Source organism: Diabrotica undecimpunctata, chromosome 7 (genome assembly GCF_040954645.1).
Source record: "Diabrotica undecimpunctata isolate CICGRU chromosome 7, icDiaUnde3, whole genome shotgun sequence".
Classification (NCBI taxonomy): Eukaryota; Metazoa; Arthropoda; class Insecta; order Coleoptera; family Chrysomelidae; genus Diabrotica; species Diabrotica undecimpunctata.
Window position 1 is genome coordinate 124,290,004 of NC_092809.1, and position 144,179 is coordinate 124,434,182.

The 144,179-nt window shown below is 33.4% G+C and overlaps 1 protein-coding gene across 1 annotated transcript; it reads left to right on the forward strand.

Annotated features, from left to right (window-relative positions):
- Window positions 1–2,066: 2,066 nt before the first annotated feature.
- LOC140446964 (protein drumstick-like) lies at window positions 2,067–42,785 on the forward strand. Its single transcript, XM_072539556.1, is given in 5 exon segments — window positions 2,067–2,220; window positions 18,391–18,792; window positions 18,795–18,865; window positions 35,735–35,812; window positions 42,599–42,785. Coding segments are annotated over 3 exon segments (225 nt in total). The 5' UTR covers window positions 2,067–2,220; window positions 18,391–18,644; the 3' UTR covers window positions 35,741–35,812; window positions 42,599–42,785.
- The last annotated feature ends 101,394 nt before the right edge of the window (window positions 42,786–144,179 follow it).

Genomic DNA, 144,179 nt, shown 5'->3' on the forward strand with positions numbered 1-144,179 from the left:
ATAACAGATGAAAAAACATATAAATTCGAAGAAGTAGAAATATTCCAGTATTTAGGAGCGACATTCACGAGAAGACCAAATATGAAGGAAGAAATCCAAGCGAGAATTATGGCCGGTAACCGTTGTATTTTTGCACTAAACAATTTATTAAGAAGCAAAAACATATCTAGAAGGGCTAAGGTAAGAATATATAAGACAGTAATAAGACCTATTGTATTATATGCCAGTGAAACATGGACAATGAACAAATCAGAGCAAGTCTTGCTGCAAGTCTGGGAAAGAAAAGTCCTCAGGAAAATATTTGGAGGTAAATTATGGAATGGTATATGGATAAAAAGACCAAATATGGAATTAGAGGAGATGTATGGAGAGCCGAATATCGTAGGGATCATAAAGTCACAAAGACTGAGATGGTTGGGACACATCCAAAGGATGGAAAACACGAGACTGCCAAAAAGAAACCAGGTGGAAGAAGGATGTTGAAAAAGACATAGAAAAAATACCAAACTGGAAAAATAAAGCAACAAACAGAAAAGAATGGAAAAGAATAGTAACCCAAGCCATGGGCCTTCTAGGCCTGGAGAGCTAAATTATATATATATATATATATATATATATATATATATATATATATATATATATATATATATATATATATATACTGGACTGACCATATAATAAATGGACAGGTTCTCGATCGTGTAAGCATAGAAAGAGAGCTACTTCATATAATAAAAGTTTTCTCTCTCTTGTCATTTCTTTATTACTGAGGATCGTGATTTCTTCCGGTATTCCTTACAATTTTTCTCCATTGGTCTCTATCTTCAGCTGCTTTGAAAGCTTCGCAGAATGAGTTTCCAGCTCAATTATTAATTTGGCGGGCCATCTAGTTGGTGATCATTCTCTTGATCTTTTCCCCGGAACGTTTCCAGAAACCATTAATCTCTCCAAACTATCGTCATCTCTGAGAACCACGTGACCGAAAAACTTTATAATACTTTGCAGACATATTATGGACAGCCTTTTTTTAATCTCGAGTTGGTTTTGAATGGAAACGTTTGTCCTATGAGCTGTCCAAAGTATGCGCAGCATTTTTCTCCAGCACCACATCTCAAAGAAGCATCAGTTTTTTGTCCGCGAAGAGTCAAAGTCTCTGCCCCGTATAGAAATATTTAGAATACAAGGACATTCACCAGTCTCATCTTTCCAAAGTTTAGTTAGGCAAGTCATCGCATTTTTTGCCATAATAAAACGTTTCCGAACTTCTGCTTTTCAGTTACCACCGTTAGTTAGATCCGAGCTGACAAAACTGTCAAATAAAAGTTTGCAAAAATCATATTATCATACGTTAGGACATGTATTTAGAAATCAGAAATATTTTGCCCCCCCCCCCCAACTCGAAGTAACAGGTAACATTGAAGAAAAATGCTGAGTCGGAAGCAAAAAAACTCTTGAACTACAGCATAGGATAGAGAAAAATATCCCGAAGAAATCGCCAACGTTCATTCATTTAACAGGTCACCATAAGAAAAAGATTTATTTCGATAACATAATATTCATAATATCAAGAACACTATAAGAGATATCCAAAAGAGCTTTCCAAGTATTTATGACCAGAACTTTGTTTTAATTTGTCGGTTGCAAATAATACATTGTTACGGTAATATATTTCGTTTTTTTTTTCTTCAAACGCAACATTTACATAGTAAGTATTTTTACTTACTTAAAGGGAGTGAAGAATATAAGACTACATTTGTAAACCTTTTAATGAAACAGGCAATAATCAATCATTTTAATCGAAAATATATCTGAAAGTCTGTATAAGATCCTTGAAAACATACCCACCTTATAAATAATCTCCTCTGCATATCACGTCGAAGTAATGCAATTGAAAAGTGATTTACATGAGAAACAAATGACGGTAGGTAACAAGTGTTTCGCATGATTTTGAGTTAAGGAGAGAAGACAAGAAGATGAGTAGAGGGAAGGAAACAACAACGAGCTGCTCCTTTCACTCTATGCGGAATTCTGCAATCGGTGGCAAAATCCACTTATATTGATATAGGCGCCACTTTTGTAACATCTCTTGCGACTTCGCGAGATAACACTGCGCTCTTGCTTGGCGAGTGGGTGATGTACCAGTAGTGTCTTTTGCGAAATTCAGTTAAGATTTTTTTTAACAGTGAATATATTTTGTTTGGATATTTCTCCTGCAACGTGGTATGTAGTAAGTTGTAAATATTTTTGTTTTTTAACTATTAAATAATTTTTATGTACGATCTTGAAACGATATTAGTTTTTATGGAGTTTTCAAATATTTTCGTTAGAGCTTGACTATATTGCAATTTTTATACAAGTATATATATCGTAAACTTTTTTTAAATTAACGTCCCAATATATTTACAATCTGTAATATATTTACGATGAATAAATTTTCTGAGAATATTTAACAATATAAATTTTGAAAAATTGACAATTTTCTGTGTATTCTTGGCACTTGGATAGTGTTACGTCTGGTTGGGCTTCTGCTTCTAGATTCTATTGGGCTTCTGCGATAAAGCGATATAGCGCTATATAGCTGATACATAAGGAATATTTTTTAAGAAAGACATCTGTCTTAATTTTAGACGAATTTTTCTGAAAAATTATTTTCTCTAAAGATAAAATAACCGTTAGTATTTTATTGTTTCTTTCTAAGGGGATAGGCGCAAAATGTCGTCTGTCAAAATGTTCAATGCGTTTTAAATGTTTTTATTTTTTTTTTAATCCTGAAAAAACTAATAAGTATTTTAAAAAAATTTAAACGCAGAATGAAAGATTGCATTATTACTGAAGGCCGAAAGAATAACCAAAAAGTTTCTTTTGAATGAGATATTTGAAATTAAAAGTCACACTAAATTTTCCCTTTTCTTTTCCTCCCTGTAACTTATTAAAATAAACATTATAGAAGTTTTAACGGACTTTCGGCCCTCGGCAATAACGTAATCTTTCATTATGTCTTTAAATTTTTCAAATACACTTATTAGTTTTCTCAGGATTCGCAAAAAATAAATACATTTAAAACACATTGAACATTTTGAAAAGCTACATATTGCGCCTATGCCCTTAATAGTACCATCATACGGTTTACGTCGTTTGTGACAACTCAAATAATCTAGAGCTACCACAAGATGATGAAGTTGTTGAAATTATCGTAGATTTTATAGAGATGATTGCATTACGATTTCCAGACCTACATTTTCTAAAAAACAATAATATTAAATTGTTTGTTGAAGAAAATAATAGGTGCTCCAAAAAAAGTTATTTTTTTCAAAGCACATGTTGCTTTTTGGGTTTCTTTGTTATATATATATATATATATATATATATATATATATATATATATATATATATATATATATATATATATATATATATATATATATATATATATTGTTTTTTCATAATGCTGTATTAGTTTTGGAATTACATTTAGCCTGCATTAATATCTTTTGCAAGCCTTAATCAACTTAACTGTAACAATCTTTTTTTATTATATCTGTACTCTTAATTACGATGTTTAACAATTTTTAGCAATTCTCTATTTTTATTGACCCTGCTTAGTACTTTCCCATTAGTTTTTGTTGGTATCCAAGGTATCTTCAGCATCCGTATATGAATCTTCATTTCCAATGCTTTAATTCTCTTCATACTTGATACTTTTAGTGTCCACACTTCTGCTCGATACAAAAGTACAGCACTTAACCGTTCTTTGTCTTAGTTCTAAACTAAGATGATTATTGCAAAGAAATGTCTCCATTTTTATAAAAGTAGTTTTAGTCATTGCTATTTTGCATTTTATTTCTATGTCTGTATCTACGAGCCCCTTCCAATATCAGTTGGCTCAACATTAGATTGATAAGAAAATTAAATTTTAGAGAACAAAAATAAAAGCGCAGCGTAAATTTTAGAAGTTTTAATGCACCGAACAACATTTTTAAATTTCCTAATTATAGAAAATATTTTACAACGTAATGAAAACTATTCATTAAACACAATAATAATAAATTAAAAAAAAAACGCACAGAATATGTAATATAAACAAAAAAAAAATATAAAAGTTTACCACTTTACCTCTTTACCAAGAGTTACATCCCCTTTATTTTTAATGACATCCACAATTCTTTGAGGCATAGTTTTTACCAAGTTATGACAAAATTTGTATGCAAACGAATCCCATATTTCTTGCAATGTTTCCTTCAATTCGTTGATGGAACTGGCAGAATGTTTTCTGAAACTTTTTTTCATTTCGCGCCACAAAGTCTCTATCGGGGACAAGTCGGGAGTGTTAGAAACCCATTCCAGAAATGGTATGCCATGGTCTTCAATCCATATTAAACTCTTTTTTGAGGTATGACAACCTGCGCAGACAGTTCCCAAATATATTATTTTGCGAACTTTTCCAACTTATACTCCATTTAATTGAAACTCTGCAACGGATTAAGACTAAAGCCTAACAATTACTGTATCATCCGCGTATCTAATTACATTAAGTAGTTCCCCGTTGATTTTTATTCCATATGACTGTCTTTCAAGTGACTTTTTAAATAACTAGTCCGAGTAAGCATTGAACGATGTTAGGGATATAATGCAACCGTGCCTAAATGCTCGTTGTATGGAGATTTCATCGGTGTAGTCATCTTTAATTGTTATGATAGCAGTTTGTTATCTATTCCTATGGTTTTTTAAATCTGCATTAATTTTACATGCTGTAGTTTACAGAATGCTTTTTCGAAGTCCACTAATCTATTTTATTCTTATTCCCTTATGTAATTCCCTTATATTCTTATAGTCCTGGTTTTTCGTATTTTTTTTGTGCTCAGCGTGTTTATGTTATTTGTCTTGAAGCTGTAATAGTTGTTTTGTGCTATAGACTGTTATCCTAGTTTTTCTTTCTCTGCTAGGGAAGGTTTCAAATAAATTTGCCATGTAATAAGAATGGTAGTTAATAGTATCCATCATGTTTCCTCTAGATTCAAGAATAGCTAATTTATTTATGATTCTTTATTATCTTGTTAGATTTGGCAGAAATATTCCTGTATTTTTATCATCAAACTGATCAGTAAAAATATTAACAGGTGGATAAAAACAAGAAAAAAAAAACTGGAATGAACATGTAAACCGAATGGGACCAGATAGATTAGCGAACATCTGTAAAAACAACAAGCCGTATATCAGAAGACCCGTTGGAAGGCCGCCAAAAAGTAGGAAAGGTAATGTACAGTCAACAACGACTGAAACAGAATAAGAGGCAGACAAACAGGAGTAATCCTAGTCGCGCGAAGAAGAAGAAGAAGAAGATTGATCAGTGAAACTTTAATCAGTCATTTGTGAGGTCCATCAAAGAAAACAGGCAATTGGAACAAGGACATTTAAATAAAATTAACGACATGGAAACTCTCAAATGTATACAAACCATAATAATCAACAACCAGCTGGAAGGAAAAGTAGAGATACATTCAGAGCACGAATTAAGCATTAAGTAAGGGAAAACTTAAGAAAATTAGAAAACAAGACATTAAAATCAAAGGAAAAGTAAAAAAAAACTACCACGAATATACAGACAGATTTTTAGAGGTTAAGATGATGATAAACTCTTGTAAATACTAAGATTTGGTGGAGCTGATTACTTTAAACTAATTAACATTATTTTACCTCATATTGTCTTATTCTTAGACCATTATTTTCTTAAATACCCTTAAAGCAAGCAAAAAATGGACATATTAAAATTAGAACATCTCAATCTATTACTTTTACCTAGGTATACTACGAGCTATTCAAATTATTCTATGTTCTGCTAATCTAGTAATGTAAATACCTGTAAGTCGTCTTTGTTTTCCGCTATCAGGAGTGCGTCATCTACACAACATTATTTTTATTTCCTTTTTTCCATTTGATATCCTCTTTTAACTTTTACTTGTTTTATCACTTCATTCAATATTAGGTGGCATGTTATTGGACTACTATTTAACTGTGGAAGATGTTCCTAGCATGAACAGCATTCGGAAGATTACAAACAGTATTTAAATCAAACTTAACAAATACTTTAACGTCAAAAAATTTCATTCAGTATGTGCTACCGGTACTAACATATAGAGCTGAAACATGGCGTTTAAACGGAGAATGTTCAACACAAAGCTCAGCTGTGACGGAACTGTGCAGGACACAGAGAAAGAATTGAAGACAACCGTTGGACGAAGCGAACAATTAAATAGTGACCAAGAGCAAACAAGAAAAGTAAAGGCAGACCTCAAACCAGATGGACTGATAACATCAAGCGAATGCTGGTCACGAATGGATGCAAAAAACCACAAACAGAAATGGATGGACATACCTAAGGGAGGCTTACATCCCACAATGGATGGAATAGCTGTTGATGATGATGATGATTGGACTGTGGGCATTTGTCTATTATATAACCGACTCTAGTTTAATTTGTTATATTCTATTGCTTTCCAACTATTCCATCCATTTTTGGATATAGGCCTTTCGAAACGCTTTCCATAAATCTCTATCCTGAGTAACACACTTCCAATTTGTTCCGATTGTTCCGGTCGCCTGCAAAATTTGGTTTGAGTCCGGCAATTTTTGTGGTGATATCTTAAACTTTTTTTGATCTGACCCAGTCGTTCCTTTCGCTATTTGAGAATCGTTTACCTAACATTGCTCTTTCTGTTGTGGCTAGTTTTTCATATTTTCCTTAGTTAGAGTCTAGGTTTTACATCCATATGTCATGATAGGAAGGATATATTAACACTTTGCTCCTCAATTATTGAGATATTTTGCAGTTCTTAATGAGTTTTCCAAATCCTGTCCATACCAGTGTTACTCTTCTAGTGATTTCAGCACTTTGGATCTATTTTATTCTTGGACTTGTTCTATATCATTGCCATTTATATATGTCTCGGATCGTCTGTGTTTGTCATTGTTTTTGTTTCTGCCCTATTCATTTTTAGGTCGACGTATTGGGAGCTGTCTGCGAGTTCCTCCAGCATAATTTGTAGTTCCTCGAATGTGATCTCCATAATCACGAAGTCGTCAGTGAATCTGAGGTAGTGTAACTTGTTGCCAATAACGTTGATGCCATATGTTGACAAATTTGTAGTTTTAACAGATTTAATCCCCTATAATTGCTCTAAATTCTTCATCGTTTCAAATCCATCATTTCTTCTTCACGTAAACCTTTCTACCCCAAGTCCTCTGCCACATAGTCATGCCATCTTCACCTCAGCAGGGAGAAAGGTTTAGATAAAGAAGACAGAATGGATAAAAATAAGTGTCGAAGAAGAGTAAGAAACAGCGACCCCTGAAAAGGGAAAAGTTGGGGAAGAAAAAGAAGAAGAAGAAGTCGTCCATATTTTTATATTTTTGCATATTTTTTTCGCCTTTCTTAAACAGTGGGAGTATAACACTGGTTTTTCATTCTTCAATATTCGTCCTAATCTTGTAATTTTATTAAACACTAGTGATTTTGCCCGTCGCCATGCAACGGGAGATCCAATCATTGGCCATTTATAGTCACTACACTCAATGTTTTCTGATTTCTTCCTAATAGAAGTATGAGTCGCTTGGGCCGGACGGTCAAAGTTTACATTTTAAGGTTATATAAGAGACAATTACAAATTAATTAAGTACTTAGTTTAAATGATTATTTTTTAACAAAAGAAAAATGAACCACTAACTTCAGTTACAGTGTTGCCGGATTTTCTACATTTAAAGAACAAAATATGATTGACTCAGAAAATAAATTGAAATGACAGTTGGTAGTTCAGATTTCTTTCCTAGGTGGCCCTAGTAGTAGTAGTAAGTAAAGCTTTAAATTATTTTACTTATTAAATCTAACGAAAATCTTACGATACAGTTTGCGAAAAAATTATTCGTATTATTAGTATGTAATTAGTATTACTAGTAATATTAACTAAACGTATTGTTTCATGAATAAAATATGAATAACTCAGTAGGTTGAAATGTCAGTTGGTAGTTCAGATCTCTGTCCTAGGTGGCGCTAACAGTTATGATCCCGGACAAACTGCGTTTCCGTGTGACTTGTCCTAGCATTTTATTAAAATAGATGATTTTTAACTGTGCATTAGCTGTGGCCTGCCATATTTCATGAGCTCGTTTGCTATTCCATATTTCCTCGCAATTTTTCTGTTTTTCAATTGAGTTAGATCTGTCACTTTGCTTTCTCTTGTTTGAGTTAATTAATTTAATGTTATTTTCGGTTTCAGGAATTCTATTAGTTTTCATTGTGTAGTTTAGTTGTTATGTTATCCCCTTATCTTTGATAATATGGTTTACCTTCGACAGATCTCTCATTTCTGTTCGTTGCTATCTTACGAATCTTCACATTTCTTTCTGCAATCTGTAAAAGTCATACTTCATATCCATGGAGAACATTTCCTACTTGTGAGCTTGCTTTTTGCTTACTAGTGCATGTGTTTTATTACGAACACTTTTGTTTTTTCCATACTGTTATTTCATACATTAGAGCCTTATGAAATTAGAACATCAAACATATAATTAGAAATGAGTAGACAACTTTACAATGCAATATATATTTCAACATTTATATCAGTAGGTATATGCAAACAAAAAATATACGGACAGAAAAATTATACATCAAAAACAAAAGAGACCAATAAAAAAACTATAGCATGGAAAGGAAGCAAAGGAAGCAAAAACAATTAAATTGATATGCGCGAATCGTTAATTTAAATACAGAGATTAAAGCAAAAAAAATAAATTCAAGCAAAATAATGTTGAAAAATAAAATAAATGGGAAGAAAAAGGGGAAATCTTATAGAGGAAAATATACAGCAAAAAAGGAAAAACAAATTGAAAAAAATGTTACAGCTCTTTTATATACAGTACAAACATTATTTTAATCATAGTGTCCCCAATATGAGCAACCTGATGGCCTTAAAACATTTATGAGTAATTATTATAATTAATAGTAAAACTAGTAGCAATATATTATATAAGATTCCCACAAAACCAAAAATAAAAACGACATCCCAATCTCTTTAGATGACGAAGAGGAAACTCTCACTATGATTCATCTACAAATAATTTCCAAGAACGTTCAAGTAGAATTAATAATAAGGACATTTCAGCAACTTTTTATTTGAGTCATGCTTTACATATTTTTATTAAATAGGGCCATATTATTCTTGTTAATAAATGTACAGTTAAAACATGTATAGTAAATGTACTATTACATAAGGCTGTCCAAATTGTTCTTTAATTTTAATTCTAAATTTGTTTCAATTTTAATTCCTTATTAAATTATCCGATAATAGTTTTTATATAGAATATAAGAAAAAATCCAGTGAATAAAACAAGAACTTTAGTGTGGCCAGATATTTTTATTTCTACACCTGTAGTGCATCTTATCACAATTTGGTCTTCTTTTAGATCAGTAAGCAATTTTATAATAACCTGAGATTAAAAAATTATATTGAGGTTTACCTAATGATGTTACATTTTAACTACTATACTATAATTTTGGCCACTATATGCTGCTGCTTTTAACTTTAACATTGGACTCTAATGTAGGTCAAAGAGCTTCGTCATTTTGGGACCTGTTAGGGAGTAGCTGAAGAGTCTCAATGGTATTATAGTTATGGTGTCTTTCATGATTTCCTGCAAATGTTACGATTGATTTACTGACCATCGTCCAGATCTCTGCATATTTTCACTTCTACTGTATGAAGTAGCATTAAAGATAAGGATACACCCTAAGATTGAACTGGTTTCTTTAACTGAGAGTCAAGTCAAAGGTATCACTTGCTCATAACATATCCTGGTTGTTAATATATCGGAAGTAATTCGTTTTATTCTTTCATTTAATTATAAATTTTTTTGTTGGCATATTTAGATTTTTTAGTTATATTTGCCATTTATTGCTCCAATATCTTACTTGGTTTAAAGCTGTCTGTAAACAACCAGAATCCAATATTTGTCCTTGTTAGAAAATTTTTATTGTGATGTAATGACCACTAGACCAATAAACCAGAGTTTTGCAGCTTTTCACCAATTTCTTTGATATTTGTTTGGTGGGAATTACAACTATTTTTATCCTTCCATACAATGCTTGCCTTATTTGAACACTCTGGTCAGTAACTACAAAATATATACAAATTATGCGATAACTATAATTTTAACTCCCAAAAAACCCTTATCATCTGTAGTGTCCCTAATATCTATGCCCGTTACAATTGATACTTTTTCTTTGTTCTTTTTGTCACTGTACTGTATCTTTATGGCCTTAAATCGGAATCTCCCCTGAAATCTGTAATCAAGGCTAGCAGGTTCAAAATATAAAACATTAAACAGTGTTAGAAAAGTTGATTTTAGTTTGAGATAGTCCAGCCCTAAAATCATCTCACCTTTAGCATAAATAACCCACGTTTATAGCGCTTAATTACAACGGTTTGATTTAAATCAATTTAAAAATTACGATAGGCTTTTGCTTACACTGTCGACGGTTAATATGATAGTGCGGTAAATGTGGGTACCTGACTGAGTTTTTTAAAGACAGATAGCAAGATAATGAGATGTATACAGTTTTATTGATTAATATTCAGCAATGTTGTAGATTACAAATAACCTTAACTAGATTTTTTTTAATTAAGGTTTTGTTTATCTTTTACGGATTAATCGTATTCTTTATCTAGCTATTTTTGTCCGCGGACCGACGTAGATCCCCTCTTAACGGTTTTCTGTATGTTTATCTGTTCTCGTTTATCAGTTGGTTTGGTCAGTATCTGAATTCCACATAATTCTATAAATACTTGTCTACCCAAGATATTCCCTTTTCGTGTGAGATGACCGGTCCATCTAGATTTTAAATTTTGGTAAAATCTTTTGCATTCGTTTTTGTTTTGATACTTTCGTTAGTTTTTTCTATACCTCAGTTTATTTTAAACATATAAAAATCCGTTTTGAATCCGTAAAATGAATGTTTACATGCGAGAAAAGCAACCTGGTAAAAGATCAAAAAAGAGATAGAAGGATGAAGTAGATAGGGATACCAAAAACTTCCTAAAACACGTTCATAAAAAGGATCAACAGTACATTGAGATCTTTGGAGAAGCTTACCAAAGGAGGCCAAGACCCGACTTTGGCTGTACTGCTATTGGATGGATGGATGTTAATTTCTTCGTTGTCTATTTGTATTCACTATCTTACCAGCTTAGAGTTTTAAAAGGGTACTTCAAAACAATCATAATTTTTACTGAAATATGGTCTTCTTGTAAAAGTCCTCATTAAACATCGATGTTTTATTATTCATATGGATATTTACCATGGTTGCTGGATATTTGTATCTTGTTAATAATATTGGTGTATTAGTGATCAGCTATTTATTATTTTTAATCTCCCAGCACGTAGCACCAAAATCTGGTCAATTGTTGAACTACTTGGGCTAAAACCGCTTTGATATTCACCAAGGACTTCCTCTACGTACGTTTTAAATGGCTGTTGGAGATAATTTTGTATATTTTGTTCAGAAGAGTTATACTCCTATAATTTTACATTCCACAAATCTCTCTTTTTGTGCAGTGGACATATGACTTCAGTACACCATTCCCCTGGCATTTGTTTTTTTCTCAGACTTTTACTATCATGCTGTGAATTTAGTGCATAATGCTGTTAACTCCATTTTTAAAGAGCTCTGCACTCCTAGGGACTTGTTATTTTTGAGGCGTGTGATTGCGTCTCTCACTTCCTATATTGAAGGAGGTTCTACGTGGGTGTTATGTTTTGGTCTTTAGGATGACGCATCATTTTCTATTTTGGTACCAAGTAGTGCTCAACCCGTCTGCTTTGTACTGCGTCCCTAATACTAACTATATGTCAATTTTGCCCCTACACATCGTCAACCGTCGTATGAATTCTTTTCTTGTTTCTTTCATGTGAACTTTCTAGTTTCATTTTTTCCCTTTAGTAATTGAAGCTCTTACATAATCTGGTTTTCCAAGATCTGCTTTTTTCTTCGATGCACGCATTTTTCCACCTTTCTGGGTTCTTTGTACTTTTGCTCCTTATCCCGTGTTCTTCTTTGTTGCATAAGGTTATATGCATGCATTCATGATCGAACGCACCGTTGCGTGGAGTGGGTTCTTCTGGTCCTGAGACGTCATGTGGCGCTTCTTTATTAAGTGTGGCCTTTAAATTAGAGATTCTATCAAATTACAAATGTAAAAAAATAGTACACAGTATAATATATATCGGAGGAAAATAGCTATCGAAGAACAATATCTTAGTCCTCGAAAGTTCGAAAGTTCTAGGTTTATCAAAAATAACCATGTTTATTTGATGCTTAAATCAAGTAAAATATAAGTATAAAATTCTTATTCTGATGAAACGATACAAATTTTGCCAGTCCAATACAAGTAACTTTAAATAAACAAAGATGCAGACCCAGCTTCAAAAAAACTACAAGAATCTTCACATTTATAATAACTACACATTTTAAGATGAAAAGAAGAGACAAAGAACAAACAACTGTATTGTTCAAAGATCTGGAAACGCTCTTGTCTGATGAAAATCCAAAGTTAGCCTGTAAATTAAACGAAAACAAAACAAGCGTATGGAATAGGCGAAGGATGTTCAAATAAATACAATATAGCCACCGTTCAAAGAAACCAATAAAAAAAGATGAGACATTAGGCGGTACAGTAGACTACAACAGACCTGTCAAATTCAGATGAGATATTAAATTAATAATGAATAATATATAAATATCATTGGTAGTAAATTTATTTATTATATAAACGAAATAAGATGTTTAAAAATAATAATTATTGTATTTATATGAAATAATTTTAAAATGAGAAGTGTCATAAATATTTAAACAAACGATTCAATATTCTTATTAATTGGATGACATTTATGACGTTTAAATTTTGACATTCCTTACGATTCAAATATTTTATTAACAGTAGTAAATCGGTGTAAAGAACCGTTACTTCGTGACTCTACCCGTTATGGCGCCATCTTGTGGCGCTAATTCCGTGACGCTTGCTCAGTATTTTACTATAGAGAAAAAAATAATACAACGCCATTATAGGGGCCAGCTATATACCCAATTCTTTACATAAATACTGCAAAAATGTTTTTAAGTATTAAATAATCAAAACATATTACAGAAAATTTAAAAATGCAGGGTCAGATCCCGAAATTACCGCACTATTACCCTTTCGACAGTCCATGAACGTCTGAAGTCTCACATATAATTAAAAACTTTCTCTAGAGAGCACACCCACACCTACACGGCCGTGATGTATCTCACCGCCTGTTGCATCATTACTGGGCATTAATTTTGTTTTCTACAAACAATTGAATTGCGAATATCGTGAATAAATATGACGATGGGTCGATTAATTATATAAAAAAAGACAAACGGTAACGCACAAGATAAAACCGATGAGGTGGCCGGTTCCTAGACGTGGGATAATTGTGACTCCTCTAATGACTAGATGAAATTTATTATTTATGATTTGCCATTATCAGCCTGAAAAATCTTTTAAAATTAAAAAGGCAAAAATGTTTACAATGTGGGCTTAATTAAAGGAATGTAACGTACAGAGCATTTTAACATGTTGGGTGTCAATTATATAGAACTGGGTACTAATAATGTAACAATAAACAATATTTGTATCCTCTTTGAATTCACTTTTTGCGGGGTTGCCTAATTTACCAACTTCTAAGTTTATCTCTGCTTTATAATTTATATTATGTGCCATTTAGTGTCATATCTTTATTTTGATTCTACAGTTTCAGTAGTTCATCTAGTAGAACGTCCAAATAAATCGATTAGAAGAACACGTTTTACCAACAGTGTTAAATACTAATAGTACTTGAGCTGTTGTGGAGCTTGTGTACTACATCTGGCTCGTTATACACTGCTAGAATCGCTAGATCGCAATTGTAATATTTTTTTTTATTTCAAACTACTTTCTCCCTCTTTCTCTTTCCCTCTCTCTATTTCTTTCCCTCGAAGGACGACGGACAATCAAGTTAAAATCAAGATTGGGTCAATTTTTAAGGAAGTGACCTATAATTTAATCACATTCATATAGGACCTAATTTTGGTCTCGGTATAATAATCTAGCCCACATTTACCAAGTGGTGAATTTCGAAGTAGTAGACAGATTTGTATATTTCTGCTCCCTGATAATTAGTAATGGCGATAGCTCCTTTGAAATCAGGCCTAGACTAGCAATGGCCCGAATCGCAACCGCTAAATGAGTTCAAATATGGAAAGATTGAACAATAAAAGGGAATATAAGCTAAGGTTAGTCAATGCTCTTATTTTTAACATTACTACATACGTAGCTGAAACCATAGACCCTCAACAAAATAGATTATACCTAAATTACTTTAGCCACATAGCCAGAATACCAAAAAAACAATAAAAGTAAAAGTAGAAGAACTGACTGATCCTACTAAAGCTGGCAATAGCATAAGACAGGCGATTCCTGAGTCCTCTAGGTCCTCTGTTCAACTTGATTATGGATGAAATAATTTAAAAGTAAGAACTAAAAAAGGATACCAAATGGGAGAAAAACAGCTTAAAAGATTCTGCTATACAGACGACTCAATACTACTCTCCCAAACTGAAGATGATTTACAATGTATGCTGCACCAATTTAATATAACCATCAGAAAATTTAACATATTAATTTCCCCAAAAAACGCAAAATGCATGGTTGTAACATCAAATTTACTCAGATATTATTTGAAGCTGGAATGTCAGATAATAGAACAAATAATAAAGTTTAAATATCTAGGCACCATATTATTTAGCTACCGAAAGCTCGAAAGAGAAATGGAAGAACAAGTGAATAGAGCAAATAGAGCCGCAGGTTGCCTGAATGAAAGAATATGGAGAAATAAAAATATCGGAGAAGAAATGAAAGGCAGAATTTACAAAACAGTCATCAGACCAATAATAACATACGCGACAGAAACACGACTTGACACAGAGAGGACAAAAAGAATGTTAGAAACAGCAGAGATGAAAACACTTAAAAAAAATAGATGGTAAAACACTATGGGAAAGAGCTAGAAGTACAGATATTCGAGACAAGGAGGAGAACATCAAGGACTGGGTAAGAAATAGAAGAGTAGAAAAGAACGATCATATAAGCCCAATGACAACAAATAGAGTAGTAAAGGCGGCAAGAAACGGTTCCCCAACAGGAAGACGATCAGTAGGAAGATTACAAAAATGATGGATCGAGAACTTACTGGAGGTACATTGAAAAACAGACAGAATAGGCGTCTTTATAAAAAGGATAAGACATAACCAGAAGAACGGGGAACAGAAATTTATTGGTAGTAGAGAAAAGCTTAAAGGTTGAAGACCAACAATAAGATCTCCAACATGATGAACAGACCAAATAAAGACTCTGGTGGGAAAACCCTACATAAACCGTCGATCTAGCACATGATCGCAGCCAATGGAGACAGCATGCTCATAAAGTGAGGAGTGCAACTCGCACTCTATCATTTTCTTTTAGACTTTATCTAATCTCATAGAAGTTTCACTGCAATTTTTCTGTTACATTACGCACTACTTATTTCCTTAAATTTGATCTATCATGCGTTAAGTACTTAAAGCATCTTTCAATAGTTTCCAATGGCTCTCTAGTACCCGGCCATATACACTTAATACGAATAATATATATAAGAGATTTCCCTCTATTTGTATCAGCAACTCCACCTTTAAAAACGAGTTGTGGAATTTGCGTCTTAGGTTTGTTTCTCGTAAGTTACAATCTTTGCTGATATTTTTTTTAACATTTCCTAGGAACCTTCTATGGTCTACATACCTAAACGCCAAGAAATAGATTCCTTGAACTCCCTTGCGTCTCTCAACTTAAAAAAAAAAACAAGTTAATGAAAATTATTATTAATACCAATACTTACGAAACTCTAATGGAATAAAGCCACCAGATGGAAAAACTACAGAAGTAGATGTACATACAAGCACTAATAACAGAAACTAAAGATTGCAGTGATAAAATAGAAGTTGGAACTGGAAAAGCAAGTTTATATACAGTGTCCTATACTATGAGTTATATTGAGAGCAGTTTGAAATATTTAACTCTTTTGAGATATGTACATATAGAAAGGTGTATTACGCGAAGAAAGTTGAATTGTTAAGCAGATTGAAAAAAGAAAAAATGCATTATATGTTCTCTCGAACATATAATGCATGGAGAAAACTGCGGCTCAAAATATTAGCATCAGCAGAATAACTATGGGAAGAAGACGAATATATTAAATAAAGAAACTAAGAATGGTTTATTTACAGCTGAAATATCTTTTTATAATAAAAAACAACACAAAAAACAAACAAAAAAAAAAAGAAAAATTATTGCATATCCTAAGCATCAAAAAAAGTACAAGGACCTTGAATATCAGATATAAATCAGTGAAACAAAAACATACAAAGTATACTTCGAACGAAATAGATCTATGGGATTACCAAAATACCGGTTATCAAATAAAAAAAAGGTTCATGGGGCCGAAAACAAAATGGTTAGAATCTAAATAAAGTCTACGAAAAAGCAAGTGCGTGTTTATACATATACTAGTGATTTTGCCCATGCGACGGGGGATCCAATCAACTGCAATCTACCGTCACTCCACTCATTTTTTCTGCCTTTTTTCTATTTTATCGTATCCCCCTCTAATTTTTTCTAAATCGCTTCAATTTTATCGTGTATCCCTCTTAACTTTCCTGACTATATTTTATTTTATTTTATTTTATTAATTTGGTATATTTTATTTTATACAAATATTTTAAAATAAAAATTAGCCAAATCGATCCAGTAGTTCTTAAGTTGTTATAAAAAAAAAAGTCTCGATCTACGATATGAAATCAATCTACATAGAAAAACCAGCGTAGCTCGAGTTTGACAAGTCATTTGTTGGGAAAGTAGAAGTAGAAGATCGACAGAAGGCCTAGAAAAAGGTGGAAAGACGCAGTCAGGGAAGATCTGGAGAAGATGGAAGTAAGGCCATGGGAAATAATAGCACAGGATCGGAATCAATGGAAGGCAATAGTAAACGCGGCAAAAACTCACGAAGAGTTTGTAAAAGCCAATGATGATGATGATGATGATTTGTTGGGAAAGCTCCAGTTTTGTAATATATTTTTTACGTATCACCACATTCGCTGCCAATATTTTAGAATCAAAAAACTTTTAAACGAATTAAAAATTACATTTTTAGAATAATAAACTTATTGCATATATACCAACTAAATATAAACTAACAAAGTTTTAAATTATTTTTCTTAATAAATCTTACCTTAAGCTACAGCAACCAAATAATTTTCGTAATTTTTGCGAAAAAATTAATCGTATTATTATTTATATTAACGTGTAGTTAATATTATTAATATTGTTAATTAAACGTCTAGTTTTAAGAACAAAATATGATTGACTCGGGAGGTTAAGATTTCTTTCCTATAATTATCGTACCGGACAAACAGCGTTTTTTATTAACTTTTACTATTCTACTATCTCATTTTCTTCAAATGAAAATAAAATATTCGAATCAAATGGAATAAGTAAATTCGAATATGCAAGAAGAAGAAATCTGAACTAAGGTACTTATCAATGAACATAGTAAGTTGGTAAGGAACTAAGAATATGCCCAACAGAAGGTTTATAAATACAAGTGAGGACAAAAAATTGACCAAAAGAGTTATTTAAAAAACTATTTAATAACGTTGGTGATTAATTTATTTTAATTTACGACTAAAATTTAAATTTAAATATATTTATATAAATAAGTATTTAGTTTAAATAATTATCTTTCTGTAGTTTTTTCAATAAAGTTTTGAAAATGATGGTCAAGGTGCTAACTGGTAAATGAGTGAAATAAGTATTTCAGATAGAATGTTGTGTAGATATGTAGCAAATTTTTTGTATTTGTTATCGAGATTTCGCAGGAAATCAAAAAGTATATCAATGTATTAAGAAAAACCGAAGGTATATTAAAGCAGTGAAGACAGAAAAGGTAACATTTCTGAAAATAACGAAAATATATTCTAAGAGAATGTCATTCTTGCAAAATCTGAGTTATTGGACTGTAATGCGTTAGCCTATTTCATACAGTAATCGATAAATATAGATTACCGTAAAAATCAAAAATGTCCTTAGAATATAACCTACAAGCAGAAGATCAATTTTCCATATTGAAAAACACACATGACCTTTATAGAATGACACAGCAATAATGATCATATTTTAATGCATGCAAAGTTAAATTAAAAATCCCATTGTTTTCAAGTAATTGTCTTTCTAATAGCAATTAAATTCTTTGCAGGTTCTACCACACCGGATTCTCCTCTGCTGCCTGATTACTACGCAATACTATTACATCTTAAAATAATCGTGATTTGAGGTGATTCCGATTGATCAACCGCCTAATAATAAAACAAATACAAAAATTACAAATAGTGAGAGTAAGAAACCACTTACGTGTTCACATCCTAGTTAACCTCATCGTTTCTGGGATAAAGATTGAGATTATCAGATTATTATCGTTCAGTAAACAGGTTATAAAGATAAAACGCCAAGATGTTTGCCATTATGCAGATTGACAACGACGTCAGCGGAGGTCAGTTCAGGAGAAAAATGAGGTCCAAGTGCGAGTTTGTCTGCAAGTATTGTCAAAGGAGGTTTACGAAACCGTACAACCTCATGATTCACGAAAGGACGCACAAGAGTCAGAGGTGACGTTCAGTTGCGAAATTTGCGGGAAGAGTTTTAAACGGCAGGACAAACCTCAAACAACACAGGTAAGTCAGAACTTTCTTTTTTTGTCAAATTTTTTTTCAATATCTTTAATGGTTTTTAAAGGATAATTTAAAATATGCAAAATTTTACGAAAACTAACTGTCTGCGTTAAATATTCAAATTAATCGTCTCGGTGTATATATTATTTGCAACAAAACATATTATTTGGAAAGGTTCTGCAAGCATAAAATGTTTTAATATTCACAGTTTACACTATAAATGTGTCATTCATTGTTTTAATAAATTTAAAATTTGACTTTTTCTTCTCTTATAAAATATGTTGCATTAGACAAGTTGGCGGCCTTTTATATTTTGGCAACAAAGGTTAACTTTTGTTACATTATTTACGTTTTCTTACCGTTATGATTTTTTTTTGTATGTTATGATTTATTTCAACCTAATTTTCGAGTCGATTCTTTGTTATTCTATCAACATAATTATTAGTGTAACATATTTTATATTTATAACTAATTTTCCTCTGTTCTCCATCTTCTTCGTATGACTAATACTTTCGTCTATTTTGCTTATTATCTGTTTTGTAAAGCTGTGCTTGCAGCTTTTTTGTTTTCATAGTTTTCTCTCTTCGTGCAACATCTTTAATATTAGGTTTCCTATTTCTGTTTACCGATATTTCCAAATTAAATCACTTACATATTTTTTTGTATTATTTGCTTTTATGTTCTTTTTTTGTATTTTGAATCTGTATTTTTTCCATTTAGCCGCCCACACGAGATTTTCTTTTTTCCACTTTAATTATTTGTTTTGCTATTCGGTCTTCACCTATTCGGTACGAATTATTTCTGGCTTATATCATCAATAACAATTAATTTTCGAGTTTTTTCTAGCATTTTTCTTATGTCTTCTAAAATACTCTATCTTTTACCAGTAGTATTTTTTTCTGTTTTAACTTAGAAATAAAATAAAACTGAACTAAAAAAAACAATTTTTGTTATATTTTTCTATATTTTTGACATTTTAATTTTATTTCGAATTTATTGGTTTACTGCTTCTATCATATTTAAATTTTGCCTTTATACTAGTGGAAATCAGGAGTTTATAGTATACTTTCCATCGTTGTGGATTTTGTAAGTTTTTTTAGTGTATCTTTAGTGTTTAGCTATTTTTATCTCGCCTATACATATAAGATGTATCCCAAAATTTACAAAAGATTTGAATTTAATAGAAAACATTGTTTTTTCTTTATATTGTAATTTTTTTTCATCGAATCATAAAGTACATCATCCTTTGTCAAAATTTTTCACCGCTATTTTGCATAAACATGGCTTAAGTTCGTTAATGCAGCGTTGAATTTCCTCCTTCAATGAAAGGCTGACTGTAGGCTTGTTGGCATAGTCCTTTGCCTTCAAATAGCCCCATAAAAAGAGATCTAATGGTGTTAAATAAACAATCTAGGCCAATTCTGATCAATGAAACGAGAGATTACACGTCCAGGAAATGTCCCATGTAGTAATTCAATGATTTGGCGGGCTGGGGGACCAATATCATCTATTTCGGTAGCACGAACTCTTTTATCATGTTGCGATATCAAGCACCAGTAACAGTCACTGCTTGACCAGCCTCATTTTCAACGAATATGATGCCTCCAGCTCAAAATCCTCACCAAACGGCGATAACGTTGTAGATGCATTTTTTTCGAATGGTCACATGTGGGCTCTCAGAACCCCAAATGCGACAATTTTAACTAATAAGAAAGCCATCAAGATGAAAATGTGCTCCATCGCTTAGATGATTTGGTTCAGAAAATCAGCATCTTGTTAATGTTTAAGATCCATTCAACGAACTCTCTTCGCTATGCATGGTCATTAGGCTTCAGTTCTTATGTCAGTTGAACTTTGTAAGCATGCAAATGCAGATCTTGCAGTGCAGTGAGTATACGCTGTACAGAACTTCTTGAAATTTGTCCATGACGCCGAATTGATGCTTCCGGTAATTATTCTCTTTACAGTTACCGAATTTAAATCAATATTGTGACCATATTTTGTAAAAAATTTTCCGAACTCCGACCGAGAAACTTTTATTATTTTTAAAATATTGTTTAATATTGAAAACTCGTTGTTCTCTCATGTAACGTTCCATTTTTTACTAACCCTAAACTGTTAGCTGTCAAATTGTTTCTTTTTTGTTGTTGTTAACACTTTACTGCAAAAATTGCGGCAAATTCAAATCTTTCGTGTATTTTGGGACACTTTACATCCACGTTAACTGTTAGTTCACATTTGATATAATATTTTATTCATTTTAATTATATTATCTATCAATAAATCTAAAATTGGATAAGCTACCGAAATGGAAAGTAATAATAACAAATATCATATGGATTAAAACGAAATTCAAATACAGCAAGATAAAGAGTCAGAAGATAACAAATTGACTTGAATCCCGAAAGCATCATCTTTTTAGGTGCCATCTCTGCAAAGAAGGTCGGCAATTATCATAGCTATTCGGACTTCAGAGCCGGCTACTCTTAAAAGTTCATTTAATGTAGATCAATACCATTCTCTGATAGCCATATATTTTTCTCCGTCACTCCTTTTCCTTGGATCTTTCCCTGCATAACCAGTTGGAGCAAGGTGTATCTCTCTTTACGTGTAATGTGTCCGAGATATTAAAATGTTCTTGTTTTAATGGTATTTAAAATTTCCATTTCTTTTTTTATCTTTCTTAAAACATCTGTATTTGTGGAGTATTCTGTCCACGATATTTTCAAAATTCTTCAATAAACCTACAACTCGAATAATTCGAGTTTTTTCATTGATGCCACATTTAAAGTCCAAGCTTCCATTCCATAAAACAAAGTTGAGAAAACACAGCTCATAGTCAACCCAACTTTCAGCTCCAAAGTTAAATTTCTCATTTTGTTGAAGTTTGTTCTAGCTATTTAATCCTGCTTTTAATTTCTGGAAATAATCGTTTGTGGAGTTAGTAATTATTCCCAAATATCCATATCTTTCCACTACTTCGACATTGGTTCCGTTTTATCGTATGGTATCGGTATTGGTATCGTAACGAAGCAGATATAAAAATATGCATTATAGGATCAGATGTCCTTCCCAAAACAACGGGTTCCGTAATTGAATGTTGGTTAAAATAAATGAAGAATAGAAAATCACCCGTGAGCAGATCTAATAATCTGTGATTTTTTGCAAGTTCCAATAGAAGAAGTCGGAACACTATATCTACTTTGGATGTATCACCAAAATGAAGAAGGAAAATCAAAATGCTAAAGTTACATAAGATTTCGACTAACATGTGCTACCTTGGTAATGTGAGACGGTTGCATATTACCAGTAGTCATATATGGACTTTCAGTTCTGAGGGACGAGGTTAGCGATGGATGAAATGTGTTTGTGTTAGTAATATGAATAAGACACAGAATAAGCAAACTGGGACATTTAAAACAGAATAAAGGATGCTGGAGTAATGAAATAAATTAACAGTCACAGCCGGATACTTGCCAAACAAGTGAACAAAATCGAGATCGTATTTAAAAGAAAAATATTAGAAAATGATTACTAAGATGGTTGATGATATTCGAAAAATATTTAAGACAAACTGAACAAAAACGGCAGAAGAGAGGAAAGCATGGAAAAGCCTGGAATAGGGACGAATAGGTATACCTATATCCAGCAGTGGATTGACAAAGGATATAAGAAGCATTATGAAGTTAAGTATAAAGAGTACACAAAATGTTGTTTTGTACAATTTAATGATCTTTTCCTCTTTTCAAAGACTGTACTTAATAGGATCATACGGAAGTTACATAGTCTTTTAAATCACTGAAAGTTCTATTTAGTTACCTCTTCCTAATTTGGTTACATTTATTCATCTTTTGCCACAAAATTCACTTTTTTGACTGTTATGTCTGATTCTTTAAATTTATTGCAGGTTATCCTTTTAAAGCCAACCTTTTTTTCTAGCTTAAATAATAATTAAGGTATTTTTCTAGAACATCCAATAAGGTTTTTCCTAAAACCTCTTAGATGGTTCTTTCCAGAATCCAATTAAAAAATTTCATGATTTTTTGCTTGCTCTTCGTATGCTTTTATCAACTGTTTATGGTATTTCTCTTCACTAATATTATTATTTTGTTTCTTTACTTGACTTATTTCCAGCTGTTTTCATTTTCTTTTAACCTTCAATTGCTTTCCTTTTGCAAATACTTTTCGGAAATCCTGTGAAATGTTTAGTATTTTGTTTAAATTTTCTTTTTTCTTAAGATTTCCTAATTTTGGAATTTCCTACTATAATATGCAAGTAGCTAAAGAATATAGTCCGTTAGAAATTACAAAAGAGAAGAATTCATAATTATGCCTTGTAATTACAAATTTTATTAATGGGACAGTATATCCACGTATGAAAACGAGATAAAAAACATTAATTTCAATGTTAAAACTGGTTTAACTTGTTTATTTATTGTTGTTGGGGACACTGGAGATTTATAAGATCATTAAATTTTACGACCGTAAAATTCATCTGTCATTCACACGATTCGTTTATTAGTTGCAGCAGATTATTATATCATACAATGTTAAAATAAAAAACCAGAATCCAATATATTTGCGATGTCAGACAAATTCGAGACAATATAATTTATATGTAGTGTTGTTTAAGTTGAAAACATTTGTGTCTCCTCTAGACAGTTTGAAAGTAACACCAAGGCAAGTTGGTGTAAAGTAAAATTATCCATCTACGCAAGCATTCGGTAAGTTATTCCGTTTCTTTTTGTGGATAGCTGAATTTATCCTGCAGCGTTACTTGCACAATAATATTCTGAATATCTTAATTATATCAAAATTTTATTCATTCCCAATTCCTTCAAATGATTTTCTAGTTTTTTTTAATTGTATATTTTTCTCTGGTTTTCTATAGCTGGAATGACTTGGTATGAAAGTTATCTATCTAGTTTTAAAAATATTTCTTTCTTCAAGAATAGCCTTACGATTTTAAAAGATAGTACTCAGATTTATAGGCCTATAAAGGTTGTATGATACAAGTAGGTTTTGTACATTTGTTAAAGCCCTTGCTAGTGATCATTGAATGGAAATAGTCAATTATTATTGTTTTTTAATCTTAACTTTATCAATTCTTTTATTGTTTTTCGTTGTTTCTTACATGTTACTTATTCGACTCAATCATGTTTTTCTGGGTCAACTCTTTTATATCCTGTATTTTTATATTTGTTTTATTTATTATGCTATTATCATCTTTTATTTATCTACCTGCATCTACTAATTTTATTCTTTTCAATTTTTCTATTATAACTTTTTTGTCAAGGATTCAGATCCGGAAGATCCTGCGTAGAACCAAAAGAGCATAAGACGTATTCGTAAGAGCGTATTTGTACTAAGACAAATCACAGAGAATGCCATCGAGTATAATAAACCAGCATATCTTTGTTTTATAGACCTGACAAAGGCTTTCGATCGCATCCAAGTGGAAGACGTCTTACACCTACTGTATAAAAGAAACATACCAATCAATATTATAAAAACCATCGAAAACATCTACTTCCATAATCGAATACAGGCAAAGATAAATGGAAAACTAACACAGTGTATACCAGTACAAAGCGGAGTCATACAGGGTGACTGGTTAAGTTCACTTCTCTTTACTATAATAATGGACGAAATAATACAAGCAGTACGTAAAGGTCATGGTTACAGAATGGGGAACAAAGAAATCGAAATATATTATTCAGACGACGCCGCATTAATAACCGAGACAGAAAACGAGCACCAAACTTAACATACATCTCCTTAACATTAGAAATCCTAAGATTTCCTACTGGGCGAAACTAATTATTTTTATAATTATTGTACTATTACCGGAGAGATTTAATTTCGATTCGGAGCCTCTGCATATGTCGCTCTGATAATACCTAATGAGGTTGAAATACGTCTAAGCGGATGGCAGATGCCCTGCATTGAAATTAAATCTAAGACCGTCTTTCTGTTTCAAATATCCTTGTTTACCAGACCTTAGCCCTCTGACCTGGATTATATCTATAGTATAACCATGTATTAATATCTTCGTTTAAACGAAGATAAAAATGACAATAGACTAGTGCATTAGAGATTGTCTTGTAGAATTAAAAAATTGTATCTAAGAACTAATTCATCAACTATAAATCACATGTAGAAGTGTCACATCCATAACAATGCAATGGTTTAATTTATTTCAGTTTATTTTGCGTTTTAGATTATTTTGACAGATCAGCATCGATGTTGTCAGTTGGTAAAAAATAATTATATCTTTGATGAAGCATATTTTAAGTTTTCCTTTAGAAACTTCTTTAAAAATTATGTTGCATTAATTAATTACTTTAGTAAAATAGTTTACAAAACGTTTAACCACTATTAAAAAAACAAAAAGTTGCTTACATGATTAGATAAAAAATGTTTACCAACTATCTGAATATTTGGTAAATTATTTTACGAGTAAGAAATTATTATGTTTGGTTACAGAGGCAGTGAATAGAATTAAAATTGATATTCAGTGAACCAATAAATATTTTTTTATGAAGTATTTGCGTAAAAAATAGTTTTTTATTTCAAGTGTCGCTATTATTAACAAAATTTCCTCGTTTTTTGCGTTAGTATCATTACAAAAATTATGCAAAATATCTACGGCTTAAACTATACCCTGAGATTTAACTACCATATACAAGAAGTCGAAGGCTCAGCTGGCTAGCGAATTAACTTCGATGTGACTAGCTTGGTGGGTTCATTGTTCAGACCATACTTTAGCCTAATAGCTTTTAAGATATTTCATTCAAAGTGTATCTACTATGTACTTTAAATTGGAACTCTCGAGTATATCGAGTCGACTGATGGATAAGTTGTACGGTTGAGTGTCAGGCATAAAAAATTGCTGGTCATGAATTGCTGAATCCTGCTTTAAATGAAAGTGGTCCTTTTATCGGACCAAAATTATTTTGCGGTATCCCAAAAACTTACATCGTAGAAGAAATCCAAAAATGGGAAAATGAACTTAGTGCAGTCTACTGGGAAAACCTACTATTTCAGACTAAAAGATCTATATCACTAAAAATAATCTTTATTTTTAGTGATATAGGTCTTTTTAGTCTAAAGAATAGCTTTAAAAAAATTAACTTTAAATTAACTGAGCACAAATGTTTTCAGTTCTCACTGGACACTCTGAAGGATATACATAAAATATCTTTCAGATAGCAGTATGTGAAGGTCCACGAGGTTAAAGACCCCTGTAAAATATACAATCTAGGGTGTAGTGTCTGGAAATACAAGGAAAAATAAATGAGTGTCTCCAAAGACAACTCTAAAGTACTCCATAATTAAATTTTTGTCACCTGAAGACTAAAAAATTGAAAATTACGTTTCAATTTACTTTTCGTTGAAGCTTTATTTTGTAAAAAAAATTGTGTTTACTCAATCATTACGTGATCGTTTAAAATCACCGTCACACTATTTGTGCAAATATACTAAAATATTTCCAAGAGATTTAATAACAGTTATCTATAAAATTTCCAGTAGATAGTGAAGATAATTTTGAATTTTACTTAAAATCTTATCTTGCCAATTTTTCATCAGTTTTGGGTGCAGATGACTACTGGGTTTTTTTTTAATACATTCACATGATACTGATTCACTTTTATTTGGTATATTTGTGTATTTGTTCTATATATCGATTGAGCTATTGATTCCTGTTATACAATCGGTCATTATGACACGACTATTGATTCGATGGAATTATTTGTATTTTCTAAATGACTCTTTTTATCAATTGGGTTTAGTCCATTTTAAGTGAGCTCGTTTCATTTTCACTATTATTTCTAAAACTGTTATGTGCTTTGACCTATTATAAAAGAAAAAAGGAACGTCCCAAACACCTCACACCTACAGAGTTTTGAGTATGAAAAGCACACGAGTCGGTTTTCTTAAATCTTTAAAAACTTGTTGTTTGCATACATTGATGCATAAAGGGTTGTTCTTGTTGCATTACTACATTAACTGCTGTATATAACGAGAAGAAACCACAATTTTTTAGATATTAGGGTAGATTCACAAATCCTAAAGACTTGACAACATATATTTGCCTAAGTATTGTAAAAGTGGCTTATAGTATTGGAAGTGCTGCGAAAATAAAATGAAAGTGTTGTGAAAGTACGAAGTAAAACAACTAATACGTGTGAACGTAAGACCTATACAATAATATTGCATCCATTGAACTGAAACTATTGAGTCTAATCATAAGTCTACTAAGAGTGTTCGATAAGGGTGAGTCTATCTTTTTGACATATTTAATTTACATCAGTTAGTTACATCACAGTACTCACATTAATTTCATGTTAGTCAGTTGAATAGTGTGGAATCTGTCGACCACCATTATTTTTTATTAGCTTTATTGATTTTAACACCAACTTTATTGCTTTCGTACTCAACTCTTCGCAGGAGATTAATTATTTCTTGTTCATTTGCTGCTATAAGAGTAGTGTCATCAGGCAAATCTTAATTGGAGATTTTTCTACCAGCCACCGTTACTCCACCGGCCCATCCATCTAAAGCCATTCTATATTCACTATAAATGTTGAATAAGTCAGGTAACAACACGCATCCTTGTCTAACACCTCTATTTTATAACACATAATGGCAATTATTTTTACTACTGTGGCACTGAGACCCCAGAACTATACAGGTGTTGCCATTCTGGTCTAACCAAGATTACTAAAATCTGTCTTCGACTTTAAAGCTATGAGCAATAGGATTATCATCATTATCAACAACAATTTCATCCATCGTCGGATGTAAGCCTCCTTTAGGTATGTCGATTTATTTCTGACTTTTTGTTTTTTGCATTTCTCATGACCAACCATTGCTTGATGTCATCAGTTTATCTGGTTTGAGATCTGCCTCTACTTTTCTTATTTGATCTTGGTCGCCATTCAATAATTTGCCTCGTCCAACGTTGTCTTTCATTCTTCATATGTTTCCTGCCCAGTTCAATATAACATAGCGATCTTTTGGATTAATTCGTTTGTTCGTCCTCTTATTTCTTCACTGTACTTACGATCGCTGAGCTTAATGTTAAGCATTCTTCATCCACAGCTTTCGAAACCACTTACAAGTTTGTGGACTATGTTGTTGTTAAAAACCCATCAAAAAGTCAGATATTATCCGAGGGCGATTTGCGAATCAGATCATACTCTCCTTGTAGATAAAGTTAAGCTCAAACTTAAAGCGCCCAACAAACGGAGAGAGACAAAGAGGATAGAACTAAGAAGAATGACGACCTTCGAATTAAATTGCTTTATAACTATTAACTTCTCTGTAACAAATATACGATTTCAAGCAATGGTCTGTCTCAAGCAAATCTACAATATGGATAATACTAAAAAAGGCAGCTACCCGTAATAAATGACACTAAAAACTTTCGTACAAAGGAACACCTTTTGAACAAAGAAATAATAGAAAATATAGGGAATTCAATATCAAACTGTAAATTGTTTCATAGATTATCGCAAAGCGTTCGAAAGGGTCAAATTGCAACACTGATGGCAGATACTAAAAGAAGTAGGCGTGCCACAACATTGAATTTTGTTATAACTGAACTAAACGAACACACTATTGGAACTTATTATTACAAATAGTTAAATCATTTGGAAAAATTTTAACGTCACAAATATCTTCTCCCTAAGTTATGCCAATCTACTGTATAAAATAATAAGTTTTTGTCTACACAAAAATGTAAAACGAAGAGAAAAATACTGAAGGAAGATATAAAAAGCTCATTCAAAATATATGGGAATTTGTATTAACTGAAATAAATAGATGAATAAAAAAATGTTAAATCCATATATATCTCAAATAACAAATATTCAACTACCAGGAGAAACGATGTAAGCGATTTAAAATCTTTAACTCACGAGAACGGAAACAAAAAATATTTTTTAACATTTTTACTTACTAAACAATGCTGAGTTTGCTTTTGGCTATTTTTAACTTATTTACCCGTTTTCTCTATTAGTGGACGGCAAAAAGATCCAAGATTCGCGACTGCTATAAAAGTTTTATTCGGTAAATTGCAGAAAGCACAATGATGAAGTTCCCTCGACATCCTACAGTTTTATTGCCAAGATATATAAATCTACATGTCTTCGATGATGACAAAAGGCAGTTTCCTGAACCTCTAAAATCTTTTTATCAGTGCGGTAGTATTACAAAACAGTTAAAAATACTTTTATGTCATGAGGAAGTCATTAAAAACGCGATGATCTGTAGGTGTTCACATGTGGAATTTAATTGTTTTCTGTCGGGTGTAACTGTAGCGACACATGAATAAAACACATGTAAATTAGTTTATGGTAAAATTGCCTAGTTTTTTTTTAGGAAAGTGTTGTAAGATTTACGGTTATTGGAAGCTAAGGTGTGTTAGACGAATCATCATTAATAAAACATATATATCTGTAGGTACAATGTGACATGTTCTACTGAACTCAGATTCAGATTCACGCTCCTTCCTAACATTTATACTTTTAAAAGAAAAAAGTTACCATAAACACAAATAAAAAGAACAAGACGCCACTACAATAATATTCATCATTATCATCCTTGGGTCTACAGCCCTGTTGTGTCTAATCCTCTTCTATGATCAGTTTTTTATGCTTTTTTATACTTTTCCTAGGTTTTTCAGTATTTCAGTAATTTAGTATTCATTGACTTCCTTCAAGTAAATGTCGCAGCGGTCGATAGCCATAATTACGGTAGTTATTAAAACCCATTGTGAAAAAAGTTTAAAAGTTTTTACTTGCAAAACAAAAATAATACTGCCATAAAATATAAAAGTTTTATATTCCCAAAATAGATAATCTGTTTTAACTACCTATTTCTGAATATAAATCTTTAAATAGTCCAGGCACTCTCGGATCACAGTGTGATATGGGTGTCCGGAACTAAAGAAAAAGAAAATATGTTTTTTCAACCGACAACATCAAGTAATGCATTATTTGTTCAACAAAAACAGGTACTTATTAATAAAAATCAAAAAAGAAGATCAAATGAGCAGATGTTACACAACGCCTAGGTCAAGAAAAACCCAGAAAGAAAAAATCTAAATATTACAAACAAATGAAAGTTCAAATAGAAGAAAGTAGAAGAGTAAACAAAATAGTAAATAGGTATAGAATATTGCACAGACGAGAAAGAACTAAGTAAAGCAAGCGACTCCCAAAGAAGTACATCCCCACTCTCAATAATAAAGAATTAAACCAAAAGATACTGACAGATCACATCTGACAGATGATCAAACCATTGACTAATCGTTGTGGAAATTTACAAAAATAATAAATTCCAACGAAAAATAAAGACCAATGTAACAGCCGATTGTAGCAATTCTTATTTACCTACCACGTTGAGTGTCACTTGTAACAATATTAAATTACTTATGGGGGATTAAAATAGAGAACTGAACAATTACTGGGCTGAAGATAGGATAAGCAAATAAATTGAGACGTTTGCGAACGGCTACTCGTGTTTTGGTTGGAGAGCTAGATCGTGGATAAAAGTTTCTTTATGTGAGGGACTGGAGAAACTAACAACAAAAAAAGAAATCAAAAAAATACTTACAGAGATTTCCTGGTCAACAATAGACAAGAAGATTTCTATTAGACTAGAAAACTATTTTTTTATTATCTATTTTTCTAGAGAACTATTTAAAATGGACGCCGATTTAAAAAAAATCCTCTTGCTGGTTCGAAAGAAATGCTTTTCTTTTCTAAAAATTTTAGGGGTGAAAATCTTTTTAAAAGAAATAATTTTAAACTCCTGGTTTACCTTACATATCTATTATTATTTCACATACAGTTATTACAAATAAAATTATTTAAATTTATCAACAAACTTTACATTGAGTTTAATCTTTTAACAAAACAGAATTGAAAATTTGGGTTATGTAGCAAATGACAGAAAAAGGATAATGTCTGTCCGACTGTCATATGTAGACATGAAATATCAAATTTTTTTGAATTATTAATTAATTATCAAGGTCAACTTTATTTAAAACAAAACTAAAATATGACAATTAGCTGATTCATAAAACTTATATTTGTTTATAACTTTTTTAATTTGCCATAAAAGCAAATCTTAATATATTAACCAAGAATGTTTATTTTACATTAACAAAAATTTAACAAAAACTATTTTGCTTCACTGGCTCATTATTTCTTTTGTAAGTTATTAAGAAAGTTTATTACCTTGGAATTAGATTTAAAAAAACACACTGTCCCACACAAACATCAAATGATCTGGATTTGACCCATATGAGATGGAAACTGGACAAATCTTAAAGGACAAACATCGAATTGGACTTCAGGTTATCCTAATGATAACAATATGTATTCTTCAAGATTCGGCTACTTAATTTTCAGCTAACATCATATGTGCCTCTCAGCCCTTCGAAACGCTGTTTTTCAAATCCCTTCGCATGGAATACAGCATTCAACAAACCGGTGATTATATACCTCACTAAACAAAGACTGCCAAATAGCATTTTGAGATTAAATTCACCTCCTTCTCATGGACTTAACGAAAATTTTGCCGGTTTTTTAAACTATCTGTCAAGAACCACCTCTCCCGTTCAGATATCTTTTCATGACTGCTCACTAACGAATTTTCTGACGACAAAAACGAATAAAGAATAACGATAGCGAATTTTAAGAAAATCCAGACTCAAACAATAGAACCTACTACTTTGGTAGCGGTTCATCGAGTAGTGATATCATTATCCCAAAATCATTCTCTTTTTAGCATAAATTTTCCCACCACCCTAAGTGGAAATATTCATATTTATTTGACGCGCAAATATCTAGGCGGAAACCAATTTGTTTTATTATAAACAGACTCAAAAATGTTTATATTGTCATTCTCAGCGACGCAAACAGACTAAGAATATTTTTCGGTGTTTGAATATATATGGGGTAAAACTAAAATGCTACACGATTACAAACGAAAATGCAACATGGGCTGCAACAGAAAACAAAAAACAAATCTGTTCATTTAATACCTGGAGAATGATGCCGAAAATGATGATAATGGGAGTACTGAATAGGATTTGAACAATACTGACGGGAAGAAATACTAAAGCCATTGCCCCTAAAGAAGTAACCAAATGAATAAAAAACAGTGACAATTCCAAAAAGGATTGGGAATTTGACTTAATAACAATGGAGATTTTAAAACAGTTAACTAGGAAGGCCATCAAAAATCTTATAAATGCAGCATTCAGGTTACAGATGTACCAATATTGCAGCAAACAGCTGAACTAATTACAGGAAAACCAGTAAATGAAGTAGAATCGTACAGACCAATATCGTTGCTACTAATTATTTATAAATTATTAGAGAAGATATTGCTAATAAGAAATCAACCTATGCTCGATTATAAAGAAATGATTCATTCTCAATAATTTAGATTTTGTAATAAACTCTCAACGATAGACCAAATACATTAAATAACAATATTACCGAGAGATCTCTAGAAGAGAATAATAAATGCTCAGCTATTTTACTAGATATAACAAAAGTATATACGGTGTGGCATAAAAGCTTGTTACTTATACTCAAAAGATACCTTTCCATCCATTATGTTCATCTAGTACAGTCATAGTTGGAAGTCAAAGCAATCAAAGCAGGAATCCCACAGGGCAGTGTTGTGGGACCGTTACTACATTTAATATATACCTGTTACATAAAATAATAAGCCTCTTGACTTACTAACTAAGAATCAGTTAAGCCGGTTTCTTTTGATAACCTTGGGATCTTACAGTTTGCAAATTTAACACTTAAAATTCGCGGTGATTACAGAAAAATTTCTTGTCAAATTTTATTTTATTTATAAGTTTCTATCGTAAACGCCGCTTAACTGCTTAAAAATTATCTACTTAAAAAGTTATTCAAAACTAATCTAACGTAAACCAATTCCAAGAAGATTTAGTACAATTTCATTCGATTTTATCGGTTGGACTACCCGTCAAATGCAACAGTTTTCTGCGTATGGTCATTTCAGTATTGTTTAAAGTCCTGCGACTAATTATATTTCGCGTGTGTTATATATTTTGGATCATAAAAGAGCGCATAATAAAAGAATACAAATTGGTCCTCTACCAGGGGTCCTTTTTAATGTTCTTTATTTTGGTCGCTCGTAAGGTGACATGCGAACAGAAATACGGGTTATTATTAGTAATAAAGTTAATTTGGCATGGTCTGTTGCTTGTCTATACCAGAATTTATTTTCAAAAAATTTACTGTCTCCAATTATTTGGCAATAGTAGAAACACTTTTAATTTTCTGTGACTAATTCTCATCGGTCGATGACAAAAGGTTAAAGAATAAAAAAATCGCTCATAAATGTCTTCCTTGGAAAGCTGACATGAGCGCCGAGTCTTAGAGTTTAAGACCCCATTTACATACATTCATATTTTAACAATATTGTACATATACAATGTTCATATTTTTTTCAGTTTTGATTAGCTTTTTGTAGCATACACAAGACTTTACATTGAATACATTACATTCATTTAGAAATAGAAGATACAATAATTACAATCATAATGTCTATGGCACATCTAAAGATTTTAATTAGCGTTTAATATAGCTCCAGTGATTGTGTTAGAGGGTTTTTTTGGGGACGGTCCGGTGGTTAATTTAAACTAAAATATGAAATCAGGACATACCATACGAAAAACGGCCCTTTTCAAAATAATTGGACTTCTTTTGGCAACGCATAAAGGGCAACTGTGGCTATAATCTCACCCAGGACAGGTATTTGCAGAAAATAAAGGTTCGATGAAATTTTTTGGACAAGTACACTTATAGTGTTAAAAGTATAGAAATTTTAATTAACTGATACGAATAAGACAGTTTTCTTGAGGAGAACACAAACTGGACAATTTTAAAAAAAGTTCTTGGGTAGGATGCTTATATATACAAGCTATACGCTCTCAAAGAAGATGAAGACGTTTTCACTTTCAAGATCCTTTTTGTGTAGGGGATCATCCCATTCTGGGCTTGGTTTTACAGTTTCTGGTGTGACTTCGCTGTTTCCACTACTTTTCTCCATTCTCCTCTTTTTCTGATTGTCTTTTCTATATTTCGAGTTTCCATATTCCTTAAGTCTTCTTCCACTTGTTGTCTCCATCTCAGTTTAAGTCTGCCTCTGATTCTTTTACCTGTTGGTATCCATTATGCGTTCATACCATCTAATTCTTTGTGCTTTAATTGCTCTAATTAGGTTCTCTTGACCCACCTATTCTTGTCTTTTGTAATTCCGTCTTTGGTTCCAGTCTTTTCAATTGATCTTCTTCTATTGCTGTTAATGTAAATGTTTCTGCAGCATATACCACTATTGGTCTTATGGTCGTTTTGTAGATTTATATTTTAGTGTTTCGGCTTATTTTCTTATCTCTAAACATTTTTTTATTTCTATAAAAATCTGTATTTCCCGCTTGAATTTTTCTTTGTTTTATTTTCATTTGTTACCAGTCCTCTCAGTTTGGCTTCTATTTCTTAAATGATCTTTGATCTGTTGCTACTATGGTTATATCGTCGTTCCTGCATTTGACAGCTTATTTATTATCTTATCTAGTGATAAAATAAATAGTACCCTTGGTATATTAGCTGTCCTTTTTCGGTTACCTACTTGTAAGTATTGGTGCAATGGTTTTGAGTTGTGTCTTTTATTTTTTTTGCTCTATCTCGTTTATAATTTCTTCTACTTTTTAATTTTTTTCTTCGATTTAAATCATTTCTTTGCATTTGATATTTTTATTTTTCTCGTTCCTCTTCTTTGCTTGTGCTTTACCATTTCAATCTTGTTTTATTCTTTTCTTCCACTCCTAATTTGCACTCATCGTAAAAGCAAATATTTCTTCTTTTATTTCGAATTTTGCTAACCACTTTCCCTGCTGCATTGTTTATTTCTTGAGAGATATTCCTCCTTGTATTCCTTGGGTGGGATGCTGATTAGAGTGATAATATTTTAATTGTGATTTATGCCAATTAGACCAAGTGAAAGAGAATACAATAATTTGTCTTAATATTAAAGTCTTAATTTGCGGCGTTGCAAAGACAGTAACAAGAACGGCTACAAGGAAGTGGGTAGCTCACAAATCTCTGGAATGGTGGAGGAATTCATCAGGACAAAGTCAGGCGAAACAGTTCATTACAGAACATTCGCCAAAATTTACGCAGACCTAATAAGCAAAGACAGGAAAACAGTCAAAGCCATAGTAGCTCTTCTAACAGGGCACTGTAAGCTAAATAGGCAGTTGAAGCTGATTCTGTCACCCCGAAAAAGAAACAGAAGAGCACATTCTATGTCAGTGTGACAGTCTGGCAAATGTGCGGTTCTTTGCATTAGGAGAAGAAAATACTCGAAGCTATTAGACTTTTTAAAAAGAGCCAGGCTAGAGAATGTTATCTAGGACTAGAGGACCACAATAGATCTAAAAAGGTCGCAGTGGAATAGGCCAAAAGGCCACCTCTCTAAATCTATCTATCTACGTCTTAGTATTTTAAAGTGTTAAAATGGTAAAGATATCACTATTTACTTTGTAATTCATCTACAGATATGCTGGATACCCAAAAACGTTTTCAAAATGCAGGCCATTTACAAAGCAAATTATAGTTTTTATTTTTAAAATGTTATTTTATATTTTGTATTTAACAAAAGCAATTTAAAAAACGTTCGCTGCCTCTGTATACAACACTTTAGATATTTGATTCTGAATTCTAGTTCTGTAAATACTTACTTGGTTGTATTTCTTTGGTTTTCAATAACAGGATATTGTACATATTTACTTATATTTACCTATTATTTTAGATGTAATCAGTGCTATTGGAGGTAAAGGGCTCCTATGGTTGAAAAAGGGCTAACCCAGTCCTTCTTAATTTTAAAAGTGTAAGAATCTTTTTAACACCATTTTTTTAATACGACTAATTACTTCTTTTTAAAGACTGGTAAAAACAGATTTATAACAAAACTAATCGATTAATTTTGGCTTTAACTTTAAAGATACGTATTTAAATAGATTTAAATTATTAGTTGTTGAAAATTGTTAATAATCTCTTAGTACTGGTCAATTACTAAATCAAAATTTACTAAAATATTTTAACTGGAATGAAAATTCTTTCTTTTGTATAATTGAGCTTTAGGAGTGATTTGTATTTTACAGTGGATGCTAGTCAAATAGTTTTTTAGATTCAAAATAATTTTTTATTATGTTTGTTGTTAAATAGGAGAAATATCAAAAATATTAATACATTGTTATTATACTGTTTTTAAGAAATTAACAATTCAATACGGACATAATACAATTATAGAAGAAAATTGATAAAAGTGTTAACTTTTTTAAAATATTTTAATGTTCAATAATGTTCTACAAAAATCTAATTTATAGTTAGTTCTCTGTGAAGTTCAGTCAGAATATATTTCTTTTTAATTTTTTCCAACGATGTTACTTGTCAACTAGTATTTCAGTTAATAATAGTAAACTACGTTTTCTAAAATATTAACTCTTTGTAGTTGTTCCTAATCTTTTAACTATCTTGGAGTGTTATATTATTTGAGTTATCTTAGTCCATCTAGTCTTTTCACGTCTCCTTGACTACTCTTCTTCTTCTTCTTCACCACTTTTGTGTGTCCATCTTGTCTTTTTCATTTAAAGCTTTTTCTCTCAAATCTTCTGCCACACAGTACTTTCATCTTCTCCTCGATTTTCCTCTACCTCTCTTTCCCTCAACTTCTACAGTTAGCTATATTTCTAATGTGACTAAACCATTGCAGTCTTTGTTGTTGAACATTTTATTAGATTGTAGTCACCCTGGCTCTTTCCCTTTTCACCGTCTTTATAGGCTACACTTCACTTCCGTACACCAATGCAGGCCTCACTACTTTACCGATTTTTAGATCACAAAGTGCCTCGTTCATTCGCTTTTAGTTAAACCAACCAGCCTATATCCTGTGGGCAGTTTCTTTTCTTTTCTTCTAGTCTACCATTTTCCGTTATGTACCGTTTCCTTTTATTTAAATTCTCTTATTCGTCTTAGTTTTTCCCAACCAATTCGTCTTTCCAACCAACCAAGTCCCCAACCATTCCTATTTCTTCCAAACAAATGTACTCCGTTTTCGATCTGTTACCCCAAAGTCCTCCCATTTCAATAGCCCTTCTCCAACCCTCTTTAAAAAGCATTGACCCTCTCTTACCCTCTCTGTTAGTACATCTATTCTTCTTCTTGATGTGCCTATCCGTTACGAATGATGACGATCATCATGGCAATCTTTATCTTATCTGAAGCAGCGCGGAAAAGCTGTACAGATGTTGTATTGAACCAGATTATGAGGTTCTTTAACCAAGATGTTCTTCTTCTTCCTGGACCTCGTTTTCCAAATATTTTTCCTTGCAGGATGGCTTGAAGGAGAGCATACCTGAATTTATTTTATGGAAATGAATCCAGTACATCTATAACAAGAGTAAATAGGTAGGGACTTAGTGGAGAATCCTGATTCAAACCAACCGTTACTGGAAAACTTTTGGTCAATTCGACAAAAGTCCTTATTTTGGTATACGCTACCTTATACATATTTTTCACAAGCCATACGTATTTCTCACGTGTCCCTGACTATACCTACTAACCGTACGGTGTAATCTTCCACCTTCCTTTATTGCGTTAATTTTTAGAAATTTTCTTATTTTCATCATAATATAAATAGATATTTTATTTAATTTTCTTGAAAGGATTATCCACGATCATTATTTGTGTTATTGAATTGATTTGAGGAAATCCTAAAGCATGTACCAAAACTGTGTTCTTCTTCTTTAGAAAACCATTAGGGCTATTCTAATTTTAGGTGCGGCTGCTCTTAAAAATTCGATAGATCAGCATTTAAACTATCCATGCAAGTTGTAATTTTCATTGTTTCTATTATTTCCGTACTGTTATACATTTTTATTATCACTTTATTGTTACATGATCAACCCATGGTATTTTTGGGATTCTCCTATATATTCACAATTCAAATGCTTCCAGTTTTTTAATTATCGCCGCGTTCAGGGTCCACTCTCCATTTCATATAGTGGGGTCGAGAAAATATGTATAACACATTGCCAACGTAATTCTTAAATCCAGCTTCAGATCCCTTGAACAAAGCATCTTCCTCAGTTTGTTAAATTTGTATGTGGGTACTGTGTAAATGTGCGCACTGTGCAAATGTGTATTCAATGCGCTCTCTAATTTATTTGAAGTAACCATTCCTCTGCTTGATTATGGTGCCAAGATGGTTGTAATTCTCTACTTGTTCACGAGTTTTTCCGTTAACCGTCATCTTTTCATCATTATTTTAACATGATTTTAAATCTTTATAAATTTGTCATTTTCTTTTGCATCAACTATCTTTTTCATCATGGGTACTAGCCTCCTCAAGAAGTATTCTTTAGTCGTCCCGATCCAGCGGCTTCCTATGCCAAGCACGTATTTCCATATTTCTCATGTCTTCATCGATGTTATCAAGTAATATTGTTCTGAGTTGTTCTTTGACCAATAGGTCTATCAAGGGGCGTTTTTTTAGCTGGATCATTTTGTTCCATCCGCATGACATGCCCTATTCACCTCAGACATCCTATCTTAATATGTTTTACAATATCAGGTTCCTGGTATATTCTATAAAGTTCGGAGTTGCATTGTCTTCTCCACACTCTATTGTCATTCACTGATTCCACTGATGGATCCATAGATTCACCTTAGTACTTTTCTTTCGAAATATTTTAACATGTTTTCATTACTTTTTGTTAGAGTCCAGGTCTCTGAACCATATGTTAGGACTGGGCGTATTATTGTTTTTTAGAGTTTTATTTTTGTATTTCTAGATATAATTGAAACAATGATTTTTACGGGCACAAACAATTTTCATTAATCTGTTATACGGTCATTCAATATGTTAAAGTTGATTTAAAATTGCTTTAGCAATATTAAACACTAACGTGTATAAATTGACACTATCAAAGTCATCAGAGATCAGTTTCCGTCAATTACACAGCAAGTGTAATCTTTTTCTATTTTGTATTACATTACAGATTAAGCAAAAGACTGATAAAAACATTAATCGTCAAGTACATATTCATGTAATATTTATTTATCAATTAAAAATAAGTCAATAAATTTTTTAAATGGGCAATTTATTCAATAAAACTGTTTGGATATTATAATTTTAGCCTCTAAAAAGCTATTTGACTAATAAGAATACCGTAGCTCCACCAAAAATTTTTATACAATCACAATAATTATATAGGGAAACCAGAAATGGATACTAGACGTATACTATGGTCCTGCTACAATCATCTCTCATAGGGTATGTAATATTTATAATGTCTTAGGGACTCGCTAACCCTGAGTTGTAAAGTGTATGTTATTATTTTTATTTATTTTTGTATCATCCACTTATATTCCAGTATTTTATCTCCTATGACGTCTATATTTCTACTTTTTAAATTTTTACATACCCTAGGATAAACAAAAATTTGAATTCTTTGGTCACTTTCCGACATATTTCGGTTTGGGATATACGTGGTTTAACATGTATTAAGATAAATTTTTAAAACATTGTCTTGTGTCTTAAATACATGGTTTTGACAGTCTTTAAATAGTTTTTCTTTGAATCTTTCTAAGAAAAATTAATAGTGCGTACCAATCGCCCTTCAACTTGTCTTTTCTCTATTTAACCATAATACTCATAACACTCCACCAAGCTCCAGTGCTCCAGACTATCTGGGTAATAAAACTCCAACATGGTTCCCTAACCGATTCAAAATTCCAACTAGCGTGAGGCGACTTATTCCTGTTATCCTCTTTATCTGACTTGCTGTACTGGCTTATACTATTTATAGTTTTATTTTGGCTTTGACTAAGATTTTTGAAGATCACTTGCCTCACAATTGTACAGCAGTTATGGCGCTGACCCTTGGTAAACTTAACAGTATCAAAGATATTACAAAGAAATTAGTATCAATTATTTTATGTATTTTTTATTCAGAGGAGTAATATTAACCTGCTTAGTGAAACTGAAAAATAAAGTAATAATCTCCCGAAAGTCTAAATAATGTGGCTTCGCACTGGCAAACTAAAAAGTATTCCAAGGCACCTCTCGGAAAGGAATTGTTAAGTTTATATCTATGTCTATACGAATTATCGTATTGATCTCACCACAGATATATTGCTTTACACCAAAATTAGGTATGGCACTACAAATCGTGTTCATACCCAGTTGACTGATTAATTTCTACTGATTTGGTATTTATATGGCCGGTTGTATTGGTGTTTTGTGATAATTACCCCAAGAACGTTTGATGGTGCGTTTACCTGTCTCACTCCCAGGATTCCCATACCACTACATTCCTTTTTACACGTCTTCAGCGCTTACTCCAAATATATCTTAAACAAAGTTGGGGCCATACAGCATCCTTGTTTAAGTCCTTTGTGTATCACAAACCCTTTGGATATTTCTTGGCCAATTTTTATTTTACTCGTGTTATTTTTATGGAGTTCTTCCACTGTCTTGATTAAAGTTTCGTTGATGTTTGTTTTTTCCAAAGCTTCCCAGAGTTTTGGTTGTGGTACACTGTCGCATGCTTTTCGAAGATCTACGCATAGAAGGTATATTGCTTGGTTTCGTGCCGTTTTTGTTGGGTAATTGTAAAACAACGGAAGTAGATCTACCTGCTCTAAAGCCAGCTTGTTCTTCGGCCTCCATATCACTGTATTTTTTCTCCCTTTATTCTCTTTTTTTATTAATTATTCGTCTTTTTATTAATTAACTCTCGAGATAACGCCTAAAACTACTTTTCTCGGTAGTTGTTACCTATGTCTTTAGCTCCCTTTTTATGTATGATTGATACAACTGAAGCTCTCCACTTTTCCGGTATATTCTCTCCATTTATACATTTTTGATATATGGTGGTTAGCTGCCTGTATAGTTTGTCGGTTCCGTATTTTAGTAGTTCTGGTGGGATATTACCTGGACCTGATAATTTTCCGTTTTCAACATTTGACATGTTCGTTTTACTTTTTTACTGACAATCCTAAGTGGGGATGCTATTTTATTTACTTGTACATAAGAATGTGTTTGTGTTAATTTTTAGATATTCTGCCCTTTCCTCCGTCAGTAGTTTTTCAAAGTGTTCGTCCCATTCACGTCGAGTAATAGGTCTACGTGAGTCTTTAGTCTTTTTTTTGAAGAGACTTAGGTACTTTCCAGATTTCGGTACTTCTGCTTCCTCTTAGGTGTTAATTCTGGAGCAGTTTTTCTCCCAGCATTCGTATTTCTTTTTTATTATTGCCCTTCATACCTTTCTTTGGGCTGTTTGGTATTCGTGCTTACTTTGGTCTATTTTAACGTCCAGAAATGTGTTGTATTTATCACGTTTCATTTTTTATTTTCTCTTCGATTTTTTCATCCCACCAATAGGGCATTCTTTGTGCTGTCTTTTCATACTTGCCCAACACTTCTTCTGTTGCACCCTTTAAACATTCTTTTATATAGTCGTATTGGTCCTCTACATTATCAGTCGAACTAATAACAAAGCTTTCTTTAACATCTCGGTGATACAGCGGTGAGTCCTATGATTACCTTAGTTTATGCACGAAGTACACTAAAGGGGGCCGCATATTATCGCGGAACGGAATAGATCGGAATGAAAAAGAACGGAATTGAATAAAATGGTTGTTTTTTAAACTTTATTAATTATTTGCATTGAGGTTTATCAAACCTGCTGTAAGTTCAAATAAAATTGTAATTAAGGCTGTTTTAGCAGTTCAAGCCAACTGCGATTTGAAATGGGCGTATCACTTACTTTTCTACACTGCTTACGCGAGACCATCTTTACTCAGTGCCGCCGGCCGACGGGTAGTTTAATGACAACAAATACATTATTCTCCATTCAAATTAGTTTTAACACGAACTAACTGACCGTACGTTCATGAGATTTGACGTCACGAAGGCGATAACGATGAAACTAAGCCCAATGATGAGTAACACGTTTCACTATTAGATTTCAGTATTTTTAGGCAATTTTCTTTAAAGTTGGAACACGCTTTTCTCGATTATTACTGGACACAGAAAGGTGAAACAAAAATCAACGATTACAGAAAAAAAAACTCTTTCGAGTGAAGGGCGTAAAAAGTTTGGTTATAATAGAACGTTAAACAGTATATTCAAATTTTTCAACAGAAGTTTCGAAAAAATAAAAAAAGTAAAACCATCAGTTTAAAGGCAACATAATTTCGAATAACGTGTCCAAATTTCGAGACATTTTGTCAGTAAATAACAGAGAAAACACTGTCTCTAGGTTTTGATGCACCGATAAAACAGCCTTAATTAGTAAAAACACGATGGATAAACAACTATTCCCCCAAAAGTCTGTCGCTGAGACTGATGTATTTACGCCACTGTTGTCATGTTTTAAACTTTACGTAGTTCTCTTGTATTTTTTCTTCATTTCATTACTTTTTTATTTTTGTATGTTAGAAGTCCTTTAAAGTCTCAATACATCTTTTAATTTCTTGGTTTCTACTGATTTAAAAATATCAAACTCTTATTTTTAACCGACTCTTAAGGTGTGACAGATTAATCTAATACATAAAAATAATCTTTAAAAAGAAACTTTTTCTATAATATTGTTATTTTTTATTACAGGAGCATACACTACCCAGCCAATACAACCTGTAGTTGTTTCAGTAGCAGATACTAGTATTTAGTCGCCTTTAAAATTTCTTCACACACAGTATTTATTGCGTTTTTAATGTTTTGTAAATATATCTTTAGAATTAATAATATTTATTATACAATGTATTATTAAACTTATTAGATAGTAAGCCAAGACTACCGCTGTCTAGTCTAAATCTATTTTATTTTATGTATTAAAACAACTTTAACAAATGATTGTATGGAATACAATTTGTGATCATGTTAAGAGTGAGACAATTATATTTTGAAACGTGAGTTGCGCGTTCATTAACAAAATTTAGTTTTGGTTGTAGAGGAAGTCTCCTACAAGTTCTGTCGCACGGCTTTAATTACTTGTTTCATAATGTAACGTACAGCGTTGCCAGATTAGGCGAAGTATCAACAGTCATGAATTCATCAGTTTTTAAATGCAAATTATAATTTTTTTAAATCATATGTACAAGTTTTTGAATAAATTTCGCAAAAATATTTAATTCTACATAGTGATGACATGCAATAGGCACTTTAAAAAATAAAGAAAAGGTAATATTATACAAATTTTACATTTCACATTATTTGATGTATGTAAAATATTCGCAAGAAATAAAAAAATCTTTACATCTTTTCTTTTTTAACTCTGTACTATATCAAAATGAAAAATGGACTAAAGACTTTGTTAAATAAAAAACAATTTTTTGGTAATAAATCCAAATAATTGTAACTTAATATCAAAGTTTAAATAAGACTTTTGGGTCTAAAAGACTAAATGTTAAATTAAGCTTTAATATTAACTATTACAAAAATAACACAACCATTACCGAAAAACCTTATAAATAATTTAAAAAAAAAATTTTTGTTTTCCAAAAAAAAAAAATAAATAATTATTTTTATACAAAACGTTTTAATTGTTGATCCGTTTGGTTTATATTTATTTTTTCAGTAAAATCTCACTCTTAATTTTAGGTATAGTGCAATGACTAGGTTTTAGTTTCGAAAAAGTTCTGTACAGTTAAAAATAATATATTGCTTTATAGTTTGTAACAACTTAAGACTAATATCTTGTGAGTTTTCTATAACATTTATTGAACTGTGTACTTTTCGTGAAAATGCAAAAAGTCCTTCAGTTTTCCGTATAAAAAAATGCAAATGTAAAAATGTTTACGTACCTAATTGTAAAATAAAAAATGTTTCTAATGGTTAAGTGTTTTATTATCCCACTTTCCTTCACCTAAAAAATTAATCAGATCTCGTAGCTGAAGCATGAATATGACATAGGACCTGACAACATATCCTAAGAAGATAATCCTAGTTGCTACTAATGATAAGGACAGCCATCTTAATCAACAAAATTAGAGTACAACTATTCACAAGAACGACCACTTTCTCAAAGGTTAGTACCATTGTTTTAATTACACTGAAAGAAAAATTGACTCTGTTGAAGATATTTGGTGGTCTGATCAGTAACCTTTGTTATAAAATAACATCCAGAAAGTTTTTTTATTTTATTCGATATAGTTTTTTTTAGCTTAATACAAAAAGTCCAGCGATATTCCAACTTCTTTGTCTGTTTAAATTTGGGAACACATAATAATCGAAGAGAACCAAATCAGGAGAATAACTTGGATGAAAAAGGAATTCGAGTCCCAATTCATGAATTTTTGCCATTGTAAAATGGCAACAAAAAAAACGCTTTCTTCTTCTGTATATGAGGCCGTTTCTCACTAAGTTGCTATTTCAGTTTGTCCAATAACGCGCAGTAATAATAGTCGTTAGTAGTTTTACTTTTTTTAAGATAGCTAATTAAAATTATGCCTTTGTAATATTAAAATACAATGACCATAACCTTTTTGACATATTGAGCTACTCTTGACCGTTTGGAGCACTTTTGCTGACTTGAGTTCGTTGCCGTTCGTTTGTTTTGTTCTCTAGCGTGTAGAAGTGAATCCAGATTTCATCACCGGTTACCAATCGATACCAAACGTCTGACGAATTGTGCTTCATACGGTCTAAACACTTCTGAGAAGTGGTTCCACAATCATGTTTTTGGTCAATGGGTAAATGTAACACCCATTAGCAGGATAATTTTTTCCTATTTAAAACTTCGTTCAAAATATGACTAGTGCTCTCTTTACTAATTGTTGTGGCGTCTTTCTTAAGTTTACGATTACCTAAAATTATTTCATGGATTTTCTTCACATCTTCCGGTGTAACTGCATGGGAGTGCCTTCCAGTATGTGGTTCCTCCAATACAGATATGTGGAATTTGACAGTGTAGTTTGAAAGAGTATTATTTCGTCGCCCTTTGCTTGGCCGTCTTATTCCGCAAATAATAGTGTTTAATGAGAGATCGAATGAGATAATGTGCTCAATTTTCCAAGCACGTCAATTTTATGCAGCTCTTGAAAATATACTAATGGCTGCATCGAGCTAAAATTTAACATCTGTGCCTAAAAAAAGGTTAGGCTTTCTTGAACTAACATTTTTTTTATAATCGCAGCCCCTCAATCGGCGAAGTTGGTTACTTATCAGATCACCAGATACTTTAATAAAACTCTATAGAGTAACAAGCCAAAAACATTTTTAAGTGCCGCAAAATGTACGGATACGGTTTTAATATAAAATAAAGCAATATCTAATCTAATAAAAGGCTATAATGGCACGTCAAGTGAAAACGCAATTTGTCCGGGACGATAACTTCTAGCGCCACCTAGGCAAGAAATCTGGAACTACCAACTGACATTTGAACCTACTGAGTTGCTTTATTCAATCATATTTTGTTCATAAAGTGATACTGTTAATTTATTACTAATTTGTTCAAATGATATATTACAAATTGATGATTCAAATATCCTTATTCGGAGATTTTAGTACTTTATCAGTAATTAATTTTTTCGCAAAATTGCCAAAAATATTGGTTACTATAATTTTAAGGTAAGATTTATTAAGTAAAATAATTTAAAGCTTTATGTTCCTTGGAAGAAGTTTATTATTGTAGCGTGTATAATAAAACGAGTGATATATATATATATATATAGTAAACTCTTAAATATTGGGGAAATCTGCAAGAAATACTCTAATGTGTATCAATTGTTTCGCCGAACGTTTTCGCCAAAGAGAATTAATTTGGCTTCTTCAGGGCTGAAAGAGAATAAATTATAATTAGCTACCATATATTATCTATTAAAACATTATTGATCTTACCGTAACTTAGAATTGTAGAGTTAGAATATTAAAAAACTTTGCTAGTAACATATTGGTGTTTTTTGTTACTATGTGCAAAAAAAGTTTTTTATAAGAATTGAAATGTATGGTAGCTTCGAACTTGACACGTAAAGGCTTACCCAAGGTTAATCGAAAAACCCAATGCAACTACATTTAAAAGGAGGTATTTCTTTGAAATGTCGGCAATAACTAAATTTTGATTTTAAATAGTTAAAAGTGAGGTTCTGTTTAAGCCAGAACGCAAGCGCTGACAACTTCATTATAATTGGTATGAATCTTTATGTCGTTAAGGTTCATTGGTAAAAAACGAATAAATTTAAATCCCATTAAAGGGAAATATAATTGTGATTTTCTTTATTTAATTATATTATATTGTTCATGTATTATTGAATCTTATTGAGACGTATCTAAGAAAAGCAAGGGAATGTTATATATTTTTTGTTAATGAAAATTAATTATAAAGGTATGTTAGTTGTTAATGGATATATCAGTCAAATTAGTAATCTGTGATATAGTATTGTTCTTGGTATCTGATTTAAGTAACAGGTGGTATATATCGCTTAGATTCTTGATGTCACTCTTAACATTAATGGAGAAATCGTTAAGAAAAATATAAGACATTTCAATGAACTCTCTTTTAGATTTATTGTTCTCACGGTGGAGAATTGTGGTGTTGGTATAGTCCATGAGATGACCAGTGGAATGGACATGTTTGGCTAATGCACAACGGTCAGGGTGAAGTCGAGAATCACTTTTGTGTAGTGTAATACGTGATTTCAATAATTGAGATGTTTGACCGATGTAGGAATTGTTGCAAGAGAGACATGGAATGTTGTAGACAATATTACTAAGCCTATCTATGGGAGTCTTATCTTTTATCTTAGAATAAAGATTATTAATTGTTAGGGCTGATCTACAAGCTACATTAAGTTTAATGTTGTTATTATTATTGCCAAAGCTATTTTCAACACTTTTCAGAATCCTTGTTAACCCCGGAGTGATATCTCTGAAATATGGTAATGAAAAATATTTGTTTATAGGAGTATCAGAGACTGGGTTCCCACTTAAGACATCAGGATCAGCATTGTTAGTCGCGAAGGAAGGTGAAATATCTTCGTCATGGATAGTATTAAATTAGTATTAAATTATGACGAAGATATTTCACCTTCCTTCGCGACTAACAATGCTGATCCTGATGTCTTAAGTGGGAACCCAGTCTCTGATACTCCTATAAACAAATATTTTTCATTACCATATTTCAGAGATATCACTCCGGGGTTAACAAGGATTCTGAAAAGTGTTGAAAATAGCTTTGGCAATAATAATAACAACATTAAACTTAATGTAGCTTGTAGATCAGCCCTAACAATTAATAATCTTTATTCTAAGATAAAAGATAAGACTCCCATAGATAGGCTTAGTAATATTGTCTACAACATTCCATGTCTCTCTTGCAACAATTCCTACATCGGTCAAACATCTCAATTATTGAAATCACGTATTACACTACACAAAAGTGATTCTCGACTTCACCCTGACCGTTGTGCATTAGCCAAACATGTCCATTCCACTGGTCATCTCATGGACTATACCAACACCACAATTCTCCACCGTGAGAACAATAAATCTAAAAGAGAGTTCATTGAAATGTCTTATATTTTTCTTAACGATTTCTCCATTAATGTTAAGAGTGACATCAAGAATCTAAGCGATATATACCACCTGTTACTTAAATCAGATACCAAGAACAATACTATATCACAGATTACTAATTTGACTGATATATCCATTAACAACTAACATACCTTTATAATTAATTTTCATTAACAAAAAATATATAACATTCCCTTGCTTTTCTTAGATACGTCTCAATAAGATTCAATAATACATGAACAATATAATATAATTAAATAAAGAAAATCACAATTATATTTCCCTTTAATGGGATTTAAATTTATTCGTTTTTTACCAATGAACCTTAACGACATAAAGATTCATACCAATTATAATGAAGTTGTCAGCGCTTGCGTTCTGGCTTAAACAGAACCTCACTTTTAACTATTTAAAATCAAAATTTAGTTATTGCCGACATTTCAAAGAAATACCTCCTTTTAAATGTAGTTGCATTGGGTTTTTCGATTAACCTTGGGTAAGCCTTTACGTGTCAAGTTCGAAGCTACCATACATTTCAATTCTTATAAAAAACTTTTTTTGCACATAGTAACAAAAAACACCAATATGTTACTAGCAAAGTTTTTTAATATTCTAACTCTACAATTCTAAGTTACGGTAAGATCAATAATGTTTTAATAGATAATATATGGTAGCTAATTATAATTTATTCTCTTTCAGCCCTGAAGAAGCCAAATTAATTCTCTTTGGCGAAAACGTTCGGCGAAACAATTGATACACATTAGAGTATTTCTTGCAGATTTCCCCAATATTTAAGAGTTTACTATTTAACTAATCTGCAAAGATTATATATATATATATATATATATATATATATATATATATATATATATATATATATATATATATATATATATATATATATATATATATATATATATATATATATATATATATATATATATATATATATATATATATATTTATAAGCTATAGTCAACTAAATTTAACTCATAACAGCGCTTCATATATATATATATATATATATATATATATATATATATATATATATATATATATATATATATATATATATACATCAAAAGTATTATTCGAGAATCATGTCCATCTTTCTTCGCTTCGTCCGTAGGGTTTCGAAGGTAGACGCTATTAAGAATGTCATCGATTTTATATTCTAGATTCATCCTTCGGAGACTTGTGACATGTACCACTCGTCGGAGGTATGTTATTTCGTTACATTGCTTCCCTCTTAGATCTGATCTTCCCGATCAGCAACTTTACATAAAGGCCCAGGATGGGGGAATCTACACGACTCTCCAGCTCTGCATTAACCCCCCAGAAAGACATAACAGTCTACTGTCCTTGAAGGGCATATATATCCTCGTAACTTGCCTTGTCTGTATACGACTTTCTGGTCACCGTATACAGCAAAGATCGAGGGCCATCTTCTAATCTTAGTACTCTTCCAACTTTGGGCTACTGATAAATTTAAATAAATAAATTACCTCACACCGTAACACCAACTGTAGCGTGTATAATAAAACAAGCGGTTCTAATTTATGTAAATATATTTATTTATACGCTGACAGTATGATATCTTGTCAACTAAACTTTATTAATAACAGCGCTGCATATATTTTTCAAAAGTATAATTCAAGAATCATCTGAAGTGGTCCATCTCTATTTGCCTCGTCGCTATTGGGCGCTATTGAGAACGCCATCGATTTTATATTCTAGATTCATCCTTCGGAGAATTGTGACACGTATCATCGGAAGTATGCTATTTCGTTACATTATTTCAAAAATTTAATTTTTAATTGTTTTGAAAGTTTGGTTTTAAAATTTTTGGCTGCGAATGTGGTGAGACCAAAAACATATAATACCGATAAAGAACAAAAGAAGCTAGGAATGCTCAAAGTAGGGAAGTTAGAGCTCAGCAAAATGAAGAACAATGAACTCAGGAAGCGGAACATAAGCGGTGACATCGCAAAGAAGAGAGAAATCTACGTCACAGAGGACACGAAGATTATTGGAAGATGACGTTGAAAGCCTAGATCGAGTATTTAGTATTTCGGCAGGCACACCAATGTCACGAAACTCCAAAGAAAGCCACTAGTAGAATGGTGAATGACTTGGTGCGGCTTCGTTGAGATCGAGATCTGGAGACTGAGGAAAAATGACACGCGAGGTTGTCACAAAAAGCTGTATTTCGCCAAGCTCGTCAAAGTATGCAAACTCTTGAGGAAGCGGTCAGTAGAAGTGACCGTGTCTCAACGTATGAATGGCAACTTCAGTTAGAAAAAAATTAAGAGAAATACAAGTCAGAAAAAAATGAGTGGAGTGACTGTAGAAGGCAATTGATTGGATCAATGGTCGCATGAAGATGGGCAAAATCACTGGTTTGCAATAAAAGTCATAAACAATAGAAAGATATACCAATTAATTATTATTACCAATACCAATTATTGATTTATAAGAAAATCAAACGTGATTATTAAATATATTATCATTATTATTATTATATATATAAATTGATTTTCTAGGTTTTTGTATTCAGCACAATTTTGAAATTTGGGAATGAAAAGAAAAGGATATGTTATTTCGCGGGTAATAAACAGATATGCTCCATTTTCGGATGTCTTCACATATTACGATCGAAAAACACGAATTAACGTCACTGAGCTGCCAGCTATGATAATACTTATCCATTAGTCAAATTAGGCTCTTCTCACGAAATCCAACTTAAAGCCAGAAATCAATTTTGAACATTATACTTCTTGGGTTCGAAAAAAAAGTGACTCAAATAATGTGTATACTAAATTAAAGTATATTTCACGAATTGGCGGCTATTTTGGATGAAAGCTTTGACTTAAACGATCCGCTGTCCTATTCACCTGAAAGTAAGCAAACACGATGAGCTATTAAGCTAGTAAGTTGAGTAAAACTAACATGAACATAATTACATAAAAGTAAATTTAGATCATATAGTACGGGAAAGACAATAATATATTGCCAATAATTAATAAAAAAGAATAAATTTCGAGACAATCATGGTCTTGATATAATATGTTATACGGGCTTTACACCAACAATAAATTCAGGAAGAAATTCATGAAGTCACTTCAAGGTCAAATTTGACATGTGTAAAGCACAATTTGACATCAAATTTTGCCTTAAAGAAATTGACGAAATAGAACATGGCGCGAAGTAGGGATATTATTTGAGAATTAAAAAAAATAGTTATGGAAGAGAGGTAAGTTTATTATCCTATAACCTTTTTACAATTTCGAGGCCGGAAACTCTAGTTTTATTAAAAAATTGTTTTAATTTTCCCTATCTTAAATCTTTTTATTCAAATATTATTTATTAATTTTTCTTCTATCTTTTTTTTCACTCCTATCCTTTACTTGGTCTAGTCATTAGATTTAAGCAAATGTTGTTATCATCTGGAAAGTTTAAAACTGGGATCAATCAACGTTTTCCAAGAGATATGGCTGCTATTGATTAAAGAAGACTTCTGAAACAGGAAAGAATGGATTTCTTTGAATTGCCAAGTATTATAAGATTGCAAAATGAAACATATGGATTGATATGGATATAGTACCTAGGTTATCAGATTCCACTCATGATTCTCAGAAACAGCAACTTGCAAAAAAAGACAGAGTTATAAATCATCAAGTATCCAAATCATATCAAGTGTATAATAATATCATCAAATTCTCAAAATTTTCAATAAATGCTATAAATACATTAGAGATATTTTTAAATTCTGATAATTTTGTGATACTCCCTGGATATGTTTTAAATACTTAGTAAAGTAAAAAACGTACCCCTTTTTCAAACGTTTATTATGTAAATAATTTCCGACCAATCGGGGAGAAATTTAGCACAAATTGGTAATTCCTCGATGTTCAAATGTATTAATAACATTTTATTTTGTTATTAAAAAATTAATAAAATTTATAAATTAATGCAAAAAACTGTTTTTTTTTGCAAATATCTCCGTAAATTATTTATTAATTTTAATTTAATAAACGGGAAAATAAAGACATTCTTGATATAAAAAAATGATATAAATATTGTTTATGTAAAATATAGGGAAATAAAGGGAAAAAACTTATAGACCAAAAATCAAATTGTGACCATAAATTACTAAAAAAAACGCAAGGTAAAAATACGAGTACTTTTTCATCTATTGTCATCTAGTAACTCTCACCTCTCTCTCACTCTCACCAGAGAAAAATCCAGAGAATTTAACATCACAACATATTTGTGCTTCATAGATTATAGTAAAGCTTTCGATTTGGTCAACTGGAGTAAAATGTGGCAGGTTTTGTCTGAAATGGGAGTCATCAATCATCTGATACTGCTAATTAAAAGCCTGTACAATAACAATTATGCCAGAGTTAGAATAAATGGGGAACTAACCGATAGTTTCAGGGTCACAAAGGGCGTGAGACAAGGCTGCATACTAAGCCCAATTCTATTTAACATCTATGGTGAATGGATAATGCGGAAAGCTACTGAGGGCTGGAACGGTGGCATCACCATTGGCGGGAAGAAGATTTGCAACTTGAGATATGCAGATGATACTACTATCCCCGCTAGTTCTGAAGCTGAATTGATTCACCTGCTACAACGGATAGAAGACGTAAGCTTAACGATGGGTCTTAAAATAAACAGAGATAAAACGAGAATCATGATAATTGACAGAGCTAACAACAATCAAAATCATCTGGTCATGATAAACAACATCGCTGTTGTAGATAAATTTGTGTACCTGGGCTCATTAATAACCAACAAAGGAGGCTGTACTGAAGAAATAAAGCGGCGGTCAGCAATCGCAAAAAGCGCTATGGCAAAATTAACAAAAATTTGGAAAAGCCATGAAATAACTACCGATACAAAAATGAGACTAGTAAGAAGTCTAGTTTTTCCAGTTTTTACTTATGCATCGGAATGCTGGACCCTTACTGAGAAAGACAAAAAGAACATAGATGTATTTGAGATGTACTGCTGGAGACGAATGCTGAGAATACCATGGGTGGCCCGAAGAACAAATGAATCCATACTGGACCAGCTAAACATAAAGAAAAGACTAAGAACACAAATATCAGAACAAATAATAAGCTATTTTGGACATGTCCTTCGAAGAAATGGTCTTGAAAAACTTACCATCCAGGGAAAAGTAGAAGGCAAAAGAAACAGAGGTAGATCTCCCACACGATACACGGACCATATTGTTGCTACCATTGGCGCTCCATTGTCAGAATGTGCTAGAATGGCAGAAGATAGAAAAACGTGGAGGAACATTGGGAAATTTAGTTAATAGCTTCATGATATCACGATACCTGCATCAGGTTAACGACTAAGAAGAAGAAGAAGAACTCTCACCTATGTCTTAAAATCATCAGATATCTGCGAAAAATTTTGCCGCGAAATCGATGATTTTTGCATAACCAGACTGGGCTAAATACAATATAATATAAAATGCAAATAAACTGTATCAGAAAACCTATTCTATCATTAATATTCAAACTTAGTATAGTTTTATGTTACATTTGTACTGTGTTACTGACGTTGTACTGGTGCACAATATTATAATAAAACCACAAGAGATGTTAAAATAATCGAAGGAGGTATGTGAATTAGGTAGTAGTGTCAAAACTGATCAATCTGATCATACATAATGACAATTTAAGAAATTGGTATCATTTTCCAAAAAAAGACGAGAAGGAACTAGGTTAATATATTTATTTCTGTGCATAATTAAGATAAACAGTAGCAGTAAATCAAAGCAAATAGACATGATTTGGCAAGCAATTACAAAACTAAATTTCATCAAAAACATCGGAAAATCTACTCTTTCTGTAAAAATGCACGGAATGTTATTTACATAGATATCTACATAGTAATCAAAGTATATTCCATTTGTGGGGATTAGAATCTTTAAGTAAGAAAGAATAGGATATGTCGCCAATAGCTCAATTCTGGTTTTACGATTTGTCAAATTGCAACCATAATTACAGCCAATGGTATTGCCCGAAATTGAGCATTGGCTGTCGTGCAAGCTCCAATGGCAGAGCGCCATGGAGCACTTGACCTAATTAATTTCATATAGATATAGGTGCACGACGGCCAAAAATTCGTCCTGGTCTGGACAGGGATCCGCAGAACCAGCCTTCTTGGCATTAGAGACCTTCTGGTAGATTTAGTTCCCAGAAACTCTTTTTATTGCACCTAACCGCTATCCTTTTATTTCAGGATTTTTTTAAGTTCTCTAGCGAGACTTAGTACAATTTGGATTTAATTATATTTATTTCAGCATTTTCGAATATTTTCCGTGAAATATTTTATTACAAATTAAATCGTATTTTCGACTTAGTACGATTTCATATTTTTCCTTCTATTTTCAGTGTATTTTCGACTAAATTTTGGTGAGATATTTATTGCCGATATAATAACTTTGTTTTTTGAATAATTTGCATTAACTGGTTCTTTTTTTCAGGATGTTTCTTAAACGAATTTATAAGTTTTTTGATTTATTTATGTTTATGTTTATATTATTAATGATTCAACAGGTCCAGTTGATATGATGATTTAAATAAACAAAAAAAATAATATTTAAGAATTATATAAAATTACTGTTAGCTAATAACCTTGTGAAAAAGTTTATATTTTGTATAACGGACTCTCTTCGTCGCGTAAATGGGCCCTTCCAACTGTTTACGTCTTAGAAAGGCGCTTCTGTAGTAGAACTAGCGCACAAAGCACTCTATATCGTGGCGCTACTTTCGTGACGCTCGCCTCAGCATTTTACTATAGAGAAAAAGTAATAAAACGTCAGTATAAAAGCTTTGAAAATGTAAACAATAATTTGGACAAAGACGTCTAAGCATCTGTATTATAGACAAGACAACTTCTTAGATTTGCTTATAAGTATTTCATTAGACGCTTTTTCTAATTCAATGACTTTAGGAAAGAAAACTTTCAATGACTTAAGGATTTTCTAATTTGTTTGAATTTCTTGTAGGTAATCACTATTTACATTCTTAGCAGTATCTTTAACATGCAATGTACTTATATCATCTGGGTCCGAATGGATTTTGTGTTTAAACAAAGCATAAAACTTATTACTTGTTATACACATAAATGGTTTAATATTATAATGCATACATAATACACCATGAACTTTGTTGCCGTTTGAAGGCAAACGGCCGCCTTCAACAAACTATAAAACATTATTACGTCAAAATGAAGATTTGTTGCAAGCCCCTTGAACAATAAAAGTGTGTGATTACTTGGAAGAAAACCACAATATAGGATTAAACTAATAGTGTTCATAATATAAAAATAAATAATACCACCACAGTTAGTATAAAAATAAAGGAGGATCTCCTTCGTTTAGCGCGTGAGAAACTTGTGATGAATCAATCTCTAACACTGGCGTAGGCAGCCAATTTGGTAAGGAGCACTATTAGCTTTGGCAATTTGTTGAAAAATCAATCATATTTCAATATTAGTTTGGTGATAGCTTAATTGGTTTTTATTTTTTGCTTTTTAATTATGAAAATAATAATGTTCCAAAGCTTTTTATACCATATTTAAATACTCTGCATAAATACACCAAAATAATTACAGTTTAATTTTTATTTTACGTAACTTTTATTTTATTTAAATTAGCTTACGTAGCCTTTTGGTCCACAGGGGGATTCTGGATGTAGTAACAGGAGTTGTGGCTTTATAGCAAAGTTTTTAAAATATTAAAGAAAGAATGTACTCGAGGGTGATTATTATCTGGGACAAAGTGAGGAGCATGAGTTTAGTTTATTACTGGGATTTTGAATTAGCAGAAATTCTAGAGAAGGAAGATAATAGTACACGTTGCGTTCTTCTTTATGTGCCGTCTTCTACCGAAGGTTGGCGACCATCAAACGATAGGTTTCTCTGGTTTGTGCCGCATGTATTATGTTCGCAGCTTCTGGTATTTGAAACCATTCTCTCAAGTTTTTCAGCCAGGATTTCTTCTTTCTGCCCAAACCTCTTCTACCTTCAATCTTGCCTTCCACGATAAGCTATAGCAGACTATACTTATCATTACGGAACACATGGCCCAGGTATGACGCTTTCCTCCTTTTAACAGTTGTTAACAATTCCACCTCTTTACCCATTCGTCTTAATACCTCTGTGTTGGTCACTCTGTCTGTCCAAGGTATTTTCTGTATGCGTCGATACAGCCACATTTCTAGAGCCGCTAACTTCTTTATAGTTGCTGCCGTTAACGTCCACCCTTCAACTCCGTAAAGTAGCGTAGAGAGTACGTAGCATTTCGTGGCGCGCCATCAGAGGCTAACGCTTAGGTGGCGGTTGCGTAAGAGCTTTCTCATTTTGATAAATTTGGATCTTGCTATTTCAATTCGGATCTTAATCTCTACGTCTGGGTGCCACTTATCACCTACTGTATATCCCAGATATTTAAATCGGTGTACTCTTTCAATACGTTCGGCATCAATGTTCAGGTCTATATGTTGAATGTTCTTTTTACTGATCACCATAAATTTAGTTTTCTTTCTATTGATCTTCAGTCCAAATTGGTTGCCAGTTGTATTTACTCTATTTAGCATCATCTGTAAATCTTCGATGTTACACATTGCCGTCTTATAAAAAGTGGGGATTCTGAAGGTTCGATATAAAGACTTTCAAAAGTACTTGATTTAAAGGCCTCGAGGTTAATGCGTAAAGAAGTGTTGTGAATTGTAATTACTATTTTAATGGGAATAAGCCACAATTAAAGTGTAAAATAAGTTTATTGACGTTTCAATCTCCACTTCGGAAATCATTCTCTTTTGTTGTGAGAACAAATATCTCCACAGATATTTGAAGGTTATAAAAAGGATAACTGATGACAAATCCGTGAAGACGTACGAAAAGTAAAAAAATAATTTTCCTATAAAATGTTTCTTGTATATTTTAGAGAAAAAAGGAATAAACAAAAGTTGTAGATTATAAAACGTTCTTGTTCCATCTCATTATAATTTAGTTCATATTATTTTTCGATTTTATTTTATTCATAGTTGTAATTTTTAAAGTTTTGGGTAAATTTTAGTTTCCAGAAATCTATTAAAAGATTAAAATATTTAATTGTTTGACATATTTTTGAGAAAAATTTGTTCATCCCTCCCTTTAAAAAGTATGTATCCGGCAAATCCGTCATCTATTGTTGTCGCATCCGCTGCGTCTGTATATGGTTCTGATAAGGATGAATGATTTTTTAATTTACGTTTTTACTCCAAGGTAAAATCATATAGTTCTTAGTAAAGCCCCCCCTCTACTAGGGGTTTCTGTTAGGCATTTTGTAATGTATTTTTGGTAGTATCGAACGAAACTCAGTTTCGTAAACTTAGTACTTATAGTAGCTTACTATAGTAAGCAATAAATAGTTCTATGAAAATTGTCGTCGTATATTATTTTAATTTAATAAAATAATATTTTATAGCAAATATATCTCACGGTAAACTAGTCGTGAGTCAAGACAGTTCTTTTAGTTTAAGTTTTCAAATTAAAATATATAAACAATTGACCGAGATAATTTCAAAAAACCATTTTTTTGCAGTAATTGATAATTATTGTAATATATAATAGATTATGAAATTGTAGCAGTAAAGTGGCCGTTTCCGTATTACGTAAGCAGATTTATTACAATTATGGACCCCCATCCCCCTCGCAAGCAAAAGTAAGCAAAGTTCTTACCCCTCCCCCCATGTTCTTCTTCTTTGTGTGCCGTGCTTGTATTCAAGCGTTGGCTATCGTCATATTGACAAGCTGATGAAATGATTCTCGGTCGGCAGCTAGATGAAACAGTTCCTCGACCGTTCGACCTGTCCATTGTCTAATGTTACCCAGCCAGGACAGTTGTTTTCTTCCGACCCAACGTTTTCCTTCGATTTTGCCCTGAATGATTAACCGGAGTAAGCGATATTTAGGTCCTCTCATTATATGACCGAAGTATTGGACCTTTCTCATTCTGATTATGTTGATCAATGCTCGCTCTTTATGCACGGTCTCTAGCACGCGTTCGTTAGAGATGTGTGCTGTCCACGGGATTCTGAGCATGCGACGGTAACACCATAACTCAAACGCTTCTAATTTGTTAAGATTTTTTATTTTTGTTGTCCAGGTTTCACATCCATAGAACAAAGTGGACCAGACGTAGCACTTCAATACTCTTAGACGTGTGGTCAACGACAGACTTCTACTGCATAATACAGAACGCCAGTTAATAAAGTTTTTCCGTGCGAGTTTTATTCTGGTCGAAATTTCCTCGTCACTTTCAACCCTGCAGTCAATCCAGCTACCCAGATATCTAAAGTGTTCCACCCTTTCCAGGATTTTGTTATCTAATCTTAGTACTGAGTCGATATTAATTTTTCCGACCACCATCCATTTTGTTTTTTTTGCGTTGATTGTTAAGCCCTTTTCAGTGCATTCGTTGTTTACAGCATTCAACAGGGTTTGAAGATCTTCTAGACTCTCTGCCATTATTGCGGTGTCATCGGCGTATCTGATGTTGTTAATAATTTCACCACCGATCTTAACACCTTCGCGGCGATTATTTAACGCTATTTCAAAAACTGGTTCAGTGTAGGTATTAAACAACATCGGTGACATAACACATCCCTGTCTGACACCACGCTTAATAGAAACTTTAGCCCCCCATGTTACGTAAACATTTTTATATGCCTGTTTTAATGTATTCCGTTTGTTGAAGCAAGTATTGGCTTTCACGCACATGTTCTGAACACCATCTAATGTTTGGGTCTTCTTCTTAAAGTGCCTATCCGTTCCGGACGTTGGCGATCATCACGGCTATCTTCACTTTGCTTATTGCAGCGCGGAACAGTTCAGTGGTAGTCGTGTTATACCACTTTCGCAAATTTTGAAGCCAGGAAATGCGCCTTCTTCCCGGTCCTCTCTTACCATTTACTTTCCCATGGAGAATCAGCTGGAGAAGGCCGTAACGTTCTTGATTTCTTATTACATGACCTAGATATTCCAACTTTTTAGTTTTGACGGTCATGAGAATTTCACATTCTTTCCCCATTCTACGCAGGACCTCCACATTAGTAACTCTGTCAACCCAGGATATACGTAAGATGCGCCTATAACACCACATTTCGAAAGCTTCGAGCCGATTCATAGATGCAACAGTCAGTGTCCATGCTTCCATTCCGTAGAGCAGAACTGTGAATATGTAGCAGTTCAATAGACGGCATTTTGTTTTTAATGATATGTCTCGACTGTTGAAAATAGTTCTCATTCTAACGAATGCTGCTTTTGCTTTTATTATTCGCTGTTTAATTTCTGTTGAGTGGTCCCATTGGCTATTTAAATTGGTGCCTAGATATGTATATTGCTCGACTCTTTCGATATTCTGTTGGTTGATTGTAAGTTGAGCGTTTAGTATTGGTTTTTTACTAATTGTCATAAATTTGGTTTTCTTTATGTTAAGAGCTAGTCCGTATCTGTTGCTGACTTCTGTTATGCGATTTGTTAATATCTGTAAGTCATTCAGATTATCGGCAAAAACTATAGTGTCATCTGCATATCTAATGTTATTCAACCATTCACCGTTTATTAGTATTCCTTTCGCACAACCGTCTAAAGCTTCCTTAAATACCCATTCAGAATAAATATTGAACATCAATGGAGACAAAATACAGCCCTGTCGTACTCCACGTTCTATTGCAATTTTATCAGTTAACTGGTCTTCTATTTTGATTTTGGCCGTTTGATTGTAGTAAATGTTTCTGATAATTCTAAGATCTTTATTGTCAATTCCCATTTCTTGCATTAGAGTCATTAATTTGTCATGTTTTACTCTGTCAAATGCCTTCTGGTAATCTATAAAGCATACGTATATATCACAATTCACATCCCTGCATCTCTGAAATAGCACCTGTACAGCAAAAAGGGCCTCCCGTGTTCCCAGAGCATCACGAAATCCGAATTGTGTTCTTGTTATTTGTTCCTCACATTTTGTATATATTCTTTTGTGGATGACCTTTAGAAATGTTTTAAGTTTAAGTTTTAATGTTTGGGTAATCAGGAAGATCTTTTCGCCCAGCCCAACATATTTTGCAGTAACATGATAGCCATTAATATCCTTTAAACTCAATAGTTCAGCTAACACATTTCCTGCAAACTCGAAATTGAATCTTACTAAATGTTCATTATCTGGTTACAATATCTGGGACACGTAATGAGGGGACAGCGATATGAACTGCTAATACAGGGAAAGATAAGGGGACGAATGGGTATAGGAAGAAGGAGAGTGTCATGGTTGAAGAATTTAAGGGACTGGTTTAAATGCAGTTCTATAGAACTCTTCAGAGCAGCAGTAGATAGAGTAAAGATAGTGATGATGATATTCAACCTCCAAACGGGAGACGGAACTTAAAGAAGAAGAAATGTTCATTAATTGTAACGCCACCTCCAAATATAAATATTTGTCTAATTCAAATATAAATATAATGTGTGGGTGGCAATATGTTTAAAAAGTAAATAACTGCTGCTGATGTAATCACCATCTAGACCCCCGCCCCCATATTATCAAAAATAAGCAAAGCAAAGACCTCCCATCCCCCTTAAGTGTTTACATAATACATGAACAGCCCCTAATGAGTTGTTAAAGTTTGATGAATTTCAACTAGATCGACCAAATAATTTATAAGTTATTGAATTTGTTTATTCCGAAAAGAGATTAATTGAAAAAACTGTACTTGTCCAAACAGTCACTCTAGATGTATTTTGTAAATCGCAATCAATTTTATTATAAGGCTACATTTTTAAGATGTATTAAAATAAAGTTCAACATTTTATTAAATTTGTTACTAAAAAATAGTTTGAAAAATAGTCTAAAAAATGTATAATAACTTTGACATTTTTAAGAAACGTTTTATAGGCATAAATATTTTTTTTACTGTTTACGATTGTTTAATAAAAAAATTGTGATCACCTACCCCTCATAGACCTTTTAGAACCTTTAAATATCTGTATAAGTTTTTTTCAGATTTTTTTTTCCTTGACTGGGGTATAAGCACCGCGACAAAAAATAAAGCAAGCGATGGATGCGTTCTAAAATTATTAATCCTTTTCTTATGAATGCTTTTAAATTTTTATTATTTATTTGAATTTGTATATTGATTGTATATACCGTTAATTGATTTTAGGTAGTTATATAAAATCTATATTTTTTATTAAATTTATAGTTTTTACTAAATATTAGGTCACTTGTGAGTTCGGCCGGGGGCCCGTGGCATCTTGCCACTCCTGCCACCCTACAGTTACGTCACTGTAATTATTGTAGTTATTATTGTAGTTTCAGGTACTTCACAATACTTCTTTTTAGTTTTAGTACTGTCTCACTGAATGGCGCTCAACTTTTGTTTCTTCAGTAACTTCATTGTTTCCGTTTACCACTCATTTCATTTCTATTTATTTTCTCGTATCTGTAAATATATTTCTACTTTTTTCCTCATTATCTGATTATAAAAAAATTATTTAAAAAATATTTTATGAAAGGTATACAGTGTGTCCGTCAAATATAGAATATATTCAATATTTCCTAAATGAAAAGCCTTTTTAAAAAAATCTGAAACACGTCTATTTTTAAATTTAATGTTCTGCATTTTACAATAAAATTTCATTATACAAGGTGAAAATAAATTATTTATTATCAATTGCAAAAAAGTAGCCTACTTCTAGTTTTTGGTAAACTGTAATTATTTTTAGTAACGTTCAGTAACAATAATTAACTAGTACAATAATTGTATTAATTCGTGAATGTTCTGTATTATTGCTTAGAGTTAATTTTAAGTAGAAATGAATTTGAGTGGAAAGCAAAGAATTGAAATACTCATGATGATTGGGTATGGAGATAAATCGCGAACTCAGATGAAAGTGTGTAATTTATTTCATGATAAATGTCCAGAAATACCCATCACGCAGTCAACAGTATGTAAGATTTAAAAGAAATTTCGAGAAACTGGTACGGTTGAAAATGCACGCAAATCAGGTCGTCCCTCTGTAAATTATGTTACAACATTAGATGTTCTACTTGCTTTTGAAGAAGATGCGCACACTTCTGTTCGTAAGGTTAGTAGTGATCTTGATGTTTGCAAAACAACGGAATTAAACAAGGATGATCCAGATAAAAGTATACAATTTTGCGAAATAATGATGGATAACGGCCACCGAAACCCTCTCTTGGTTCAAAATATTATTTTTTCTGATGAGGCTACATTCAAATTAAGTGGAGAGGTCAACCGTAAGAATTGTAGATACTGGGCAAAAGAAAACTCCAACTGGATGCGGGAACATCATACACAATACCCGCAAAAGATAAACGTATGGGCTAGCATTGTAAGAAATAAAATCATTGGACCCGAAAATAATTTAAACGCGCCAGTATACCTTCAGTTTTTAAGTGGGTATCTCGTACCTACTTTAGTTAATTTATCTCCCAGTACAGTTAATCTTGGAGGTTTTGATAAAAGTTTATGGTTTTAACAGGATGGTGCGCCTCCGCATTATGTTATAGATGTTCGAAGGTACCTAAACGACATTTTTCTGAACAGGTGGATTGGAAGACGTGGACATATTGAATGGCCAGCGAGGTCGCCAGACCTCAATCCTTTGGATTATTTTATGTGGGGTCATTTAAAGAATGTTGTTTATAAAACGAAAAATGCAAATATTGGAGATTAAAAACAAGAATTTGAGAATTTGTAAAGAAATAAACAATATTTCTCAAGAAAGCATAAACAAGGTTCTACAAGAATTTGTACAACGTTTGGGTTACTGTCAAATACAACAAGGGCTACAATTCAAACATTTAAGATTAAGTCATGTATTAATTACTGGATTACTTTCAAGTTATTTGAGGAAAATAAATATATCTACATACAAAGATTTAAACCTCTTTTTGTTAATTGATGTATTTGAGAGTGCTATTGAGATGGAGTGTGAATAAAATAAATTTTGTGATGTACTGGTCATATAGTACTTGACTTATAACTTAAGTAGAAAAGGCCCTCTGTGTTAAAAGGCAACATTTGGTACCTGAGAAATGTAAGAAGTACCTATACGTTATAAGTTCTAAATAAATATAATAATAATAAATAAATAGCTATAGTCTTATTTTCATATTTAACCGTATAATTCCAATTATTCCTACTTAATCCTACAAATATCCTACGCCAGTGGATTTGCCCTTTGCTAATAATCGTGATTCTAACATCCGTATTAAATCCACAGTCATATATTAATGATTATATCGAAAGAAATAAATTTGTAATAAAATGTTAATAGAACCTCGATCTCGTGAATGTATTATTTGTTGTTTAAATACCAGTAGTTGCATGAATTAATGTTATGGGAATGTAGATTACGTAATACGGTAAGTGTGCACATTTATAATGCCAATCTTTTATGAATCATTTATTTTAAAATGCTAATAGTGCATACAAATCGATATTTTAAGATTAGAACCATTTACTTTCATTTTATGACATTAAAATACATCAGGGAATCTGCTTCTATTTAGAAATCCCGTTAAATAAAATTCATCAAATGAAATATCCGACCTGTTAAAATGAAACTAACTAAATGATTCACCCCATATTTTAGCTTTGTTTTTATAATCTTATAATCACAATGAGATTATATTATTGGATATGGGACGCTTACTAAATTTTTCAATAAGTAAACATTACACTAAACACAACTTCACTATTAAGAAGATTCGCGTGAAATGGCGAGCACATATTGCAATTGCAGACAAAATTCTAGCATTGACCACGAGGAACGCGTGAATATCTTCCGCCACCGCCATCGTCAGGGCCAGCACATTATTGCTAGTTAGCGGTTATTTTATAAAGAGTTTCTTCACCTTGTTCCGTTTTTTTCGTGATTGAGGAACATTTTTAACGGAAACCATAGACATAAAATGGTACTATGAAATTTCTACTCTCAAAAACCCTCCACCTATGAGAGGTTTTAGTAGAAAGATTGTTTTAGTTTTTTTGAGTGTTGGAAATCTTTTGCGATATTACTTTAAACCAGAGACATTAACTCTCTAATTTTCTCTCCATCGCATCTACTCAAGTTCTCTACTTTATTCTAAAAATATTATCGCTGCGTTCTTTATCTCCCTTTCCAATTTCTATTTCTCTTTTATTCACAAAATACCAATCTTTCTCGCTTCACAGAATAAATTCAATCTGTGAACCTCTCACTTAAGTCTGTCTCATACTCTTATCTTTTCCTTAACTAACTCTATCCTAAAACCAAAGGATGCTCCGCTGAATCTTCATACCGTCTTTAATAAAATACATATACGTCAGTCTCCCCCTTGTCAATACGTTTCAGTTAAAAGTCGAAACAACCATGCGCCATATCCACCCGAAACAGTTATTAGTTTACCTGTCAGTATATACAAGGCCAATTCATGCTCTGAGTTGGTGATAAGACCCTGGATCCAGTCAGATTTCCGCTTTTTCCTCATAGTCCGCCGTTTCCTTTGACATTTGTCAGTCACTCTCTCCCTCTCATATTTTCGCTCCCCTTTTTTTGTCTTTAACTATTCTCCCGCTTTCAACCTTCTGATCTATCAGTAGCGCCCAGTAGTGTCACTGCATTCGTTACTAACCCTAAAATGTGCCTTCATCTAGATGCCTCTAATTCTGAAACAACCTTCTGTTAAAAAGTTCAATCCACATCTATACTCCTTAAAACCCTTTATAGGGCAATTATTTTTTGATAATTTTTTGCAGAATATAATTAATAAATGATACAATATTCTACTTTCATTTGTCTTTCCATTTTATTTTTATTCTTTGTTGGTTTTTTTGGGTGGTTGAAATTTTTACCACAGCCTGAATAGGTTTGTTGACTTTGGTATATGTAGTTGTGGTTCCATAATCTACCACAGAAAAAAACACATTATTAAACATTTTTATTATAAAATAATAGAAAACAATCAGTACACAATGCAACCTAGAAATCTGATCTATGAAATTAGATAAGAAGCATGAAATTTATCGAATAAATCGATTCAATTATATAGCGATTTATGGCTTTGGGACAGTTAATTCTTTCTTGCTTACTATTCGCTTTTCTTCGCAAAACTAAAGTAATGAAGTAGATAAAGAAAACGAAGAATTCTTAAGCATCGTTCTTGCGTAAAAAATTTGCGAAACTCTTGACACGTGCATGTTGATATCTGTTGACCAATAATGTCTCAAACCAGGTATCTTATGAAATAATTATGATTATAAGATTATTGGGATTTTTTTGAGCAAAAAAATTGACTGTATAATTATTATATTAGCTATAATATCGTTGCTCATGAACAAAGAAAACTCGTCGAATGGTGAATTTATATTGATCGGTTTTGCTGGGGCAAATGGTCTAGTAAACGGCGCATTTGAACATTTTGTGCATCGGAAGCCTTCTTTCCCACTTATATGTTTTAGTGCACTTTACTGTGTTCTCTTGACTCCCTTCTATTTTGTCTTCGCTGGGGAAGTTTCGACAACGTCTTCCACGTGGTCGAAAATTCGATTTGTTCTTACTTGAGAATGGAAAGTTTGAAGTCATCTGAATCAATATCAAGAAATTCAACCTTGTCATAATTAGATAATGAAGTAATATTCGCATTGGATTCAACCGACGTTCGGTTGCAAATAGGAAGATTGTCTTCTGCATCAGAATCACCCTTAAAATCTGAATTTATGGCTTGTTAATATGGAATACCATCTATGTAATCAAATAAATCATCCTGATTTGTAAATTTTCCAGTATATTGCGGTGTTATATTTTACTGCAAAGTTGCATATAATTCTATGCAAATACTTTTAATGACTTAAACTACTGCACAGCGATTTAATTTTTAGAAATATTAATCAAATAAGTCAGATTGATGTAAAACAAGAATATAATTGTATAGATACAAAATAAACAAGAGTAAATATGCTTTGCAATAGAACAATTGTAAAATCAACAGGTGCTACTTTCAAGTTATGTTCACTAAATCAACATAATATTATCTTAGCGCCAATAGGAATCTGAATAGATCATTAGAGATTATAATACATTGTTAATGTGTGTTACCTTGAGTTTATTGTATTAATCCTTCATTATTTTTTTTTAAACTTTTACAAAAGGCAAATAGCTGTGATCACGTTCAACGGTAACTTAAAGTACATGAGGGACTGTGGTCGGATAATCAACCACATTGCTGTCACGTTGGCGGGTTTTGTGTTGCGGTGTTCACTTTGGATACAGTTCATTCCCAAACACTAAGTTTGCACTTCACTAAATTTTCATGTCAACAACTAGCTTATACGTATTATTAATTGCAGTGGTCGAAATATCGACCACAGACCTATAAAGGGTTAAAAAAGTATGGGATGCATAATCGAGCATAATAATCTATTCGCAACTACTTTACCCACATTCGCCATCTATCCAGAACACAAAATATTGCTCATTCTTCCTTTCAATATTAGCTCAATATACGCACCTACCTTGTGTTCCGCAACAAATTCACTTTAAGATGATGCATACTCTCATTCGTCAAAATATATCCTTTCTGTAGACTGATCTCTAAGTCCCTCAGTTTTGCGATGCTACTAAATATTTTGTTGGGCTAGATCTAATCCCTTTTCATTTACCGATATTGCAATCTGTTAAATCGCTTTATTTACATCCTCGTTCATTTGTTTGTCATAACTGTTAAATTAAACGTGCAGTCTCAAGCTAAACGCCATAAAATCCATAAAAGCAGCACACCATCCTACTGTATGTTTCACAAGAAAGGATCCCAAGATAGACCCCTGCACAACACTCGCACTCATATTAAAGCTATCTCACTCTAGAAAAATCTACATTCAGCGTCATCAGAAAACAATAGTTCCTAGTAAGTTATGTATCAGCGTCCATTACTCTAGTAATCTCTTTTACTCCCTGATTCTGTAGTGGGCGCTCAATAAGAAAGGAGTTCCCGGTAAATATGTGAAGATTGTGAAAGACATGTTCAACTTCGACACGAATAATTCCTATTTTGCAACTTTGTGTGAGCTTCGTGTGAGGAGTAGGAGAGGAAGATCAAAGAAGATTTGACATCTGTCGGTACAGCACAGCAGTATAACTCAAGGTAGAAACTTATAGAGAAATGTATTAAGACAAGCCAGTCCCACATTTTTTTTAACCTAAATTTCAGTAAATGTTTTGATTAACTGCTGTTAAGTAATTAATAGCTGGTTAATTAATTAAAGTAGTAAACAGTGAAATTAAATATATGATTGTAATTAAAAAAATCAATTGGCATAACTCAGAAATTATAATCAATTCATGAGTAAATGCTTACACTATGATATGTGGTGGTTCTCACTTAAGCTTCAAAGTGACGTAGCGTCGCGGTGTAGCAAAGGATGATCGACAAGCAGCCGAGGAGAAAAATGGAGTCGACGTCTGAACGGTAGATGTTCGCGTTACGAGTTCTTGCTCGGTTGTATCTGGTCCGTCGATACGAATTCCTATTAACGTAGCAACCTGGTAGGGCGATCCTCTGGGAATATTTGATCCGGCAAACGTACCGCCATAAATTGGGTTATCCGTAATCTTTAAAACAGCTATCTCAAACTTTCTGTACCAAATAGCGTATAAATTTCCTTAAGGATTTTGATATTTTAAAAGCTTTTATTTCAAGTGTTCTAGGGTGTTATAAATGGTTTCCAAAAATATGTGGTGATTAAGTGGTGAATTTCAGTTTCCAATTAAAACTGAAATTATTAGTATAACGAATCAACCATACAATGTAAATATCATGATAATAATTAAAGTAAGAGTAAAGAATATTTATAAACAACTAGTCAGTGGGCATGTTTTGACCACCGGACGTTGTAAGGTGCCATATGAAGCTGTCCTCAAACTAACAACGCTTACAATATCGTCAGTGCTGCAATACAACTTAATAATTTTGGCTAATTGCCAGCAAAGAGGCTGCTTGAGAGTTGCTCATTTTTTATGAGGGCAAGAGAACCTTCAGTGAGATATGGGCTGTGGTTATGCCATTTGGAACGCTCTTAAAGAGAATGAATGTACTCTTTAGACCATCTTTTTCAAAAGTCTCCACGTCTAAGGCGCTTAGATCTGGATCGGGATCTGAATATGGAACTGATTATATGCTGAAGAGTATAGAACCATTCGTAAGTCAAAACATGTATGGCGAGAACACGATATAAATGGATCTTGAATGATTTGACCCAGCCTTGGCAAACTCATTAAAATGAAGGGCACCGAGCGAGATAAAATCGCAGGTAATAGAAAGAGTCTCAGCAGCAGAGTAAGCTAATTTAATATTTTTGTTGCTGACTGCTTTCAAATTTGTACCTTGATCTCTCCTAATCGTAATAAAAATCTAAGAAAAGCAGCCAAAAAAAACTCAGACATAAGGCTCGGAGTTTCTTTTAGATAAATGGCTAGTAGACCGTTCGAAGTAGTAGTAGTAGTAATACTTCGAAGTATTCGAAGAAGCTACATATTGCGTGACATCAGGAGAGAGAATGAGAGAATTTTGTAATAATTTGTTTGTCCTTTGTCTCCTGCTATGTAAAAGTATCAGTTAATATTTATGACATTCACCATATATTGTTGGATAGCCTAATTTTGACAAAATGCCCCTGAGATGCTCTAGGAGCGAAAGTACTTGGGCAAGATTTATTTAAAACTGTGCTCGATATCTGCCTTTTATTTGATTAAAATCGAAATTTAAAAATAGGGATTGAAAGTAGTCTACCTATGTTTCCTTCTGAACGTGTTTCGTTTTTATTAGTTCGTTCATCTCTTTTCTTTGTCCTCTGATCATTTTCCATATTTCTTTTTGTGTTTCGTAGAAGTCGTGTTCCATCTGTTTTGAGAAGCTCTGCCAGCGTTTCCTTTTTATTTGTCTAACTAAAGTATTCGTTTCATTTCTGATTCGCTTATAGTGGGTATACGCCTGTTAAGTTTGTTGTGTTCTGTATTGTAAAAAGGCTTTTTTCTTTTCTTTACATTTTGCCTTCACTTCCTCTCTAAACCATGGTGTTTACTTTTTTAATATGTTAGTGTTTGTTACTTTCCTCTCACCAAGTTATTCTGTTGCAGCGTTAATTATGTTATTTTTGAGTTTTTCCCAGCTTTCCTCGATGTTATCGTGATCTAATATTTTATTTCCAGAGATCTTCTCTGATAGTATTTTTCTGTATAAGTATTTCGTGGATTCCGTATTTAGTTCTTCGACTTCCTCGATTCTTGTTTGTGTTGGCGACACTCTCTTTGATGTGAAGTATTTCAGGATGATTCTTATTTTACATAATACTAAGCTATGGTCGCTACCTACATCTGCTGAATTGAGGCATCTCACGTCGTTCTTAAATTTTAATACTTTATTTTGAGTAAAATTTCCCAACTTAGTCGAAATTTTTCTAACGTATGTCTGAAAGTGTTTAACTCGCTTCAGAATTTAATATTTTTTTTATAATTTTATTTATTTTGGTTCCGCTTCTCTAGATCTCTCTTCATGTTTTATAATTTTTCTTCTAAAAATAGTTGGTGCTCAACATTTCCTTCTTTTTAAATTAATTTTAAAGAAACAAAGTTTTTCCTCTTTAGTTACCTAAAATTCTATTTCCGTTTCCGTTTTGTTCTAGTTTTCGTTTGTAGGAACACATCGATAAGCCCTCGTAGTCAATACTTAGATGCGAATTTTAGATGTGATGATCCCTTCCATATCCTTTCTACAAAACAAATTAGTTCGATTATTATTGCTATCCACTATTATGTATACGCAATTATATGAATTATGTTACTATACTTTCATAATTCACATTATTGCGGAAGACAATTTATCGGCCGTGCCTAAAAATAAATTAATTCACCTAAACTTTCTTTAATTACCGTTTATTTATTGTCTCAAAAACTCCAATGATGATATATTACAAATGGCAATTTCTCATGTACATTTCTCAAAAGAAAGAGCCACACAAAAACATTTACACTGTGATGAGAGAACAATCAAGTTTGTAAATGAAAAGGTCACGTCGTGATCACAGTGGGCTGGGAACTAGAACACGACTTCGGGAGAATTCAGGAAGCTTTAGGCAATTCGGGGAACCCCTGAGCGTTTCGAGTTCTCTTTAATACCGTAAAATTAACTGGCAATGCGGAAGCCTTTTTATAAATCATGATAAAAGCTTTTTTCCTGAAAGTAAAAATTTCTGATGCTGTGCATTTATGTAAAATACCTGTTTGCTTTATGGAAACGATTCACGCTGCACACAGAACTTTGCCCATAATCGTCCAGAATCGGTTCCTGAATTTGCGTAGGCGGTATTCAAATAAACTTTTTTATATAATATAAAAAGTAGCAATAAAATTTTTATTTAAAAATATATTATATTATTTAAACAATTACGTCTATACAACTGATATCAACTAACATTACTTTACTTAATCAGTAGACCCATTTGTACCTTTCGGTGTTGGGCCGTTTACAGTACAATTCATTAAATTACAATATTTGACAGTTGTTCTTCTTCTTGTTCTTCTTCTTCATCTTCTTCTTCTTCTTATTCTTGTCCTTCTTCTTCATCTTCTTGTTCATCTTCTTCTTCTTCTTCTTCTTCTTCTTTTTATGTAGACATGACTGTCTGTTTTTCAATGTGCCTCCAGTAAGTTGTCATTCCATACTGATCGTCTTACTATCAGACAAGCGTCTCTTACTGTCTTTACTACTCTATTTGTTGTCATTCGGCCTATATGATTATTCCATTCTACTCTTCTATTTCTTACCCAGCTCTTGATGTTCTGACCTTCCAGCTCCAATTTACATCTTAGTAAATTTGGTGTTGTAACCATTTGGAAAAATTAACATATTAAATTTTCTGGCGGTTATATCAAATTGGTGCAGCATACGTTGTAAATTGTCTTCACTTTGAGAGAGTAGTATTGCATCGTCTGCATATCAGATTATTCTAAGTTGTTTTTCTCTCATTTGGTAGCCGTATTTAGTTTTTCCTTTTTTTATTATTTCATCGATAATCAGGTTGAACAATAGAGGACTCGGGGAATCTCCCTGTCTTATCCCATTGCCAGCTTCAATTGATTCAGTTAGTTCTTCTTCCACTTTTACTTTTACTGTGTTGTTTTCGTAGATATTTTTGGTCGTTTCGATTATTCCTAAAGCTCTTGCGTATAATAAGTGGATAACGTCCTTTAATTTGACCCGGTCAAATGGCTTCTTAAGGTCCACAAAACATAGATATGCCGGCTTGTTTGTTATAATAATTTCTCTTGCACTTGCCTCATTATATATGTAGCGTCGGTGCATGATCTTCCCGACTTAAAACCTTGTTGTTCTTCTGCTAGTGTTATAATTTCATTCAGTTTATTTGTTATCACTTTGGTTGTTAATTTTAGTGTTGTTTTTAATAAATTAATTCCTCTGTAATTTTCCGGGTCCAATTTGTCTCCCTTTTTGAAGAAAGGTATGTAGATAACATTAGTATCTACACAATAGGACAAACATGAAGAATATCCTAAAATGAGATAGAGAGTATAACATAGATCGCTGGTTACAAAATATGAGAGCTCTGACCTGTAATATAAGAATGCCTTAAACACTAATAGTTCAAAAAGCTATCCAAAGGTACAAAACGATTTATTAAAGAGAAAAAGAGAGAAAAGCAAATAGCATAAATAAAATCAGTACAAATACATAAAGAACTAAACAAAATTCCTACTACTAAATACTACTTACTAGTTAACAAGTCTTTCAAAAGAGATGTGCACTATTGTCTATCCAAGTCATTGTCACGAATATTGTGAATGTAAAGATGTACCAACTACGTGGGTCTAAGTCTACCAATGCAAAAACTTTTAAAACTTATTATTGATTGTTTTTATACCATAAGCTGGACAAACGTTTTACAGATTCAGAGAGCACTGTATAAATGTGTCAGGAGTAAATCCTTGATGAGTTTTTTTAGGGCTTCTTTCTGCAAACAGAGATGTTGCACCGTGCGGGACTAAATTCGCCCTGAGGGTAAGCGGGTCCCTGATTTTTGAGTCTTTTTTGGAAGAGTTTTAAGCGCACAAAAAGCGAAGATATTCGTACTCTAGACCAGATGGCGAAAAAATATACGTCGAAATGATCGACGCAAAAATGGACACTTATTTTTTTTCACTTTGTTGAATATTGCAACCATCAATACGTACCCTCAATGTATTCTCAATTATCCTAATTGGAATAAGAATAAGAGAAATCGTCGTCGTTTGTTTCTGCAAGAATTAGGACTTGCCTTAACGCTGCCTCTTATTAAAAGCAGAGTTGCAAATTTAAATGGATTTCAACATTTTGTACTGTATGCCATGAAAATATACTCGAACACAAACTTTTCCAAGTTGTACCTTCAACACCATCTCAACAGAGAAAGGGACGATGCCATTCACGTTGCAAATTAGCAAAATCCAAAAGAGAAAAGACCAATAAGTTGGCAAAAACAACCATACTTTGTTCAAAATGCGATAAATATGTATACGGTAAGCACAGCAAGAAGTCAAATGTTTGTGTATCCTGCGGTGATACCAATTCCACTAAAGCCAAAGACTTTGGGTAAATTATGAATTCTTATCGTTTAAACTGTTCCATTAATGTCTAGGAATACTTTTTTTTATTTATAAAAGTGTTATTTTTAGATAAGTTTTAATAAAAAAGCACGTTTTTGATTAATATATGCATGGACATTTATTGACCCCCTCTTGGTCCTCCCTGTTTCTAATAAAACGTTGGTCCTGCAAGGGTTAAATAATACATTTATCTCAGTGCTTAGTTATTAGTCCCTTGCAATATAACTTGTATACATTAAATTTATATACGATGGTTGTGTAGCAGTGTATACGTGTAGGTATGGGTGTAGGTAATGCAGTGTAACATTTTACAATTTGCAGATGACTTCTGTTTTTATGTTAAGAAAAAAACTTTTTATCAGTGTGTTAATGCCCTTAAAGTTAATACGTTTTACGTTTTTTGATGATCATGGGCTTGATATCTCACCTAAAAAGTTAGGCGTAGTATTTTTTCTACACACAGATTACCAAAAGTTAGTGCTTTAAAATTTTTAGAGCTGAAAATCTCTGTATATAAGAATTTTACATACCTAGGTGTTGCCTTATATTCTAAATTTACATGAAATGAGCATAGTAATAATTGTATTAACAAATGTTAAAAAAGTCTCAATATTTTTAAGACCGTTAATCGATAGGATTGGAGAGCAGATCCGAAAATAAATTTATTATTCTACAGAGCATATACCAAATCAATTTTGGACTATGGAGCTTTCTTTATGGATTAGCGACAAAATCTCGTTCGACTAAATTGGATCGAATACAATACAAAGCTTTAAGGTTAGTAATAGGAGCGAGTTTCACATATCAAAACAGCTTGTAAAAAAATATCTTGTCTCTGTTGAAAATCTAACAAACAGATGGTAGACAAATAAAAACTCACTGATTCTAGCTATTGCTTTGCCCAATCTATCACATTATTCATTTTATAAAGAAGGAATTCCATTATTTGAAAGTACTATAAAACTCATTTGCTCATAATGACATTACTACCTCCGACCCACAAAATATTGTGAATATGTTTGCAGAATTTTTCAAGAGTGTTTTTCTGTCATCAGATATTAATTTCAAGGCTAACTCTTTCTCAATCAATGCAGATTACTTAAATTTTTATCCTATTTTAGAGTCTGAGATAATTTTGGCTAGTAAGAAATTGAAAGACAAAATGACGTGTGGACCTGATAATATTCCATCCTTTTTGGTTAAGGATTGCATAGGTGCCTTAACTGTGCCACTATTAAAAATTTTTAATTTATGTCTTCTTAACAAGGAATATCCGAGTCTCTGGAAGGAGTCAAAAGTGTGCCCAATATTCAAAACTGGTGAAAAGGGTCAGGTAGAAAACTACAGACCAATTTCCATTATTTGCAATCTATCGAAAGTCTTTGAAATAGTTTTGTATAATCGTATTTACTCACGCACTCGTAATCAGCTGTCTCAATATCAACATGGTTTTGTCTCCAACCGGTCCACTGTGACAAACTTATTAATGGTCACACAATATATCTCAGCGGCCCTAGATAATAGAAGTCAAGTTGACGTCATATATACTGACTTTACGAAGGCGTTCGACAGAATTCACCACGGCGTATTACTTTCTAAATTATGTCTCTTTGGTCTTTCTGAGGATGCCGTGACTTTTATGAGGTCTTACTTGTCAAATAGAACGCAGTTTGTTGCTTATAATGGTTACAAATCGGAAAAGTACCTAGCTTCTTCAGGGGTTCCACAAGGTTCTAATCTAGGTCCATTATTATTCTTGTTATTTATTAACGATCTGTGTGAATTAATTTCTGCACCATGTTTATGTTATGCCGATGATTTAAAGATTTATTCATTGATAAGTGACCTTAATGATTGTCATTTTTTGCAGAGTGAACTGAATCGTGTACATGAATGGTGTAATGCAAATCATTTGAATCTTAATGCCAATAAGTGCAAAGTAGTTAGTTATTCTAGGAAACAATCTAATTTATACCATCCTTATATTATCAATGGCAATGAACTTGAACGTTTAAACAAAATTAAAGACCTTGGAGTTACATTTGATTATAAACTCACCTTTGTTGAACATGTAAATTTAAAGGTTAAAGAAGCACTTAAATCTTATGGATTCATAATTAGAAATAGTCGAAATCTCACTAATATTAAGGCAATTAAATTACTTTATTACACTTTTGTACGCTGTAAACTGGAATATGCCTCTGTCATTTGGTCACCTTTTTATGATGTACATATCCAACTTATAGAGCAGGTGCAGCGTAAATTTTTAAAATTTTTGTCTCTCAAAATTAACGGCATATATCCCAAGAGGGGCATCAGCAATAGTGAGTTGTGTAGCGGTTTGGACGTAGTATCATTAGAATCTAGACGAATTAATGCCTCCCTAATATTCCTGTACAAGCTACTACATAATCTCATTGACTGCCCTGATATTCTTCGACAAATAAATTTTAACGTTCCATCTTATCCAGTGAGAAATTCAATTACGTTCAGAAATACACAAGCTAGAACTAATCTTATGTTAAATTCTCCTCTATTTCTCATGTGCAACTATTATAATTCCTTAAGTGCTTACTGCGATATATTTCACTGCAGTTTAAAGCAGCTTACTAAGATGGCTGAGATCTACCTAGGTGATTGAGTAGTTTCTTTATGTTAACGTAAAATACTCGAAAAATGTGTTATTTAGTTAGTACTTATGAATTATTAATATATCATTTAATTGTAGTATTGTATTTTGTCCTAAAAAATTTTGTACTGGAACTTTTGTTTCTTAAAAAACTTGTACTGGAACCAAAACGCCAGAGTTAGGATCGAAGGTTCCACATCCGCAGAAGTAGAAATTAGGAGGGGAGTTAGACAAGGATGTGTTCTGTCGCCTCTGCTGTTTAATCTTTACTTCGAGTTTCTATTTAAAGAAGCATTGGAGGATTCCAAGGATGGAGTCAAGGTGAATGGCGTAAATATCAACAGTATCAGATACGCCGATGATACAGTGTTAATTGCGGATTCCGACGTAGGTCTACAACGACTCATCGACAAGACCAACTCGACCTGTGAGCAATTTGGTATGAAAATAAACATTAAAAAAACCAAAGTGATGTCAATCCGAAAAAATCAAAACGTACCTCAACCTTGCACAATAAATGGGCACATTTTAGAACAGGTCAATAGATTTAAGTACCTGGGATGTTGGATCGATAGCAGCCTAAATCCTGATCTAGAAATAAGATCGAGAATAGAACAGGCCAGAAAATCTTTCGAAAAAATAAAAAAACTGCTTTGTGATTCTCGAATAAAACTCGAAATTCGACTACGTTTATCAAAATGCTACGTCTGGTCGACTCTTCTATATGCAGTTGAAACGTGGACCCTAAAAACATCAACCGTAAATAAATTGGAGGCCTTTGAAATGTGGATCTACCGGAGAATGCTCAAAATTTCATGGACATCGCATACCTCAAACGAAGAAGTGCTGCATAGAATAGGCAAGGAAAGAGAACTTTTTAACACAGTAAAAGTTAGAAAAACATCATACCTAGGCCACATACTGAGAAATAATAAGTACCAATATGCCCAACTTATAGTGAAAGGAAAAATCGAGGGAAAGAGAGGCCTAGGAAGGAAAAGACTATCGTGGCTCAGAAACATCCGACAATGGACAGGGCTAAATTTTGAACAGCTAATAAGAACAGCTGAAGATAGAGAAGATTTTAAAATTGTAGTAGCCAACCTCCATTGAGGAGAGGGCACTTTAAGAAGAAGAATTTTGTCCTATAAATGGATTCTGTTGGACAATAAACGCTATTATTATATAGAAACTAAATACATACCAAATCTTCTTCGCGAAGACTTAGTAGTACAGAGTAAGCAGGAAGACTGTAACCGCTCTTATAAAATTTATAACGGTTGCTCCAAATCGTCTGCTGGTGTCTGTCGGCTGTGCTATTTACACAGACAATATTTAGAATTATTTTCAGTACAAATTAAATTAGATTGCTCAATATTCATAGCTGCATTCGTGGGGCTATTGTCAAGGCGTTATAACAATTAAGGGTATAATTAGGCGTTATAATTATATTTCGGAGGATATATAATTCCTCCTCGGATTAACACATATACCAACAGACTAATTGGAGGTGCTACAGAAAAGCCAAGGCTCCTAAGTTCTCTTAGAAGAATTATTAGTTTTGTGTAGGTAAAAGTTCACTTCAAAATTCCAGGAAATGAAAAAATTGATCATTTTGCTAAAGACGCTAGAGGTGCGTCTAGAATAAAACGAATTACCCAAATGGGATTTAATTACAGCTAGGAAGACACACGTGAGATTTAATTAGAAAACTGAGTAGCAATCCTTTACTAACGGTAGCAAAAATACGTACTGCATTATATACAACTCTTTCACCTACTCCCCCAAACTAGAGAAGTTCCATCTCTCGGCAAATTTTTACTATGTACGTTAGATGCCTTTTTGGAGGTTATTTGTATCCTATAGTAAACGCATACCTATATAAAATAAAAATATCAGAAACAGATACATTGAATGTGACGTAAGTTTGGATGACCATAACCACTGGATGTTTCAGGGTCGGTATAATCAAGAAACGAAAAGAAAATTAAAGAACAATAAAGCACCGGGATCGGATCAAATAGCATCGGAGTTACTGAAGGAAGGAGGAGACGCACTACAAAAAACAATACATGAATTGATAACAAAGATATGGTCGAATAAACAGCTACCAGCGGAGTGGAATAGCGGTATTATTGTACCATTACATAAAAAAGGAAATCAGTTAGAATGTGGAAACTACCGTGGAATCACGCTGCTGAATGCAGCATACAAAATAATATCCAACGTCATTTATGAAAGACTTAGACCACACGCTGAAAAAATAGTTGGCAAATACCAAAGTGGCTTCTGTAGACAGAAGTCAACAATAGACCAGATATTTGTTCTGCGACAGATCCTCGAAAAAACAAGTGAATATAACATCGACACACATCATCTCTTCATAGACTTTGAAAGCGCATATGACAATATAAACCTAGAATTCCTTAATAAAAACAATGAAAGAATTTAATATACCAACACAACTAATAGAACTGATAAAAGAATCTCTAAAAGTAGAAAGTAGAATCCGGATACAAAATAAATTAACGGAAACAATAGATGTGTAAAAGGGACTACGCTAGGGAAACGCTCTATCATGCATCTTGTTCAACATTGTACTCGAGAAAATACTGAGGGACACAACAGTCAATACACGAGGAACAATCATTAATAAAAGCGTGCAAATACTAGCAGTTGCAGATGATGTTAACATAATCGCAAGATCAAGAGGAGAAATGATAGAGGCATGCAACCAAATAGAACGAGCTGCACAAAATAGTAGTCTTAAAATAAATCAGACCAAAACAAAATATATGCATGTAAGTAAAAACGCAGAAATAAGTCATCCACAAAATATAACAATAGGAGAATACAACATTGAGGGGGTAAAAAACTTTATATACTTGGGATCCCTAGTCACTTTTGATAATAACGTTGCGCAGGAAGTGAAGAGGCGAATATTTATTGCAAATAAATGTTACCATGGCTTAATTAGGCACCTAAGATCAGATAACGTCGCAAGAAAAACAAAATGCCAAATATATAAAACCCTAATAAGACCGGTACTCACATACGGCTCAGAAACCTGGACACTCACTAAAAGAGAGGAAACGTTGTTAGCCACCTTCGAAAGAAAAATCTTGTGATACATATATAAGGGCACAAAAGAAAACGGAATATGGCAAAGAAAATTCAACTCGGAACTATAGAAGATATACCAGGATCCGGATATTATAACATTAATTAAAATAGGATGGCTGCGTTGGGTAGGACATGTAGAAAGAATGGAAGAAGGCAAAATACCAAACAAAATATTCAAACAGATGCCAGTAGAAAAAAAAACAAGAGGAACACCGAAACTGAGATACTTAGAACAAATAGAAAATGATATAACAACCTTAAAAATAAAAAACTGGAGAAAAAAAGCACGAAACAGATCAGAATGGAGAAGAATCCTGGAACAGGCCAAGACCCAAAAAGGGTTGTCGAGCCAGTGATGATGATGATGATAATCAAGGAACAATAAAATTTTTATTTCAAGTCATCTTCTAACAAAAAATCATACTGCCACATAACGTTGTTTCTATACTCTAATTAAATAGCCGAATTAGGTCGATTTTGCGGGAATTCTTCAAACGTACCAAACGGAAAATTTAAACGGCCGTCTCCAATAGTGGCTCCGTAAATGCTTAATGGTAGGACTTTGGCTGTAGTATTTCCTACTGTCTTTCCTTTAATATTATTTGCCTTTGGCTGTTGTCTGTATTGTTTGTAAAAAAAAAATCGCTATGAAGGATACCTTAGCGTGAAGCGTATGTTCATGTTCAATCCTTTTTGTTCTGTCTAGGTTAGGAAATTCAATAAATGAACGAAATAGAAAATGGTCAAATACAATTTTAAACGAGGTACAAAAGTTATCTCTTTTTACTTATGGCCGGGTAAATAGGTCTTGAATCTAAGGCCAAAAAAAGAGCTGTTTAGCCTTTTAGTTATTTCCATACTGTGACCTAAACAAACTTTTGTGTACATGTTTAGCAATGTTTGTGTCTTTCGAATAGGTTTTAGTGACTGCTGTCGAGCCTAGTTTGATCGATGCTTTGCCTTAGTTTCTTAAATTATATCTTAAATTGTCATTTAATCATGATCGTTAGATGGACTTTTTTTAGTCTTTCCTGTGCTTCATCTCGGTTTTGCTAACTACTTTTCAGTAATCCTTCTTCTTCTCCAGTTTAAGGTTGCCCATTATCCTGGAGCTTTATTATTTTTTAGCTCTTTTAAATCTCTCTCTATTTCGTATCCCCCTATATTTATTAGTATATTTGATCTCTCGTTTTTTATTTTTCTTTTGAGATTTTATTTTGTTTATTTATTAGACTCATTTTGCGAGCTGTATAAGGTTTTCTTATATTATAGCTCGTGTTCTTATACATTTTAAGTCTCTGTTGTTTTCAATGTCGTGTTCTACTAAGCTCTGGTTTTATTTTAGTTCCTTTTTAACTGTTTTATTTAGTTCTACGAATTTTTGCGTATGTAATGTCTTCTTTCCTTCATTGGTTGCTGAATTTCATTGCTTGTTTTGCCTCCTCTTATTTTCTTTGCGACCTGTAATCTGGCTTCAAGAAGAGTTTTTATTTATGTTTTTGTTGACTTCGTTAATTTGGTCGTGATTATGTGGAGAATCTGATTTGAACTTACTCACTAAGACCGCTCGGAATTCCTTCCATTTGTTCTTGTTTTAAAGACTCTTCTTCTCTGCGATATTTTTTTAAAGACTATTTTTCTTTCATCTTTCGTGTTTTGGATCTATCCATACGATGGTCACTGTCAGTTGTTATGTTGTTTATTGTTGTAACATCTAGATAGCTTTTAAAATGAAAACTCAAGGGATAAACGAAAACAGATACAAAGCAAAAAAAACACTAAAAGATAATCGGTGTATGTAATGTTATAGAAGGTTAACTTTATAAGTCGTACTCCTGCTCTTCATTTGTCCTTGCGCATTGACAGCATATGTACGTTGTTGGGGACGTATGATCCTTGCAGACGAGATTCCTGCAAGTCGAACAGGTATGCTGCGTGAACCTATTGTTTCTTGTGGGGCAATACTGACATCGAGGTTTCTGCACGTTTAGAGGACGCTGATTTATTTGCTGGATGATCGGGTTTTTCCTATAACGTTGCTTATCTTTTGGCGTAATGGAATATGCAGAGATGTGGTTGAAGCTCTTTTTTCTATATGCGGTATCGAAAGACTCCGAGATATATCTGCAATTACTTTCTTCTTTGTTTAAAACATTACTTTTATAAATAATTAGTGAGTTTATTGTAGCTATATTTTGCAATAAACAAAATATTGTAAACGGCCATCTATTACTTTTCCTAGCCGCTGAATATTCTGTTTTGAGCCTATTCACTACGTCGACTCCTCCTTTAGTATCAGTGTAGAAGGAAACTATGTATGGTTTGTATGCATTATGTGTTTCAGGGTCAATTGAATTGGGTATGAAGAAGGTCTTAACTTTTTATCTGCCAATTACTTGGCTTCATTTTGAGGAAAAAATCCATAATATCTATATAGCAAAAACTTTACTACAACGATCTTAAATGCTGTCCTCGCTACAATTAACACATTTCAACAAAAGGTAAGTGAGTTTTCTGACTTAATGATTATTTATGAATTAAGCCAATTTATACTAGTAGGAAGTATTGAATATTTTCTATTCATTCTACTTTAAACACTTCTCTGGTTTCTCTCTAAAGGCACTCTGGTTACATCTAATAACAACAATGCGAAGGAAGTTAAGAGGCGAATATTCATTGCCAATAAATGTTACTGTGGTTTATTGAGTAACTAAAATCAGATAAGGTCACAGGAAAAACAAAATTTCAAATAAACAAAACTGTAATAAGACCGGTACTCATATATGATTTAGAACCCTTGAACAGAACATTAGCCACTTTTGAAAAAAAAAATCCTACGACATATATACAATGGCACTAAAAAAATGGAATTCTCGAAGAATATAATATTAAATTCTCGTAAAATAGGACGGTTGCGTTAGATGGGATATGTGAAAAGAATGGAATAAGGCAAAATACCAAACAAGAAAAAGCAAACACTTGCCAGTAAGAAAAATAATAAGAGAAAGATCGAAGCTGAGATACACCGAACAAATGGAAAATGGTAATAACAACCTACAAAATTGGAATGATCAGATCAAAATGGATAAGAATTCTGGGTTGCCGAACCATTGATGATGATAATGAATCTGATAACATAAAGGAAGTGTATTAATCATCTAATTCAACTATTTCCCAAATTGTAACAATAAAACACCGAAAACATTGTTTTCAAATACTTCCACAAAATTTATTATAAACACTTATCACTACAGCTGTTTCGGCTGATTGTCTTCTCAAGTGATCTATTTTTGGCATGCGTTTACACTTCATAGTCTTTATTGAAATAGGTTGAGGAGGGGAGAACTGTTTGTCTCAAGTTGGTCATTCAGAATTATATTTGTGTTTTTTAATTTGTTAATTTCCATAGATTCTAACAAAGATAGCTTAAGGCCTTTATTTTGAATGTGAAGAATTTTAAATTCGTTATTAAAAGAATGATTATGATCTAGAAGGTGAAGTGCGTATGTAGAATCTGTTTTTCTATTATTTAAAGCTCTTTTATGCTCTGCTATTCGTTTATTAAAATTTCTACCAGTTTGACCGAAGTAAGTTTTTGGGCAGTCGCCGCATTTAAATTTGTATACACCACTGCTTTTTATTTTGGCCCTTGTTGTTTTTAATATATTTGCCTAAGTTGTTATTTGTTCTGAAAGCTGGTATTATTCCTTTCTTTTTTATGTGTATGGCTATTTTTGTTGATATTTTGCCTGTATATGTAATCGAGCAGAAGGTATTGGGTTTTTCCTCTGGTGGTGGAAATACTAATTTCAGGGCTTTCTTTTGTAGTTTTTGATTTAAAATTTTATTAATTGTTTGTTCGTTGTATCCATTGTTTACTGCTATTTGCTTAGTATCGAATCCATTAATTATTTCCCAAATTGTTACAAAACCATTTAAAATAACTTTAATCTTGCTCATTAATTGGAGACGTTTCGTCAAAATGAAAACTTTGCGTCCGTACTATTGCATTAATATAATCTATCTACTGTTATACCTATACTATTTTTAAATTAAGTTCTTCACATTCACACACCTATGTAACAATACTCTTTTTTATTAATTCAACATGAAACAAGTCAGGTCTTGTCGTTTTTCTGATAGGTGATCACGTACGTTTATGTTTATACGTTATTGCCTTCAGCAAAATGTGTATTTTAAAATTCATGTAGAACTTTAGTTATAGTCAAAACAGATTTCATTTACCTTCGAGACATCACGATTCTTCTAAAAAGAACAAATCTCTCACAAATGCTACTATTATTAATTTCTAAAGTATATTCTTGTTTAATTGCCATGAGAATTACGCTAATTAATAATTTTATTCAGAGTTAAGCAATTGAGCTAAGCAATATTTACGCGTTGTTAAGACATTCAAGGCTTGTTTATATACAAAGTGCATATATATATATATATATATATATATATATATATATATATATATATAAATATATATATATATATATATATATATATATATATATATATATATATATATATATATATATATATATATATATATATATATATATATATATATAAAGTAAGAAGAAAGAAGTACTTGTGTTTCGTTTGGAAAAAATATATACATAAATGTTTTGGATGGGTTGGAGTCAATAAAAGGGGCTATTGGTTAACTATTTATTATCTCGAGCTTTCAATTGTGTTTACAATTATTATCAAGAGCTGCTAAAAGAGACAAAATATCTTACAAAGTTGTACTAGAAAGAAAAATTTTTTTGTTAACTCACCAAATAAAATTAGTTTGGTTAATAAAATTGCTGCTAATACATTTCAAAAAAATTACTACAAAAATGTCCTTATCTAATAAATGTTTCTCTGAAATTTTAATATAATTTTGAAAACATTTTTTTAACACAAAAACAATTGAATTTATAAATAAGTTAAATTAGCGACCAATTACATATAAGTCTCAATGTCGTAAATGCCAACTTAAAATTTTTATTTTTCACAATTATATTGCCAAAAATAAAATTTTGTTTAAAAATTCTTTTTTATTTAGTAGTAAAAAAGAAGAAGATGTATTCACCATTGATAGAGGTCTGAAAGAATGTAACAGATATATGGAAAATTAAATTAAAATGTGATATTTTACAGTTTTCATATATAAACTGTAAAGAAATAATATAATTATAATTTTTGCTTAGATTTTGAATTTCTGATCTTTTGTTTAAATTATTATCACTTTTGCTAATACAAACCATTTCCAAAAAAAGTCCTTTTGAATTTATTACTGTCACTACACACAATTTTAATGTTATCAAAATCCATAATGTAATCGATAAAGATCATATTCGTAGTGTCTTTCTGGATTACTTCTGCCATCGCGTTGTCTCTCTTCCCCGTATTCTTCTATTTGTGTGTTATTGACTTCTCTTCTCCTTTATCCTGGCCTTTCTGAGTTAAAACTGTTGTTTAGATATCCCTGTTCATTTGTTCTTTTGTAATTGTTATGTTCTTTAGAGTTTGTGCATGTATTTCTATTACGATTTTAAAAATATTATTAAAAATAAGTGTTGGTGATAGAAGGATAAAAATCAAGGGTTGTATGTATTGTTTAATCCTCGATCATTAAAAATAAAAATAAAAAATTTTGTCCAAAAAATAAAAAAAAAAATGTTTCGGATGGATCACCCTTGCCCTTTAGGGATATGAAAAATAAATCACGGCCGATTCTCATACCTTCTTCTTCATCTTCTAATGGCGCTACAACGCTTGGTGAGTGTTGGCCTGCTTAACAATGTTCTTCCATTCTGCCCTGTCGGATACTTTCCTTCGCCACTGCCTGATGTTCATGGTTTTAAGATCCCTCTCTACGTCGTCTATCCATCTTTTACGGGGCCTTCCTCTTGTTCTGTTTCCTTGGGGCTTCCATCTCTGGACTACTTTTACAGCTCGATTATCTGGCATTCTTTCTAGGTGACGAAGTCAGTTTAGTCTTTGTGACTTTCCAAATCTAACAATATCTGCGCTCTGCATTAGTTCATCCAGCTCGTGGTTCATTTTAATTTTCCACGAACCATCGCTGCATTGGGTTGGTCCAAATATCTTCTAGTATTTTGCGCTCAAATATCCCCAGTTGATTTTCATCAGTGGTTGTGAGGGTCCACGTTTCACATCCATATGTGACCACTGGTCTAATTACTGTTTTGTAGATTCTAAGCTTAGACTCACGATTCAGTAACTTACTTTTCATTAAGTCTTTGTATGCATAAAAGCACTTATTACCGCTAAGAATCCGTGCTTGTATTTCTTGACTGATGTTGTTGTTGTCATGTATTATTCAACCTAGGTAGGGAAAAGTGGAGGCATATTCGTAGGTATGGTTGTTTACCTTCAGATTTTCATGTTGATTCGATATTGTGCACTCCATATATTTTGTTTTGCTTTTATTTATATATAGACCCAAAATATATACTACGGATTAATTATTGTACAAACTGTACAGCAACGAAGACCACGAGTATCAGAGGACTCTGCACGTCTTCATGATGCCGCCTTTAGTTATAGAATCCGTTATAATGTAAATAACGAAACAGAAGAAGTTCCAGTATGTCAGAAGGCTTTTTTGGCATTCCATGGAATTGAGAAAAAAAGTTAGAAGTTCTACAAAAGTCACTAAAATTGACAGGTCACGCTCCAAAAGATACTAGAGGAAGACATCCAAACCATCCTCATCAAGTTTCTATGGAAACAAAAAACTGTATAATGCAGCATATAGGGTCTTTCAGTGGCAGAAAAAGTCATTATAGTTTGAAAGACTCGACGAAATTATACTTATCTGAGGATTTAAATATTAACTAAATGTATAGAATGTACGTAGAAGAATTTCCAGACATGCGTAGTTTTTTTTTTCAACTAAATTTAATATTTCCTTTGGTTTTCCAAGGACCGATACGTGTAGTTCTTGTGATGAATATTTAGCGAAAATTACGTCTTGAGAAGCAGTGTCTATTAGCGAAATCTTTGGAGGAAACCAATTAATTTAACTGCTGATATTAAGCAACAAGGTACAGAAAATAATCTACATAAACTTAAAGCCTAAGCATTTTATAATAGAAAACATGCTGCTAGAGTAGCTAGTAGAAAAAATGTACACACAGAGGCATAAATCTACAAATACCCAATATTAGTACAAATGATGTTTACTATAAGAGACAATTGAGTTTATACTCGTTCAATACACAAGTCTTGTCTACAGCTGAGTCCATATTTTATATGTACGCCGAGACTGTTGCCAAAAAGGTAGCGATGATGTTTGTTCACTGCTTCATCACTATATTTACAACTATCTTGATCGAAAAGTACGAAACTTGAATATTTTCTGTGACTCGTGCGAAGGACAGAATAAAAACTACACTGTTCTTCGGTTTATTCATAACATAGTTCATCATGAGAAGAGACTAGATTTTATCCAAATAACTTTTCCTGTTAGGGAACATTCCTACCTGGAATGTGACAAAGATTTTAAACTTGTCAATCAAAAATCAAAAGCCGAACATGTTCAAGACTGAACAGAAGTGTATAAAACTGTTAGATGAAAACCATCACCGTTTCATGTTGAAGAATGTTCTCAGAAGTATTGTCGAAAGTGGACTGAATATTTACGAAAGCATTATAAAAATAAATGCCCTTTTCTAACTCGACCCATATGCGAGGTAAAAGCTGTTAGGGACCATCCTCGTCTTTTATACTACAGAACAACATTCAATGCAACTTAGGAGACCACAGTAATAACACAGCAGATATTGACTACCCCCAAATTGCCAGAAATGGATTGCCACAAATGATATAGATTATATGCTTAGAAAACTGATGGATGAGTACACCAAGTGGGGCCTTACAAAAATTATATATATATAAAAAACTGAGTATTTAGTTACAGGAGAAAAGCAATAAAACCTACAAATTGAAATACGAACTATAAAATAAATTGAAACCCTCAAATACTTGGGAGTCCAAATAAAATCAAAAGCGGAGTAACGAAGAAATACGTTCTAGGATTGGTCAAGTAAGATCAGCCACTAGACAGCTACATGGACTATTGTCGTGTATTATTGTGGAATAATAAAATAACAAAAGAAAATAAAAAAAAAAGAATTTACAAAACTCCTCCTCCTAAGTGGTTCCTCCTTCTCTGTTGAGGTTGGCGATCAATACGGCAAATTTCTCTCTATTATGGGCTTGTTGAATTAATTCATTTCCTTTTGTGTGGGTCCAATCTCTGATGTTTCGTAGCCAAGATTTTTTCTTTCGTCCTATGCCCCTTTTACCTTCAATCTTGCCTTCTAATATTACTCGGAGCAGCTCAAATTCCCTATGGCGCATTATGTGTCCTAGATATGACGTCTTTCTAATTTTGATAGTATTGACCAGATGAGGGCGTGTATTCATTGCTCTCAGTACTTCTTCATTCGTAGTTCTGCTGGTCCAGCTTATTCTTAGCATTCGGCGGTACATCCACATTTCAAATGAATTTAATTTGTTGACGTCATACTGTATTAATGTCCAGGTCTCACAGCCATATAGTAATAGAGACCACACATAACACTTTAGTGTTCTTAATCTTATTGAGACTGATAGCTTGGGGTTACAGAGCATTTTACGCATATTCATGAAACCAGATCTTGCTATTTCAATGCGTCTTCTAATTTCTTTTGAGTGGTCTAGTTGACTATTTAGTTCTCTGCCCAGGTATATGAAGCTTTGGGAACTCTGAAGGGTGATACCATTTATTTGTATGTTAGGTGTAACTGGTTCATGGGGGTTTTTGTGGAATACCAGAATTTTGGTTTTGGAAAAGTTAATGTCCAAGCCCAGCCTGTGACTTTCTTCTGATAATATGTTCATCAATATATTTAGTTGGTCTTCTGTTTCTGCTAATACTACGGTGTCATCGGCATATCTTATATTGTTAATGATGATTCCATTGGCTCTGGCACCTTCAGGGCGATCTTCAAGAGAAGCTGTGATTATATGTTCGGCATATACATTAAATAATAGGGGGGATAAAATGGACCCTTAACGCACTCCTCGTTCTATGTTGATGTACTTGGTGTTTCCGTTCTCTGTTCGAACGCATCCTGTGTGGTTCCAGTATGTATTACTTATAATAGCTATGTCGTGTCCGTCCAACCCTACTTCTTTTAGCACCTCGATCAATTTTCCGTGTTTGATGCGGTCAAAGGCCTTTCTATAATCGACAAAGCACACATACAGCCGTTTTTGAACCTCAAGATACCTTTCCGCCTGTTTAATAGAATGTGAAAACACTGGTTTGTCTTCACTTCTTCGCTGGTTCACTGGTAAATAGAATTGAATTGAAACGCTGTGGACTGTAATTTCGTTTAATTGTAAATAGATAGATGTTACACGTCTAGGTATGTGTTCTCTCTTACATCTTACTTAATACTAAAATGGAATGAATGCGCATAACCAAGCGCGTAGTTGACATGGTTGCCATTTAAAAAATATCAAAAAATCCGAACAATCAGTGTCAATCCCATAATTGCTTCTCTAGTGCCTGTGCCCTTTCTAAAGCCATATTGAGAACGACTCAGGTATTTTTCACACTTATTTTGAATTCGATTATAAATTTTAGAAAATATTGGGTTTTGCGGCGCCGAACTTTGGTAAATCATTCAAAGAAACAAATCAAAAATTAAGGCCATGGAAATGGACTATTAGAGACGATGTTGCCGGCACACTAGACTTGATAGGGTGAGGACGTAAAGAGTAGGAGAAACATGGAAACTGACCTAGACATAGTAGATACTATCGAAGCCTAAAGACTAAACTGGTATGGACACCTGCAGAGAATGCCTAAAAATAGATTGCCAAAAAAGATAGAAAAATGGACTCCGCCCACTAGAAGAAAACGAGGTAGACCAAAACGTCATGGATAGAAGATGCCAAAGATGCAATGACCGCCAGAGGTTTAAAAACTGAAGATTGCTTTAAACAGAAAACGCTGGAAATTGGGATGCAAGAAACGGCGGCAGCTATAGAAGTTAGTAGTTGGGAAAAATTATGCTTGTGTAGAATTTCTATACCCAGCATTTCAATAAAACTTTTTTTCAATAATAATCAGATAATATTAATAGAAGCACCTATAATTTTTTTCATAAACAGTAGCACTATTCCCAAAAGTGTTAGAAGACAAGTTTTCTCGACAAAATAATATTTATTATAAACACGAAAAGTTTTAAAACGGATCTGCACGAGTACAATTGATTTTAGTAGCCAGTTATACGTTTAACGAGGTAAATAAGACCATGAGGATAAATGTGGGTTGAATTCGTGAGAATTAAAAATTGTTTTCAGTAGCTTAAACTACTGGGTATTCAGAAAACGTGTTGAGAATATTTCAGTATTGATGCTCTTTATGTAAATTCGAAACAATTACGTAAATCATAGTAATGTCTTTTGCAATACGTACAATAAAATTGCATATTTTCAGAAAATATTGACGTTTTGAGTGAACGCACCTCTATAAATTAGTTGTTATACTTGAAATAACTGTATACAGATGATGCTTTCAGCAGCTTTTATGCGTGTACACGAAATAATTTTTAATTTTTTACCGGTATTTTCTCTTTACTTAAGTCAGGTAGTTTCTCACAGGATAATTCGTTTTTTGATTTTTACTATACTGCCTGTAAATGCTACTTACCAGACCATTATATTATATACCTTTTTCGTTACTTTAAAAACTTGTATTTAAAGATAAAGCATTGAACGTTATTGATTCTATACTTACACGGCCTAGAATACAAAAGGAGACAACAGAAATATGTTATTTTTTATAAAAAGACATATTAAGATACTACTATTGTAGAGTATTTAAATTGTAGGCACTCAATTCTGAGAAATAATGAGAGACTATGAACAAACGTTAATATATTTATGGTTCATTGGCCACCAGACTGCATCTTTCAGAGTTGTAACTAATAGATTCGATATTGCTATCAGCGTTTTATTTTTAATTAATTAGAAAGCTGACATATTTCCTGAGTAATATGGTCCCTCAAGTAATTAAATGGCCATCAGGTGAAGAAAAAATAGAAATTGAGAGAAACTTCAGGCAAAGCAATTTTCCAGGTATTATTGAAGTCATTGATGGGAGCCACATTAAAATAGTCAAACCAACAAATGATCCAGACCCATACTTAAACAGAAAACATTGTTATTCTATTCAGGTAATCGCATACTAATACATATATTATAACGTTAAAAACTGACTAGAATTTTTGTATATATGTATTTTTAGTTGCAAGTAGTTTGTGACCACCAAAGAAGAATAAGGGATCTATTTGTCAGTTATCCAGGATCAGTACATCGCAGCAGAGTTTTCAGAACTTCACCGTTAGCTGAGACTATAGTTGTAAAGAGCGCAGATTATTTAATTTTAGGGGATAGTGATTATCCATGTTTGCTCAATCTCCTAACTCTTTTTAAAGATAGAGATAACTTAACAAGAAAACAGCTAAATTATAATATGAAACGAAGCAAAAATAGATATGTAGTTGAACCCTTGTAGCGTTTTATATTTAATATCTATATAATATTATAAATTCTGTTTTAAGTTTTGTATTCAGTTGTTTTTGTCATTGAAAACGATTTGTTTACATTCGAGTCCCCTAATATTCCGGTTAAAAAAGAGGTTCTTAAAAAATATATTGCAAGTCAGGTATTCAATTTTTCTAAAACGTAATAAAGCTGAGAATATTTTTTTTGTCTTTATTTACATTAAAATTCCCATATTCTCTGTATGTATTGTGAGGTAAAAATTTTCCAGTTACCCAATTTAAAGGTAAATAATCAAGATGTTTTTTTTTGTCGGTTCGTTGCTAAGAACGAGGTCAAGAGGAGTATTTTGTTTGTTTAGGTTAGTAGGCCACAAACTGGCTGGAGACGTGAAGGGAAATTTATTTGGCGTTGAATTTTGTAAAATCTAACGCAGAAAGAAGTGAAGCAGGAGATTTTAAACGGGGAAGACGTTTTGCGGACTTTGAATCAAGGGTCGATTCAATGTTCTTGGTGGTAATGTCTTAAGACCGGTCAAGGTGATTAAATTACTCTTTGCAAATAATTGCAGTTTAGAAAAGAGTAACCATCAAAAGATTTGTGTAGATACCGAAAACTGATGAAATTATTATATAGGATGTCCCCGTCGTCAGCTTGCTTCCTCCACCGAACCTAATTTACATCTCTTGATTGTTCGTCCCTGAGTATGGAAATGGTTGCTTTGTCCCTGTTGGAGAATATGTCCAGATAGATGTCCCATAGATGTTTAAGGTTTTTTTTCAAAGTTAAGTGCGAAACAGTGAAATTTAGGTAACTTTTTAAGTGATTAAAATTTAAAGTACAGACAGACATTTTTTGCTAAAGTATTAATTGCTTTCATAACAATTTAAAAATTGTAATATTTAACAATTTTAATTTGATTATTATATAGTATATTTTTTGTGCCATTTGTATTTTTGATAACTGTTTGTGGTAAGACACAATAAATGTTAAATTTTGTTTCTTAACATTTGTTTCTTTTCTTAACTAACCTTTTTTTGAGTTTCCGTTTGAAAAAGATATGTTTCTGTATGTTTGATAATTATTTCTCTAGTTACAACTAGCTGTTGTAATGGTTATAATTAGGCACCTTGAAGTGGCGCTCTTTATAAATTACTAGAGGTGTTTCCTGTTTCCTTTTGTTTTGTTTGTCCCAAGTGATTCATGACCCTTTGTTTCATTGTGTAGCTGCCCCAATCCTACCCCGCCTGTCATTTACTTACCCCCGACCCCAGCTCTCCAGTTAACCCCTGAGTGCCGTTCGCACAAATAACGATTATTTTGCTTTCCCTATCTTGACCCCCATTAGTTTCTGTCCCCAATTTTCTACCCCCATAATCTTACCCTATGGTAGGCAAATATATATCATTACACCCTATCTCTGGTTATTAAATTTATTAGATACGGCTTTTTGTTGTTAATGATAAAAATAATACCTGTCTAAATGTCTAATATTTAGTATTTGTGCAATTTCGTTATCTGTGATGGCAACAACGAATTTATTCACGGACCATTGTGTCCAGTCTGAACATAGGTTTACATTGGAAAAAAAGTGTACTAGTTTTATATAACGGGAAGGTACCATGTAAAATTAAGAGCTATACCAGATATAATACATTTTTAAGAGCATGTTGTGTTCTTCATAGTATGACAATCGAATACCAATTTGATTATGAGGTAGAAAATATTGATGAAAATATGTTACCATTTTATTTGGACATCATGCAGACAGAAATAGAATGAAAAGAAGAAATAAAGTCATGCATTTGTTACATATGTAAATGAATGATGTTTATTACTACAATTTTTTTTTTAATTTTTTTATATTTACTGAAGAGATCTTTGAATCTCTTGGCTCTAGACTGTAAAACATGTATTACTTAAACTGTGTTGTATTTAAAACATATTTTTAACTTTTAGAGTTAATATATGTATATTCAGTTTAGTTGTTACACATTAAATTTGTAGGAAATAAAAATAGCAACTGTAATACTTTTTTATTAAAAAAACCTATTACAAACTTAATCTTAAATTTACTTTACTAAAAATTAAAGTATTTCATTTCGTCGTTCGTCTCCTCTCTCAGTTTATTTTGTTTTCTTATTTCTGAAAGTATTTCTGCTTCAAATGCTTTCTTTGTTTTGATTTTTTCTTTTATCACTTCTAATTTTTATTTGTGAGTTTTAAGCATTTCTGTATAAAATTCCTTTTTGTCTTAACACATTTTTTGGAAAATATTGTTTTTTTGACTGGTTTCTCTCTCTTTTAAGTGATTGTAGTGTAGAACTAAGAACATTGGCTTTAACTGTTGCTACATCTGCAGGCTTTTCATATATGTAATGTGCAACTGTTTCATTAGATAAGAGCAATTCAGAATTGACATTTTTTTTGCCCAAATATCTCATCCAATTCATTACTATATTCAAATGTTTTCAGGCCTCTTTCTGTTTTTTTACTCTTATCTATATATTTCTTATAATTTCTTTTAATTACTTGCCATCTATTTTCGCAGTGAAATGCATTTAAATTAACATTTTGTAAGTCATTTAGTTGTTCTACTACCTTTGCCCACATTATTTTCATAGAATTCCTTTGAAACTCTCTCCCTATTTCTTGTACTTTTTATAAAAATCTATCAATGACAGTGTATCTCCTGTAAATCTGAAACAAATGTAACCTTTAAATGCGGTTTAGAAAAATGTGTTTTATTATTATTTTGTTTAACTTTCACTTTATACGAAGGTATTGTTTTGAAAAAAAGTAAGTAGTACTAACCTTTCATATTAGAAATATATCTGTTTGATTACAAAATTATAAATCTCGATATTAACCAAAAATGTTAGATTAGGTTAGATTAATTTAATTTTGATAATCAGCAAATCGGTCGTGCAGCGATGATACATTTTGACTACGGTCAGAAAACAGTCTAATTTTACGTCTGCGCAGAGTGCATAGTTTACAAACGGTAAGCAAGCCACTACAGAAACAAACCCTATATCGTCGGTTGACTGCCAAAACCAGATAGGTGCATTTTTTACCATGTTTGAGTTAAGTGCATTTTCGTAATCAAAATCCGTATATAAATCCAGAGTCACCTGCTGCAGACCATGAATCTGATACTAGTATGTATTCAATTTAATTATTAATAATACGAAACGCCTTTTAAACGCCTTTTCAAAAAAAATTTAAGGAAGAAACAAAAAGCGATTTTTTTATTTTAGATTCTTCCGATAACGAAAATGTTTTTTCAATGACTAAAGTAATAAACCGCTGGAAGAAGTCCCGGCCTGAAAACTGGAAAAAGAATGTCGCCAAAAAATGACGATTTGACAGTAAAGCACCAAAGTTTATGGACAGTACAAAATGTAGATTCAATTGCAGTGCTTCAATTTCAGAAGAAAGAAGAGTGGTGTTATGCCAAAACTTCTGGGCCTTAGATTTTAACCACCGAAATCACTTCATTCTCAATAATGTAGATAGTCATAGGAAAATAAGAATAAAAAGTAACCCGTCTGGTAAAAAAAGGCCGCGTATTGATTCAAAAGAATTCAATTTCAATTTAGATGATACAAAATTACGAGTCTGCAAAGCTTTTTTTACAAAAACTCTTTACATTAGCAAAGAAGTATATTGAGCATGCGTGTTTGAATAAGGATGAAGGTAAAATATTTACAGGATTCGATAAAAGAGGTAGAGGACCCCCGAAAAACAAAACAAACATTAATGACATCGAAAGGGTAAAGCAACATATTGAAAGTTTTCCTGTACTGAAATCCCACTATACGAGAAGTTCTACCAAACGAAAATATCTAGATTGTAAATTAAGTATAAATAAAATGTACTCAATATATAAACAATTATGTGGAGATGATGGTACCCCCCTGTATCTTCAATCACTTATAGACGCATTTTTTGTAATAATTACAACTATTCTTTCTTCACTTCAAAGAAAGATGAATGCCAGCTTTGCACACAATGCAAGACTAATGATGAAGAAAAGAAAAAGCAATTACAGACGCAATCTGAAGAATACGTAGCTCGAAAAGAGGATTGCTATACAGCAAAAGCGAGAGACAAAGCTAGAGCTATGAAAGAGGCCAATTTTGTATGTGCTACATTTGACTTGAAATGTGTGCTTCAAATACAGAGTAGCGACGTGAGTCCAATGTACTACAGTCAAAAAATTTGCACTTCTAATTTGACAGTGTATGAGCTAGCACCGCCAAATAATGCTTTTTGTTATAGCTGAACAGAGCTTCATGGAAAAAGGGGTAGCTTAGAAATTGGCACCTGCCTCTTTACTTATATTAATCAGCTTCGCGCTAGTGTAAATGCATTATCAGTGTTTTCCGACACTTACAGTGGACAAAACAGGAACCAAATGTTAGCACTTTGTTACTCTATTTGGTTCACAAAAATCTCAACTTGATGATTATAGAGCAAAAGTTTCTGAAAAATGGACACAGCTACATGGAAGTGGACAGTATGCACAGTGCCATTGAACCAGCCCAGAAGTATGTTCCTGTGTATACAATGCATGATTGGCTAACAATATTTCGCATGGCCAGAAAAACAGCATAAAAAACCGTTTGTTGTGCAGAAACTCAAATATAAAGATTGTCTTAACTTAGAAGGCCTTTCTAAGCTTATTAAAAATAAAACGTGAGACATGAAAAACGAAAAGGTAAACTGTTTAAAAGTTAAGTGTTTTCGATGCCAAAAGGCTAAACCAGGAATCCTTGAGTATAGGTATGATCATACCTCAGAATACAAAGAGATACTTTGGGAGAAGTCGAAAAATACCTAATTTGAAAGAAATAACACTAAAGGACGCGTATACGAAGATGCGACCTATAAGTTCCAAAAAAAAACAATTATTGAAGTTGTGCAAATCGGGTGTGATTCCAGATGAATTCCACTCATATTATTATAATTTACCATTCTCCGACGATGTTCAAGACAATATTCCTGAACCAGCACTTAAAGATAGTGATCCTAAAGTTGACATTTAAGTTAAAGATACTTTAAGACAAGTTTCAAATTACGCCAATCAGTTCAGGCAAAATAGGTTAAGTACAGATTTTTTTTTAATTTTTTAACATTTTCTAATTTTTTTCTGATTTTTGTCGTTAATTATCTTCACAGTACCACAACCTATCTTATTTTATCGGTTATTAAATGTTTCCTTTCATGTAGTTGTTTTACTTTAGGCTTAAACTTTTAAACTTAGTTTTCATAAAACTAACAAAATGTAACTTATCTGGTTTTGGCAGTAAACCGACGATATGTATACCGAGAAATGTATAAACTATAACCCGTGTTAATGAACGTAGATGTCACATGCACGTTGATTTAAATAAAAAGTTTAGTGAGAAATTGTAGGACGTGATCAAAGCTTTTCAAACCTATTAGAACACAATTTGATGATAGACTATTGTACGACGAAGCTGTGGTGGACCGAAGCTTGAGTGGTTAAAAAGACCAAACACAAAATAAAAGATTTTATTTTAATAAGGTATTGTAAAAAATATTTATTGTTACGAACATGCTTTCGGCATGCCCGATGTAACGGTTGCATCTTGAAATGGCATCGAGAACCTTCGCGATGTATCGAGCGCTGTAGAAATCCATTTGTCAAACAACGAATTAGAGGTTTGACTACCCCAGAAGACTCGGGAATAATACTTTTTGGTATATATATGTAACGATGTTATGATTGAGGGAGTTGATAAGGTATAGTCGAACTGTAAACTTATAAATAAATATATTTATATAAATTCGAACCGCTCGTTTTATTTAAAAACGCTAATTTTCTATTTTGTAGAATGGTTATTTCATATTATGTATCACTGAAACATACGCTGACAAAAGTTTAGACGGCGCACTTGCAATTTTAATTTAAAGCAGAATTCTGAAACCGACAACGATAAAACCGAGCGAGCAAAAGTGTGAAAGTAAAGAGCTAAACTATCATGTGGTATGGGGACATTAAATAAAACGGTGAAGAAACTTACCGTGAAATGCAAACCTGCTCGTTGTCATCTACTAAGATGACCACCAACGAAAGAAAGATATAGTTAGCAATCAATGTCACAACAAAATGAATCTTTGGTAATAAAATAGATGTATAGGCAGTGTCGGGCTAAAACGAAAAACTTTGTTGTATACAGGGTGGGTATTGTGACTACGCAGCATTTTAAGAAGACATTTTCATTTCAAAAGGTTTTTTCAAGTTTTGGGAACTTGTTGCTATACTATTCACATAAATAAATACAAAAGAAAGTCAAGATTGTATTCAATGACTTTTTTAATTGAAATAAGCCTGTTAGACTCTAGTTTAAATGAAAGCTATTTAGGGTTGGTAAAAATGAGTCGGTTCTTGGATTTTTAAAGAAATGTTTTCGAAAAGTTTTTATTTTTTAATTTATTTTGCTTCAACCACTTAGGGTTATTAGCATAAGAAAAATACAAAAATGATAAAGACATACATAGGCATATACAAAATATCAATTTCATAATAAGGTATACAATATATATTTTAATTATTGATGTATTGCATTAAATTTTATTGAAAAAGTTTATAGTTTTCAAAAATTCTATCAAGTCAGCTACGTATTTAGATTCTCCTAGAAGTTCTTTTAATGTTTTTGGAATGTGGTGATAAAGTCTTTCAACTGAGTATATTAGACAGCCAATCAAAATGTGCTTCACTGTCACTTTACAGTCACAACCAAAACACACTGGTTCCTCTTCTTTCTTCAACAAGTATTCATGTGTTGTCGTTTTGAAGGAGAGAAGTTCCATGGAAGGACGGAAGAAGATAGACTATCTGCCTTTTCGTTACCATCTATTCCAACGTGTGACGGTACCCAGAGAAACTCTACTGTCAAATTGTTCTGGTATATACGGTATAAAATTAACTTAATCTGCTGTAATGTTGGATGAGAGGGATAAATCTGAGAAATTGATGTCAGACAACTAAGTGAATCAGAGATTATAAGAGATTTGGGAAGTTTTTTTTCTAGAATAAAGGTTAGGGCCTTAGAAATAAAATGCAACACAGTTTAGGAGGTGGAAAAGGTCCAGCTCCAGAGTCTCAGAGTTCTAAGAACCGGAGCAGAGCCCCGACAACGGACTCCCAGGGTACCGTAGACCCTATTTTAGAGCCAAGACCAGACTAGCTGTGAGTTGAAAATGTCACCTATTTATATCTTTTTGTATGGCATTTTCAGATCACTCGACCAATAGCAAAAATCATAGATGTTTTAAAAGGGGCAATGCGTATCGGGGTGCGTATTAGTTTACGACTAAGGCCCCCCGGTGACAAAAATGTCACCGGGGGCCTTACGACAAAATGTCTTCGATTTTTGCTATTGGCCGAGTGACCTGAAAATGTCATATAAAAACATATAAATATGGGACATTTTCAACTCACGGCCAGTCTGGTCTCCGCTTCTACATAGGGTCTCCTGTAACCTGAGAGTCCCTTGGCAGGGCTCTGCTTCAGTTCTTCGAACTGAGACTCTGTGGCTGGACCTTTTCCACCCTCTAAACTGTATAATCATTTCATTTCCCATGTGAGAAATATCGATTATCCACCAAAGATAGAATCTACTCAGACGGCACTTCGAATTGACTGATCGAAGTCCCTTTGTAAGGTACCGTGGGAATGGATAGATGGCCGTTGTTTTTCCAGGCCCTTCCTTCCTATTTGGTGATAAAAAACTATTAAATTAATATTAAACGCCCTTTAAATTGATGTGCCACTTGATCTCCCTTTCTAACTAAAATTGCAAAATTAACATTTACTAAGAAGTTAAACCTTGAGGGCTAAAAATATTTACTGAAAGTCCTCCTTTTTGAAACAAAATTGACGCTTCTTTCAGATTTTTCATACTATACAGGCAGTTTAGACCTATAGCTTGACAACTCCTCAACATTGCGTGCTTATTTTGGTTTCCTGCTTCACCTTACCATTTTTTTATCGGTCAACATCGGAAAAACTCATTAACAAGGAAAAAAATCAAAACAACTCAAAATAAATGGATTAATGATGAAGTGTTTAAGTCACGTTTTGAATTAAGAAATTTACACGCATTATCAAGGGCAGCACCAATTCTTAGAGATTTTTATCAACAACAAAGGAAGAAACATAGAAGACTTTTGACCAAAACAAGAAAAGATTATTACCAGAAAATCATTACTTTGTCTGATAATCCCAATAAAATCACGTCGAAAATTGTCAGTGATTTTTCAAAAAGTGCTAATAACAATGCTAATACTAGTTTAATGTATGATGACAATAATATAATTACAGATCCCCAAGAGGTAGCATGCACTTTTAACACATTTTTTTAAAATACATTCATTGATATCGTGTCGAAAATTCCATGTAATAGAATAGAGTGTCTAAAGACAGCCAGTCAATTATTACAGATCATGAAAATTTCTGTCAGTTGTACCCATTTACTGGGCAGGAATTGATCGAACTCCTGCAGAGTAAACTTGAAAACAAATCCTCTAGTGGTTTTGACGAGATACCTGCATTTTTGGTGAAAAAGGTTTTACCTTTTATAATCAATCCTTTAACTTATCTCATCAATTTGTCTTTTTGCAATGGGGATTTTCCTAATTACTTAAAGACAGGCAAAGTAGTTCCCATTTTTAAAAAAGGAGATCCGAAACTGGTCAGCAATTATAGGCCTATAACAATTCCCAGTATTTTTTGAAAGGTATTTGAGTATGGATATTTAAAGAGATCTAACAAACAATAATATCATAACTATAAATCAACATGGATTTCAAGAAAATAAATCTACTAATACGGCAAGCCATGCATTTTATGCTCATTATTTCAGTTTATGGAGGCGAATGTCCTAATGGAATATTTTGTGATCTTAGTAGGGCATTTGACTGCGTCAACCATGAAATATTATTTAACACATTGGCGTGTCTATACATTTTTAACTTATGTGTTTTTATTTTTAATAACTTACATCAGTTTAAAGCAGTGTGGTGATATGCATAATTTAAATACTAGATATTGTAATAAACTTTATATACCATTTTCAAAAGGTTAAAACATTAAATTTAAATCGCCCAGGGTATACGGGCCACAGGTGTTTAATCATTTGCCCACAATTTTAAAGTCCACCAGTTCAATAAATGTATTTAAGAGGAATCTTAGGTAATTTTTATGTGAAAAAGTGTTTTATACAGTCGAAGAATTTTTTAGATCTTAGATATTAGATGTATTTCATTTAGCTTCATGTCTTGTCTAGTCTAGTTTAGTGTTTAGTTCTTAGCAATGTATATTTATGACTAATTCTACACAAACTATGTTTATCAGAAAGAAAATAAAGAATTTGAATTTTGAAAAACCAACCAATTATAATTGTGTCTCCATACATACAAATTAGAAGACCATCCGTAAATTAGACTCCTTTTGGGATGTACTCCACTGTCTAATCGCTCTCACAGATGAATGGAAGTTTTTGAGTGATTCGGTGGCCTAAGGCGGCAAAGTCGAAGGCGAAGAACGCAACCACAGCAACGTCCGACCGCGACGTTGTGAACCTGGCGCACGTCGCATTCTCACACCCGCACGCTTTCTACTCTTTACCTTTTCTTCTGTGCCTCTGACTATGCTTCACTAGTTTGTTCTTTCTTTAATTATTCGGATTCAGCTCGTTGATACATCATCGAGATCATCAGCGATATCCTAATTTCGTGAGAGCAGATTATCATAATGCTCGCCATTCAATTATGTAATTATGTTAAAAGATATACCGATATAAATATTTTATAAACTCACTCTTACGAGTAAGTTCAGACTTTTTTTATCATGAATTAAATATAGTAGAACTTACAAATAATTTTTCGAGATCGAAAATCTTAAATTGTATAGAACAGGAAAAACGCAAATATTTATGGTCACTTCAAATTGATGGAAAAGTATTGCAGAAGAAACTAACTTACAGTGTTTGCAAGATTTGGGCTAAAACCTTTTCCATAATAACAGGATATCACCGGCCTTTAAGGCTGGTTTTCACGCTACATTTTATTGTACGTTTTGTTGGATAGGACAAATCCTATACATTAAAACGTGGCATGTAAACAGCAAAACGCACATCTTGTCGAATCGAAATGATATTCAAGGTCAGATTGCAGAAATGATGGGAGAAGCATAGTTTTGCGAGAACTGACAAGATAAAACATTACGTGAAAATACATGTTCAGACAAGTCGTCCGATCCTGACTCAGTCGAGGACTACCTCAACTGCAGTTCGCTTCATTTTTCCCAAAAAAAAGCCTAATAATGTTAGATTTGCGGCAATGCATCCACGATTTTCTCGGGGAATTTATTGAATTGTATAAAAGTTTTTAAGTAGTTCTGTTTTAAAACCAAGTAGATTGCATTACAGGTTTCAGGAATTATTTGGCTTAACACTGGTTTTGGATATTATGGTTGTGAACTCCAAGTCCATGAGGCTGCGTCCCGTTGCAAGATATCTGAGAGTTGCTGTGTGTCTTTCATGGGGTGTAATGGCTTTTTTCATGCAGGTGTCTTGTTTCAATATATATGATGTTACCAAATCTAGCAATTGACAATAGGCTGAGGTGTCCATTCGCAAATAATTGCGCCAGTCATCTGGTTCGCCTGTCAGTTCTTTTAGTAACGAGACATATGAATACTGGCTTCTTTTTAGAAGCCCACTCTTCTGACCATCTTGTCTTTTCCCTCTTCATCCCCTTTTTCCTCGATCGTAGTATCGTTACGGTTAAAAAAAATAAAAGAAAGCAGTCGTGTTTCCTCTATAATAAAAAAAAATCACTAAACAAACTTCACACAACTCAAGACTCTGAATTAGAAATGAGAATGAAAACGGAAGGGAAAACGTAGTGTGTATACACTGGACAAAACGTACATTTTCTCGTACGTTTTATATGACCCACAAAGCGTACAAGAAAACGTAGAGTGAAAACCGGCCGTAAGTGTTCTCCCCGATTCATCTCTTGGAGCAAGTTTAATGAAATCGGAAGTGAAGCAAGCTTTGAATTTGGCAAAAAAGTCTGTGACACGCTAGAATATCCCTGGATTATCTAGATACAAATTATTAAACATCTCTAATTAACAAGTAATAATGTAATAATTCCAAAAATTTCGTATTAAGATTTCAGACAAATCACTATCAGAATAGCTTATTCAGTATAGATTTGGCTTGGATAATCGTGACATTTTAGATTTAGGAATATAAATTGTAATAGAAGAAATAAAATAATATTTGTATAATACACGCTGTTAATCCCTTTGCATTATAGAAAGTCTACATAATAAGTCAAATAAAATGACCTGAAACGAAGTCAATGAAGCCATAGTACAATCATCTACTAAAACTTTTCAGTCAAATAAGAAATTTAAACATCGGTGGTCGTACGAGTATTGTAGAAAGGCTATTGAAAATAGGAAATAAGCTTCGACAAAGTGGAATGAAAATAAAATTCCTTGAAAATCACTACAATTTTTTGAAGACTAAGAAGAAGACATAAAAAAAATTGAAATCAACTAAGAAACAATAGTCAAATCAATAAAATTGAAGATAATTTCAAAAGACACCATACTCGTGAATTCTATCAGGCTTTTAAATCATAACTGAACAAATCTAAACCTCTAACATTACATATGAGAGGACTTGATGGAAAATTAAATCTTATCACAGACAATCTCGTACTGGAGCTTGTGAAGATTATTTTTCATCCCCAGTTAATGCTGAAATCCCTAATGAAAGACTAGACTTTTATCCTAGTTTGTCTTCTTCGGATAGTCTTCCGCTTACTTTAGATGAAATCATCGAAATTATACGTGTCATGAAAAATAGAAAATCTGGTAAAGAAGATTACATTTTGGCCGAAATGTGAAAAAGTCGTGGATATTGACACAGTAAAGCATCTTTACAAGATTATTCTTAATATTTAGAAATTGGAAAATCTACCCTCTAATTGGACAATTTAGCCACTGCATAAAAAACGAAATAAAAGGGATTTAAATAATTACTGTGAAATCTCTCTGCTTCAAGTGACCTACAAAGTCTTATCTAGGCTGTTCTTAAATAGAGCAGATTCCAATTTAGATCCACAACTGTACGATTACCAAACAGGCTTCACAGCATCAAGGTCCTGTGCCGAACAAATTCATGACATAAAGTCATTCCAAGAAGTTTGTTACTCAATCGATAGAGAAATAATAAAGAATATCCTTTTTCAATTTGGCTTAAAACTATAGACTTAATTGATGCTACTTTAAAAAATACCATATCAAAGGTAAAATTCAGAGGTAAAGTATCAGATCTATTTGAAATCTTTACGGGAGTCAGACAAGGTGATCTGGCATTTAAGTTGGATAGAAAAAATGGTCTGAAGTTAAACTTTTGAGCTTACGCCGATGCTTTGGCTCTTTTGGCAAATAATCTCAATGAAGTTAAAGTTCAAATGTCCAGCTTTTAATCAATTGCCACAAAAACTGGTCTAAAATTAGCCAATTAAACTGTTTAAGTTTATTTTAAACATTAAGAACATAAACCTTCTTGAATGAAAATACAACAAGAAAGTGTCAAAAAAGTTGAAACACTTTATTATACCTGATGGTTCAGAGAATATTGCTATTGAAAGGAAATGTTAAATTAGAAGGTATATTCCATCTGTGCCAAGACCTGTTTGACTCAAAAAAGAGGTTTCCCAAGCCATTAAAAAGCTTAAAAATAATAAATCCACAGGAACTCATCAAATTTGCAGTGAGTTCTACAAGAATGGTGGCGACGTCCTGCTACAAACACTGCATACACTTTTACTTCTTGTCTGGCAAAATGAGACCATGCTCTGTGATTGGTCTCAAGCCGTGATATGCCCGTTATATAAAGAAAGCGATCTATATATACTAAAGGCAACTGATCTGGATAACAAAGACCTTCGAGTAATCAAGAACATATACTACAACCAATCAGCAACCATTCGGGCGAAAGACCAACTAACAGAAGAAGTTGTAATAAAGAGAGGAGTACGACAGGGCTGCATACTCTCTCCCCTATTATTTAACGTCTATTCGGAACACGTCATGAGCCAGGCCTTAGAGCATATCGAAAAAGAGATACTTTGCTCATAAATGGTGAGCGCCTGAACAACATCAGATATGCAGACGACACCATCCTCTTTGCAGACAGCTTAGAAGGTTTACAGACACTAGTAACGCAATTGTGGAGAATCAGTCAAAAATACGGGCTTGATTTTAACATCAAGAAAACAAAGTACGGTCATCAGTAAGAAGCATATTCCACCTAGTCAATTACTGGTAGATCAGTAACAAATACCCCAAGTGCCCCGTTACTACTATTTAGGAACCACCATAAACGACCAATGGGACCACTCAGTTAAGATAAAACAAAGAATTGAAAAAGCCAGGTCAGTATTTGTCAGAATGAGCAAGATATTTAAGAGCCACGACCTACCCTTAAAAACGAAAATCCGTTTATTGAGATGCTACGTGTTTACAGTGCTGCCCTACGGGGTTGAATCATGGACAATAACCGAGGTATCCATGGGAAAACTTGAGGCGTTTGAGATGTGGTGTTATAGACGGATACTGAGGATCTCCTGGGTGGACCGAATAACAAACATTGAGGTTCTAGTTCGGATGGATAAAACATGTGAAATTATATCCACAGTGAAACAGCGCAAGCTAGAATATCTTGGACATATAATGCGAAACAATCATAGATATAACCTGCTGCAACTTATATTACAGGGAAAGGTCTACGGAAAGAGGGGACCAGGAAGAAGAAGAATATATTGGCTCCAGAACTTACGAAAATGGTTTTCCTTGACCACTTCAGGACTATTTCGAGCTGCGGTCAATAAAGTTAGAATTGCCATGCTAGTAGCCAACATCCGTAATGGATAGGCACCACAAGAAAAAGAATTCTCTACGAAAGGTTACAAGTTTACACAATGGACATAGTTAGAAAATACCAGGTTGCAGTTACTCCAAAAAATTAACAATTCAGCAGATTTATTTAATAGGACAGATCCTCGAGAAAACATTAGAATTTAATATTGAAACCCATCACCTATTTGTCGACTTCAAGGCCCCATACAACAGTGTCAAGAAAACAATGCTATAATAATCATTGCGTGAGGTTATCCGGAATGACAATGTCTAACTTAAAAGCCAGTATAAGGATACGGGGAGAAAATTCTCCTTCCTTTGAGATAAAGGATGGACTCAGACAAGAGGATACCCTGGCTTGCCTCATATTTAACATTGCCTTGGAAAAGGCAGTCCGATACACACGAATTAGAGACGGTTGTATTATTTACAATAAATCGATACAAATCTTAGCATACGCTTATGACTTTGACAGAATAAGGTGTAGTAAACGAAATGTTGAGCAATATTTCCTAGAATTGTAAACGGCGGTAATACAGGTCGGTCTAGTCATCAAAGAAGGCAAAACCAAGTACATATTGGTTACTAAGGATCCTATAGCAAATGAGCAGTCTTTGGAAGTCATATCTTTGAACGTGTTGACAGCTTTACTTACCTTGGCTCGATAGTGACTACTACCAATAAAAAGACAGTAAAATACGAAAAAATCCTACAAATAGGGCATACTATGGACTCCACAAAAAAAATTCCTCTCAAAAAATATCCAAAGATAAACTAAAATTATTATATAAAAACACTGTTGATTCCTTACACTGTGATGCCGGTTCTCACATATGGGGCGGAAACATGGACTCTAACGCAGAAGGATGAAAGACTTCTGGGAATATTGGAAGGAACCCCTTCCAACAGGAATACCCATGGGAAGAAAAAGCAGAAGCAGAGGCCGATCGCGAATAAGGTGGTTATGTGGAGTTGAAATCGGCTTAGGGATACCAGAGATCAGAAAATGGCAACACGGTGCCAGAAACCGAACAGAATAGCGGCGAATCTTAGAGTAGGTCAGGATCTACAGAGCCAGATTATCAAGCCAAATATAATGATGATAAAAACGTTATGACACTCTCTCGAATATATAGAATGTCCCCAGTATTTATTCAATAAAGAATGAAAGACCAGATGGCACTATCTTGTTAACATTACTGTTTAACATTTACACAGCAGACATCTTAAGAGATACCTAAATCAAGTTAACTAATCTCTGGAGATTATACCATATGTACTATAACCAAAATTTATCAGCGAATCTTTTAGCATCTGAAAGAAAATTAACATCAAGGTACAGTTCATTCGATTCGCTCCCCACAGAGGGCAATCAATCCATTTCGTCTATTCCCAGGAAACCAGAATCCAGTAAAAAGTCTAGGGAGTCCACTAAATGATTCTATAACCACATAAACGTTTACGTCTAAAAAAGCTGGAGTACCGCGGACATGTAATGAATGTCCCAAATATAGGTTGCTACAAAATATTAGGCAAGGGAAAATAGCAGGCAAACGCAGTCCAGAACGAAGAAAGACTTCATGGTTGAAGAACTTGCGAGATTGGTATGGTATTGATACAAGCATGATATTAGGGGTAAATAAGATTAAAATAGATATGATGGTAACCAACGTCCTGAAAGGACATGGCATTTAAAGAAGATAGACGTTTACCTTCAAAAGCTATGTAGAGGAAACGAAGGAGAAATTAAAAATAGCAGCATAATTGAAGGCAGATGATCCTGATTCTGTTGTAGTTATTCAATACAGCTAAATGAGATCAGTAAATTACTTAACACTAGAAGAATCTTCAACTTCGACAAAATCAAGCTTATCATTTTTATTTCACATAGCGTCGGTGATACTGCAATTTGTCGTATGTCACAAATACGGCCATTTTCCGTTTATGTATCCATTGTAACCAAATTGCAGTCCTCTACGCCCCTGCAAAATATCGCAGGTGAAAGTTTAACAGTTACCATGATTTTTTATACGTGCAAATATGTCGTAAGTTTTTCTTGACTAAAATGGGTACTGCAGTATGGCGTATGTCAGAATCATTCTCTCCGTATGTGGCAACGCCGCACAATTGGATATTTCGATACGGCGTATGTCACTTAAATTGCTCATTAGGTAGTCAACTGTAAACTTAAAAACAGCCGTTAGAAGTGATAAAAGTGAATTGTATGTAGGTACATACATACAAAATACATAATATATCTGGTAAGTTCTTTGTTTTTTTTTAAATTTAAAATACTAAAACTTTATATATAGTCCAATTTTTAGTTGAGAAACACAATAATAATTGAAAAAATAAATAGTATAACCTCAATTTTTTTCCATAAATAAATTATTTTCTTATTTAGGTTCTTATAATGAGATTTACGTTTTTTACACTAATTAGTTGAATAATACTATGCGATATACGACACATTGCATTCAAAATTTAGCTTATTTAGTGTTATTCCTCTTCAAGTTAGGTATTGACATACAACATATTGCATGTTTTATTTTTTCTTTTCAGAGAATCAATAATGTCGAACAGAGCACGGCTGTTGGTGGAATTAGCTTTAAATTCAGCTTCAAGAGCAGACGCTTCTCACCAAGTACCTGAAGACGATAATATCAACATTTTGACATATCAATTGGACGATGCATCAAGTCCTCAAAGAACAGAAAGCACGGTTCCAGAGCCAGTGGAAGATCTATTAGAAAATGCAGAATTGGAAGAGAATCCAGTTTTAACACCCCTGGAAGTGGCAGAAATTCCAAAAGAAACATCGCATTCCAAAACCGATATAGCTCCAAAATCATATTATTTGGAACAGAACACAGACAATGATATACCAATAATTGACTATCAGGAAGAAATGACAATAGAAGAAGAAAATATCGATCCATTTCATGAAAGTGACAGTGGCAGCGAGTATCTGCCAACAGAAACTGATACTGACTCAGAAAATTTAGTTGGAAACCAAGAGGATCATCAGATACCGGACGCAAGAGCAAAAAAACGCAGGAGTAAAGAGCAAAGAGATCCATCCCAGTGGAAACGAGCAAAAAATTCACAAGCCAGACTTAAAGGACATGCGTACATGGGATTTCAGAAAAATAGTGAAGGAACGTACCAGCAGACTAAAGCCATCATGTGAGGGGCACAAAAATGAATCTAAGGGGCCGCAACAAAAATTTGAATGTTCGCAAATTACGAATGAAATGCGTAATCAAATATTTCACTAAGTATTTCTGGGAAATTAATTCTTGGGAAGGTAAACAAATTTATGTAAGCAGTCTTGTACTGCACTCTCAGCCCAAACACAGAAGAAGAAACACTGTCGAAGAGGAGTCCCGAAAGAAAACAGGTTTTAAATATTATTTAATAGCTAGAGATAATAAGGGGTCTTCAAAAAAATATCATGTATGCAAAAAAATGTTTTTAGCCACTTTAGGTGTTGGCGAAAGATCTGTAAGCGAATGGGTTTCAAAGAAATGTTTACCAAATAAAGTGCAAGCTATTAGACCAGTTTTAGTAGAGCCACCGAAGGATTCTGAATGCACAAAAAATGTTAATACATTCTTAGACAGCCTGCCTAAAGTTGAATCGCACTACTGTCGAGCATCCAGTAGAAAACTTTATTTGGAACCCACTTGGAACAGTTACAGACATTTGCATCGTGAGTTTATTAACTACTGTGAACGTCAAAACATAAGATCTTGTTCTTGGAGACTTTTCTTTCAAACTTTTAAGACAAAAAATCTTGAAATTTACACTCCTCGTAAGGACCAGTGCAACACATGTGTGATGATTAAGAAGGGAAATTTAAGTCAATCAGATTATGATAGACATGTTGCCAAGAAAGAACAGGCACGCGCAGAAAAAGAACAAGACAAACAAAAAGCTATCTCGTCAGAGGCAGAAAACTTAAGTTATGTCTACACTATGGACTTACAAGCCGTTCTTCTTTGTCCATATATCCAAGCCTCTGCCATGTACTATAAACAAAAACTGAAGGTTCACAACCAAACATTTTTTAATCTTAATAACAAAGATGTGGCTTGTTATTTATGGCACGAGGGAAATGGAGGTTTAGATAGCGATGTGTTTGTTTCCATTTTAGTGAAGTTTCTTAATGAAGAGATAGAAAGACACAACTCGAAGACAATAATCCTATGGAGCGACGGTTGTACGTACCAAAACAGAAATGTAAATATGTCAAATGGTTTGCTGGAGATAGCTATGGAGAAAAATATTATTATAGAACAAAAGTACCTAGAGGTAGGACATACCCAGATGGAGGTGGATTCGGTCCACAGTGTGATTGAGAGAAAGTTAGGAAGAAAAAATGATATTGCTGTTCCCGCTGATTATACTAAAGTTATAAAAGCGGCCAGGCGAAACCCATCCCCTTACAAAGTAGTGTCTTTGCATTACAGCGATTTTTTACAGCAAAGGAATGTACACACAAATTCGACCTGGAAGCCAAAAAGGTGATCCTTGTGTCACAGATATTTGTGCATTGCAATATCTTCCTCAAGGACTGATAAAATACAAAATCAATTTTACTGATGAATGGCTCGAACTGCCACGAAGACCAAGTCATACTAGAACGTCTGTAATTCACGAACCCTTATATTTATCGCCACGCCCAATTGAGGATTCAAAATTCTTACATCTTCAACAATTAAAATCTGTTATAGAATCAGATTATCATGCATTTTATGATAATTTAAAACATACCTGTGTGTCTCTCCAAGTCTGTTCACATATAAAAAATTAATGTGTATGATATTTTCTTCTTTCCAGTTTATTAGTTTAGAATTTTAAGTTTTGTTCTCCGCCATTTAAATAAAATAAACAGAAGGTTTGAAAATAATTAATTGTTTTTCTGAGGTGTACATGCATTACAAAATTGTCGTATGTGACATAAAATATTTAAATATTTAAACTTTCAATGCAATATGTCATATGTAACGGCATTTTGCTTAACATTACACTGACCAAAAAATCGTGTTCCTGTACTAATACCCAAATAAAAGGATACATTATACACAAATAATCGCATTTTCAAATTTAAAAATGGTCGACGAGAAGAGTTTTTTGTCTCTCCTGAAATATTACCTCATTCCGACATACGACATATTGCAGTATCACCGACGATAGATAACAATCAGCTCAGTTAACATATTCCAGGAGCCCAGGAACCACATAGATGCTTAATTTTAGAAGGTACCTAAAAAGGCTAGCAACTGACGCTACCAAATTTATGATGTAAGTTTTAACAAAATACTTGTGAGATATTGATTTTTCTAATATGCTCTATTTACAAAATTAATATAGAAATTCACCCAAAAGTGTAAAATCAGAGTACATATTTAAACTAGAGGATATTCAACCCGACATTGGAAAACTTTCTCAGAAACAACAACACCAAACTTCGCATTATCTAAAGTGTGGTTTATTGAATTTAAGTCCATTGTTTTTATTTTAAGTATGTATGTTAATTTTTTTTATTAAGCTTGAAATTACAGAAATAGTGATTGATAGTCTTCTAAATAAATGTTTTATTTAAAGGCGATAGTTTTATACCGAATACCTTTTTTAAATACCAAATAGGCGTATCTAAATAATCTAAGGAATTACATCGATTGTGTTTCGTAATTGTACTAAAAGTGTAAAAACATTCAAGAGTTGATATACAAATCAAGAATCAACCAATCAATGTATAAATTAGAAACCTGTGGAATCTAATTGTTCAAAACGGGATCCGTTTGAAGCTAACCATAAAATTAGTAGAGGGACAACTGAAACACCATAAAAAGCTATTAATAATGTTAAAAATGTAAAATTGAGATTAGACAATAGAGTGAAAATTTAACTATGAATGACATATAAAATTCTTGACATAGTAGAACAGAGAAGAAGCTTTAAAATAAGATAGAAGAGTAGTTATTGGCATAATGTATCGAAATTAAAATATTTTTATTGAAATAAATCTAGGTAAAATGTAATGTAGGCGGATGATTTAAATAGAAGTAGAACAAATACAAGGAGGAATAAAACGTATGTATGATCTAGCAACAGTCGCCGAAGGAAAGATGACCAAAATATGGAAAGACTCTCAAATTTCACGAACCCTAAAAATAATCTTGATCAACTGCTTAACATTCCCAATTTGACATACGGATGTGAATCTTGGACCCTACGAGAAAGAGAGAGATCTAATCGGAAAGAAGAAAGATGAAAGTTCCACAGTGCCTCTGAAATTTTCTGTCGGATAAGAATGTTACACGAATTCCGGACTGACCACAGGACAAATAATTCAGTTTTAAATGTGCTACAGTTCCGCAACAAAAAACCTCTACATTAAAGATCGTCAGATTTTACTAGAACAATAACCATGCAAAATACAGTCAATCACATGGCCCCTAGTCTGCGGCGAACCTTTAATGGCCGAGAGGTGCTAAGAATCTCCGCAACGAGGAGCCACCCAAATGTGGCAAATAAGTATCATCATCATCATCAGTTGGCCCTACAGCCCTTTGTGAGCCTTAGCCTGCTTTAAAACATTCTTCCATCCTTCCCTATCGAGTGTCTGTCTTCTCCAGCCCCTCACTCCAATCTCCATCACATCTTCCTGTACATCGTCCAGATATCTGAGTTTAGGTCGCTTCCTTCTTCTTCTTCCGACCGGCCTGTTTAGCATAGTTATTTTAGTGGGATCACTCTCACCCATCCGCATAACGTGGCCCACCCACCTTAGACGGTTTATTTTGATGGTCTTCACAATATCTGCATCACCACAAAGTCTATAGAGTTCAAAGTTATATCGCCTTCTCCACAGACCATGTTCGTTTACTCCGCCATATATGGTCATCAATACTTTTCTTTCAAAGACTCGCAGTAACTCTTCATCTCGGGTCGTCATTGCCCATGTTTTCGATCCGTATGTAAGCACTGGGCGTATTATTGTTTTATAAAGTTTGCACTTTGTTGCTATTGACATACTTCTCGCTCTTAGTAGAGGGCCCAGGACAAAATAACAGCGGTTGGCCACGCATATTCTTTTTTTTATCTCGTTGGATGTGTTATTTTTGTAGTCTATCAGTGATCCTAAGTAGCAGAATTCTTCTACCATTTCTATCGTTTCGTGTTGCACCTCTAAGTAAATATGGCAAATAAGTATATAGAGAACAAATCTTTTTAAATTTCGGAACATGGAATGTAAGGAGCTTGTTGGAATGAGGAAATACGCACAACACGATTAAGGAAATGAACAGACTGAACCTAGAAATATTATGCATAAGCGAAATGCGCTGACCTGGTTCCAATAAAATATTGGTCGTGGATAAAATGATATATTACTCCAGAGATAATATCCGAGATTGCCTATACGGAGTTGGGATAATTATCTCCAGGAGAATTCCAACAGCCGCTGTAAATTTCGTTCTCTTTTAGGATAGAATAGATGATTATTGGTTTAGGAACAAGAAATGCTAGAGTCGACAGATTGGCTTAATTTCGTTAAGAAGAAAACCTGGCGATTATGAACACGTGATTTCGATTATCACCACGTAGACTAGATACCTCCACAGAGATCTCCACAGGATAATAAACAAAATTGCATTAGAATTCAAATCTATTTTATACTGACCAATCTAAGGTGTAGAAATTCCATTATAAGCGTTAAGACACCCTGGAGCAGATGTCTCATCAGACCATATCCTCCATGGCTCAAAAATGAAAGCTAAGGAAAAGTGGATGATGGAAACCTGCATTGAAATAGAGGATTACAGAAAAAATATGATCATTATAATTTACATACAAAAGTTAGATATTTAAAAAAAAACTAAAAGAATAAATATATTAATAACCCAATTGACATAAAACAAATAAGGAGTAAATATATTGAAGATCTTTTCATTGACACAAGAACGGAACCAACACAAATTGATAGCGAGGAAGCTCCCCACTAATATTAAAAGACCAACACGCTATAAACAACTCAAAATCTGACAAACTGTGCGAGATGCACATCGTGGAGTTCACATCGAGCTTATTAAACTTATATATGAAGAGAATTTAAGTGCAATAACTATCCTCTTTAACAACTTATACAAATCTGGTGAGATACCTTCAGAATGGCTAGTATCTACATTTTTTCCGCTTAATTAAATTATAAACTTTTGTTTATAATTTTCCAAATACTAATTATCAAAAGAAATGTGCAACAAGAAACATGATCGTCTACCAGTCTATAAACATTAATTTTTTTAACGTCAAAGTTAGAGATATAGACAAAATAAATAATTAATAGAAGAAGGAATTTCATTTTATCAATAAAAAACAGAAATACAACAAGATTTTAATACAGTATCAAAGTTATACGCATTTAATCTAAATGGGATTGATTAAAACATTTGAAAGACCAGCATAAGTTCAGGTATTGCCGTGGAGAGGAAATAAAGTGAACCTGGTGAATATTTACGACGGGCGTTGATCTGATAACATCAAGAAAGGTGTCGGACTCTCGGGTAGGTCGTCTTATTTAACATTTTATGGGGTACAGTACAATAAAGGTGTTCAAAATTAGTTTTCTAGATAAAGTTTCTGTTAGTTCACAGTTACTAATAGCTTTAGGTTGTTAGCTGTAGAGATACCTACCTGTTCAATTGATTTGTCGCAAGTAATTGGATATTAATCAAGTGGGATCGAGGGTTTCTGAAATTGGTTAGGACGAGGTGATAAATTTTTCACTTTTAGATGGTTTATCGGTTTTGGTGTGTGATATCCGGTTTAGAAATGATACTATGTAAATAGCAAATTGGGCTATAATAGTTTATGGTAATTGATAATTTATTGAAGTTATTATTTTAGCACTTTCTTATGTATATTAATTTTTTTCTCTTTCCTTCTTTTCGTTTCCTTTTGTTAAATATTATAGTTATGCAGCTTGTCATGTATTTCTTCCCATCAGAAGGTTATTTACTGCAGAAAACCACCTCACACCAACAGATATCTAAATTATTATATAAATCATAAATATTAACACTGGGAACATAAAATTACTATATATGAAATAGCCCAAAATACCTGCCCGATAAAAATTTCATTTCAGGAAGAAAAAAATTCACCGATTATAATAAAAAATAATTATTCACCGTGATTTATTAATAAGAAATTCCACAAGATTGAAGAAAGAAAATAACAACATACAAAATAAGATCTTGAAACACTCGGAAGAAGGAAATCGGAGAGAATAACAATAGTATATGAAAAAGACTTCAAATAAGCAAAATTAGAAGAGATATGAGATAAATACAATATTAGAACAACATCCAAAATATCCAATATATCTATTATCCCAAGTTAAATCCAACAACACACCGGAAAGACAATAGAACTTACTTACTTAATATGTGGCTCTACAATTTACCGTGACTTCGCCAATTTACCGTAAAAATTTTCGGACCTCGCCATGACATCGCCACAAACCAGTATAAGATCAGAACCAATATCGAATTAAAAGCACTCTACAATGCCGCCGATATTGTCCAAGAAATTAAATCACAGCGACTATGTATGCTTAAACTTGAGCAAGTTAATCAAGTTGTTGTTCTTGTATATCAGTTAAACTGCTACGCAGAGAGTCACGGTGAAATTAGACCCAGAATTAAGCATACCAGAGCCGCTTTTAGAAGAATGTCCAAGGTATTATGTAACAAAAACCTAAAATTGGCATTACGGATCCGCCTACTTCGCTGCTACGTATTCTTGGTCTTACTTTATGGTGTCTAATCTTGGACTCTAAATAAAAATAAACTAAATTACCTTGCCGCTTTTGAAATGTAGTGCTATAGAAGAATTTTAAAAGTTTCTTGGGTGGAGAAGATTCGAAACTCCACAATACTAGAACGTCTCAGCAAGACTACTGAGATTATAAAAACCATCTCCCCAAAAACAGAAACTGGGAATATTTCGGGTATGTAATAGGAGGTCCCAAATATAGGTTGCTAGAAAATATTTTGCAAGAAAAAATAGCAGGACGAAGAAAGACTTCATGGTTGACGAACTTGAGACATTGGTATGTTATTGATACAAGCATACTATTTTGGGGTAGCTAATAAAATTAAGATGAAGAAAAAGAAGATATTTTGCTCCAGTCTTCGATGGATGTTTTGTTATGAATAATTCATAACAAAACCTCTGTTGTGAATAATTTTTAAGAATATCTTTTCATTAGGCTGCCTCGTTAAGGCGCGTTTCCACGGGTCGATCTAGGTTGAACGATTTGGCTCTTTCGACCATAACGCCATAAAAATGGCGTCATGTGAAATGATTATTGTAGGTGTGCAATTAATTTGTTGTGCAATTCGGGAAGAACCCGCTAAATCAAACAAAAAGAAAAAAAAAAATAAAAGTGGTGGAGCCGACCGTGGATTTTAAGACGAAATACCCATGGTGCATCACAAAGTCTGCTCCAAGAAATGGTTGTGGAAGATTCAGAGGCTTATGCAAATCATCTAAGAATGGATAATGCTCATTTTAGAGAACTTTTAGAAAAACTGCTGAGACAATTCAAAAAAACGATACAAATATGCGTGAAGCATTACTGGCAAGACTGAAATTGCAAATAACTCTTCGATTTCTAGCCACTGGCGACAGCTACTCTTTACTCGAAGCCTTGTGTCGAAGTACCAAAATGTTTAATATCGCTATTTTTGCCGGAAGTGTTGGATACTATATATGAAGGACTTCAAGATTATATAAAGGTGAGTAAAACAATTTATTTTATTCGTATGTTATTCTAGGATATAACTCGGATTAACATTACAACATTATTATGGATAATTATGCATAACGCTGCAGCTAACAAGTTGCTAGTTGATATATCCGGCATTACCGTAATATGTCCTGAGATCTGTGGCGGCGGTGAACAAACTTCACTCAACTGGGTATCCGAAGAATGATAATCGCTTGATGCGGTCATGTGTTTAGAGAAAGATTCAACGTAATACGTTGGTAATGGCGTTGAACTTAAATACTTAGGCACTCTTGTGTTAAGGTATTTTGGAACTATTGTTCAATTTCTAAAGATCTCTGCAGCGGCAACTATCTCAGTTGGTTAGCAATCTTCTTCTAAATGTGCCTATCTTCTAGAGATGTTGGCAACCACATTGACCTATCTTATTCTATTCACAGCAGCTCGAAATAGATCAGTTGATGTTAGAATAGTCCACTTTCTAAGATTGGCCAGCGAAGATATAGGCCAGCGAAGATATAAGCCAGTTGATGTTAGAATAGTCCACTTTCTAAGATTGGCCAGCGAAGATATACGTCTACGTCCAGGGCATCTCTTACCCTTAATCATGCCTTGTAGAATCAACTGTAGCAGTCGGTATTTATCATTACGCATGATGTGGCCGAAGTAAGTCAATTTTCTCTTATTTATGGTGTTAATAATTTCTTTGTCTTTTCTTACCCTCTGGAGAATAGTTATGCTACTTGTGTGGTGTATATATGAGACCCTCAACATACGTCGGTAGCACCACATTTTAAATGCCTCTAATCGTTTTATGGCATCTTCTGTAAGGCTCCAGCTTTCTACTCCATAGAGAAGGACACTAAAAACGTAACATCTAAGAATTCTTATGCGTATATTGATACTTAAAGATAAGTTGCAGAGAATCTTCCCAAGACTGTTGAAAGAATTTCTGGCTTTTTCAATACGAGTTTTTATTTCGTAGCTGTGAGATCCCAAGTATCCTTAATATTGCAGCCCAAATAGCATATTATATATATACATGGTTAGCAATATGTTTGCCAAATGTTGCAAACTCACCTTTGACGTTTGAGCTCTTCGAGATCTCTTCCAACTTAGTTAATGCTCGATCAACTGAACTTGTGTTGAAAATCTCGCGTATATTCCGTTTCCGTTTTTTTTTTTCTATTAAGCCCATTTTCGAAGGATTAATTGCAATTTGAGTGATAGTTCTAGTAGCAGACGTTGACGGTAGATGTTGATGGGTTTCTCTGGGTGATATATTTAAGGATAAGTGTTGCTGTGGTCTATCCTGAGAAGCATCTTCTTCGTTAGTGTCATCAATATTCGCTTGTGAAGTCGTTTCTGCAACGTCTTCCATTTGCTGCTACGTAAAATCTTTCATCTTCCGCTAAGTAAAATCTTTCATCTGCTGCGACAAATTTTGAGAATTCTGTTAAAAAAGTAGATTCGTTCATCATGTTTTTACTGCTTTAATTTGACATGTACATATTATACATATTTGACATTTTTTTTTGTAGGTACCAGAATCCAAAGAGGATTGGAAAAAAATGCAGGATGAGTTTTATAAAAGATGGAATTTTCCTTACGCTTGCGGCGTCTTAGATGGAAAACACGTAGTAATTAGGAATCCTGCGCACGGTGCTTCTGATTATTATAATTATAAGGAACATACAGCGTCATATTGCTAGCTGTAGTGGATGCCACATACAGATTCATATACATAGGTGTTGGAAAAAATGGCCTTATGAATAATGCATCAATTTTTAACCAATCAGAATTTAATGCAGCACTAACGGAAAATTTGCCCGAAAATGAGATTTTTGTAGCTGATGATGCGTTTCCACTACGTACAAATATTTTAAAACCGTATTTAAAAATTGGAGTGCTGTCACACAAACAAAAGATTTTTAATTATCAGTTATCCCGTGCCCGAAGAATGGTCGAAAATGGTTTTGGTATACTGGCATCACGATTTAGAATATTTGAAAAACCAATTGATACCAATTTATCTACAGTAGATTTAATCGTTTGAGCTACATGTGCCTTGCATAATTGGCTTCGTACAACTGCTACAAGTTATATTACTACAATAACAGTGGATGTTGAAAATGTGGATACTACTAGAATTACTTTAGGATAGTGGGGAAGCGACGGAGAAGCTAGAAATTTAGGTGCAATTACAACACACATGGAAAGTAACAACTCTTCGGAAAAAGCCGGAGAAATCCGGCACACTTTTGCTGACTACTTTGTGGGCTCTGGTTTAGTGCTGGGACAAAATGAAATGATTTATTAAAGACTAGTACAACAAAATGTATGTTTTTAAAAATAAAAAAATATTATCTACCTACCGTGTTTGATTAGCTTTTTCTACCTCCCATCGTTACTGTTCTCGTATCATAAGTCGTCAGGTCCAGAACCACCCTTTAGTGATTTCAATACTTTGCTCAATTCACGGTTGTATGTTGTTCTAATACATATTGGGTTTATTCATATGTTGTAGAATTGCTTGCAATACTGCTCGCTTCGCTTGTAGGTAGCGATAAAGCTGGGTTTGTGGATTCCATAATACATCATAGTTTTGATAAGCATCCAAAAATCTTGCTATGTCTGCATCTGACCACTTTTCAGTCATATTTTCCCAAAATTACAGCTTATCGCATTAAAAACAACTTTATACACGCTAGAAGTACTCCTCTCAGCTTTCGGCACGTTTTGTTTCCGTTCGACGATGTGTTTACACATTCGATTCCAGTTGTACGACATCAATTTGGCGACAATCGCCGATCAAAAGTAGACAGTCTTTCTACTTCCGTCGAATCGACTCACTCTGCGGAACGGCCAAGTCGATTTATGGTTTACATATTCAATTTGCTTTCGATTTAATAATCGACCCAAATCGTTCAACCCGGATCGACCCGAGAAAACTTAAACAAGGGTTTCTGTATTTCGTCTTCCTGGATGTATTCTCTCCATCTTTTACGTTTTAAAGGAGTTTAAAATCAGTATTTCATTTTTATCTTGTAAAAAGTTGCCCCTATTTACGTTATTCGTAGCACTTAGCTCCCTTATTTTCTTGCGCAAAGTAAAACTATCATTTTTTTAATAATAATTATTTTACTTCGCCGCACGTCTCTTTACACTATTTTTTTTAATCTTTATAATTGTAAAAAAATCTTCTTAGCATGTAAAAATGAAATGGAATTAAAAGAAAACAAATGGCGTCCCCAAACAATATTTTCAAGCCTATTTTAATAAATGGGCAGACATACATTTTCCGATTTTAAATTAATTTAATTTAACTTAATCAAATTGTAAATATAATCAATAAAACAAGAAACAACGATAAAGAGTATCCACGTTTGATCTATTTTATATTATTTGTTGTCGTAAACGATTTTAGTCTTCAGCTTACCAAATTTAAGAAGTAAACAACAACTTTTACTTAATGTATGCAAATGTCAACCACTATCATTATCACAATAAGTCTGAAGGTAGAGAGAGTAGATAAAAAAGTGCAGTGATGGGTTCGAATGAGCTGGCGAAGACTTGACAATTTTAAAACAACCGAAGCTGCCCATAAATAAGGCCAGGAAGATGGTACGCGTAGGCTGAACATAAAACGTTCGCGGTATTAAATCATGGCACTCTGGATATCCATAAACCACTGCCACACACAGACAACTCTTCGTGTTATCTTTGGCTCGACGATGATTGGTGCTACATGAAAATTATGATGTAACTTTTACGTATCAATGTTTTCGTAAATGCGTTAAAACATTCGTTACAGATAAATAATGTTTAGGTTAGAACGAATTGCGAAGAGGATATCGTGGAATATTTATGGCAAATTTGCAAGTTTACGGCGAAAAATTTATATACCAGTTAGTTCGTAAAGGTTTATGATTTATTATTTTATTTTATTGATTTCCTTTCATGTAAATCTCTTTTAATAACTTATAAAGTAGCAACCAGTAAATAAGCCTGCTTGTTTCAAATATTAACATACCAAACACACTTTGACTGTGTTGTATACGGCTTGTGGTTAATATAATGAAAAGGGAATATTAATTATGATGTTAACAAGGTAAATTTTCCATATTATACTGTCTTAGCTATCCATATACGTAATTAAAGATATTGGATTTATAGGTACATTTTGAATGCACATTTTATTTTTATTTTTGAATTGTATTTGTCTTGATATATACAATTCAGTTCCATTGTTGTTAGCAACTTTATTTTTCCTAACATTTTCTTCCTTTATATGATCTACAAAATTTAATTGCTTTGGTATATCTATCATATTTTGTTTCATGTTGCAATCTGTTGAGGTTTACTTTTATCTGGCTGATGAATTTATATTTTTTATTTAATATTTTGGTTTCTTCACGCTTTTGTCTCTCTTATTTGTTCTCTTCTACAGAAAAGGGTATTTTAATGTGTTATTAGGTTTTTCTTGGATGGCTGCAGTTTCAAGCTGAAGAGGGAGCCTTATCCCATTACTCTAGGATGTGAGCTCGCACATATACCGCACTCACACTTGTATTTGTTTAATGTTACCCATATCTTGCGATTCAAATCAAAACTTTGAACTAGCTGATCAGGAAAAGTACTCTATGAATATGTGGTTCTATGCTCTTTTTAAAAATTAAATTCTCTAAACATAAGTTCTCTAATTAAAAAATCACTCGAAAGTGTAACAATTGAAATAAAAGTCAACGGCAGACCCATCAACAATATCAGATATGCCGATGATACTATAATAATTGCACATAATATACAAGATCTACAGACACTTTTAGATAATGTAGTAAATGCTAGTGAGGAAAGCGGACTAACGCTTAATGCTAATAAAACAAAATTTATGACTATTTCCAAAACACAACAACATGACATTTTAAACATAAGAGGGGTTCCAATATAAAATGTAAAAAAATACAGATATCTTGGTACAATTATTAATGAAAATAACGAGTATACAGAAGAAATAAAAATAAGAATTGGACAAGCTAGAGCAACATTTAATAAGATGAGAAGAGTATTATGCAGTAGAAGAGCAGAAGAGACCTTAGTTTGCAACTCAAAATAAGAATATTACGTTCATATGTGTTTTCGGTGCTGCTGTATGGGGTGAAGGCCTGGACCTTGAAGAAAGAGGTGAGCGATCGACTTAAAGCATTCGAGATGTGGACCTACCGAAGAGTATTAAAAATAAGTTGGGTGGACCGAATAACACATGTTGGTGTCCTCAGAAAGATGACAAAGGAAATAGAAATCATGAATACGATTAAGATAAGAAATTTACAATATCTCGGCCACGTTATGAGAGGGGATAAATATGTGTTGCTGCAAACCATAATGCAGGGAACTATACAGGGAAAACGAAGTATTGGGAGAAGACGCATCTTCTGGCTCAACAATCTGAGAAAGTGATATAATTGCAGTTCCGTTGACTTGTTCAGAGCTGCAATCTCAAAAGTGAAAATAGCTGTGATGACTACCAACCTCCTTAGAGGAGACGGTACCTAAAGAAGAAGAATGCTCTATTTCCATATATTCTTCCAATCGCAATTCATCTCAAAATTGACCAATAATAGGACCTGGAGGTTAATAGAGGCGGGTTTCTAGATTTTAGTCTATTCCTTCCCAAATCTGTTCCTTACCAAATCATGAATATCTTGGTATATTGGTAAGTCTGGATAATCATTGATATTTTTATGTTCTTTACTAGGGAATATTGGGTATGATATACTGTGTATAAAAGTAGATGGTAGCATAATATCCCACCAGAATATATCCATCCAAAACCTGAACATCGCAGGGTAGGAGCTAAAGATCCCCAAGTTGTTTCACAGAGCTTTTTAATGATCTTATTTCTCGTTTTTAGCTTAGCAAAAACTTAAGGGGTAGCTTATAGGAAAGGGTACGATGCAGTGCAAGTCTTGGATATTTAGGAAACTTAGTATATGGAGGTATTTTGTCTTAAAACTTCTTCTTCTTGTAGTGCCTATCCGTTTCGGATGTTGAAGTCCATCATGGGAATCTGTATTTTACACACTGCTGCTCTGAAAAGATTCACAGTTGTTGTATTGAATCACGAACGTAAATTTTTCAGCTAGGAAATCATACACGGCGGAGACAAGACCTGACACATCTAAAACGAAACGACTACTAGAAACAACAGAGATGAAAATACTTCGACGAATATCAGGAAATTGAAAAAGAAAAAGAGGCAGACCAAGAAAAAAATGGATACAGCAAGTAGTAGAGGCGGGAAAACTTAAACAAAAATCACTCGAGGAATTGAAAATAATGACAGGAAACAAAAAAGAATGGAAGAGGTAGGTAAATGGAAATTAAAATAGCTAGCCCAAATCCGACACCCTGATAGGGTAAAAGGAAGGGGAGAAAGAAAGAAAGAAAGAATATCAGGCAAAAGTCTGTTAGATAGGGAGAGAAGCGAAAACATAAGAAGAGCATGCAATATAGAAGAGATAAATGGAACGGTGACAAAACGGAAACAGGAGCAAAACGAACACATTATTAGAATGGTAGAGGATGGGATAGTACGAATAGCACGAGATAAGTCACCAACTGGACGAAGAAGTATTGGCAGACCAAGAAAAAAAAGGGTGCTATAATTTAAACAATTTATGAGGCTAATATTGAAGAAGAAACAGGCTTTACAGCCTACATACAAGAAGAAAGAAGAAGAAAGAATCTTACGCCTTCCTGGTCCTCGATTTTCTTCTACTTTTCCTTGTAGAATTAATTGCAGCAACCTATATCTTTCGCTCTTCATGATGTGACCGCGGTATTCGATTTTGGCTGTTTTTATTATGGTTATATCTTTTCCTTGTTTCATTCTTAATAAAACGTCCTGATTAGTAACGTGGTCTGCATAGAATATCTTCAGGATTCGACGATAAAGTCACATTTCGAAAGCCTCATTTTTCTTGCGGTAGCGTCTGTGAGAGTCCACGTACACACACAAACAGTATAGGAAAGATATAACATCGTAGTAACCTGATTTTTATGGGTATTGATAAATCATGGCATTTGAATAGCTTAGCCATATTTAGCCATATACAAAGTCTTCATTTTTTTAAATATTCCTCTAAAACTAGTAGATCGGTCTTTAGAGTCTGCTCTGTTTATGTCTAGTCGCTATTGCCTCGTATATAGAAAATTTGACAAATAGAGACTAAGAAGAAATGATGCTAGTACTGGGCCTTATGGAAGTCCATTTCTTACTTTTCTTTCCTTGATTATTTTGATTACCATAACGACTTAAAATCTTCTATCAGATAGTATTTAGTTGATTAATCGAGTAGCTGTTAGCAAGGAGTGACTTGTAAGAACTTTATATATCAGTCCTTCTCTCCAGATTGTGTCATAAGCTGCTGTCAGTACTGCAGACCGCAGCAGCTTCAGATACGATTTGACAAATTAAAATCTGGTCAGCACAATTTATTCGAATTCTTATTTATTTAATCTCTATCGATGGCGTTTTAACAACCGATACCATAACAACAACGATAAGTTAAAGATAGGTTGCCAAAATTATTCACATGTTTTATATAATATTTTTCCCGATATGATGACAAGTATGAATTCGATTTAAATATGCTGTTCACAGATGTCGCCGCCTGGGCACATATTTCCTTGTCAATAACAGTTTTTAGATAACGAATCATTTTTCAATGATTTCAATGATTTAAGAAATTAATTCATGTAAAAGCTTTAATTAGAGGATGTCACGTACCAAATATTTCCATAATAGTAAGTTGGGTGATTACGAAATTCACAGAACGTCAAAGGTATGTTCAGATCACGATGGAATTAATTTCTAGTAAAATAATTCAATTCTAAAAAAAAAAAAATAATTAAATAAAGATACCGCTGGAATTGTGGAATTTTCCAACAGTTGACAGTTCTTTTAAATCACTTCTTGCCGATGAATCACCCTCTTCAATGAATTGTTGGACTATAGGTACATATGTAAATATTAAAATTTCCAGATCTATTTTCAGGATGATGGATAGATGTTGTGGGAAAGGGAACTTGTTATAGACTTTTCTTAAATCAAAAAAGAGTTAAATCTTTGTAAATGGGTATATATTTAAAAAAAAACCCCTTAAAAGGGCTACATCAAAAACACGAACGTTTTCGGAACAACAGTTCCATCATCAGGTTAAAAATACCTAAAATAAGTATAAACCATTTAATTAATTAAAGCAAACGTGGTTTAAAATTTTGACTAAGGTTTAAAAAGCAAAATGGTTATACTTACAGGTTAACATGCCTGAGCCACCAAAATATTAGGGTGAAAACCCTTTAAAATATATAAAGTTACCAAAGATTGTACATAATGTTATTATTATTTGATGTTTAATATTTTAATTAAATTTTACTTCAGTTAACATACACCCATGCTTTAAGTGAGTTCCAGCGTCCGGAGAGTAAACCTCTTCAAACGGACTTCAGCTGGTAACTGATTGACAAGATACCCATGAACGGTGTCGAAAACAAAATGTCAATGTACCATGAAACAATATTAGTTAACTAATAATTCTGCTACGTTTAATAAACACAAAATCCATATTATTCAGCAAGCGATGTAGTGTGGCCCGAGAAAAGTTGGTCAAAGTTTCTTCGACATTTACAACAGCTAACATGGTGTTTATTGTTGGTGGTATGTTGTCACGAAAAAATTGATGAACTATTCTACAAATTTGGCGACACCTTCATCGTACTTGTTGTCACGAGAATTACCAACCTTTCTGTTCTTGGGCCTGCTCTTTGGAGATTATAATCCAGCAGGTGATGAATATTCCTGTCGTATGCGAAACAGAGTCTTTTCGCAAACACCACTCATTTATGACACTTTCCTAATTAGACTTGATACAAAATCGTTGTTATCCTGATTAAGATGATAGTTAATAATATTCATTAGTATCTGCTTTTCTGAAAGTTTCAGAGCTTTTCCACGTTTCCATTGAACAATTTCCTCTATTTTGCGGTAAAAATTTGGCGTCAAATATAACAATAACCAACAACAGAAAATAAGAATAATTGCCAACAGCAAATCAAAACAACAGCCACGAACAAATAATAAAAATAACAAAACAGTAACAGTACATCCAAGATGGTACAAATAATCGTAACTCGAATATGTTTACGCGCTCCGAAGAACAAATAAAGACTAATTAAGGCCCTGAATTTATCAAGCTTTTAAACATATTCTGTACAAGAATTACTCTAATTGCTTCTTAATTACTGAATAACTTAGAAGAAAGTATTTGCAGTTGATATCAACCAAAATTACAAATTCCTTACACATTATGGCAGTAATTAGCACCACAGGGACATAAGTAACATTTTAAATTTGGCAATTAGTAGAAATTACCGGAATTAGTTTGAACTTTGAAACAAATGTTTATTTAATGCACATTTTATTATACTACTGCAACTAATAATAAATAAAAGTTTATAAGTTACTATTAGAAATAAATAATGTATAGTATTATGTAAAATTATTAGCAAACGATATTTGCAAATTACATAAAATTGTACTTGAGGACTTGTTGAGAACTCCTGGTTTATTCCGTTTATTTTGAAAGATAGACAATAGAGAACGCAATCGCTCACTGCATAAAACTGGCAACATTTTGGCGAAATTATAGGCAAAGTATAGTTAAAATAATTCGAAAAACTAATTACCAGGGAGATATTTAATATTTTATGTTTTATCGTTACTTGCAATATATAAAAACTACCTCTGTGTTATTTTTTAACTGTTGTCATGCTCCTTTATCTGCATAAGTCAATAAAATTATAAAAGTTTAATTTACAATCCAATTTTATCCCATTCATCATAATTAATAAAAATTCTTTATTCCATTTTCCCTTTTCAAATAGAATTTAAAAGAAAAATTGGCACCGCTACTTACATACGATTCTAATTGTCAGCAGGAATTGGAAGTCAGCAAGGGCGCATTAAACTTCAAATCACTTAATGCAATTTATACAGTTCAAATGGAGGTTACTTAAAATCACCAAGGATATGAAATATATCTTTTGAGTCTCTCCCTGCTGAAATAGTATCGTTTTTGAATGAAGAGCATGATTTATCATCCTGCGGGGGTTCCGTTTATTAGATTAACTTAATCTGTTACAGTCCGCGGGAATTTCAACAACAAAACTTAAACTTAAGTTCCCAAGCAATTATGTACCTACTAAGATAAAATCTTTTATAGGGCCAGTCGGATAACCTAATTTGCAACATATAGCAAGACTATGCTCGTCTACATCTAGCATCCAAAAAACCAGAAATTAATAAAACTAATTAAAAATATAAAGGACAACAAAAAATCAGAAAGCGTATTATTACGTATTATTAAAGCTCATTAAATATAAAATTTAAAGAAATATTTATTGATATTAACACATGGATCCCATTGTTCAATCAATCAATCCGCAATTCGACAGCTATTCTCCCCGCTCTGACAAAATATAGTCGTCCCCAAAATAAATACTATCCTAAGCCAATATCCCAAGCATGAAACACATCCTTTAACTCTCCAACACATTTTACTAAATATTGTTAGCGAATTACATTTTGATTACATAATCTACACTAATGGTTCCAAGAATAATAACGGAGTTGATTGTGTAGTCACAACGTTAACAAACATCATCAAAACATTGAGCCTTCCATCGTTTTGTACCATTCATTCAGCTAAATCAATAGGAATACTTCAAGCTATAAACCCTCTTACAGCTATTTACGCCTCTCCAGCAATCTGCACTGACTTCTTAGTATCTATGAACTCGATAAAAAATATTTTTACCAGACATCCAATTGTTCAAGCCATCCAATACTCAATCTACTTACTGGCTTCCCAAGGAGTCTTCATGCAATCATCTGGGTACCCTCCATGTAAGTATTCAGGGCAACGATAGAGCAGATATCAGCACTATCATCATCCAGTAATCCTGAAAGTATTCAAATATATATGGATCTAAAACGTCATTTTAAACGTTTAATATTCAACTGCTGGCAAACTCGAACAAGGCAACTTGTAGATAAGATTGGTTTTATAAAGAGTTCGACTCTTGTCTTTTACTTTTGAAAACATTTGTGTTCAATCACAAATTAGTCCATTAATATGTTATCTCACATTAATCTTAATTTAATATAATGCGCATATTCAATAAAATGCGCATAAATCACTTTTTCAAAGACAAAAAATGCGCATCTGGATGGGGAAACCTCTGCGTGGGTGACATGAGATCAGTCAATACTATGTCGACTGTAACATTTTTTTATAATTAAAATATTGAATAATTTTTAATCCTTTTACCCCTGTTGCTGAAACGCCGATGTCCGTATTTGCAAATAATATATACGCGTGTTGACCATTAGGAAATTTTATTGGAATTTACCGACTATCTCAAAAGACGGAAGGTCCGACTTATTATCCTCGTTAATCCTCGGTTAATTCTTTCCGGTTTGAGGCGATTTCTTTTTGATAATTTTGGTAAATATCGTCGAAGGCACGTTATAGTAATTTTCTGAGAGAACTTAATCCGAAAGGATCTATCTTTTATCATGTTCCTATCTAGAAGAGTATCGTTATTTTCGATATCGTTAGAATCTTTTTACCTTCTTAGAAATCCATCCAGGCTGGCCTGTCATTTTTAAGTGGGGGATATCACACCTTATTTTTGGTGGAAGCTCTATTAGATTAAATATTGGTATAAAGTACCCTTTAATTTAAATAACTTCAGTCCCTGATACAAGTTTAGTATATAGCTTCAGTGCAGTGTAGCAGTCATCAAAATTTACCGTAAGTAATCATAGTATCTTCAATTATCTGGGCAAATAATATGGTATGTTTATGGTATCATAATATCTTCAATTATCTGGGCGAATCTACGTTCATCCATGTCTTCACCTGTAGTTAAGAGTAACTACTGATTTTTGCATTCAATTTAAAGAACATTCAATATTTTCTTACGAACTTTCCATCAGCTACTAAGAAATTCTAATAAATAATAATTACGAACATTTAATTCTCCGTTAATCATTAAACAACAGTGCGAACAGATAATTAACTTAACCAGTGCGGGTTGGTTAAATTTTTTCTGTTATCTTTTTGTATTCTTTGAATTTAACTTTGTTATTCATTTTTTTATTTACTGTACCCAGTATCTCGAAATATGCCCATTAAACAGCAAATAGAGACTTTCTTTAATCAACTTTAGTTGAATATTTTAATAAGCATCAGACTCTCTTTGCTGATAATTTAATTTGTGTATGATTTCATTATATTGTATTGGTAAAGGTATTTATCAATCATAATACTGTTGATTTTTTATATATATACCACCATTTAATAACTGATGGTGTATTTTTATTACTTGAATGTACATTCAGCCGCCTATATCATTGTGTTGTTGAATATATTGTTTTTGTTTTATGTATGAATTTTATTTGTCCACTCCTAACAAGTTTCCTGATATAACAATAACTCTAAATATTTGCTTTTTACCTTCAATTATTACTATACCTTTGACCAGGAGAAAGATCAGGCTGACTAAGTTTCGTAGGTAAGTAGGTGGACGGAGTCCACCTAATATATTTATTATTTGTTTATATAGTGTGTTGACCAAATTTATTTACTAATTAACTGTTGGTATCTTTCCTTGGATTTGGTCTCAGAACCAAAATATCTTTTTTTATCTCTTTTCGTTTCTAGGGTTGCTTAATTTCCCCTTTTAATCCCAAAACATTAAGTGGCGCCCTGTTCCTACCTTATCTTATCTTTGGTAATTTTACCCATCTATCTTTTTGTTTATTTCGGTATCTTTTCTAATACGTTTTATCCTGTCATATCTTTACTTATTTCGTCCGTTGGACCCATTCCCGGTTCCAAAAGCTAGTTTCGAACCCACGACTCGCTCTCCACCAACCATCTGGCTGCCGTCCGCAGTGTCTCCATTGGTGACCTTTCTAGCACCATCCAAAAAAGGTTTTCGAGGTTACACGACAATATAACGCCGAACTATTTGTTGACATCAGAAAAGGTGTTGCCGAAACGAAAGGTTCCTTACTCACCTTTCAGGATCAAGTTATACCAAGAAAAATTTCCACCAGTCAACGACCGTTTATATCTTATCTTATCAAGTGCTGCCAGGCATTTGCTGCAACTAAATATAAGCAACGGCATAACTCAGTAGAAAAGACTTCATCAAAAGATAGCTAACAAGCTAGAACTTCTCCAAACCAACCATGTCCCATATTATCAACGCGTAAAATTTTTGGAGATTATCCAGCATACCATGACACTTAGGGCTCGATAACACGGAAACATTCCTACCAGAACTCAATTTTTTGACACCGTAGGTAACTGGGATGAATGAATTTTTCCTTAGAGGGACTGTGAGCGGTGTGGCTTAGTTTTGGATAACGCTTTCTTAAAGATATTATATTTTTGTTTTGTATTGTGTCTTTTAGTTTTTACTAGTTGACACCACTGGGATTAGTTTAAGCGTTAATATATTTTTTTAATTCTTATTCTCTGTCGTATTCAGATTTCCTTTCCTTAAAAAATTCTTTCACTTTTTTTTATTTGAGCTTCATATATTCTTTTGATAACTGGACAAGTTATTTTGCGTATCTTATATTTTTGTAGTGCTACCGTTGGTGTTCTTAATTTATTCATATTACTCATTTCAACGTCTACTTTTCTTTTGCACCCAAATAATTAATATTGAATAAAGACTAACTTGATTTATTAAAGTATTTTTCATTGATTTATATATTACATAAATATAAATTGAATTCAACTTAATAAAATAATAACGGGCAGTTTTTTCCACAGAAATTTATAAACTAACTTCACCGGCCTATAAAAAGTAAGGCAAGTAATATCTTTGGCAACTACTTGAAGTAAGGCGGTAATGCACATAGTGCTGTGATAAGTGATTCTTTATTTTCCAAATTAGCATTGCGGATAAAAAAGTATTTGTTTCAGAGTCGGCCTGGGAACATTTCAGCTACTTAGTTGGGGGTCCGTTTAATAAATTTGTATAGATGACAATGCAGATTAGCAATGAGAAAACATTTTTCAAAAACTTATGCTAACAAGAAATTGACGGCAGCCGATTATGATTTCCTCTAGTAAGCCGAATGTTGGGATGAAGAATGAGTAATATCGATTTCGTGGTATAACAAATGGATACTAGTTATTTAAAAATAAGTTGGGTGAGAGTTGTTGAAACATGAAAAATATTATAGAGCTATCGAAAAAATCATAATTTAGAAATACTCCCAATTTTAATATTGTATACACAAGAACATGTTCGTTTTAATACTCCACTAGACTTGGACCTTCGTCTTTCAACATTTTTAATATTTATCTGTCCCCCAATAAAAATGTCTTGCTTTTCTTTGTTGCCGATATCATTAAAAACTGTCAAAAGTTCAAGCTTACCACGGTCGTCAAATTTTTTTAAACATTTAAATTTACAATAGCAGTCACTACCCGTTTTTCTTTCTTCTTTAACACACTTTTTTTTATTTTTCAAACCTATATAAGGCTTTCCTTCAGCTCTCATTTGCTTGGCCACGTTTCTTTTCCATGTACTCTCATCTCACTTTCAGAGGCACTCTTAATTAGTGATGAAACTTTAGCTCTGGAAGTAAATACGGAAAAACGCCTAACACTAGGTCCAGGGTTATCCGGACAAAAATCAGGATCATTGTCAGAATCGTCAAATGATTCTACTGGGCTACTTCTGCGTAACATATTTCTTATTTCGAACATAAAATAAAGTTTTAAATTATTAAATGTTTTGAAACTGTTGCTTTTCTGTATATATTATTTGTACGCACTTATACTCATTATTATTATATTACATATTAATATATTTACTTATACTTAAATATCAGGAAACTGTACCTACTATGTAGTACTTAAAAATGCACACACCTTCGTCGAAATTATGAAACGAACTAAAATTACGACGTAATCGGTGCAAAAAGGGGGCAACTTCGTAGCTGCCTTGTTCTTGCACCGGATTGATAAAGAAGGCATAAATACACTTCGTATAACATCTAAATAAATCAACGTATCTGCCTTGTTTTTGCACCGATTGATAAAGGGTCGAATGATTACTGGTTTTCACCATAAAAATTCGCCTAAAAGTGGAGCTGCATCCTTTTTGCACCGGACCCTTCAATTTTCAAAAACACAGAACATATTGCAAAGAGTTGTTTTGTTTTTTGTTGTTTTGTTTATTGAAGGGAATTGTTAGTTTGTGTTTAGCCTTGAATGAATAACAGTTTTAACAATTTTTGTAGTATTGCTAAAATAATTATTTTTTACTTTATTTAGAGTATCATATTTAATTAAAACAATTGTAATAAATATCAAGTAAAAAACAATTAATTGTATCTACGCCAAATATAAAACAAGATATTTTCTGCTAAGGACGAAAAGTACAGCTAAAATAATTATAAGTATATTTTATTGGCCATCACCAGATAAACAAATATTTTCAAAACAAATTGAAAAATACAAATTGCCTAGCTATGTTTAATTACTTGCTTCAAATTTGACTAACATGCTCCCTTAGTGACAATTTTTTGATAAAATGTGTTATAACAGTTATAAATCTATGGGTATGGGTATTTATGATTCCGGTGATAAATGTCTTAAACTGATATTATGTACAATAACATTGTACTAGCTTTTATAATAAAGTAATATCGTTACTTACCTGGTGCTCTGGGTTGTACAGAGGTTTGGAAATATATAATAAACTGACTACATCGTTTTTTTTTCTCTACTATAATTCACTATAATTACATGTACACTCTAACCTAACAGGACGATTGCATACTTATTTGATAATCGTATTAAACGTACTGAACTGACCCACAACTACTTCACAATATTTATGCAAGCTAGCAAGGTCGGGTTTACACTTACTAGACCTCTGATAAATGTTTTAAATAACAATAATATCTGTTTATGTAGTTATTCGTTAAGAAACTCTTTCACTGAATAATATGTGGTACTCCACATACAATGTTTTTATTGCTAGAGTCAGTATCATTTGCTCTAACTTGTTGTTTAATATTCCTTAAGTAAGATTGGAACCAATTCAAATAAATACCTCGAATTCCGTAAAAATTTAGCTTTTTTATCAAAATGTCGTGATTTACACAATCAAAAGCTGGCAGAGTCACAAAAAACAGTGGCAGTGTAAAGATTATTGTTTAGTTGTTTAGTGCTTGATAGATCTCATGTAGTACAGAACACAAAGCATCACTGGTACATTTATTCGAACAGACTTTGTGATAAAATGTTGTTTTCAATGAGAAAGGACATAAGTCGGGCTTTTATAAGTCTCGTAATAATTTTGGATAGGACCGGTAGTAAGGCAATAGGTCTATAGTTGCAGACATTCGATTTTTCACCACCCTTATCAAGAAGAATAAGAATGGCTGTTGTTAGGCACTCTGGAAATATACCTTTTTTAAAGGAATTATTAATTAGTGAGACTAGCATTTTTAACACATTTTTGCGAGATTTAAGAATATTTTTATGGAAAGTCCATGAGTACTACAGGAAGATTTACTTTAGATACCAACTATTTATAATTTGGATCAGTTCAGATTTATCAACTGGTCTTATAAATATTGAATTTGAGACCATTTTTGAATAGGGAAGATAGAAAATAAGATCTTGTTGTGGCAAAATAGTTGATATTATATTTTTACTCATATTAACGAAGTATTTATTTAGATTTTCAGGGTTTGGAAGAGAAAATGTTTGAGCTGTGTTAGTTTTATTTCGAAGATCGTTTATTATGGACCAAGTTTCTTTTGCAACATTTTTAGAGCTTCCCAGACGATTTTGATATTTTTTTTAGCTGTTTTGATAAGTTTTAGATAGGTTTCCCAAGTCCTCTTTGACCGTCCTTATTTTTTCCTTATAACGGGAGTCCACTACTAAACATACTTTTCGGTAATCTACTCCTTTTTATTCTCTGGAGATGTCCATATCACATAAGCTGCTTTCTATAAATTGTGTCGAGAATGCTGTCATTTGCCTGCATCCTCCGTCTGATCCCACCATTTTTATGTGTTCGAGCTTAGAGATCCTACAGCTTCTTCTGAGCAAACTTGACATATCTTCTGCACGCTATTATAAATACGTCTAATTCAAAATTTTCAAAAGTATACCATGTTAACTAGAAAACAAACAACTGAATGTAGATTGTGCTTCACCAGCAATAAAAATAAACACCAGATGGCTTTCATCATTCAACAAGAACTTAAGATTTAAAGTTTCTACCCATCTAATAATAAAATAAATTGATGCTGCATTTGTTTTAGGTTATAGATTTGGACTGGAAAAAGTGCTTGCAAATTTAATTTTAAAGTTCGAAAATTTAACTTTTTATATTAAGTATCCAGGTTTGTATAGTTGTTATACAATGGTTGAAGCTTTTTTTATATATATTTTCTTTGTTATGTCCTATGCTTGTTTTTTAGGCGTTGGCTATCGTTGTTAACTAGCTGCTGAGCTGCTTCTCGGTCCAGAAACAATTGTTCGACCGTTCGTCCCGTTTAATATCTAATGATAGCAGCCAGGACACATGTTTTCTTCCGACCCAATGTTTTCCTTCTACTTTGCCCTGAATGATCAACCGAAATAAGCGATATTTAGATCCCATTATTTTATTACCCAAGTATTGTTGGACTTTTCTCATTTTGATGGTGTTGATCAATTGTCGCTCCTTTTCTATTTAGAGTTTTAACTCTTATTGTCTAGGTTTCACATCCAGGAAACAAAGCTGACCAGATGTAGCACTTCAGTACTCTTAGATGCGTATTAAACGATAAACTTCTACTGCGTAACATAGAACGCTAGTTATTAAAGCTTTTCAGTGCAAGGTCTCTTCTAGTCAAAATGTAGTCGCTTTCAACCCTGCATTTAATCCAGCTGCCCAGATATTTAAAGTGTTCCACCCTGTACATGGTTTTGTTATCTATAACTAAGTTTTCAATATTTATTTTTTCGACCACCGTCCATTTTGTTATCTTTGCGTTAATGGTTAAATCCTTTTAATTACATTAATTGTTTACTAGGTTTAACAGAGTTTAAAGATCTTTTAGACTCTCTGACCTAATGGCGGTATCATTTGTGTATCTTATGATCTTGATAATTTTAACACCAATTTTTACACTCCTGCTACGATTGTTTAACGCTAGTTCAAACACTGATTCAGAATAGGCATTAAACAATATCGGTGACATCAGATATCCGTATGGGATACCACGCTTAATAATAGGAACTTTAGCCTAAAATCTCCTTATCCACCTTAATACAAGAGGTTTGATTATACTACGAATTTTTGAGCAATCTGATGTCACACGTGTTCAGACCAAGTCTAAGCATTGAAATATAGGTATATGTATGTGATACTCTACCAAAGGCTTACTCGAAATATATAGAACATACGTAAATACTTTTTCAAAATTCTTGAAAACTTTTGAAAAAGTATTGTAAGTGTATTGTAAGTGATGTTGGGTTATTTCCACGTTAAACCAACTGATTTTTCATGTTATACTTTCAAAACTACAGATGGACACTTTTGTATTTTATTTGAATAAACTTAATTAACAATTACAAGTTTACCCAAATTGGATTAAAGCAATCTCGCGTTACTACATGTCAGCAATCTCTACATCTATTCTATTCACTAATTCAATTATGTTCTCTATTTTATAATATTTGTTAAATATCGACTTGGCACTTTAAACAAGGCCATGTTTTTATACTTAGTTCGTGTAATATAATAATATTTAATAATAATATTTTTTAAGGAACACGTTTTCAACCTTGATACACTTTCGTGTTCCTATGTAGGTAAATATATCAATTAAATCTACTAAGCTATTCTTACACTTATTAATGAGAGTAAGGGTTGATTTCCCTTACTCTACACCGAGTACCAATTAATAGTATCTTGTCAGGACCAGTAGCCTTCGTTCGTTTCGGCCGTATCTCTGTTAGATATTATTATTTCTTGGTAGATTATTTAATCGTATTTTTATAAATAGACCTATATTATTTGGAAGTCCATATGGATTATATTATAATAGCGTCTGTTAATATAAAGTGTTTCCTTTTATAAAGTAAGACTCGGTTTCATCTCCACCTACTGGTTCTAATTTATTTTACGCAATACTATAATACGGGTAAAAAACTGTGTATTAAAATATGAATCAATTAAAGAATGTTACTTAATATATCGTCTCGCTATTACCATAAAAATTCACATGATGGCACAATTTAAGAACTTGAAATATTCTACAGGCCGATGCACACTTTCTTCAATGATTGTTTTCTTATAATATAGCAGCGGTAATAAATCACCCAGACATAAAAATTGAAATTGAAAGTTTTGCCAGTAATATTATTATGGTGTGAAAATGGTTGTAGGCTGATGATTTATGGCTAAAATTAGAGTGGATCTCAAATCGATAAATCTTTATTAATATAATCAGCTCTCTTTATGATACTTATTGGAAATAAATCTACAAGGATGCTTTAAAAATATCAAAAAATGTGAGGTCTCTTTAATAAAAATATAACAACCACTAACATATAAAGATTAAAGACTCATTCTTTAGGTGAATTTAATCAAGTTTGTAAGTTTATAAAGATATATAGGTGTGTAAAAATATATGCTTTTTTATATATGCAATCTATAGTATCATGGTCATCATTATCATATTTGCTTCGCGGGCTTTCCCAATTACATTTCTTCAGAAGCTTTGGTCTTAGCAATATTATTCATTTTTACATACATGTCTTCCTAAGCTTCTCCTACCAGTTCTTCTTTGTTCTTTCCCTTCGACTCATTTTAGGACCTTGCAACTCAGCGATTCTTCGTATTCAATAATTATTAATTTGTCGTTGAAAACTATTTCAACAGACACTCTCTTATTTTGACATTAATTGGTATCATTCACAGACTATCCATCAAAAGTTTATAATTAATTTGTTTATTTTTGTCACCATCTTCATTTATCTGGACATTGCCTAACTTTTTCTGTTAAAAAAGCCAGAAGCTCGTTTAACAGCCTTAGAAAGATTCTCTACAACTTATCTCTAAGTATCAATATACGCATAAGAATTAATAGATGTTACGTCTATAGTGTCCTCCTCTGTGAAGTATAAAGCCTTAGGAGAAAGTATGGAGCCTTATAGAAGATGCCATAAAACGATTATAGGCATTTGAAATGTGGTGCTACCGACGTATGTTGAGCCACATCATGCGTAATAATAAATACCGACTTTTAAAGTTGATTCTACAAGGCAAGATTGAGGGTAAGAGAGGACCTGGACGTAGGCGTATACCTGGCTGGCTAATCTTAGGAAGTGGACTGGTCTAACGCTAACTGATTTATTTCGAGCTGCTGTGAATAGAATGAGATGGGTCAATGTGGTCGCCAACATCTCTAGAAGATAGGCACATTTAGAAGAAGATTGACTTACCTTGCATGAATCTCATGTATCCGTCAGCTAAGCATTTGTCCCGAAATGCGAAAATTCATTGGATTGATAGCCCAATTGCATTGGATTTATGAGTTACAACCCATAAATAATACAACAAGTCCTCCCAGACACTTCGTTTAAGGACTAGCAACCCCAGTGGAGTCCTACGCTGCCATAGGATCAATTCCTTTTATAACTTAAACATCATAGTTTTTAAATATCAAAGATGTAATCAAAGATATCAAAGAATTAATCAAACTACATTTAAAGGGTTGTTACTAACATATTTAGTGGCTTCAAACATGTAAATCCAGATAGCGCTGATGATGGAATAGTTAGTTCGAAAAACGTTCTGTGATGTAGTCAAATAGGATTTTTTGGAAAAATGAAATTTTTTTAAATAAAATTGTTTGTGGTACATCGTATACAGCCAACTACAGAAATTTAGTTTCCTTGCAAGGGGTAGAGCAGGGATCAACCCTAAGGTCATCGAGGAGATCGAGGAAGACTACCACACAAGGAAGAGGGAACTTAACAGGAAAATCCGTACAGAAAAAAGAAGGCATTGGAAAGAGCTGTGGGAAAATCTGAATTAGGATCTCTGGATTCAGGGATACAGAATCGTCATGAATAAGTTCCATGCGTATCCTTCTTATAAAATGCCTATGGACAAGAAGCTTGAGGTAACACGAGAGCTCTTTCCGAACGGAGATGGCATGGAGTATGGAGGGACGAAGGAGCTGAGCGGGCCGTACCCTTTACCATGGATGAACTTGTCCAGGCATTGGGTTCACTCAAGACGCGCAGGTCCCTCGGACTAGATCAGATACCACTTGAGACTATGAAGGATCTAGGATTAGCGGAGCCTATGTGGCTTCTGGAAAACATGAATGCACTGCTGAAAGAACAGACCTTTCCTGAGCCTTGGAGGACATCGAGGTTAGTACTGCTCCCCAAGGCTGGGGAAAAGTATTGCCCCATCTATCTTCTTCCATGCACCGGTAAGCTGTATGAAGGGATGTTACGAGTACGCTTAGACGACATGATTGGGAGGTCAGGTGGTTTATCTCGGAGAAAATTTGGTTTTTGTAAAGGGAAAAGCACGATTGATGCAATCGTGAGTGTACTCAAAGCATTGCGCAACAGAAGGGATAAACATTGTTGGGCGGCCCTGCTGTTGTTCGATGTTAGGAATACATTCAATACGCTGCAGTTGAACGAGATAATGAAGGTAATGGAGGAGAGAGAATGTCCTGGTTACCTGATGAATGTGGTGGCGGAGTATATATCCGAGAGACGGATTATGGTGGAAAAGGGCACTATCGTGGATGTGACGGCCGGGGACCACCAGGGATCTGTCTTGGGCCCGACGCTATAGAACCTGGCATATGACGGGTTTAGGAACTGTGAATATGGAAAGGGTACAACCCACTTCGCAATCGCGGATGACGTCGCTGTACTGGTAGTGGCCCGGGATGAGCCAGATCTCAAATACCGGGATCGGAACGCAGGCGATGTCGTAAAGAAATTAATGAGCACGGACTGAAATTTGCGGCAGAGAATCCGCAGTAATCATTCTGAAGGGGAAAAGGAACAGTCAAAGTGTGGAATTATAATGTGCGGGGGCATGTCCAACACCCAATAAACACGTAAAGTACCTAGGAGTGACGTTGAACCAGAATGGAAAATGGGCGCAGCACGTGCGAGAGGTGGTCCGGAAGACTGTGAATAGTGCGGCTGCATTGGGGAGGGTGATGCCCAACATTGGGGCACCCAAATCTGAAAGGAGGAGGATCTTACATGTTGTTTTGCAGTCGATCGTTCTCTACACGGCTCCAGTCTGGAGCAAGGCGGTAGAGATAACGGCCTATAGGAGGCTCATGACACGAGTGAACATAACAAGTCTGTTGCAAGAGGCATCCTCCTATAGTACTGTGTCTGCGGCAGCCTTGTGTATGTTTTGACGGAGGAAAGAAAAGAGCTCTATGAGAGAAGAGACCCAAACCCTACTATAGCCGACAGGAAAGGGTAAAGTCAAGTAAAAGATGGCAAGAAGAATGGAACAACACAGAGGATGTGGCACAGTGGACGAAGATGCTGATCCCGAACATAAGAGATTGGGTGGAATGTGGCCACAGGCGACTGGATTATTTCCTGACGCAGTTGCTCGGGTGTTTTAGGGCCTACTTCTCTATGTTCGAAAAGGCTAATACAGATGAATGCCTATACTGTGGACACTCGGACACTGTGACTAATACGACGTTAGAGTGCAACAGATGAATAGTACAAAGAAACAGAATGGAATGAGAGACTGGTGTGAATTGTGTTACAGTAAGGGAAATGATTGAGAGAATGATTGAAAAAAAATCAGGTTGGACTAGCATACACAACTATATCCGTGCACTGATAAAAAAAAGAAGAGGAAGAAAGACAGCTGGGCCAACGGCAAAGGTAAGAGGGAAAGATTCTGGAAGTTGAAGGTAGAAAAGTGGGTCAGACTATATGAGTTAGACTGTGTGAGTCAGCTTGTGAAGAAGGAAGAAATGGATAAATAAATCTTTTTTTTTTTTTCGTGTTTATAGAGGGGGGTCTGGAATCTTCAAAAGACATCTCAGTCCAGGGCGCCGCCTGACTAACTTTAGTGCAGGATTCGTTCTTCGTACTCCCGGCGATAGTTCCCGAGGTACTTTAAAATGCCCTCTCGTCGCCGAGTCTACGCCGAACGCATACCTGCTAAACCAGACCCTCCTCTGTCATCCAGCGATCCGGAAGCGGAATGGCCGCTGTAAGGCCGGCATCACTTCCGAATCACTACCTTTATTCATTTATTCTCCATTCATACACATCCACACTCTATTCATCAGCAAGGAGGTTCCCTGTCTCGTTCCAGGTAGCTCGTAGAAGACACTCATCGCTTCTAGTTCGGCATTTTTTCCAGATGGGCATTTCCTCCTTCCCCACAGTCTGACTCACGCATTCCAACTCACACAGTGTGACCCACTTTTCTAGCTTCACCTTTCAGCATCATTCACTCTTACCTTTAGCGTTGGTTTAGCAGTCTTTCTTCCTCCTCCTTTTTCTTGATCACTGCACGGATATAGCTATGTATGTTGGTCCAAACTAATTTATTTTCAATCATTCTCTCAATCATTTCTCTCACTGTAACAAAGTTCACACCTGTCTCTCTCTCCATTCTGTTCCTTTCCACTATCCATCTGCTACAATCTAACATCGTATGTGTCACAGTGTCCGAGTATCCACAGTATAGGCAGTCATCTGTATCAGCCTTTCCGATCCTATAGAGGTAGGCCCTAAAACACCCGTGTCCTGTGAGCACCTGCGTCAGGACATAATCCAGTCGCCTGTGGCCACAGTCCACCCAATCTCTTATGTTCGGGATCAGCATTTTCGTCCACTGTGCCACATCTACCGTGTTGTTCCATTCTTCTTGCCATCTTTCAACTGACCTTTCCCTTTCCTGTCTTTTCTCGGCCACAGTAAGGTTTGGACCTCTTCTCTCATAAAGCTCTTTTCTTTCCACCGCCAAAACATGCAACGGAACACATCCAGTGATGGTCCATAAGGCTGCCGCAGACACAGTCCTGTAGGCGCATGCCACTCGCAACAGACTTGTTCTGTCTACTCGTGTCATGAGACTCCTACAGGCAGTTATCTCTACCGCCTCGCTCCAGACTGGTGCCGCGTAGAGGACGATCGATTGTACAACACCGTGTAAGACCCTCCTCCTTTCGGATTTGGGTCCTCCAATGATCGGCATCACCCTCCCCAACGCAGCCGTACTATTCGCAGCCTTCCGGACCACCTCCCACACGTGCTCTCCCCATTTTCCATTCTGGTGCAATGTCACTCCTAGATACTTTACATGTTTCTTAGGTGTTAGACATGCTCCCGCACATTTTAATTCAATATTTTGCCTATTCCTTGTCCCCTTCAGAATGATGGCTTCGGTTTTCTCTGTCGCAAGTTTCAGTCCGTGCTGCGTCATCCATTTCTTTACGACGCCGCCTGCGTTTCTAACCCGGTATTTGAGATCTGGCTCATCCCGAGCCATTACCAGTACAGCGAGGTCATCCGCGAATGCGAAGGGGGTTGTAACCTCTCCGTATTCACAGTGCATAACCCCGTCATATGCTAGATTCCATAGCGTCGGGCCCAAGACAGATCCCTGGGGTACCCCGGCCGTCACGTCCACGATCGTGCCCTTTTCCACCATAATCCTTCTCTCGGACAGATACTCCGCCACCACCTTCATCAGGTAACCAGGACATTCTCTCTCCTCCATTGCCTTCATTACCTCGTTCCACTGCAATGTATTGAATGCATTCTTAACATCAAACAATGTGTGTTTGTGTGTAATAATAATAATCATCAGTGTGTCTAGGTGTACATATTTTGAGCCACTAAATATTTGGGTAAAAACCCGTTAAATATTATTAATTTGAATTTAGGTTACATTATTGTAAAGTTACAATTGGAATTGATAACATGGCAACGTAAGACTCTACAGGAGGTTGCTGGTCCTGAGACAAAGTGTCATGAAATTAAAATAGTTCACTCGGGAACTATTATCGCCGGGAGTACGAAGAACGAATCCTGCACTAAGGTCAGTTAGGCGGCGTCCTGGACTGAGATCTCTTTTGAAGATTCCAGAACCCCTCTATAAAGACGAAAAAAAAAGTTTTCTTGTCGATGTTAAAGTAAACGAATTTTAAACTAAAGTTGTACAGAATTCCCAATAAAATTTGTAAATAATATTCAAATGCTAAAAGAAAATAGCTTCCAAAGAATATTGAAGACATTATAATTTTCCAAAAGATATTGATCTCATCACGTTAGTTGTAAATGGAAGATCTAGGAGTGTATTGAATAGTGGAAGAAGTCGTATCAGATACAGAACACCTGACAGTTTAGTTGGTTTTTTAGTATATTTATATTACCTAGTAGTTTATTTATGGAATTGTAGAAATACTTACTTACTTAATCAGTAGACCCATTTGTACCTTTCGGTGTTGGGCCGTTTAAAATACAATTCATTAAATTACAATATTTGAAAGTCTTCTGAGGTGTCCTAGCTCTTAACGAACTTTCTCCATTCCTTCCTATTGGATGCCATCTGTGTTGCTTCCTGCCAAGTCTTACCCTTACTCTGCAGTATCTGCGAGATGTCACTGTTCCATTCTGTAATGAGTCTTCCTCTTCTGTTCTTCCCTATTGGTTTGGCTGTCGCCAAGTGCTCGGTCAGAGTGACCACTGAGCATCCTTGGCGCGCATTACCCTGCCTTCCTTACCAATTTCAATTTTTTCATTGGTCTTTTGGCTTGGAATCTTGTAAAATATTATGTATAAATATTAGTTGAATTCCAAGCCAAAGACAGTTCACCTTCTACCTCGGTCTCTCCTAGAGCCCTAAACTCTAGGGAGCCGAGCAACGGGGCTCTGCCCTATTTCTCTCTACCTAAGACTCTGAGGTTGTCTTCTTATTCTCTACAAAACTGTGTTTTATTTCTACCAACATAAATAGTTTTTCATGTAAGAAAATTATACTAAGTCTTTTTCAAGACTTAGTAATAATTAAACCAACGTCCAAGCTCTACAATTGGATAAGTGCCTAGGGTATTTCGTACGCTATACACGAATATCCTAGTGCAGAGCGTACAGCGAATTAGCTAATTTTTGGAAGGGCTAATTCCGTTGAGACGACATGGCGTCCCACGCTCTTTTTACTTGTCTATTATTGTCCATCCGGGTTAGATGTCCGAACCATGCCAATTTTTTCTCCTTGATTGACTCGAGTATTGGTTTGATTTTGAGTCTTTGAGTTTATGTCACTGTAGGTCTATATATTGTTTTGTATATTGTCATCATGGTCTTTGTTGATATTTCTTTGTTATTAAGAAATCCTCTATTTAGTGCTTGGAATAGTTTTTCTGTGTTTTCCAGTCTGTTGTTTAGATCGTCCTCGATGTCTTCTTTTTTTGTTACTTACTGTTCCTAAGTATTTGTATGAATTTGTCTGTATTATTTTTTGTTGGTCTATCATTACTTCTATTTGATCTTCCGTCCCTTGTTTCCTTGATATTGTCATTATCTGAGTCTTCTCTTTGTTTACGTTTAAGTTGTATTTGCTTGCTTCTAGGTTCCATTTTTCTAAGTTGTATTTCAGTTTTTCTGCAGTTTCCGCAATATACTATGTCGTCTGCAAATATACACATCTCAGCAGTTATCATTTGCATTCTGTTCCAACCGATGCAGTATTTCTTGAATGTTTTCTTACATTCTTTCACTATCTCATCTATTACATTTATGAATAGCACTGGGCTGAGACTTCCCTCTTGTCTAACTCCTTGAGTTGTTTCAAATGGTTCTGACTGTATATTTAACATTCTTACTGTATTTGTTGTTTTCATGTATATACTCTTTGTTGCTTCTATCAGTTCTTCACTTACTTGTTTCTTCTTTAGGCTTTCCCATATATCTTTTCTTTTGACTGAGTCGAATGCTTTTTCCATGTCTATAAAGCTCAGATATATTTCTTTATTTTTCTTTAAGACTTTTTCTATTACTTGTTGCGTGGTGAATATATATGGTCTTGTGTGTTGTGTCCATTATAGAAATAAATATTGTTTAATTATTATTACTAAACTTGTATTTAAGTTTCTTCACATAAAAGTTACTGGAAATTACTACAAAATATAGTATTAAAAAAATACAAGAATAGTAACTTTATTATACACAGTTTTTTCAATTATCTCTAGACATTGTTAACATGTGTGTATTTTAAAAGGTTAAGAATTTACCACCTCTGTGTCTTTTGTCGGTTTAATTTTTTTTAATGTAAGATCGTAACCACAAATCGGTCATATTGTTGAAATGCCAAACACTTCAAGTAAAAATTCCAAAAATTCCAAGAGGCACAATGAAAATACCGAAACGTTTAATCTAATAATGATGAACAGGCTCCGATGAATGGGCACATTTCTGAAACAGTGTGAAGTCCGTCCATTAAAGACCATTGTATCTGGGTGAGCCGCAGGGATCGTGATTTCAGCTAAATGCCCATATTGTTATCGAGTTATCCTTGTCTTTGATTATCAGATTATGTTATTACGTTGTCATTGGTTGGTTAAAAGAGTGAATTCGAATTGGGAGAATATTTGTTTCATCATTCACTCCATTTGAAATGTTGGTTGGTACCTACTAACGTCCGACGGACGTCCCACTCATTTGATATTCATGTGATATCCGTGTCAAAGTTGGTTCTTTGTAATTAACTTTATCTATGGAGGTTTTTATTCGATTTGAATTATCTGTCAATAGAAAATCGGAATATTTTAAAAACACCAACTGATTGTATAACTGAAAATAATTTTCATCCCAAAGTAAAAGTATATTATGCTACCTACAGCTCATAAAGATATTTCGATATACCTAATTAAAATATTCTTCTTCTTCTTTTTATATAGACATGTCCGTTTTTCAATGTGCCTCCAGTAAGTTGTCATCCCATCCTTTTCGTGCTCTTCCTACTGATCGTCTTCCTATTGGGGAACCGTCTTTTGCTGTCTAATACCCTATTTGTTGTCATTCGGCTTATATGATCGTTTCATTCTACTCTTCTATTTCTTACCCAGTTCTTGATGTTCATCACCTCGCATTTACGACGTGTATCTGTACTTCTAGCTCTGTCTCATAGTGTCATACCATCATTTTGTCTAGGCATTTTTATCTCTGCTGTTTCTAACATCCTTTTTGTCCTCTCTGTGTCAGGTCGTGTTTCTGCCGCGTATGTCAAAAATATTATTGGTCTAATGACTGTTTTGTAAATTCTGCCTTTCATTTCTTTCCCGATATTTTTATTTTTCCATATTGTTTCATTCAGGCGGCCTGCGGCTCTGTTTGCTCTATTCACTTGACTTTCCACTTCAGTTTCGAACTTTTCATACCTAGATAATGTGATGCCTAGATATTTAAACTCCATCACCTTTTCTATTACCTGCCCTTCCAGCTCCAATTTACATCTAAGTAAATTTGCTGTTGTAACCATGCATTTTGTCTTTTTTGGGGAAATTACCGTGTTAAAGTTTCTGGAGGTTATATTAAATTGGTTCAGCATACGTTGTAAACCATCTTCACTTTGAGAGAGTAGTATTGCGTCGTCTGCATAGCAGATTATTTTAAGTTGTTTTTCTCCCATTTGGTATTCTTTTTTAGTTCATACTTTTTTTATTATTTAATCCATAATCAAGTTGAACAATAGAGGACTCAGGGAATCTGCTTGTCTTATCCCATTGCCAGCTTCAATAGGGTCGGTTAGTTCTTCTTCTACTTTTACTTTTATTCCGTTGTTTTGGTAAATATGTTCGATCTTTTGATTATTCCTAAAGCTATCTCTCTTGCGTACAATAAGTAGATCACGTCCTTTAATTTGATCTGGTCAAATGCCTTCTGAAGGTCCACGAAATATAGATATGCCGGTTTGTTGTATTCTAATGATTTCTCTTGCACTTGCCTTATTATAAATTTGGCGTCAGTGCATGATCTTCCCGACCTAAAACCTTGTTGTTCTTCTGCTAGTGTTATAATTTCATTCAGTTTATTTGTTATCACATTGGTTGTTGATTTATCACTGTAATTTTCCGGGTCTGATTTGTCTCCCTTTTTGAAGAGAGGTATTAGGATGTTTGATCTCCATTCTTGAGGAACTCTGTTTTGGTTTATTATTTTTTGGATTAGTTTTAATAGTTGTTTGGTCAGATCTGGTCCTCCGTACTTTAGGAGTTATTCTCCTATTCTCCGTATTCTGTCCTCTCCTGGTGCTTTTCTATTTTTTAATAAGGTATTAAGAGGTCATAACCATAAATTGAAAAAGAAATCTTTTAAAACAACTGTAAAGCAAAACTTTTTGTTTAACCAAGTCTTTGACAAATGGAACAGTTTAAGAAATGACATAGTCAAAGCTACTACATTAAATAGTTTCAAAAACAAGTTTGATGAAAACTAACTGGATATTGAACCTAATTTTATGTTGACTTTGTATTTTTGTAATTTTTTTTTACGAAAACTGTTTTAAATGTAACGATAAATTTTATGTTTTCTCGGGCCAGAGACCCTCGGGTTTGTAACATCGTCGCCCTCTGGGCATAAACATCTACTTAATACCCTTGGTACATAAATATCTATTAGACAAAAATTAAAAAAAT